We start from the raw sequence: 139787 nt of genomic DNA, 5'->3' as shown, positions 1-139787 counted from the left end.
GATGGTGGCCAGGATGGAAGGGGTCGACAGTGATTGTGTAAGTATGCAGTATTGCACTTCCGGTTCAAGCGTGTTGTATAACTTTGTAATGTGTATTATTTTGTGGGAAAAAAAATTCACTGGACTACTCCTTTAAGACTGTACATTTATATTTTGGCAAATCTACAGTGCAACCCAAGGTCACATCTGTTACATTGTTACATAGTTACATAGTTACATAGTTAATACGGTTGAAAAAAGACACATGTCCATCATGTTCAACCAAGGAGGGGATGGATACAGGGAAGGGGGAGGGGTGATAGGTTCTATACATATGCATTTATATTATTTTGCTCTAAGAACTTGTCTAGGCCGGTTTTGAAGCCCTCTACTGTTGTTGCTGTGACCAGATCCTGTGGTAGACTGTTCCACAGATTCACAGTTCTCATGGTAAAGAAGGCTTGTCGCCTCCGGAGATTGAACCTTTTTTTCTCCAGGCGGAGGCAATGCCCTCTTGTCCTTTGAGGGGGTTTTACCTGGAACATCTTTTCCCCATATCTCTTGTAGGGGCCATTTATATATTTAAATAAGTTAATCATATCTCCCCTTAAACGTCTCTTCTCCAGACTAAACAAATTTAATTCTTTTAATCTCTCCTCATAACTAAGATGCTCCATTCCCCTTATTAGTTTAGTTGCCCGTCTTTGTACCCTCTCCAGCTCTAGAACATCCTTTTTATGAATCGGGTTCCAAAACTGGACGGCATACTCTGTATGGGATCACAATTCTCCAGACAAACAATTAGTTTCCCTTTTACGCTGGCCATACATTTTAGATGCTTGAGGGATTTGGAGGAGAACAAATAAAAGGTCTGGAGGTGGACCAAGGACTCCATCAATGTATAGGGACACCAGCACACGGTGCGCTACCCCGCCCCCTCAGATTGACAGCACGAGAAGCCATTGGCCAGCCACTCTTGTGACCACAGGCAGCATGATGCCTGTGGTCACAAGAGGCCGCTTTGACCACTGCGTGTGGGAGGCAGGAGGCCGGCCCTGTAACTGTGGCAATAAAAGTGAAATTTACGCCTGTTATAAACTGTTAAGAATATTTTTTTTTTATCCAGAAGAAAAATGTTTTATTAGAAATCCCCGAACTGCCCTCTTCAGTTTACCGTTTATCTTTATAAGAATCAGGGGGAGCAGCATGCTACTGCTGGCCGAACATATGACTGTAAAATACCCGTAGTTTTTGTCAATCTTTAAAATGAACCAGTCAAGCCCATCCAAAAACTTTAGAAAGCTGAATGCCAATAGAGAGAGAATGCTCCTTATAGCTCGAGTATTGGCTTCAAGATTGGGAGTGCTCCCGGGTCCAGCATTAGCCTTCATCTTTTTCATGTGTTTGTAAAGGAAAAAAATGATAGTAAAAGCCGAAGTGTATAAAATTACAAATGAAACTGCAAACGTTGCACTGTAAGTATGGATGCGCGGAGAAAACTGTTCATACATCCTAAGTGATCCATAGCGGGTGGTGTTAGATAGATGGATCTGTCCATCAGTCCCCACTGAGAAAAAACTGGAGAGAAATGCCTGCAGGACTGTGAAGAAAAAAATCCATGTAACTAATTTTGGGAATTTTTTCTGTAGGTAAATGTAAAATCCATTGTTGAAGGTCACAATTGTCAGACAGAAGTAAACACAGAGCCAGGTGGCAAACCAGATGTTGCTGGAATCGATGGTCAGGTACAGAAGTAAGAAGCATTTATTGGCGGTTTCAATGTTTATCTGGATTGGTATTAGGAAGAAAAATGTACTTTCAAAAACATTCAGAATCACATATAATAAATTGAATACAGAGATTCCACAAATTATCCGATCACCTAAACCCAATCTTCTTGACTTGGCTGCGTCCAGTGCATTTACTGAAAGGATAAACATGTGCCCCAGAGAAGCTACCAGTATCACACATACATCAAGGAAGATGGTGAATATAGTAAACGGTAACATTTTGTTTTTGTGCTCCAGTATCACGGGACACCAGCTTGCTGTTAAGGTGGTTAAATAGTGGTGGATATTATTTTATCTGCAATATTTAACTTGCCGTGATATACATAAATGTAATCCAACATGTTGATGTGGAAAACGATATGTGTCCGAAAATAGTGCGCAGTGTAATGTTCATCCAGGGAAATTTGCATTTGTTCTTTTCTTGCAAAGCTGCTCTGACAAGTTTGTATAAATATTTTGAGGGTTGCATCCATTACTATTTATCTCCTAATAATTATGTACCCTCCCCATGCTTACAACTTTTTACACTCCAAAAATGTGAGGAAAAAGGCAATAAGAAAGAACACTCTCTGGGAAACTGGACCACCATTACTCGTAATATTTTCCTATGGTTTTCTGGAGTTTTGGCCAGCACCTCTGTAGGATTGTAAACCTGGTTATATGTAGGGTGGAGGTGGTTGGGTTTTTCTGGTTATGCTGGTTTGTGATGACAGCTACTATACAGTGTATAATAAATGTTCTCAATTCTTATTCTTCTTCAACAATTAGTGTTGATTCTTTTTCATGGAAAAATAAGACATCCCCTAAAAATAAGACCTAGCCCATCTTTGGAAGCAAAAATTAATATAAGACACTGTCTTATTTTCTGTAAAGCACACTACTTCCCCCCCCCCCCCCCCCCCCCCATTCCCCCCAACCCTAGGGGAGCACGGGGTAACTAGAGGGGGGAAAGAAAGAAAATGGATTCCCTTAAGGTCCTTTTACACAGGCAGCTTTATCTGACAGGTTTTTGAAGCCAAGGTCAGGAATGGATTTGAAAAGGGGAGAAATCTCAGTCTTTCCTTTATGATATGGTCTCTGTTTATTGTTTGTTCCTGGCTTTGGTTTTAAAAACCTGTCAGATATCTACGTGTGTAATAGGACCTCAAGGCCAGGGGTAATATTTTGAGAGTTAAAGGAGTAGTCTGGTGAAAAACTTTCTTTAACTAAATTACACACATTAAAAAGTTATACATTGTAATCTGTGTTATTTTTGTGAATGGCCCCCGTCCTCATGTTTCTAACTCCCGACTCTTGACCCAGAAGTGTAATACTGCATGCTCACATAATCACTCTCGACCCCTTCTGGGGGTCTGTGTCTGTGGGGTCTGTGGGGCTTGTGTCACCCTCTAGGACGGGTCACTCGACACTGGGCGATAGGTAGTGCAAAGATCAAAGAGTTAAAACACAGGCACAAGTATTCTCTCTCTTCTCAAGTATTCTTCTATTTCTACCTCCAAAGTTCCGGTAGAGCACAGTACTACTTGGGTTGGGACTCTCTCGATATCCTCCTCTCTACTCTTCTGAACCTTTCTTCTACTTCTCAGCATGCAACTAGTCAGCACGACTGTACCACTTTTTCTACTCTTAAAACTGATCTGGATCTAAAGTATTAAGTATCCTATCAAGTGTCAAGTATTGTATCAAGGCAAAGCTGTATTATCTACTGCCTACCTCAAGTATCTTCAGAGTAAATAAGATTTTATTTAGATCATTTAGATTTCTCTCTTTTTCCTCTGAGCAACAGGTGGAAGTTCTGTTTGACCAGCTAGAGGGACCTGCAGCCAAGGTGGTGCACACCCGAGCACCTGCTCACAAAGTAAGGGTGGGTTCATACTACGGAATTCTCGCGGACAATGTCCGCGGAATTCTGTCGGCTGTACGTGCTCACGGGCATGCGCCTTTCCGCCGGCTCCATAGACACCATTCTATGGGCCGGCGTATTCCGCTATCCGCTGACATACTGCGGAATTCCGCGGAGTTTATCCGCGAGAATTCCTCAGTATGAACCCAGCCCAAGTGTGGACGACATCCTCAACTAACTGCGAGTTTGAGATCCAGTCTCCATCTGAGGTTTGACTCTGCTTCTACAACAGAAGCCAGTTGAGACTCTTAGGCTATGTTCACACAACATCAAAAATAGAGAAAAGGAGGCCGCTTTTGAAATTTTAAACGTCAGTTATTGCCACGATTTAACGGACTGCAATGCAATGCATTAAAGTCAATGGATAGACGGACGTCCAATGCACACAATGGGGGAGATTTATCAAACATGGTGTAAAGTGAAACTGGCTTAGTTGCCCCTAGCAACCAATCAGATTCCACCTTTCATTCCTCCCAGACTCTTTGGAAAATGAAAGGTGGAATCTGGTTGCTAGGGGCAACTGAGCCAGTTTCACTTTACACCATGTTTGATAAATCTCCGTATTGAATAACGGTCTTTTTTATTGCGGACATCAAAATAATGAACATGATCATTATTTTCGGACGTCTGTTGCAAACAGCGGTGGTTCACACACAGTTTTTCTTTTGTCGCCGTTCTTTCTCCATTTTTTCTATTAAATTCAATGGACTTTTCAATTAAGCTGCATCCAAAGGCTAATCAGGCTAACTCAAACTAGAATAATGTACCAGCAGCCGTCATTGCAAGGGAAAGCCAGACAGCTAAATGACATCCCTTATTTTAGACTCAAAAAAACGGACGTCATTTTAAACAGAGCTGAAAAAACGTTGTGAACATAGCCTTAGGGTGTCTTTACACAGGGAGATTTATCTGACAGATCTTTGAAGCCAAAGCCAGGAATGGATTTGAAAAGTCTTTCCTTTATGATCTGTTCTCTGTTTATAGTCTGTTCCTGGCTTTGGCTTCAATAACCTGTCAGATAAATCTCTGAGGCCCACTTTAGCCACACAAATCCAGGTCAGCCTCCTGTAGGCAGGGGTCTATGTGCTGAGAGACCCTACTCCCCAAAAGTATGGATATTATAGGTCTTAATGCTTCCAGTTAAATGGGAACCCCCGAGGCAAAGGACCAACCCTTCGTGAGGAGTATTATCAAGATCCAAGAAGTCATCACAAATTCAAAGGGATTTAAAGTCCTTATCGCCGTGTACACATGTGACTATGCACCATAATGCTTTAGTGAACACTGGATCTCATGTCACCACGATTGACCAACAAATGTTTAAAAAATTTTTTTTATTGCGCAGAGTTTATAGGGGTTATTATAGAGAAAGGGGTTATTGCTGCTGAGACATATGGTAGTGCTGATTTTAATGTGGGCACAAATGTCATACGCCATGGTGAAATCTTCACAGTCCGCAAACAGTACGACAGTAGGCTGGTGCAGAGCATCAATATAGGTAATCATCCTCCCATCAAGGGGCAATTTCCCCTCCTGGTCCCAGCCATGTACCGGCCTGTGAAGAAACTGATCCAGGTGATGAAGGATGCTAACATTATCCATGAGAGCTGCGCCCATTGTCCTTGTGTAGAAGGTAGATTGGACTATCCATTTCTGGGTCGATTACAAGAATCTCAACAATATTACCCACAAGGATGTGTATCCTCTCCCACATATAGAGGAATCTCTATACTATGTGGTCTTCCTGCAAAAAAAAAAAGAGCCAAAATCAGCTCTGTCGCGCAAAAGATGAGAACACTATGGATCTTGCAATGCGGCGACAGGTTTTGTGGGTTTTTGCTAGGAAGATAGTTTCTATTGCACCAAAGCGGTAATAGTTAAGAAAACCTATACAAATGTGGTATCGCCGTAACCGTAGTAAACCAGAGAATACATGTATTATGTTATTAGTGACCGCCGATACGGATTTTTACGGCGATCACTAATGGGCTCTATTCTGCTGCCATCAGCTCTTTATGGTGATGGCGCAGAATAGTGCAGCGGTGCCGGTAAGGCCCGCAGCCCCCTCCTCTCAGCTATCGAAGGTAGCTGAGGGGTTGGGGCAGAGTGTGGGCTCAGTCCCAGCCAGTCCCCTCACCGGCGATCGCCTTTATTACCAGTATAACAGGGGCCACCGGTAATGGACATTGCCAGCGCAAACTCTGTTCACAGTGATGGATTCCTAAAAATGATAAAAGCTCCATTCTCTCCACCACCGGAAGTGGCGGAGAGCGTGGGGCAATGATCGGGGACCACCCGGTGTGGTCCCAGTACAAGCGATCAGCGGTATATACTATATACCGCTGATCGCTTGTTCCAAATGGTGCCAGCACTTTTTTACCCGTCACCAAAGTCAAGTGCCCTGGATTACCTGTAACCACCCCAGATTACCTGTAACCACCCCAGATTGCCCGTAACCACCCAGATTGCCTGTAACCACCCCAGATTGCCCGTCACCTCCAAAGATTGCCTGTAACCATCCCAGATTGCCTGTAACCACCACAGATTTGCCACAGACTGCCCGTAGCTACCCTAAATAGCCTGTAACCACCCCAGATTGCTCGCAACCTCCCCAGATTGCCCATCACCTCCCCAGATTGCCCGTCACCTCCCCAGATTGCCCATCACCTCCCCAGATTGCCCGTCGCCACCCCAGATTGCCCGTCGCCACCCCAGATTGCCCTTCACCACCCCAGATTGCCCGTCGCCACCACAGATTGCCCGTCGCCACCCCAGATTGCCCTTCGCCACCCCAGATAGCCAGTGAACACAACCAGATTGCCCGTCACCACCCCAGATAGCCAGTGAACACCACCAGATTGCCCGTCACCACCCCAGATAGCCAGGGAACATCACCAGATAGCCAGTAAACACCCTCAGATTGCCCATTACCACCCCAGATTGCCCGTAACCACCCCAGATTGGCAAAGACTGCTCGTAACCACCGCAGATTGCCCATAACCACACCAGATTGCCTGTCGCAACCTCAGATAGCCAGTAAACACCCCGAGATTTTCCATTACCACCCCAGATAACCAGTAAACCCACATATTGCCTGTAACTACAATTACACTCCTTCTCTTCTGAGCCCTACTGTGTGCCCATACAGTGGTTTATGCCCACATATGGGGTACCATTGTACTCAGGAGAACCTGCTTTACATATATTGGGGTGAGTTTTCTCCCCTGTTTCTCGTGAAATTGAGAAATTTCAAACTAAACAAACATGTTATTAGAAAAATGCAAATTTTTCATTTTTACGGTCTAGTTTTGAATACTTTCCTCCAATACCTGTGGGGTCAAAATGCTCACCACACCCCAAGATGAATTCTTTGAGGGGTGTACTTTCCTTAATGGGGTGATTTTTGGGGGGGTTCTATTCTGCAGACATTACAGGGGCTCTGCAAACGCACCTGGCGCTCAGAAACTTCTTCAGCAAAATCTGAACTGGAAATGCTAATTGGCGCTCCTTCCCTTCTGAGCCCCGCTGTGTGCCCATGCAGTGGTTTACGCCCACATATGGGGTTCGGTGGTACTCAGGAGAACCTGCGTTACAAAATTTGGGGTGCATTTTCTCTCATGTTGCTTATGAAAATTAGATACTTTAATCTTAACAAATATATTATTGGAAAATTTCTATTTTCCATTTTTTTCTGGCCTAATGGTGAATACTTTCCTCCAGCCCCTGTAGGGTTAAAATGCTCATTATACCCCTAGATTAATTCCTTAAGGTGTCTAGTTTCCAAAATGGGGTCACTTATGGGGGTTTCCAGTATACAAGCCTCCTAAATCAACTTAAAAAAAGAACTGGTCCCTAAAAAAAAATCAGATTTAGAAATGTCATGAAAATGTGATAATTTGCTGATATATTTCTAAGCCCCATAACACCCTAAAAAATTTAAATATGTTTACAAAATGAAGCCAGAATAAAGAGGACATATTGGTAATGTGACTTACGAACTAATTTTTGTCATGTGACTTTCTTTTTTTAGAAGCAGAGAATTTCAAAGTTCGTGAAGTGCAAATTTTTCATGATATTTTGATGTTTTTCACAAAAAACACAAAATATAGTGACCAAATTTTGCCACTAATATGAAGTGTTATATGTGACAAAAAAACTATCTCAGAATCGCTAGCATACGTTAAAGCATCACTGAGCTATAAGCACATAAAGTGAGACAGGTCAGATTTTGAAAAATGAGCCTGGTCATTAAGGCCCAAATAGGCTTGGTCCCTAAGGGGTTAAAGGGGTACCCCCCCCCAAGAGCTTAAAAAAATTTAAAAGCCGATCTATATCCAAGATAGGAAACTACATTTCCCATCATGCAATGCTTCTGCCTGATGATGGTGAAGTAGCAGAGCTGAGACAATGAAGAAGATGATGACAATGTAGCAGAGCTGAGTTGGCGGTGACGGTGTAGCAGAGCTGAGTTGGCGGTGACGGTGTAGCAGAGCTGAGTTGGGGATGACAGTGTAGCAAAGCTGAGTTGGCGGTGACGGTGTAGCAGAGCTGAGTTGGGGATGACGGTGTAGCAGAGCTGAGTTGGCGGTGACGGTGTAGCAGAGCTGAGTTGGGGGAGACGGTGTAGCAGAGCTGAGTTGGGGATGACGGTGTAGCAGAGCTGAGTTGGGGATGACGGTGTAGCAGAGCTGAGTTGGGGGACGGTGTAGCAGAGCTGAGTTGGGGGTGACGGTGTAGCAAAGCTGAGTTGGCGGTGACGGTGTACTAGAGCTGAGTTGGCGGTGACCGTGTAGCAGAGCTGAGTTGGCGGTGATGGTGTAGCAGAGCTGAGTTGGGGGTGACGGTGTAGCAGAGCTGAGTTGGGGGTGACGGAGTAGCAGAGCCGAGTTGGGGATAACGTTGTAGCAGAGCTGAGTTGGCGGTGACGGTGTAGCAGAGCTGAGTTGGCGGTGTAGCAGAGCTGAGTTGGCGGTGTAGCAGAGCTGAGTTGGCGGTGTAGCAGAGCTGAGTTGGCGGTGTAGCAGAGCTGAGTTGGCGGTGTAGCAGAGCTGAGTTGGGGGTGACGGTGTAGCAGAGCTGAGTTGGGGGTGACGGTGTAGCAGAGCTGAGTTGGCGGTGACGGTGTAGCAAAGCTGAGTTGGGGATGACGGTGTAGCAGAGCTGAGTTTGGGGTGACGGTGTAGCAGAGCTGAGTTGGGGGGATGGTGTAGCAGTGCTAAGTTGGGGATGACGGTGTAGCAGAGCTGAGTTGGCGGTGACGGTGTAGCAGAGCTGAGTTGGCGGTGACGGTGTAGCAAAGCTGAGTTGGGGGTGACGGTGTAGCAGAGCTGAATTGGGGATGACGGTGTAGCAGAGCTGAGTTGGGGATGACGGTGTAGCAGAGCTGAGTTGGGGATGACGGTGTAGCAGAGCTGAGTTGGGGGGGACGGTGTAGCAGTGCTGAGTTGGGGATGACGGAGTAGTAGAGCTGAGTTGGCGGTGACGGTGTAGCAGAGCTGAGTTGGGGATGACGGTGTAGCAGTGCTGAGTTGGCGGTGACGGTGTAGCAGAGCTGAGTTGGGAATGATGGTGTAGCAGTGCTGAGTTGGGGATGACGGTGTAGCCGAGCTAAATTGGGGGTGACAGTGTAGCAGTGCTGAGTTGGGGATGACGGTGTAGCAGAGCTGAGTTGGGGGTGACGGGAAATCAGAGCTGAGTTGGGGGTACGGAGTAGCAGAGCCAAATTGGGGGGCATGGTGTAGCAGAGCTGAGTTGGGGGGGACGGTGTAGCAGAGCTGAGTTGGGGGAACGGAGTAGCAGAGCTGAGTTGGGGGGGGGACGTGCAGCAGAGCTGAGTTGGGGGGACGGTGTAGCAGAGCTGAGATGGCACTGACCGAGTAGCAGAGCTGAGATGGTGAGTGCCGCGGTTGAAGGTGGTGCCCCATGGCTGATCACGAAGGGGGGTGCCACTTGGTGATCGTGCGGTGGAGGGGTTGGGCGGTGATCGCGGGGTGGGGTGCCGCTGGTGATAGGGGGCGGAGCTTGCAGCGGGTGATCGGGGGGCGGAGCTTGCCGCGGGTGATCGGGGGGCGGAGCTTGCCGCAGGCTATTGTGAGGGGCGGAGATTGTCGCGGGCGATCGCAGGGTTGGGGGTGGAGATAGCGGAAGCTATGCTGCTGGTGAGTGAGGGATGCCACGGGTGATGGGGGGGGGCGGCTGTTTGTGGTGCGGGGGCTGTGTACTGTGGGTGAGTGCTGGACGGAGCGCCGGGAGGCTCTGGACGCAGGGGGTGAACTCTGGGCTGGGGGTGACCGGGTGGCTGCTGTTAGAGAGGGAGACAGTCACAGCTGCGCTGATCACTGTCTCCCTCTTTAACAGCAGCCACCCCATCAGTGTTCTCAGTCACGTGATGCCGACTCCGAGGGTGGGGGCCAGGAGCAGGGAGCCTGTCGGTGTGGACTGAGGTCTGATGATTCTCTGCAATCCTGTGTGCAAAACTGTGTAAAATCCATAATAACTTGATATTGGAAAGATGAAAAGCTATGGGTGGGCAACGTATTAATGCAAAAATAATTTTGGGGGGAATACCCCTTTAAGAGCGACCTGGGTGCCTTTAGGGTATATTCACACGAACGGTCTCGCAGCGAGACCGGCAGGTCCTGGCAGTTCCCACAAACTATATACTCAAGTATGTAATTCTGCCGCCCTTAACCCCTTCTGCTCCTGGCCGGCTCCCCCGCTGTAAGCATACATTACCTCTCCTCCCCCGTCCTGCCAATCAGTGTGTTGCCCAGCCGCAGCCACTGATTGGCCGGGCGGAAGAGCAGGACCCGTGCAGCGAGGAGAGGTAATGTATGCTTACAGCGGGGGAGCCGGCCGGGAGCAGAAGGGGTTAAGGGCGGCAGAATTGCATACTCGCTGCGGTCGTTCAGACCACAGCGAATATATAGTTTGTTGGAACTGCCAGGACCTGCCGGTCTCGCAGCTAGAATCTCGCTGCGAGACCGTTCGTGTGAATATACCCTTAAGGGACCCAGGTCGCTCTTAAAGGGATCCAAGTCGCTCTTAAAGGGACCCAGGTCGCTCTTAAAGTGATCCAAGTCGCTCTTAAAGGGACCCAGGTCGCTCTTAAAGTGACAGGACCCAAGTCGCTCTTAAAAGGGGCGGGACCCATGTCGCTGTTAAAGGGAACCAAGTCATTCTTAAAGGGATGGGACCTAAGTCGCTCTTAAAGGGACAGGATTCAAGTCGTTTTTAAAGGGATGGCACCCAGGGTTAAAGTTTCTCTTTAAGGGAAGTCACTGGTAAAGGAGCACTCTTTTCAAGCACTATGTATTTCCCTGGAAATGCAAATCTAGTTTTTAAATTGCTGCCTGGTTCCTACCATCTGCGCTGGTTTTGTGACCTGCAAATAAGGCCGTTCTCTGCACTGGAGGCCGGCCCAGCACCCCCACTACACCAATATCCCCCCACATCTGATTCTGTATGAGGTGCGTCACCAAGGGAAGGGGGGCAATATCTGTGTACTCGGTGCGCCGGCCCTATCTGTATGTCACTACACCGGCACAGATGGCTGCGGGCCGTGAGGTGAGGTGTGCAGAGCTGCCGCCCCCTAGCGTCCCAGCCGCACACATGGAGCTCCCCGGTCTCTGGAGGAGGCCGCGGGGACTGCCGGGTAAGGTGATCGCATCGCTGCGAGTCCTGGAGCTGTTCAGCAGGATCGGGGGGTGCAGTGCAGAGACCGGGGAGCTCCATGCGCGGCCAGGAGGAGAGCGCCTGTGCCGGGAGTGAGAGGAGGAGGGGGGTGTCTAGCTCAATCCCCTCTGTCACCCCCATTTGCCCAGTCCCCCATCAGTCACCCCTCATCTGTACTACTGCACCCCTCATCTGTACCTGTACTACTACTACTGCACCCCTCATCTGTACCTGTACTACTACTACTACTGCACCCCTCATCTGTACCTGTACTACTACTACTACTGCACCCCTCATCTGTACCTGTACTACTACTGCACCCCTCATCTGTACCTGTACTACTACTACACCCCTCATCTGTACCTGTACTACTACTACACCCCTCATCTATACCTGTACTACTACTACTGCACCCCTCATCTGTACCTGTACTACTACTGCTACACCCCTCATCTGTACCTGTACTACTACTACTGCACCCCTCATCTGTGCCTGTACTACTATTACTACTGCACCCCTCATCTGTACCTGTACTACTACTGCTGCACCCCTCATCTGTACCTGTACTACTACTGCACCCCTCCTCTATACCTGTACTACTACTACACCCCTCATCTGTACCTGTACTACTACTGCACCCCTCATCTGTACCTGTACTACTACTGCACCCCTCATCTGTACCTGTACTACTACTACTGCACCCCTCATCTGTGCCTGTACTACTATTACTACTGCACCCCTCATCTGTACCTGTACTACTGCACCCCTCATCTGTACCTGTACTACTACTACTGCACCCCTCATCTGTACATGTACTACTACTACTGCACCCCTCATCTGTACCTGTACTACTACACCCCTCCTCTATACCTGTACTACTGCACCCCTCCTCTATACCTGTACTACTACTACTGCACCCCTCCTCTATACCTGTACTACTACTACTACTGCACCCCTCAGGCCCGTATCTGCCATGAGGCGAGGTGAAGTGTTTGCCTCAGGCGGCAGATAACACAGCCCTTGAGGGGGGCGGCATCAGTGTCCTGTGTCCTTATCATTACAACTAGTTACGGCTCAGTGCCCAGCCATGTTTCCTGTCAGTTGCCTCATGAGAAGCGCTGCGGAGGCACTGGAAGCCTGGTATTTACAGGTATTCACATCACATAAGACATAGATATAGTGTCTCCTGCTGTTAACCCTTTCAATAATGCAGAGTTATTATACTCTGCATCACTTACACACTGTAGAAAAGACGCTATATTATGTCTTCTCTGCACTGCCGACCTCCGAGCTGACCTCAGCATAGTGCAAGAGCAGGAGAAGAGGCATCAAAGTAATGTTCTGCTCTGCTGTTAACTCTTTCTGTATTCCAGAATGTAAGTGATGCACAGTAATACTCTACATTCTGCAGTACTGAAAGAGTTAACAGAGCAGCCCGTTTTATGGCTCTTCTCCGGCTCTAGAGGTCAGAGGTCAGCAGTTGTAGATTGTTGTTTGTTTTGAAGCTCCCAGGGGGCCCATAGTGGCTCAAACAGTTAAAAAATCCGGTCACCGCACAGAGCACACTGTTATCTATAGTGCTGTCCCATACACACTGCGGTGCTGCACTGTGCCTGTCCTGGATCTTCTCTCTCTGACTATTGCTCTGAGGGGGGGGGGGGGGGGGGGGCGCTTTGTCAGTTTTCGCCTCAGGCGGCAGAAAAGCTAGAATCGGCCCTGGCACCCCTCATCTATACCTGTACTATTACTACACCCCTCCTCTGCACCTGTACTACTACTACACCCCTCCTCTGCACCTGTACTACTACTACACCCCTCCTCTATACCTGTACTACTGCACCCCTCATCTGTACCTGTACTACTACTGCACCCCTCATCTATACCTGTACTACCACTACTGCACCCCTCCTCTGTACCTGTACTACTACTACTGCACCCAGGGCCGGCTCCAGGTTTTTGTGGGCCCTTGGTCGAGAGAGCCTCGGCGGGCCCCTTTGAATAGCAAATTATATGGCATCATTGTTAGAGGGTCTCTAGCTCTTGATTCTGTGTAGGGGATCAGCTGTGTTATATACTTATTATCCCCCCTCCTGTATGAGTGTGTATATATCTATCTCTCGAGCACATATATACACACATTCATACAGTAGGAGGATAATAAGTATATAATACAATGCTGTATACCTACACAGAATGGAGAGATATATACACACTCATACAGAAGGATAAAAAGTATATACTACACTGCTGATTACCTTTTTCACCTCGGGGCACACCTACCAAATAAAGTTTGACAAAATAACAAAAAAAAAACAACAAACATAATTCGGTAACTCACAGGTGACGTCTTCTTTGATCTGATGCGATCGCTCTCCGTTTCCTCGCCATCCGGCCCAGACCACCATGATGATTTCTTCCAGCTACAATTCTTCTCTTCAGAACCTGTGAGACAAACATCTTAGGCTCCGCACATTTCCAGCAACTTCCTTCCCTTTTCCCCACCCATAGGCTCCTATACATTAGTAACTCCGCTGCTTGGTGTCATGTGCAGTAAAGTAAGAAGGTTTGTGTCCCCATATAGTAATAATGCCCTCTGTCCCCATAGTAATGCCCCCTGCTCTGCCCCATAGTAAATGACCCCTGCCCTGTCCCATAGTAGATGTCCCCTGCCCTGTCCCATAGTAGATTCCCCCTGCCCTGTCCCATAGTAGATGTCCCCTGCCCTGTCCCATAGTAGATTCCCCCTGCCCTGTCCCATAGTAGATGACTCCTACCCTGTCCCATAGTAGATGACCCCTACCCTGTCCCATAGTAGATAACTCCTACCCTGTCCCATAGTAGATGACCCCTACCCTGTCCCATAGTAGATGGCCCCTGTCCCATAGTAGATGCCCCCTCCTCTGCCCCATAGTAGATGACCCCTACCCTGTCCCATAGTAGATGACCCCTACCCTGTCCCATAGTAGATGGCCCCTGCCCCATAGTAGATGCCCCCTGCTCTGCCTTAACACAAAACAAAAAATCATACTCACCTAATCCAAGGGACGGTCCTCTTCTTCCTGGCTTCTCCCTTCTGTGCGCCGCAGGGACGGATCCGCTAGCAGGCGCGATGACGTCATCGCTCTGCGCCTGCTGAGGGGATCACGTCCTGAAGCGCTGCGGAGGAAGGCCCAGCCCAGGACGTCATAGAGGACGTTGCATCCGCCCAGCAACGCCACCCCCCCCGGATGTCACCAGCAATGCGGCCCGCCGCATCCCCCGTACTCACTGTCGGCACGACAGTGAGTACGGGGGATGCGGCGGGCCCCATTGCTGGCGATATTCAGTGGCTCATTGCTCGGGCAAGTGCCGGGGGGCCCCTTGAGCGGCTGTGGGCCCCGGCACTTGCCCGAGTACGCCACGTGCTGACGCCGGCCCTGACTGCACCCCTCATCTGTACCTGTACTACTACTACTACTGCACCCCTCATCTGTACCTGTACTACTACTACACCCCTCATCTATACCTGTACTACTACTGCACCCCTTATCTGTACCTGTACTACTACTACTGCACCCCTCATCTGTACCTGTACTACTATTACAACCCTTATCCACTATACCTCCACTATTACACCTTAGCTAGATGGAACCCGACGTACGTTTCGCTCAACTTCATCAGCTCCTTATTCAAGCATTGTTCATACATATTTTATGTATGTTCTGATCTGTAGTCTGTGCCATTCACAAAGTGACCACTAGATGGTGCTTGTGCTTTTGCCTACACCTCCTTAAAAGGGGTAGTGCGGCGGGCGCTAAGAAATTATTCACAGAATAACACACATTCAGTAGCGTAGCTGCCATGAAGGCAGGGAAGGCAGTTGCTATGGGGCCCCACACTGCAGGGGGCCCAGGGCCCGCCTGGCCTGTCTACCCTGTCTTCAAGGTAGCTATGCTACTGATAGTAAAGCACCCTGGCAGAGACGCAGACGGGAGCATCTGCAATCCCCTCTTAAACACCTCCGCACCTCCCCCTGACACAGGCTCAGAGCAACCTGAACCAGTGTCCCCCTCTCTACAAGTGAAACAGTCCCGCTAAGACGTTCCGCTAAGCCCCGCCCCCATTGCGACAAGCCCTGCCCCCACCGCGAGTGCACAGGGCCTGAAGAGAAGACACACAGCAGGAGGATGGTAACTATCACTGCCAGCTTCCCTGGCATCCTGTTTAATGGGGTCACTCAGCTTTCCTGGCATCCTGTATAATGGGGGTCACTTAGCCTCCCTGCATCCTGTATAATAGGGTCACTCATCTTCCCTGGCATCCTGTATATTGGGGTCACTCAGGCTCAGCTTCCCTGGCATCCTGTATATTGGGGTCACTCAGGCTCAGCTTCCCTGGCATCCTTTATAATGGGGTCACTCAGCTTCCCTGGCATCCTGTATAATGGGGGTCACTCAGGCTCAGCTTCCCTGGCATCCTTTATAATGGGGTCACTCAGCTTCCCTGGCATCCTGTATAATAGGGATCACTCAGGCTCAGCTTCCCTGGCATCCTTTATAATGGGGTCACTCAGCTTCCCTGGCATCCTGTATAATGAGGGTCACTCAGGCTCAGCTTCCCTGGCATCCTTTATAATGGGGTCACTCAGCTTCCCTGGCATCCTGTAAAATGGGGTCACTCAGCTTCCCTGGCATCCTGTATAATGGGGTCACCCAGCCTCCCAAGCATCCTGTATAATGGGGTCACCAGCTTCCCTGGCATCCTTTATAATGGGGTCACTCAGCTTCCCTGGCATCCTGTATAATGGGGTCACTCAGCCTCCCTGCATCCTGTATAATGGGGTCACTCAGCTTCCCTGGCATCCTGTATAATGGGGTCACTCAGCTTCCCTGGCATCCTGTATAATGGGGTCACTCATCTTCCCAGCATCCTGTATAATGGGGGTCACCCAGCTTCCCTAGCATCCTGTATAATGAGATCTCTCTGCTTCCCAGCATCCTGTATAATGGGGGTCACTCAGCCTCCCTGCATCCTGTATAATGGGGGTCACACAGCTTCCCTGGCATCCTGTATAATGGGGTCACACAGCTTCCCTGGCATCCTGTATAATGGGGTCACTCAGCTTCCCTGGCATCCTGTATAATGGGGTCACTCAGCCTCCCTGCATCCTGTATAATGGGGTCACTCAGCTTCCCTGGCATCCTGTATAATGGGGTCACTCATCTTCCCTGGCATCCTGTATAATGGGGTCACTCATCTTCCCAGCATCCTGTATAATGGGGGTCACCCAGCTTCCCTAGCATCCTGTATAATGAGATCTCTCTGCTTCCCAGCATCCTGTATAATCGGGGTCACTCAGCCTCCCTGCATCCTGTATAATGGGGGTCACACAGCTTCCCTGGCATCCTGTATAATGGGGTCACACAGCTTCCCTGGCATCCTGTATAATGAGATCTCTCAGCTTCCCAGCATCCTGTATAATGGGGGTCACTCAGCTTCCCTGCATCCTGTAAAATGGGGGTCACTCAGCTTCCCTGCATCCTGTATAATGGGGTCACTCAGCCTCCCTAGCATCCTGTATAATGGGGTCATCCAGCTCCCCTAGCATTTTGTATAGTAGTCAGTATAATGGAGGTCACCCCCCTGGACTCAGAGCACCCCCCAGACTTGCAGGGACTCAGAGCAGCCCCTAAACCCTCCCCCCTCCCCCCCCCCCACACACTGTCTTAAAGCAGCCCGCACCCCGCAGGTGCCTGTGCTGCCCCAACCAGCAGGGACTCCGAGCGGCCTGCTACCACTCACATCCCCACCCCAGGACACAGCGTCTCAGAGCTGCCGAAGGCTGGGGGACAGCTCCATATCGCCGGTACAGGTAATATATTGGGGGGCCCCATAGACTTTTTTGCTATGGGGCCCCATGAATCCTAGTTACGCCCCTGCACACATTACAAAGTTATACAACTTTGTAAAGTATGTTATGTCTGTGAATCGCCCCCTCCCTGTGAACCCGGAAGTGTTGGTGCATTATACATTACCTGATCCGTGTCGCGCATGTCCGCCATCTTGTGGCAAACGTCATCTTTGGACGGACGGACGAATCGCTGCCACCGTCCCTCCTCTGCCGCTTCATAACTGTGCTCAGCCGCAATTGGCTGAGCACAGTTATGCTCAGCCAATCGCGGCTGAGCGGCTGATGACGCGGCAGAGGAGGGGCGGTGGCAGCGATTCGTCCGTCCGTCCAAAGATGACGTTTGCCACAAGATGGCGGACATGCGCGACACGGATCAGGTATAATGCACTTCCGTGTACATGTGCGGGGGTGGTGGGACACGGGAAGTGGGCGATTCACAGACATAACAAGTTGTATAACTTTGTAATGTGTGTTATTCTGTGAATAATTTCGTAGCGCTGCACTACCCCTTTAAATTATATTATTTGTAACTGTATACCACACTGATGTCTTCCCCTCACTTCGGTTTTGTGACCTCTGTGTTCCTTCCCATACTATATATACTAGTATTGAAATAAAGAACTTTGTTATACTTCTATATCCTTTTGTGCAATTTTTTGATTTTCCCTTTGTTGCACTTTCTTTTGGGTTTTTTTGGTATCAGAATTGGTAGCAGTTTCACATAATAAACCTACTAATAATGTGCAAAAGAAAGCAGCAAACAACACTCCGGGAAACCTGTAAAAGCCGCAGGGGCGGCTATTATACGTATACCTCTAGGTCTAAGCGGTAGCTGTACAGTGGGTGGGGGGCATGTATTTTATGCCATCTATAAATATACAAGTACATTGATGTCAGTGTTAGTTGCTATAAGAATAACAACACTTATGGCAGCTATTTCATTTATTGGCACAATATCAAAGTATTTGATGTCTTTGTTCCTAATTGATATCTTAGAGGTTTGGTACCTGCTGTGCTTGGGGAAAGTAGAGTATTTCCTTAGTAAGTATCTGATTATATATATGTAGCAGAGACTGGTTACACATGGGAAACATCCTCTATACTGAAGAACGTGATACCACATCGAGCAGTTCATCAGTTCTGTGATTCCTAATATTTTATGCTTTCAGCTTTTAGTGTCAGATTTTCATTGCTTATTTTTCATTTATACATTTTTGTCATTTTAGAATTGTTTTATGTATTTGTGAGTCTAAGTTTTTTTTTATCTTAATTTGGCTAAAGCGACAAGTGACATTGCTCGTGATTCACCACTGATCAAACTGTGACCAGAGAGAGACACTGAGATTCACCGGGTTCATAGGAATTATTCTTTACCCAAACCGGCAGGACGTGTGACATCTTATTATTTCTATTGAATCACAAGCTTCATACTAGTGATGTATAGTAGGACAGGTATAGTTGTGAATTAATAATTCTTGACTTAAAGTGTCACTGTAGTTTTATTTTTTTCAGAAATCAATAGTCCAGGCGATTTTAAGAAACTTTGTAATCGACTTTATTAGGCAAATATGCCATTATCTGCATTCAAAAAGACTTTCCCCAGCCCCCCCCCCCTCTCTCTCTCATCCACTGCTCATTATCAGGAAATCTTGACTTTTTTACATCAGTTGGGCCCTGTCTGTTCTATGGAGAGGGAAGGGGGGGGGGGATTAGTTGCCAGCAGAGAACAAAGGACTACACAGCGGGAGAAAGTGGTATTTAGAGGTCAGAGAGGTCAGTGCTGACTGTCAGAGGAGATAGCCAGTGATTTAGCTGTAAATTAACTCTTTGTTGTCCTGTTTTGGTGCCTTATCTCCCTCCACCCCTCTCCTCTCCATAGAGAACAATGAAGACAGGGGGGAGAGCTTTAAACTGTTTTTTCATGATAAAAATGCATTTTTTGGCTAATAAACCCAATTACAAAGTTTCTTAAAATCGCCAGTACTATTGATTACTGTAAAAAAAAATTAAACGACAGTGACACTTTAAGACCTCCTGCCATTAGGCACTTATAGGATAGAAGATGAGTTCTGGGTGGCTATACCGCCCTTTTACCTACGCTATACAGGTCTCCTAGTGTTATAAATTGAACTGTATTTTCCATTTGCAGATGACTATGCAACATGACAATCAAACATTTGTCACAGAATTCATCCTTCAGGGATACCAGATCCCCCTGTTCTCTATCTTTCTCGTGATTTATCTCCTGACCATAGCAGGAAATATTCTGATTATATTTGTGGTTTTTCTGGCTACTCGGCTGCACAGTCCCATGTATTACTTTCTCCAGAACTTCTCTTTTCTGGACATTTCTAACTCATCCATCATCCAACCTAAATTACTCTGCATTTTGCTGACTGGCTGCGGTGTAATAACTCATGGAGAATGTATAATTCAGCTGTATTTTTTCATGGGTCTAACATGCGCAGAGTTTAGATTGTTGACTGCTATGGCGTATGATCGCTATGTGGCAATAGGTCATCCCTTACACCCAGGGCTGGCCTTAGGGTAAATGGTGCCCTGTGCGGAACCTTTTTTTCGCCCCCCCCCCCCCCCTTTAAGGTAACATAAAGCTCCTTCAGCCTCCCATGCCTCCAAACACCCATCACCAGACCCCCCCCCCCCGCGCCATACATACAACTACTTGCCCCAGCCCCCCCAAACAACTAACACCCCAGTCCCCCAAACTACCACCCCCAGCCCTCCCCCACTCACAACTACCACCCTCAGCCCTCCCCCACTCACAACTACCACCCCAGCCCCCCACAAAACTACCTCCCCCAGCCCTCCCCCACACAACTATCACCCCCAGCCCTTCCCCACACAACTACCAGCCCTCCCCCACACAACTATCACCCCAGCCCTCCCCCACTCACAACTACCACCCCCAGCCCCCCAAACAACTAACACCCCACCCCCCCAAACTAGAGTCCCCACCTAACTACAGCTCCCTGAACTACCACCCCCAGCCCTCCTCCACTCACAACTACCACCCTCAGCCCCCTCCACCACACACAACTACCACCCCAGCCCCCACCCCCACAACTATCACCCCCACAACTATCACCCCCAGCCCCACTATCCTATCCTTATGAATAGACGAGCCTGTATCACTCTAGCAGGTTTATGCTGGGCCATTGGCTTCTTAGACCCTCTTGCTCATGTAATTGCTATATTCAAACTTTCTTTTTGTGGTTCTTGCACCATACCTCATTTTATTGTTATTATTCAGTGTTCCTGACACTTTCATGTGCTAATATAACGCTCATTGAAGTCACGAGTCTGATCTTTGGATCCCTGGTAGGGTTTACTACATTCAGCCTCACTCTTACCTCCTACTTTTACATCATCTCCACCATTCTGAAAAGAAGTACAGCGTATGGCAGACAGAAAAGCTTCTCCACCTGCGTGTCTCACCTGACTGTGGTCATACTGGTTTACGGGACGGTACTCATCATGTACATGAGACCCACCTCTCAGTATTCATCTACTCTGGGGAAATCCTTCTCTGTGTTATATACTGTTCTCATTTCCATGCTCAATCCCGTTATCTACACTCTGAGGAACAAAGACGTAAGAAAATCTCTTAAAGTCTCATTTTAGGGGGGCAATAAGACGCCAGAAGGGGCCAGAGGCAACCTGCTTTTAACCACCTAGATGCCACCATGTCTAATAAGTGAAGGGAGTTCAACAGCCATGATCCTATTCTAAAGAAGAGCCCATGGAGCCTCAATGAAGAGTCTAGAAACACAGGACCAGCCAGATATCCCTCCGGGAAGGACCCAGCCAAGGGGTGGCTCCTGTAAGGAAACCACCAAAACCACCATATTAAGTTGCCCTATAAGTCAATGTAATGACAAGGGAAAAACAAAGGCCAGGTATCCATCTACAGACAGCTGTTTCGGGGTGTTGCACCTCATCAGTGTGGAGCAGGATTCTGGCTATTCTGCACCTAGGATTTCACTGCATTGAGCGCTTTCACTAGCAGCCAGCAGTGTTATCGTTTGGCTGGTCTCCCTGAGATCAGTCATCTGTTCCTCTTACGATCCTATTCTGGCTGCTGCTAGTAATGTCAGCTGAAATACATATTCAGCACCCAGTATGTATATAAGCAGTCACCAGTATATAAGAAGGACACGGCTGAACTGGAGCGGGTGGAGAGGGGGCGAAAAAGGTCATTAAGGGAATGGGTGGGTTACAGGACCAGGACAGGTTAGCAAGTTTGGGATTAGGGACGTCTTAGGAGCGATCTGATCACAATGAACAAATATATAAATAGACAGTAAAGAGATCTTTCTAGTGATCTTTTTACTTCTAGGCCTGTAACCATGACAAGGGGGCATCCTCTACATCTACAGCAAAGAAGGTTTCACCATCAGCACAGACGCTGATTCTTTACTGTAAGAGCAGTGAGACTATGGAACTCTCTATATTCTTTACTGTAAGAGCAGTAAGAATATGGAACTCTATATTCTTTACTGTAAGAGCAGTCAGACTATGGAATTCTCTGCCACATGATGTTGCCATGACTGACTCTCTAAACCAAGGTTCAGGGAGGCCTGGAATCTTATATTTGTTAAATATAATATTACAAGTTATGGGCATTAGATTACATGTGATAGGACGCTGATCCAGGGACTTATTCTGATTGCCATTTTTGGGTCAGGAACTTATTTAGGGGCAATTGCTGTCTGCCTCATGAGGGTTTTTGCCGTCCTCTGGATTACCCAGAAGGGTTATACTGTAGGTTGAACTTGATTGCCTCAACTTCATTAACTATGTAACTATGTATAGAGTGGGTCCAGATCCTAAACTTGCTCCAAGCATCCTTCCCCACGTGATGGCGTAATATATTGTGGAAAATGCATTTTTGGTCTATGGTGGTGCATTTTTGGTCTATGGTGGTCCCTTTTTGTTAGAGAAGTCCCTGAACAATAAGCCGTATATAAGGTTCTGGGAACCCCAGCAATCTGCTGTATTGTTACAGAATTTATTTTCATGTCCTGAGTGAGGGACCCTCCTTGTAGCTGCATCCTTCCCAGGATAATAGATAGGGAACATCTGTCTCCTATTGGAGAAAATAAATGCATACTGAGAAAGACTGTCTTCCTGGGGGTTGCTGATTCTCTAGTGCATGGGTCTCCAAACTGAGGCCCTCCAGCTGTTGCAAAACCACAATTCCCATCCCCTTCCTCCCCGCTCCCTTCTGCTGATGTAAACAAGTCCCTGGCAGGCTTTATTAGCAACTTTGTAATGCTGGGAGGATTGATCTGAGATCAAGTTGCTGATGAACTCCATGTGATTAATCCTACCAGCATTACAGAGAAGCTACAATATTGCAGATAAAGCCTGTCAGGGAGATGTTTACATCAGACGTCTCAGAAGGGAGGGGGGGAGGAGGGGGAGATAGAGAAAAGCCCACACCACAGATTTTTGTGTTTTCAGCAGAAAGCAGCAGCTGAAAACTAGGGAAAGGAGACTGAATAGATAATAACAAGTATGGAAGGGATTGTTAGTCTCAACATGGGCAGCAATATATTAAAAGTAAGGTTTGAGTGGAATACCCCTTTAACCCCTTAGGGACCAAGCCTATTTGGGCCTTAATGACCAGGCTCATTTTTCAAAATCTGACCTGTCTCACTTTATGCGCTTATAGCTCAGTGATGCTTTAACGTATGCTAGCGATTCTGAGATTGTTTTTTCGTAACATATGGAACTTTATGATAGTGGCAAAATTTGGTCACTGTCTTGTGTTTTTTTTTGTGAAAAACATCAAAATATCATGAAAAATGTGCACTTTACGAACTTTGAAATTCTTTGCTTCTAAAAAAAAAAAGTCACATGACAAAAATTAGTTAGTAAGTCACATTATGAATATGTCCTCTTTATTCTGGCTTCATTTCGTAAACATATTTCACTTTTTTAGGGTGTTACGGGGCTTTGAAATGTATCAGCAAATTATGAAATTTTCATGAAATTTCCAAAACTGATTTTTTTTAGGCACCAGTTCTTTTTTTAAGTTGATTTAGGAGGCTTGTATATTGTAAACCCCCATAAGTGACCCCATTTTGGAAACTAGACACCTTAAAGAATTAATCTAGGGGTATAATGAGCATTTTAACCCTACAGGGGCTGGAGGAAAGTATTCACAATTAGGCCGGAAAAAAATGGAAAATAGAAATTTTCCAATAATATATTTGTTAAGATTAAAGTATCTAATTTTCATAAGCAACATGAGAGAAAATGCACCCCAAATTTTGTAATGCAGGTTCTCCTGAGTACAATGGTACCCCATATGTGGGCGTAAACCCCTGTATGGGCACACAGCAGGGCTCAGAAGGGAAGGAGCGACAAATAGCATTTCCAGTTCAGATTTTGCTGAAGAAGTTTCTGAGCGCCAGGTGCGTTTGCAGCTCCCCTGTAGTGTCAGCAGAATAGAACCCCCGCAAAAGTCACCCCATTTTGGAAAGTACACCCCTCAAAGAATACATCTTGGGTTGTGGTGACCATTTTGACCCCATAGGTATTAGAGGAAAGTATTCAAAAGAAGACGGTAAAAATGAAAAAAATAGAATTTTTCCAATAATATGTTTGTTTAGTTAGAAATTTCTCAATTTTTATAAGGAACAGGGGAGAAAACTCACCCCAATATCTGTAACGCAGGTTCTCCTGAGTAGAACGGTACCCCATATGTGGGCATAAACCACTGTATGGGCACACAGCAGGCCTCAGAAGGAATGGAGTGCCAATTAGCATTTTCAGTGCATGAGTTTTCTGAAGAAGTTTCTGAGAGCCAGGTGCGTTTGCAGAGCCCCTGTAGTGTCAGCAGAATAACCCCCCACCCCCCACAAAAGTCACCCCATTCAGGAAAGTACACCCCTCAAAGAATTTATCTTGGGGTGTGGTTACCATTTTGACCCCACAGGTATTGGAGGAAAGTATTAAAAACTAAACCGTAAAAATGAAAAAAAAAAAAAAATCGAATTTTTCCAATAACATGTTTGTTTAGTTTGAAATTTCTCAATTTCACGAGGAACAGGGGAGAAAACTCACCCCAATATATGTAACGCAGGTTCTCCTGAGTAGAACAGTACCCCAAATGTGGGCATAAACCACTGTATGGGCACAGAGCAGGGCTCAGAAGGGAAGGAGTGTCATTTTAGTTACAGGCAATATGTGGGTGTTTACTGGCTATCTAGGGTGGTAATGGACAATCTCGGGGTGTTTACTGGCTATTTGAGGTTGGGAAAGGGAATCTGGTGTGGTTATGGGCAATCTGGGGTGGTTACGAGCAGTCTGTGCCAATCTGGGTAGGTTATGGGCAATCTGGGGTGGTTACGGGCAATCTGGGGTGGTTACGGGCAATCTGGGGGTGTTTACTGGCTATATGGGGGGTACGGGCAATCTGGGGGTGTTTACTGGCTATCTGGGGTGGTTACGGGCAATCTGGGGGTGTTTACTGGCTATCTAGGGATGTTCACTGGCTATCTGGGGTGGTGACGTGCAATCTGGTGGTGTTCACTGGCTATCTGGGGTGGTGACGGGCAATCTGGTGGTGTTCACTGGTGATCTGGGGTGGCAACGGGCAATCTGGGGTGGCGAAGGGCATTCTGGGGTGGCGACGGGCAATCTGGGGTGGCGACGGGCTGTCTGCGATGGTTACGGGCAATCTGTGGTGGTTACGGGCTGTCTGGGGGAGTTACGGGCAATCTGGGGGGGATTACGGGCAATCTGGGGGGGTTACGGGCAATCTGGGTGGTTACAGGCAATCTGGGGAGGTGACGGGCAATCTGGGGTGGTTACAGGTAATCTGGGGTGGTTACGGGTAATCTGGAGTGGTTACAGCTTATCCGGGGCGGCTTTTGACTTTGGTGACAGGGGTAAAAAAGTGCCGTCACCATTTGGAACAAGCGATCAGCGGTATATAGTATATAGGAACTGGTAGATACAGGTGCCGGCACTGCCTAATTGCAGACCATATAAACGAGGCTAACAAAGTCCCGGGAGTGAGTCTCAATGACCACACAGATCCGTATAGGGGGTGCTCGGACAGAGCAGAGACAATGGAATGTATCGAAAAAAGAGTAAATCCAAGCACTCACCCAATTAGTAGATCTTCGGTGGATTTATTCACACATAACAGGGAGGGAGGTAGTAGCGGTGCGGGAGTTCAGCAGACAACGGTTTCGCGCCTCAGCGCTTTGTCAAGTCTTACGTCACTACCAGGGGGAGGGTAGTATAGCTGGAATTATTACTCACCGATAGTTCGTTTTTCATGAGTCCATCATGACAGCACCACCTGGAGATTGAATGCCATTAGTCCTAATAGGAACAGGAAGCACGAGAGGTTAAAAAGGGCCCCTCCCCACTTCACCCTCAGTGTTTATCAATTACTATCAGCATAGCATATTCAAACACAAGCATCATAAAATATAGTAAGGGTGGGTAATAAACGGGTGCTGTCATGATGGACTCATGAAAAACGAATTATCGGTGAGTAATAATTCCAGCTTTTCAGACCGTCCAGTCATGACAGCACCACCTGGAGACATACCAGATAATACCTTAGGGGGGGACCACAGACTGAAGCACTTTGCGTCCGAACGCTAGGTCCTGAGACGTGGCCACATTCAGTTTGTAGTGCCGGTAGAAGGTATGAGGGGATGACCATGTCGCCGCTCTGCAAATCTGCTCAAGTGAGGCCGCAGATTTCTCTGCCCAGGAGACGGACATAGCTCTGGTAGAGTGAGCTTTTAGAGCTTTTGGTACTTCTTTATTTGAGGCCTATATGCCTCTGAGATTGCTGACTTCATCCATCTTGCTATGGATGCCTTTGACGCTTTTTTGCCTCTATTGGGCCCTTGGAGTTGGAGAAATAGATTAGCGTCCATTCTCCAATCTTTGGTATTTTTAAGGTAAGTAAGAACCGCCTTGCGAACATCTAAGGTATGAAACCGCATTTCCTTTTCATTTTTAGGAGGATCACAGAAGGAAGGCAGGATGATATCTTGCGACCTGTGGAAATTTGTAACCACCTTGGGAAGAAAAGACGGGTTTAGTTTTAGGACAATTCTATAATCTAGGACCGTAAGGTATGGTTCTTCTGTAGAGAGTGCTTGAATCTCACAAACTCTTTTTGCCGACGTTATGGCGACTAAGAAAACGTTTTTTAGTGTCAAAAATCTAGTGGATAGTTCCTGTATAGGCTCAAAGGGTTTTTGCGTCAGAGCCTGCAAGACTAGGTTTAAGTCCCAGGGAGGAGTAAGGTTTGAGATTTTAGGTTTTAATCTCGACACCGCTCTGAAAAATCTTTTGACCCACTTATGCTCCGCAATTGGTGAATCGAAAAAACAACCCAGAGCAGACACCTGGACTTTAAGGGTGCTGAGGGAAAGCCCTTTGTCTAGTCCTTGCTGCAGGAAATCCAATATTTGTGGAATGTCCGGTTTGCAGGGGTCAGGGGGAGTCTCACCACACCATGAGCAGAATTTTCTCCAGTATTTCAAGTAGATGGTGGAGGTAACATCTTTTTTGCTACCCAGCATGGTGTCAATAACTCTTGGCGAAAGGCCTTTGCAAGCTAAGACGGACTTCTCAGTAACCACGCTGCCAGGTGAAGTTGCTGGATCCCTTGATGATTTAGAAGACCCTGGACGAGAAGATCTTCCTTTTGTGGCAGTAGGAGGGGACCTTCTATTGCGAGTTTTTTCAGGAGACAAAACCAACTTCTTTTTGGCCAAACTGGCGCTATGAAAATTACCTGCGTATGAGCAGCTAGGATTTTCTGCAGAGCTCTTCCCAACAGAGGAAACGGAGGGAACGCATAGGCTAGCTGGAAATTACACGGCTGAACAAGAGCGTCCAACGCCTCCGGATTGTCCTTTAGGTTTAAGGAGTAGAACCTTTCCACTTTTTTGTTTTTCTTTGTGGCGAAAAGGTCCACCTCCGGAGTTCCCCATTTTTCGGTTAGACTCTAGAATACCTGTTGGTTTAGACTCAATTCTCCTGGCAGGATCTTTTTCCGACTTAGGTAGTCTGCTTTTGTGTTGTCTGTCCCTTTTACGTGGACTGCTGACAGCGACTGAAGATGTACTTCCACCCAGCTGAAGATCTCTGCTGCCATTTTTTGCAGAAGTGAGTGACGTGTCCCGCCTTGGTGATTTATGAACGCCACTGTAGTCACGTTGTCCGAGTATACTTTGACGTCCTTTTTGTGTAGGAGATGTTCTGCACCTTTCAGTGCTTTGTATACCGCCTTTAGTTCTCTTAGATTCGAGGAGCATCTGCTTGTCCTTTCTGACCACTGTCCCTGGACATATAGATCTTGTACATGTGCTCCCCAACCCCATTGACTGGCGTCGGTCGTCAGGGTTACTAGCTGTGGAGGAAACCAGAGGAGACCTTTTGTAAGGTTTATTTCGCTTACCCACCACTTCATGGATATCTTTATCTGTGTTGACTCCAACATTTTTGAGTCTAGATGTGATTGGCGGCGATCCCAGGTCTTTAGGATCTGAGCTTGTAGAACACGTGAGTGGCTCTGACACCACGGTACCGCCGGCATACATGATGTCATGGAGCCGAGGACGGACATTGCTTCCCGGATTGTTGTTGTTGTCTTTCTGGAAAACTTCTTGAATTTGTCCAGGAGGGTCTGGATTTTGTCCTGGGGAAGAAAGGTCATCTGCTTCTCTGTGTCTAACATCATAACTAAGAATTTATTTTTGTGGGAAGGTGTTAGATCTGATTTTTGGACATTCACGATCCAGCCTAAGTCCTGGAGAGAGGAAATGGTCAAAGCGATGTGTACACTCAGTTGTTCTTTAGATTGTGCAACAATAAGCAGATCGTCTAGGTAAGGAATTATCGTCACACCTTTTAACCTAAAATAAGCTATCACCTCTACCATTACTTTCGTGAATATCCAGGGGGCAGAGGCTATTCCAAATGGGAGTGCCCTGAACTGGAAGTGATGAGAGATACTGTTGTGAATCAGAGCAAATCTCAGGTATTTCTGGTGATTTTCGTTGATGGGAATATGAAAATAGGCATCTTTTAAGTCTATTGTGGCTAGCCAAGCTCCCTTGTTTATTAATGGGATAGCTGTTTTTAGAGTTTCCATTTTGAATCTCCTGTAGGCTATTACTCGGTTTAGGGACTTGAGGTTTATAATTGTCCTGAAAGCTCCATTTGGCTTCTGTACCAGAAATAACCGAGAGTAATGGTCTAGACCTTGTTGGGAGAGAGGAACTGGAACAACAGCCTCCAACGAGAGAAGTTCTGATATGCCTTGCCATAGACGGTGATTTAATAAGTCTGAGTTGAGATTGGTGGTGCAGAATTTTGGAGGGGGAGGTCTGAAAATTCTATCTTGTAACCCTTTTCACGAAGTTGCTTTTCTAACTCCTCCAACCATACAAAGAGAGAGCGTGCCGCGCTAGTAGCGGTTATATTAGGATTTAGAGATGCAGCAGCAGAATCCCATGCCTTGCGCAGCAAACTGTCCATTTTCCTATCTATGGGATCCTTGAGCTGTGAAGCATCCTCGAAGGGGAGGGAGCTTTTCTTTACCACCTTGGCAACCTGGATATCAATCTTTGGGGATTCTGACTAAAGGTTGATATCTGATTCATCAAAAGGGAATCTCGCTCTATATTCTTTAGGTATCAGCAACCTTTTTTCGGGGTCACGCCATTCATCTAGAATCATATCTTTGATGTTACTATGAATAGGGAAGACACGTTTTTTCTTAGGCTTAAGGCCCGCAAACATTTCCTCTTGTTTATTGAGGGACTCCTGTATTTCTTTGATATCCATCGTATTTCTAATAGCATTTAATAGGATATCCGTATCTTCAGCCGAAAAGTAGTATCTTTTAGGCTCTTTTAATGTTTCAGGGACAACTTCGGTTTGTTATTCACCGGATTTGTCACCAGAAGACAGAGGCTCTTCCTCAGAATCAGAAATAATGCGTCTATGTTTTTTAGGAGGTGGCTCAGGCGACTGAGACCTATTTTTGGCCAGGGCGGCAGAGACTGTGGCTTTCACCTCCTGATTAATAACTTTCCGGAGTTCGTCCACCAGGGACGGGGACTCCTGTCTCACAATATTAGCTGTACATCTTGGGCAAAGAGGCTTGTTGTATCCCTCAGACAACTTGTCCTTGCAGATTACGCATTTCCCCATATATGGCTCCTTGTCTCCCTAAGGAGAAAAGGAAGGCCGTTACTAAAAGTACACAAAAAGTAAGTAAACTCCCCCTGGGGTCAGCTACTCACACTGCTGGCAGAGGCGGCCTGCTCCACAGATTCAGAGCCTAAGGTATCCATTGCAGGCTGGAAACAAAGAGACAGAGTGTGGATAAGTCTTACCTTTTATATGACTTCAGACCTCGGACCAGCTTGTAATTGGCGCCACCGGCGCACTCACGCCCTCCGGAGCCCTATGCCGGCCTAACGATCTTCCGGTGGCCGGCGCCATCTTGGGGTCTGAAAAGCTGGGATTATTACTCACCGATAATTCGTTTTTCATGAGTCCATCATGACAGCACCCGTTTATTACCCACCCTTACTATATTTTATGATGCTTGTGTTTGAATATGCTATGCGGATAGTAATTGATAAACACTGAGGGTGAAGTGGGGAGAGGCCCTTTTTAACCTCTCGTGCTTCCTGTTCCTATTAGGACTAATGGCATTCAATCTCCAGGTGGTGCTGTCATGATTGGACGGTCTGAAAATATAGTTTACACTATACGTGCATTAAGAAAAAAATACAAGTGCCAAAACCAATTAAAACAAACACATATGCATACACGATAACAAAACTAGCATATATGGCGTAAAATAAATGGTTCTTACAAAAAGACGCTCCAGTCGTTCCTCTCATTGAGGCCGACCGGGCCGGTCGCATCTAGGATGGCAACCCAATGTGCCTCTCTCCTGAGGAGACGTAGATGTCTATCTCCCCCTCCTTCAATCTGATCCACCTTTTCCAAGCCTACAAATCGCAAGGAGCTCGTATCTCCTGTGTGAACTGTATTGATATGGTCAATCAGCCTAGGAACACCTTTTCGTGTCCTGATCGAATATACATGCTCCTTATATCTGGTCCACATGGGACGTTTAGTTTTTCCCACGTAGAACCGATTGCAGGAGCATACTAAAGCATACACGACTTATGAGGTACAACATGTAATTAAACTTCTGATGTTGCAGTTTTTGCCATTGAGATTAATGGAAACATTATGGATAGTGCGATTTTTCCGATACGTGATGAGAGGGCCCTGAGCCGCAATCTCCTTAAGATCCTCGTCCTGTTCCAAAATATGCCAGTGTTTGTGGATAGTTTTGGCAATGACACTATTTAGTGGTGAGTTTTGAAAAACAAAAGAAAATTTTTGGGGGCTAGTATCTAGCTTTATTTTAGGTTCTAACAACTTAGTTCTATCCATAGTACTGACCCTTCTCCTAGCTGCGTCTATAGTCTTCCTTGGGTATCCCCTAGCTTCGAGCCTTCTCTCCATGTCAGTGGCTTGTTTACTGAATGACAGTTCTGTACTATTTATGCGCTTAAGCCTGACTAGCTGACTAAAGGGGATGGAATCTTTTACCTTGGTAGGGTGGGAACTGTTGTAATGAAGGATAGAGTTGCAGGCTGTCTCTTTTCTGAACACTGAGGTATAAAAGATGTTGTCTCTCACCTCTACTTGCACATCCAGATATTCCATAGATTTACCCCCTACTTTGTGAGTGAAGTACATATTGACTTCATTGAGGTATAGGACAAAATTGTCAAAGCCAACTCTGTCTCCTTCCCACACAACGAAGACATCATCGACATAACGAAAGTATGCTCTGATGCCTCCGATGTGTGGGTTACGGATATTAAAAACAAAATCATTTTCCAATTTGGCCAAGAACAGATTTGCGTATGTGCAGGAGACCGGTGTACCCATTGCGGTGCCGATCGCCTGCGCGTACCGTTGGTCCTCAAACATAAACACGTTATTACGGAGGATGAAATAAAGTGCCTCTCTTACGAAATCTCTAAACGTTTGCGGCTGATTGGTACATTACTGTACACTAGTGTAAAATACTTAGATCACTGATACAATACATTGCAGTACCTGATGTACTGCAGTGTATTGTATCATGCCTCATGCTGACAGGCAATAGCCACAGCCACCCCTGTCAGCATGAGGCATCTCCATGGAGACCCAGGGGGCCTTTATTAGGACCCCGGGATCACCATGGAGACATCTTATGACCGGACAGCGCCGTGGGACATCGCGATCGCGTAAGTGACCGGCGGCGCCGACCAGGACATGGTTTGACAGCGGCATTTAACGGGTTAAACTGCTCGGAGCGGAGAATCCTCCGCTCCGGGCATTTACAGGAGGGTGTCAGCGGCCACACTGACCGCTGACCCCCGTCCTGCAGCCGCCACCGGGCGGTAATTTATTCCGATGCGCCCGCCGTTAAAAGGCGAACGCATCGGAATAAAGCCCATTAGTGACTGCCGTGAATATGCGTGCAGCGGTCACTAAGGGGTTAATTCCATCAGTCAGCCGCACATCCCATGTTGAGATGGGATATGATGCAGCCGGTTATTTCAAGAAATACCTTACTGTTTGTTGGCTGTTCACTGGTGAATTACTATGAACCCTCAGATGATCATTGGCCAGTATGAGGCTATGTTCACACATATTTTTAAAATAATTTTTCATTTTGGGCAAGGCCTGTATAACTTATTTGTATGCCAATTTAAGGGATTGGACATTAGTTGTTTCAAAGTGTGAGGTCCCTGGAGCCCAGCATATACTAGAATATACCAGTTCTAGGAAAACAAGGTGTTACCTGTTAAAAATTAAAACGGATGCTGTACTTAAAAGGGGCCCAGTGTTGGGATCTCACCCATCGGTTTACCATCAATAAAGGAATAAAAATCATTAAAAAAATGGAGAAACAGTTCCAAGAAGTAAGTGAGCAAGTTTTAGTGACAACTTTCAGAGACAAATATGTTACAAACGTGAACAAATAGTAGACGAGGTAAGTATTTACAGGAATTCGAGGTCCATGGACATAACAGGGCATCATTTATCCACATGGTATCTTTGCTGGTGTCTGTGCAGCAGTGGCCTCTGGGAAAATTTCCGATGGCATTGATCACAGCTGAATGGTTTCTCCCCGGTGTGTTTCCGTGTATGTAACACAAGGTGGGTGCTGTGGCTAAAGGCCCTCCCGCACTCCTCACATCGATATGGTCTTCCCCAGTATGGGTCCTTTGGTGGGTGGTAAGGTGTGAACTGGTTGTGAAGCCTTTTCCACATTTGATACACCCGTAAGGTTTTATACCTGTATGGACTCTTGTGTGTGTAGTGAGGTGAGAATATTGTGCAAAGCTTTTCCCACATTGGTCACAGACATAAGGCTTCTCCCCAGTGTGAACTCTCTGGTGAACGATCAGGTAATTGCTGATGGTGAAAGTTTTATCACATTCAGAACATTTATACGGCCTGTATCCGGTATGAAGTCTCTGATGCTTCTGTAAAGTGGACGTATCACTGAAGCGCTTCTCACAGTCCGGACAGGGATACGGTCTCTTCACGGCGTGACATCTTTCATGTCTCCTTAGAAGAGCTCTTTGTGTGAAACACTTATCACACTTCATACAGATATAACATGACACGCCTGTATGCAGCTTCTGATGTTTCACTAAATTAGATTTTTGCTTGTATTTTTTGCCGCATTCACTACAAGAATACAGCCCACCGATGGTTGGCTTAAGTTTATCATGGCTCAAGGTGACTCCTAATCCTTTCTTCCTCTTAAGCCGTCTTATTTCATCATCAAAAAATATGGTGTATTCTACTCCAACGCGGTCTCGGAAGTTGTACCGACGATTGGTGGCCGGACTGTCCTCTTCTAACGGAATGTGATGATCTTCTAAGGTATCGAGAAAACGTATACCGTCTACTGCCAGTCCATCAGGGGTAAACAAGGATGTATACAGCTCATCTGGGCGGTAGCTGGAGGCATCTACAAAGGTATACACTGTGAGAACCTGGCCAACCAAAAAGTAAACCAGTCAAAACATAGACACTTGAAGAAACTGAGGACTTATACATTATGAAGGGAAACCATTAGAGATGGACGAATCGCTTTGTTCCTATCTGAATTCTCCTCCTCAGGCTGCGGGTGTTCCCTGCTGCTCCTCCCCAGGTGCTGGGAAAAGATGGATCCAGTCCTGGGAAACTTCTCCCAGTTTCCCAGGACTGGATCCATCTTTTCCCAGCACCTGGGGAGGAGCAGCAGGGAGCAGAGCTGACTTCCAAGCCCACAGCCTGATGAGCGGAATGCAGATAGGAACAAAGCGATTCGCTCATCTCTAGATACCAAGCAAGTCAATGAACACTGTAAATGCTCTAGAATAGTGAGATGCAGAATACTGTTCTGTTCAGATAAAAAGGGTATTCCCACCTTGCTAAAACATGGCTTCCCAGCCTCCTTTGACCTGTTCATGGCTGCTGGAGGTGACAAGGAAGCTGAAAGGACAGCTAAGCCCACAGTCTTATGCAATCCGCACAACTGCAATTACCATAAATAGAAGTTGCGTAAATGGCGCAGCCCCACAAACTACACGGGTATTCCGCTCAAATATATGTTGCTGCCCATGGCGATACTAACAATTCATTCCATATTTGTTATTATCTATTCAGTCTCCTTTCCCCGGTTCAGAGCTGTTGCTTTCTGCTGAACACTAACATCTGTGTGTGCCCCTGTCTCTCTGTCTGCTCCCCCTCCCTTCTGAGACGGCTGATGTAAACAAGCCCCTGACTGACTTTATCTGCAACACTGTAGCCACTTTGTAATGCTGGGAGGGTTATTCTGAGGTCAAGTTGCTGATGAACTTACTGTGATTAATCCTTCCAGCAGTTCAAAGAAGCTACAGATGCAGATAAAGCCTGACAGGGACTTGTTTACATCAGATGTCTCAGAAGGGGGAAGGAAAGGGAGGGGGAAGGAAAGGGAGACGGAGAAAAAGTCTCACACACAGATTTTAGTGTTTTCAGCAGAAAGCAGCCGTTCAGAACTGGGAGAAGGAGACTGAATAGATAAGTAATGAATGAAATGTTAGTCTCAACATATTAAAAGTTATGTTTGAGTGGAATACCCCTTTAAACATTGCAGATGTTCCCTGTTTACACAACTCCCATTAAAGTTACTGGGAGTTACACAAATTGTGTAGGCCAGCTCCGTGGTTGTTTATGGCCTCCTGATCACCTCCGTCAGCTAGAAAACATGTGATGCTTACTTCCAGTTACGTGTCCCATCTCTTTTTTATTATTTTGTTGCTTGGGGGGGGTGGACGCTGCTTTGAGAGATTAGAATACCCCTTTAGGTTCTGAACATGTAACAAAGGACATAATGCTAGGAAGACAACCCTGGCAACCCCCGGTCAGCAGAGCTGTGATTCCAGGATATAGAGAAGTTGTGCCAGCCTAATGCACACACACTCTAGGTCACGGCCGTTTGGCATAGGGCTGCAAGTTTAAAAGTTGTTTTTTAGGACAATAACTGCATCACCTGCCGAATGGACCCTAGGACACATCTTGGATTGAAGCGAACCTGTCATCCCCCGTGCCGGGGTGAAGGCCGCCCGACCCCCCGCTAGAGCCCTGGATACTTACCGCATCTCGCCAAGTCCCATTACTGGAGCCGGTCCCGGGATGGAGATATCCCCGTCTGAAGCCCGACGCGCGCCTGAGATGGGTCTGACGCCCATAGAGAATGCCGGGTAAATATCCGGGGCTCTAGCCCAGGGTGGGGCGGCCTTCACCCTGGCACGGGGGGTGACAGGTTCCCTTTAAAAGCAACTATCTGAAGGTACAAGTGGTTTGGGGGGGGGGGGGGCGTCAGATTGTGGGTACAGAGTCGCTTCAAATAAATAAATACTTCATTCATGCAGATGCCTTTTTTTCTTATTACAGTATATGGTACAACAGCCAAATGGAAACTTACTTAGTGTCTTGAAATGTCCTATTGACGGGTCTTTTCCTTGTTCAAGGCTTGATATTAATTTGGGTTTTTTAATACAAAAGCCTAAAAAAATTAAATTGTACCATTTAAAAAAATAAAATAAAAATATAACTAGACTAGAATTTTTACCTTAAGAAGGGATCCTACTCTTATAGTGAGTGATGGTACTTACTCAGCTTCTGTGTGGGTCGTTCGTAAATACGATTATTCACATACTAGAGTATATAAACTATTGGAATTACATTCATAACTGACGAATAAGGTTCCGTGTATTATGGTAAATGATTTGAGGTTGTTTGCAATAGTTTATCTTTAATCAGAGATAATGAAAAAGATGATTTCATCCATTACACAAAATGATTAATCGGCCATACATAATCATTTTTGTGTGATAGTTCATGTTGAAAGGCAAAGATCAGCTGACATGCACGACGATCGTTGTCTTTCAGAGTGTTCTAAAATCCCGATGACGATAGCGTCAGTCTGCTGCCTGTCGCTCTGTGTAAAAGCAGCTCACTTCTATGGGCCAGGACTAACACACAGGATGATATAACAAAGTAAAGTGCAAAGTGCACAATAATCCCGCAGCATGTCATCATATAAGCAGAACCAAGTTTGTGTGACCAGGACTATACCAGGTAAAACACCTCCTGCCTCCTACTTACCTTCCGCTTTGTCATAAGCTTTTTGGTAAGCTCAGCGGAAAACACGCAAAACACGGATTAGGTAAGTAGGAGGCAGGAGGTATTTTACCTGGTATAGGCCTGGTCACACAAACTTTGTTTTGCTTATATGATGACATGCTGCGGGATTATTGTGCACTTTACACTTTGCTTTGTTATATCATCCTGTGTGTTAGTCCTGCTTGTTTGTATAGTTTTGTTTGTATACATGAGTGCCCAGTGCGACTGCTTTAGATGCTGGATGTATTAAGCAGCTTACTATATTATAGTCACCTGCCTCCTTTGGGATTTGTTGTTGCTGTCATCCCCTTGTCACATATCTGTGTTTTGTTTTTTGTTTTTTTATCATTTTTATGTATGTAATTACTGAACTAAAAAAAAAATTCGGTGGTTCTGTATTACATGGGCATTTTTATTAAGTAAATGTAAGAAAAAAAAAAGTGAACTTACCAAGAGTGTAGAAGGTGTGGTAGTTATCCATCATGACTTGTCGGTAAAGTTCCTTCTGTCCTTCAGTCATATATATCCACTCTTCACTTGAGAAGTACACGGCAATGTCTTCAAACTCCGCCAGAGTCTTAAGAATTGATTAACAATTAAATTAATGTGCACATCAATCATCATCATCAAAGGAAGATATGCAATGTCCATTCAGCACAAGGCATAGAACAAACATAGGGAAAGTCCTCGAAACAACAAGAGGTTAAAAAAATAAAAAACAAATAATGCTATGGCTACTTTATAGAGGGCGAGAATGGGAAATCTGCATGCAGCAGCTATCTATAAGTAATCCCGGTTTATGGCAATGGCGAAGGTTGTATGACAATGGAGAAGCCAGGCTGGATTCTTTTAGAAGCAAACACTACTCTTGCCAGTGGGCTGTTTGCTGTTGCAGGATAAGTAATAGGTATTTAATCCCAATATTCCGATTCCCTGCCCCCCTTGTGAATTGAGTGATGGTCGAGCATACATGTTGCCACTTTGATAACTTTCTATGGAACTGCTGAAAATAGCCGAGCACTGTCCGCGGCTATCTTTGGCAGTCCTACATTGAATAAATGCATGTACAACCACCACTCCATTCACATAGGGAAAAAGATCCATATTCTTGTGATTGGTGGATGTTTAAGTCCTTAAGGCTCCATTCACACGGAGTAAAACTGGCAGAATTCCGCGGCGGAGAATCCCGCCAGCCTCCGTGCCATACTGGGAGTCTATGGTAGGCTTGCGTGCCTCCTCTCTCCGCGCTGAAGAATGGAGATGTCCATTCTTCAGCGCGGAAAGAGGAGGTGAAAGCCTACCATAGACTCCCAGTATGACACGGAGGCTGGCGGGATTCTCCGCCGCGGAATTCCACCAGTTTTACTCCGTGTCAATGCAGCCTTACACCTGTGCGTAAAGGGAACCTGTCACCCCCTGTGCCGGGGTGACAGGCTCCCGACCCCCCGCGCACTCCTCAGATGAGTCCAACGCTCATAGAAAATGACAGAGCGTTGGACTCCCCTGTCATTCTCTATGAGCGTTGGACTCATCTGAGGAGCGCGCGCACCGGGCTTCGGGCGCTGATATCTCAGTCACCAGACCAGCTCAGGAAGCGGGACCCGGCGGGATCAGGTGAGTATAGGGGGCTCCAGCGGGGGGTCGGGAGCCTGTCACCCCAGCACCGAGGGTGACAGGTCCTCTTTAACACCTGTCCTGTGAATGATAAGCTGTAATATTTGGATATCCCCTTTAAAGTGTCACTGTCATATTTTTTTTTTTTTTTTGCAGAAATCAATAGTCCAGGCGATTTTTAGAAACGTTATAATTGGGTTTATTTGGCAAATTTTGCCATTATCTGCATTCAAAAAGACTTTCCCCAGGGGCAGGAGGGAGATTAGTTGGCAGCAGAGAACTAAGGATTACACAGTGGGAGCTGTGTGAAAGCCAGTATTCAGAGGTCAGACAGGTGAGTGCTGACTGCCAGAGGAGATAGCCCAGTAATTAAAAAGTTTCTTAAAATCGCCTGTACTATTAATTTCTGCAAAAAAAAAATGTAAACGACAGTGAAAGCGCTCAAAGCAGAGATTGAAGGGAAGCTGACAGTGAGTATATGCATATATCCGTGCTGCCGCTTACCCAGTGCCGATCACACAAGCAGTGCATACCTACCTTCTGCACTGCTCTGTGATCCAGCGTGTTCCTAAAAATGTTCTTTATCCCTAGGCTGACACTGTCTGGGGGAGGTGGTGGCAGGCTGAAGATAAATCAGCGGCTGGAAAGACGGGTGGGCACCAGGGCCGGATTAAGGTTGGTGGAGGCTCTGGGCAACAATTTTGTTGGGGGCCCCCCGATTTTCTTCCCCCACAAATAAACCACACAGTGATCTATACAGGTGGCTGATTACTGTAGGGGACTTAGCACCTACCTCTCCTCACTCCTGGCTGTGTGGCTCAGCATCCTCCTCTGTTCTACATATGATGTTCCCTAGAGGCTGCAGTCCAGAGGAAGATGCCAGGCCCTAGAGACAGGATGGGAGAGGGGTGAGCATTGCGGTGTGTTCCCACTTAATTCAATGCGAGAACACAGCACTTTAGCACTTTCTGTGCTCTCTTGCCCACTGTGTTAGCACCACAGCAGCATATGCAGTTGTTAATCGCAGGCAGAACCTGGACTTACACGTCTAGGTTCCATCTTCAGTTCCCAACCATATAAACTACGTGAAGCAGTAAAGAGCAGAAAGTACTTAAAGGCTGTGTATAATCTATAGCGGATATGCTACATGTGAATATACCCTAAGGATCATGGCATATATAGCTGCACATAGGCTACATGTCATATGCAGCACACAGGCTATATATACCATATGCTGCACACAGACTATATATCATACTCTGCACACAGGCTATATACCATACACTGCACACAATCTATATATCATACACTGCACACAGGCTATATAAAATAAACTGCACACAAGCTATATATCATATGCTGCACACAGGTTATATATCATACACTGCACACAGGCTGTATGTCATATGCTGCACACAGGCTATATACCATACACTGCACACAGGCAATATATCATAGGCTGTACACAGGCTATATATCATACACTGCACACAGGCTGTATGTCATATGCTGCACACAGGCTATATACCATACACTGCACACAGGCAATATATCATAGGCTGTACACAGGCTATATATCATACACTGCACACAGGTTACATGTCATATGCTGCACACAGGCTATATACCATACACTGCACACAGGCTATATACCATACACTGCACACAGGCTATATACCATACACTGCACACAGGCTATATGTCATATGCTGCACACTGGCTATATACCATACACTGCACACAGGGTTTATATAATAGGCTGCACACAGGCTATATACCATACATTGCACACAGGCAATATATCATAGGCTGCACACTGGCTATATACCATACACTGCACACAGGCTATATATCATAGGCTGCACACAGGCTATATACCATACACTGCACACAGGCTATATATCACAGGCTGCACACAGGCTATATATCATAGGCTGCACACAGGCTATATATCATACACTGCACACAGGCTACATGTCATATGCTGCACACAGGTTATATATATATATATATATATATATATATATATATATATATATATATATATATATATATATATATATATATATATATATATATGTCCCTATAGTATATACCCCTGCTCTGATATATGCCCCAATAGTATATGCCCTCGGCTCTGATATATGCCCCCATAGTATATGCCCCCTGCTCTGATATATGCCCCTATAGTATATACCCCTGCTCTGATATATGCCCCTATAGTATATATCACTGCTCCCATCAGTGACGGATTATAATATGGGCTGTCATGCCGCCCACATTATAATCCGCCACTGTTAACTGTCCCCCGGCAGCGCGCGCATCAGACAGCTCCCCATGCGCCTGTGGCTGTGACTTCCAGCGCACGGGGAGCTCTCTGATGCGCGCGCTGCTGGGGAAAGGACAACTCCGGCAGCCGCACATCAGCCGGAGGCTGCAGAAGGAGAGAGGCTCGAAGGGGGAACGGACAGCAGGTGAGTTGTGTTGTTTTTTTTGTTTTGTTTTTTGTGTTATCTGCTGGGGGAGAAGGGGGACCATCTATAAGGGGGGGGAAGAGGGGGGGGCAGCTATAAGGGGGGGGGGAGGGGGGACCATCTATAAGGGGGGGGGGGGGGGAGGGGGACCATCTATAAGGGCGGGGGGAAGGGGGACCATCTAAAAGGGGGGGGGGGAAGGGGGACCATCTATAAGGGGTGGGGGGGGGCATCTATAAGGGGGGGGGAGGGGGACCATCTATAAGGGTGGGGGGAGGGGGACCATCTATAAGGGGGGGAAGAGGGGGACCAGCTATAAGGGGGGGAAGCGGGACCAGCTATAAGGGGGGTAGAGGGGGACCAGCTATAAGGGGGGGGACCAGCTATAAGGGGGAAAGAGGGGGACCATCTATAAGGGGGGGAGAGGGAAGAGGGGGACCATCTATAAGGGGGGAAGAGGGGGACCATCTCCTTTAGAATTAGCACCCTCCTCTCCTGACATTCTCTGTGCTGCTGTGACCTCCCCTATAAGATCAGCACCCTCCTCTCCTGACATCATCTGTGCTGCTGTGACTTCCCCTATAAGATCAGCACCCTCCTCTCCTGACATCCTCTGTGCTGCTGTGACTTCCCCTATAAGATCAGCACCCTCCTCTCCTGACATCCTCTGTGCTGCTGTGACCTCTCGTATAAGATCAGCCCCCTCCTCTCCTGACATCCTCTGTGCTGCTGGGATGTTGTGACCTCCCCTATAAGATCAGCACCCTCCTCTCCTGACATCCTCTGTGCAGCAAGGGACCAAACATTATGTTTATTCGGGCCATCAGGGGGGGGGGGGGGGGCGGGCAGTGTTTATTGGGGACAGCATTGGCGGGGGCAGTAGTGGATTATAATGTGGGCGGATTGACCGGGGGGGGGGGGGGCAGGTTGGGTGGACAGCCCGGGGCCCAGGGTACATTTAATCCGCCACTGGCTCTCATATATGCCTCTATAGTATATACCCCTGCTCTGATGTGCCAATACAAAACAAAACCTCATACTCACCTTATCTGGGCAGATGACAGGTCTTCTCTCTTCTGGCTCTTCTCTGTTCCTTCAGCCTGTCAGCCACTGTGACAGATGCTCCAGCATGCTCCATGATGTCACATCCCTGCTGGAGAGATCAGGTTTCCTTGCTAAGGTCCCACGCAGTCCTCTCCTCAGTTAGGGGGAGGGGCAAGGGAGAGTGAGGACCTCGGCAGGAGACAGGCACCCAGAAGCTTGACAGGAATAATCCATTTAAAGACCCACCAGGGGGGAGTCTGAGCCTACCGGGAGGGAGAAGCTTACACAGGATTAACCCTACACCTCCCTCCCTCCCTGAACAGCATGCAGTGTGGCCAGTGCTGTGTCCAGGTAGGGTTTCCACATGCTTTTTTCGTGTGGGACTGGCTCCTAGACACCACTTCTGGGTTTGGGCTGGTGGAGGCCCCCTAGTGGTGGAGGCCCCTGGGCACGTGCCCCTTGTGCCCTCCCTTTAATCCGGCCCTGGTGGGCACAGACATTGTGTGCCAGACTGTTAGCCGGGAATAAAAAAAAACATTTTTTTAGTAACACACCGGATCACAGAGCAGCACGGAAGGTACATAGGCACTGATCATGTGATCGGCAATGGGAAACTGGCAGCACGGATATATGCATATCTGTGCTGTCAGTTTCCCTTAAAGAAACACTACACTATAACAAGCAATATGAAGCTCACTTGAAGTCCATATAGTTCAGTGTGTATTGCACTGTATTCTCCCTTAGAATAGCTGAAACACTTCCTTCTAGAAGGAAATAAATCTATGATCTATCTGGACAGCTGTGTAGGCCCAGGGATAATGGTGGCTCTCGTGGAGATCCAGTGATATCAGCTGGGAGAAGAACTATTGGAAGTTTGTGCCATTGTAGCTTTGGTTTTCCCATTACTGTGAATTACAGGGGTTGTCCAGCGAAAATCTTTTTCTTTCAAATCAACTGGTGTCAGAAAGTTATATAGATTTGTAATTTACTTCTATTAAAAAATCTGAAGTCTTCCCATACTTATTAGCTGCTTATGTCATGCAGGAAATGTTTTATTTTCAGTCTGACAGTGCTCTCTGCTGACATCTCTGGCCGACACAGGAACTCTGCCTCGGTTTTCTATGAATCCCCATAGAAAACCTCTCCTGTTCTGGACAGTTCCTGTCTCAGCCAGAGATGTCAGCAGAGAGCACTCCTGCATGACATACAGCAGCTGATAAGTATGATAAGACTTGAGATTTTTTTTATAGAAGTAAATTACAAATCTATATAACTTTCTGACACCAGTTGATTTGAAAGAAAAAGAATTTCGCTGGACAACCCCTTTAAATAGATTATGAACCTGTAGAGATGCCTTCCTTGCCTTCCTTAATGGACGTCTCCTCTTCAATCTCCTCATTCTCATGACCTTTCAATGAGACATCCTGCAGGTGTAGACATTAGATATATCTGTAAATTAGAAAAACACCCACACATAGGAAACACTAGCAGAAAACAAGACATTAGAAATCAAACCAGAAAAGTAAATCCTTATGTTTTCCCCTTTTCCTTTTCAGCTCTTCTAAAAGAGTAAAATACAAACAAATAATGATCACGTGACAAAGAGTCAGGAGAGAACCGCACTTAGTGCAGTCTTCACCCCCTCATTCTTCCGATGGGTACAGGTCTGAACACTCACTGGATCGATCAAAACTTTTGACATATCATCTATTCGCTCATCTATAGTCAAAAGGTTTGATCAGTTCAGAGTCATGGGAAGTTCACACTTAAGGCCCAATTTTATGAACGATTATCGTTCATAAACTCGTTAACGATTTTTTTTTTTTTTTTTAGCGAACGATAACACATAACACACGTGGGAACGTGAACGATATATGTAGTGTAGCGATTATTTTGCGGTCGTTACATGGTCGTTTAAAATATTCGCCGGGGTGATCATGACCATACGACACACCTACTTTTTTTTAAACCTTTTTACGAACGACTGAAAGATTTCTAATTTTACAAACCGATTATCTTTCAAAGAGCAACGATTTTTTTTTCGACATGCTGAAAAATAACTTTGAACGACAATATAACGATTTCTCCGATATTCAACTATTCGAATGAGTATTCGATCCCATTATAGTCTATGGGAAAAAATTTTTGCGGCACTTGGAAATCAAAATTCGACCACTTGGAGGTCACCAAGTCCCTTATAAACCCTCCCTAAACTATGCCAACACCTCCGGAATTACACTGGGTCATTAGGGGGAGCATGCCTGGGTGCACCCAACACCCCAGAATCGCAGTATAATGCCACTCTCTGCAGTTGCGAAGTAAAAATATTTGTGAATGCTTTATGAATATTTATGGCAATGTTCACACATTTTGTTCGTATTTCTTGCACAGTGTTACATACATGATCCCAATGTGCATCCACAAAGCGTCATGTTATTCGCGTGTATCACGCGTAATGCTGTACAAACGTTACTGGAACAGTATGTATCACGTGCCTTTTTCTGGGCTACTGGAACAATATGTATCATGTGCCTTTTACTGGGCTACTTGCACAATAGGTATAACATTAACATGTCCTTAGTGGGCTAAACCAGGGACACTATAAGTCACTTGTACACACAGGGTACTGGAATGAATACAGCTGCTGCTGCTGCTGTTATTATCTATTTCTTAGCACTGAGAAGTGCTTTGGATTCAGAGATGACTTTTTCGCTGGATATTAGCCCCGAAAAGGACTTTTGGGTTCTGTAGTAAGCCTGCCTAACCAAATTGCTACTAAAACCCATCTCTCCCTGCTGCAAGATCTCTCCCTGACTAGGTTGAAAGCGCATCTGCGGTCGAGAGGTGGGAGCCAAGTATTTAAGATTCGAGGTCATGTGGTTTAGCTATCCAATGAGGGTAGACGCCGTTTTCGCGCTGCGTGCGTACTCCCAGGGTCCCTCACGGCCTCCCTGCATGGTGATTGGATTAAAAAAAGCGCCAACTGCGATGAGAGGACTTTCGAATGTTTCACACGTATTCGCCTCACTACTCAATTGAATTGGAGTCTTTTGAATACCGCAATATTCAATCGAATACCATCTTGATCGAATCGTTTTTGCTCATCTCATATATATATATATAGTCTTCCTATACTTATCAGCCTCTGTATATCCTGCAGGAAGTAGTATATTCTTAACAGTCTGACACAGTGCTCTCTGCTGCCACCTCTGTCCATGTCAGGAACTGTCCACAGCAGTAGCAAATCCTCATGGAAAACTCCTCCTGCTCTGGACACATCCTGACATGGACAGAGATGGCAGTAGAGAGCACTGTGTCAGGGTATATGCACACAGAGTAAGGCTATGTTCACACTACATAAAACAACGGCCGTTGTTTTCACCGGCTGGAATTTTGCGGTCAAAACAATGGCCGTAGAATTACGAGCATACGGGCTGGTCGTGAAACAACGGCCGTTTAATATTACCTCCTAGCATGTTTTTAATCTGGCTGAAACGTCATTTAATTGAAATGCTGCGATTAGCCCAATAAACCACTCAGTAAATTTTTTAAAATCAAGTTTAATTTGGCTGAAATAAATTTAACGCGTGCGGTCGCATTGAAATTCACGGCCGTAGTTGTAACATTACCGACCGAAAATAAATGACATGTTCATTTTTCACGGGTCCGTACGAGCTACGGCCGTAGTCTTATACGCTGTGTTCATTGTACGACCGTAGTTCGTGCGAATTGCTATATCGTATCTTCCTCAAAACAATGGCCGTAGTTTTGCAGTGAAAACTACAGCCGTTGTTTTACGTAGTGTGAACATAGCCTCAGGCTGCATTCACACGTTGTCCCCCTGCACCCTGCAATGCAATCACAAGAAACTGATCAGCTGTCATGGCTTTGTCTAGCCCTCTGTCCGTCATGACACATTGGCTACTACAGCCTGTACTAGGAGGGCGCCCATGGGAGGATTAGTTTTAAATATACAAAAATCCCCACTTTTTACATAATAATAAAAAAAAATCTAAACTTCCTAAAAAACAACATTGGTATCCCTGCATGCAGAATATATCAATACCACTGAGAACGGCCTAAATGGGGGGGAGGGGAGATGGACTGAATTACTGCCTTTTGCTAATAAAATTATTCCAGAAAAAAATCCAATAAAATAGTTACCAGTAAGTCGCATCCACTCAGAAGCTGCAGCTCATGGGGCAAAAACTAAAGAAGCTCTGGGGGTCAGAACCTGGGTATTTCATATTTATGCTGGTACAAAGCCGGTTTGCCAGTGAACTTGGAAACAATGATTGTCGCACAAAATCGCATTTTTTTTCTTTACCGATTTTTTTTTTCTGGCTTCATAATACACTATATGATAAAAAGAAGGTTCTCCATGACTGGCAATAACATAGCAGCATTCTGTTGGATACAGCGCCACTCTTGTCCTCAGTTTGGTGTGGGTACTGCAGCTCTGTTCCACTGAAGTAAATGGAGCCGAGTTGTAATACCAGACCCAACCTGAGCACAGGGGTGGCGCTGTTCTTAGGAAGTAGTTATGTTTTAGCAATCTTGAATAACCCCTTTAAGGCTGGATCTTCCATTTTAATCTTCTCTAATTTATGACACCAACAAGTGAATGAATATATATATATATATATATATATATATATATATATATATATATTATTTTTTTGCCATCAGAATAGAAAAAAAAATTGAGGTAGAAAAAAAATAATGCAGAGAACTATCCTATTCCCCAGGGGGACAGGGTGACAGCATGCAGCAGCAGCCGGCGTGCACAGTGACAGGACGCCATTGTAGTACTCACCCCCAGCTGTACACATCCATCTCCCCTGTCAGAGGACAGACAGGAAGTGACGTCACGCCACCGCACGCCGGTCCCTCTCCTCCAGCTGATGTGAATGGAGGCACGTGATTGGCTGTTACCAGGACGACGGGACGCTGCCGCGGGCTTCCCGTTATCATGAGGGGATTGTATTAGTGTAATGAGAGGAGGAACTGAGGCAGATGATAACAAGCAGAGCCGCTGCCCATAGCTGTCAGTCACACTAGTGTAGGGAGTCGTGGGCTAAACTGATTGTGTGAACTGCGCTAAAGTTATTAAAATAGCGCTTATGGCCCGGCATTTAATAAACCCAGAACAGCCCAGAGGCAGCCCCCCCCCCCCCTAAATTTACCAATATCCTAAGGAATATTGACCAATACTTTATTGATATTTGTCAAAATTAAAGTAATCAAACTTATCTAGAAAACACACGCACTTACAATGACTGTCCACTAGATGGCAGTGTTGTTGCAATTTTAAATGTGTTTAGAATAGTTTGATTACTTTAATTTTGGCATGTATTAATAAAGGATTGTTCAATATTCCGTAGGTTATTGGTAAATTAGGGTTTTATTCAATTTTTGGTTTATTAGTTAAATTACCACTTTTGTTATTTTGATATTCGGCCCATTATTTAGCGCCACTAGCTAGATATGTTCTGTAACACTCTTCATAGCTGCGGTTTGCCTTCCGTCTATGTTGGACACTTACTGTATACAAATCCCACAAATCAGAGCCTGTAATGGGGTGGGCTCTATGTATTTGCCACCTAGAAGTGGGCATTGTGGACTCATTTCTGGGAGATTTGTGACTAGACCAGAAGTGAGGCGTTAGTGTGTACCTGTCCCTTTAAAAAAAAGAAAAAAAAACTTAGAGTCTTGGGTGAGTGAGTCTTCAGACCTTGACTGTTCACTAGAATGACCGGGGAGAGAAGCACCTGTCTGAGCGTTTCTCTCCCTGCTCTCTGTGACGGTCTCATAGACATACATTAGGATTACATCTTGTAGTCTTTCACCTTGTTATATCGATCGGTCGGTATATGGACTTAAGGCCCTATTCCACGGAATGATTATCGGCCGTAATCATCCCGTGGAATAGAAGGCAACGATTAGCCGACATTGTTCGTGACGGCTGATCGTTGCGTCGTTTGTCTTTCAAACATGTTGAAAGACAAACGACCAGGATAGCAGCGATCTGCTGCCATCGCTTCTTGGAATAGGAGCGGTGGCAGCAGACCGCCACTATCCTCTATGGGCTGCTTGGACAATCTAGCGATCACCTGGGCAGCCCCCTGCGGCCCCTCCCTGTCTCACCGGCTGGCTGCTGCCGCGTGGAAAAGCGGCGGCAGTAAGTGGGGAATAGGGCCCTTAGACCTGGAACGATTAAAACTCTCTCTCTCTCTCTCTCTCTCTCTCTCTCTCTCTCTATATATATATATATATATATATACAGTATTTTTGTAATGTGACAGTGACCATTTAATCACCAGAATCACCTATATCTCTTATTTAGAAGGATTGTTCAAGTTTACAAAAACATGTCCGCTTTCTCCCAGGAATGGCACAACTCTTGTCTCCAGTTGGGATCTTAATGAGCTGCACCATGAGGGCCGAATACTGACAAAACTACTAACAAATTACTAAGCAGGAACCCAGCCTGACTGTTCCGTTATCTAGCTGGAGGACAGATAGAAAGAACTTTTAGCACAGCTTCAGACTACATGGGGTTTGTTTGTAGTCTGTAACCATGGAGACACATACGGCTATATAGGAACTGTAGACAAAACAGGATTATTATTATTTTATTGATTTATTTTTTCAAACAAAACTATTTTTGAACGTTGCTTCATATTTTATTAGATGCTTTTAGGCAATAAAAATTGCTTGCGGAGGCAGATAAACTCATAGACATGTAGAGAAGAGTCTCAATATAGATGTATGTAATCGGTTATCAGGTTATTAAATCTACCATAATATCAAGGGATGTATTATCCAGTCTACATTTGTAAGAAGAAGGGCACAGAAGAGCCCCATGAATCCTATCTGCCCTTCCCCACAATACTCACCTGGCCCGGCGCAGTCCCTCTCATTTCTTTATTCTCCCAGCTCTCTGGCACACAAATGATGTCACTCGGCGCCAGGAAGCTGTGGCAGGCCAGGTGAGTATGTGTATAAGGGGAGTCTTGTGACTGGAGGTGCAATGCTGCCTCCAGCCACGAGAGGGAGTGCCAGAGCATCACAAAATGTAACTGTGAGCCTTAAATTTTGCGGGCCCCCTTAGTGCACGGGCCCTATAGCAGTGGCATGCTCTGCCTTTATGGTAGCTACACCACTGATAGTAAGTAGAGAAGCTCCAAAGCACAAATTTCTGTTCTATCAAGAAAATATTGGTAAAAAGAAAAGAAGACGACTTTTGAGAGCAAGTAGTGTATGTTTCCTTATATGAGTCGAGATTTAAGTTCCCCGCTTCACTTCACTTCAGCAGCACAGTTCACTGTAGGATTTACCTTCATGTATCTAGGAGCAAAAAGAGAAAGGATTACAATTATTATTGGATTAAATATATGTTCATTGGATGTGCTTTTACTGTTTATTAATACAGCAAAAAAAAAAAATCAACTGGTGCCAAAAAATTATCTAGATTTGTAGTAATTGACTTCAATTAAAACATTTCCAGTCTTCCAGTACTTATCAGCTACTGTATGTCTTGCAGGAAGTGGTATATTCTTTCCAGTCTGACACAGTGCTCTCTGCTGCCACCTTTGTCCATGTCAGGAACTGTCCAGAGCAAGAGAAGTTTTCTATGGGGATTTACTACTGTTCTGGACAGTTCCTGTTATGGACATACAGAAGCTGATAAGTATTGGAAGACTGGAAATGTTTTAATTGAAGTCAATTACTACAAATCTAGATAATTTTTTGGCACCAGTTGATTTTTTTTTTTTTGCTGTATTAATAAACAGTACAAGAAATGTACAAATCTGTGGTACTTTCTGACACCAGTTAATGAAAAATCCTGGCGTGCCCCTTTAAGTAGCAATTTGTAGCGATGACCTTGTAACATAAAAGTTGTTTACATGTTATCCCTTCCAAATTTCAGCATTTGACACTGTAAAAAAGACTAGTATGGTAAATAGCACATGGTGGTTGGGGAGGGGGGGTCCCTGTTATGGATCTTGTATATGGGATGTGGAGCAACCTAGCAATTATCGAGTGTCCTTTAAAACGGCCTTGACACGGCACATGTAACTGAGTGGCCGGGCCGTACAAAGTTCCTTGTATTGTTTATGCACCATTTAAATACATTGCTATCTGCCACACATCCCCTGTTTACACAGGGAGATATGTGTCCAATACATGAGGATTCATTGGTCTGCACAAGATGCGATCAGCTGTTTTTTTCCCGCTCCTCGGCTGATCGCTGACAATTTTACATGGGCTGAAATTGCTGAATATCATCAGCCGAATGAGCGTTGCTGATAATCTTAGATGTGACCCTTCCCTTTCTCTAAAGCCAGCACACAGTTTCCATTGTCCTATATGAGGCCATGTTCACACAACGTAAGTAAGTTCAGTAGTAATCACGGCCATTGTTGCTGATTTTCATCAACGGCTAGCAGCGCTGCAAACAACTGACATGTCAGTTTTCTGTGTCCGCTATTCATTGAATAGCTCCGGCCGCACGCTCTTTTGTGTGCAGAGGCGAATTGGGATGCAGGCGTGCACAGATGCCACCGCACCGAATTCAGCAGCAGTGAAAATCATACGGTACTGGGATGATCTTCTCTGACACCGGAACTGCCGGTGTCTTACGCCATGTGAATATGGCCTAAGTGTAGAAACGGCAACAGCAGAACAGAACTCCCCACAGCACACTTTGGAGCGAGCGGCCGGTGCCGCTCGCTCCACAGTGTGCACTGACAGGGTTTTCAGCGGCCGCTATTTACTGACATGTCAGTTTTCTATGGCGCCGCGAGAGATCCCGGCCGGAGCGTATACTATGTGTATACGCTCTGGCTGGGATTCCATAGAAGACAAGGCCGTTGTTGCCGATTACAACTGCCATACTTTTACGAAAATATACATTGTGTGAACATAGCCTATGGCTGCACTCGAGCTCATCTCTGTAGAGCAGTCAAAACCTCTAAGCGCTGCCTGAAGTCTCCAGCTTGGGCATGGGTGGATTTAGGCGGTGTAAGAAGGAGGGGACACATTTTATTGATAAAAAAGATGTTCTGTTTCAGAAGCGTAAAGGTATGCTCACTGCTTTTAAGGCATTTTTTTTAAAAGCTCCCATTAATTTCAGTGCGAGTTCCAGTTGGAAGCAGTCTAATTAGTGACAGGACTTCTTTTTCAGGACAGTTTTTTTTTTTTTTTTTTTTAACATTCTTTATTATAGTGTGAACATACCCATACATCTGAGTTATTGGTTGACATTTAGGTATCATCTAAGAGATCAGACAGTACATTGATTACTGCAGGTGTAGAGGGTTTGTGGTGGTGGAAAATAGGGAGCAGTTATAATAAATAGGAACACCAGAGATAGGTGGAGAACAAACAATAGGAAATCTTTTTCTTTGGCACCGAGAGAGCTTGTCCCTCTCCTGCGCCAACACAATGCTTACAAAAGAGGGGCTGCCAATGTAACGACTGGGGTTGTGGATCCGCAGAACCACTGCAAGCAATGGTGTAACCGCACCAGGGAGCAGAGCCTAAGCAGCTGCTGGTCTTCACCAGAGCCCACCACAAGATGGGACGGAATTGCTGCGACAGGCGACCCCAGGACCCTTGGCTTGCTAGCGGTGCTGGGCGAGGTGCAGCTGGAGACCCGTAGGCAGGACAGCAGGCAAGAATGCATCAGGACTCACTGCTAGAAACCACAGCTAGGAACCACGGGCAGGAAAGCTCAGACCACAATGCCGAGGTAGCATTTGCAGTGGATCCAACGGTGGGGTCAGGACAGGGGCAGGAATTTATAGGGAAGTGCTTGGTGCATAAAGCCAATCAAGAGCATACTGCCCCTATAATTTCTCTGAGCTGACGCATACATGGCCCTAGGAGACAGAGGGAGCGAGCAGGAGTGTGGAGCGGTGAGGCGCCTTGCAGGGCCAAAGGGGAGGCAGTGCCGGGCTCAGGCATGTGGGCTCCAGCGTCCATGTTTGCAAGAGAGGCGAGGGAGTGGGTGCGGTGGTGGCCCGGAGCACAGGACACTGCCACAGGCGTTACAGGTAATACCCATCTCTATATATCTATGACAGAAGTCATGTCAAGGATTTTTTTAGTCAACAGATTGTTTTATCAATAAATTGGTTTAAACACCACCACCAATGGCATCTATAATATGGCAGAAAATAAATTAGGCATAATCCTTGTGTACGTTTCTAAAAGTAAAATATAATATCATAAAAAAACAAAAAATTTTGGCTGCCCACTCACCATTTTTTCTCTAGTTGAGGGTAGAAGGAATTCCAGAACTGACATTTTTGACTGTTCCATTTTTGCTTAACATCAATGAGGTCCAATTTCATATCGGCATATCTCTGCTCTTCAGCTGTATACTGCGGCCACATAAATTCATCATCACTTGGATTTCTACATGACATAAAAATATTTATAAAAATGCAAAAACAAAAACCTATTATTATACACCCAGTTAGAAAATTCTTGCAGTTACAGAAATAGAGAATCTTCATCTTTTAATCAATGGTGGAGAGCAGCCAAAAAGAGCCTTACTAGTTCTGGAGAACCTGTCTTGTGTTATTAGACAGATGTAACTGAGAACTGGACAGAAACTTATTTTACACACAGCTATTCTTTTTATTTCAGGAAGAAGGAGATATAGGTGAAGGAGGGGGTATTTATTCACTGGCATTATGTGAGCAGAAAAGGCAGCAAGGAAGGGGTTACACTAATCATTGAACTTTTGCCACTACAGAGAAGGTTAAAGGAGAAGTCCGGCCAAAATTTATTTTTTATATGTTATTACTTATGGAAAGTTATACAATTTTCTAATGTACATTAATTATGGGAAATGCTCATATACTGCTATTTCCCTTAATTTAGTGTATCAGGAAGTGTTAGAATTTTCTCAGAAGCAGTGACGTCACGACGAATGGTGTAATTCCTATGGAGTGTCCAGCAGGGGGCGCTCTCTAAATAGAAGTCAATGAGTACCATTGACATCTATATATAGTGCGCCCCTGCTGGACACTCCATTGGAATTACAATGGATGTGTGTATGTAATGTAATGTACTGTACTTTGCGATTGAATACATTTATGGAATACTTTGGGGAGCAAGTGTCCTTGCTCCCTAAAGTATCCCATAAATGTAATCAATAAATACATTTGCAGGGCACCGAGCAGGAAGGGAGAGAAGTGCCATCTACCTCCCCTTCCCTGCTCGGTGCTGGGCACATATACAAAATACTACTCCACCATTATCTGCAGATAATGGGGGAGTAGTACCTGTGCTATCTTATCGCCGCCCGCGCCGCCGCTCACACAAGTGCCGCCCGCTCCGCCGCCGCCGCTCACAGTAGTGCCCCCTCCTCCTCCGCTCCCCCTCCTCCTCAAAACACTATGGCCCCGCTGACTCCCCGCCGCCCCTCACACTATCCGGCCGGCCACCGCTCTCTGCTCCTGCAGGCCAGCCGCGTCAGCCCTCACCCACACCGGCCTGGGACACCAGGAAGCACCAGGAGCGCCGTGCTGCCGGCCGGTGTGGGTGAGGAGCGGCACGGGCAGGCGGCAGGGAGTCAGCGGGGCCATAGTGTTTTGAGGAGGAGGGGGAGCGGAGGAGGAGGGGGCACTACTGTGAGCGGTGGCGGCGGAGCGGGCGGCACTTGTGTGAGCGGCGGCGCGGGCGGCGATAAGATAGCACAGGTACTAGTGTACTAGTAGTACTGTGTATATGTGCCCAGCAGGGAGGGAGGGGGAGGTAGATGGCACTTCTCTCCCTCCCTGCTCGGTGCCCAGCAAATGTATTTATTGATTACATTTATGGGATACTTTAGGGAGCAAGGACACTTGCTCCCCAAAGTATTCCATAAATGTATTCAATTGCAAAGTACAGTACATTACATTACATACACACATCCATTGTAATTCCAATGGAGTGTCCAGCAGGGGCGCACTATATATAGATGTCAATGGTACTCATTGACTTCTATATAGAGAGCGCCCCCTGCTGGACACTCCATAGGAATTACACCGTTGGTCGTGACGTCACTGCTTCTGAGAGAATTCTAACACTTCCTGATACACTAAATTAAGGGAAATAGCAGTATATGAGCATTTCCCATAATTAATGTACATTAGAAAATTGTATAACTTTCCATAAATAATAACATATAAAAAATTAATTTTGGCCGGACTTCTCCTTTAAGTTATAGAAGGGCAGAATATTACACCAGTAAAATAAAACAGAAAAAAACAAGGGCACCGGCGCCTCGTGTCTTACTGTGGCAGACTCTGATCAGACAAAGAGTGAACAATTGCACTCACCTAGTAGCCCCTTGGGCTGTGTGCATATCACCCCACTGGGGTATCCAGGATTCCATGTGAATGAGGTAGCAATGGAAGCTGAAGACTGCAGCCAAGTGTATCGTAAACGGGATACTCCCAACCAGGGGCCCGTGTTGAAGACAATAAGATTAAAAGAAAAAAACTTCGATACTTGTAAACAGCGCTGTCTCCAAAAATATCCAAGGCTACACCAAGATGGTGAAAAACAAATACATATTTATTAAAAAGCACAAAGTTTACGCGTTTCAGGAGTTACATAATCTCCCTTCATCAGAACAGTGCACTGTTCTGATGAAGGGAGATTATGTAACTCCTGAAACGCGTAAACTTTGTGCTTTTTAATAAATATGTATTTGTTTTTCACCATCTTGGTGTAGCCTTGGATATTTTTGGAGACAGCGCTGTTTACAAGTATCGAAGTTTTTTTCTTTTAATCTAATATTACACCAGGGCTCTGTGGCTATACAGCAGTAAGTACACTGGCATTTATCCAAGGGACAATTGTCCTGAGCCTTATGCGAGGTGAGAGATGAAAGTAAAGCTTTCATTTACTTTTCAGGAACAGTGTGGACCACCATCAGTAGGCAGACTGGCTTAGCTTGCAGATAAACAGCCCAAGCTTTCTCAGGCCTTTTCTCTCTCTATCACATAGTACATACAAAGCCTCACCCTAACTTCCTGTGTTTAGTCCTGACCTAGCTGTTAGTAGAGACAGATTTCCTCCCCGAAACAACTCAGCGGCCATTAGATTACAGAGAAGTGAGACATGTGGGGGGAAAGAAGAATCAGAATGTTGAATTTTAAACAGCATGTTGGATTTAAAAAGAACTGGTCATGTCCCTCTGCCCTCACACACCTTCCTCAGGAACTGACTGGAGAGAAGAACTGTGATCTGAAGGGAGTTCAAATTACGTTTGCTGTGACAGTTATCCTATCACACGGAAGGGGATATTCCCTGTGTCCTCCTACCACCCAAACTACACGATTGACAACCTGAGTGCAGGATTAAGCCATCAACCTATATGGTCCTGATTACAGATGAAGTTTATCAGAGATGAATATGTTGGTGTTGTCATGCACATACATCCCACAGTACCATAGAAGGTTTACCCTTTTCTTGCAAAGTTGGCCCAGATTTTCATCATCCGTTTAGAGAACACCTGCTCTTGAGTTGAGAAATGTTTGGGTAATATAAGTGGTTGTCCAAATAATATGGGCAATTCAGCACTATGGATCACACCCATCCACTCTGGAAGACCTTCATTGGATGGACGATGATCATATTCATAGACGTATAGGTTGTTTTTAGCCTTTGACGCAAAGTTTGCAAAATACTTTGAAGGACAAGTAAAAGAGTGGTCTCTCATTATTTGCTCCATAGCCTCCCGATTCTTTTCATTGTTCCGTTCATCGTCCCAGTCTCTATAGAGTAACATCATACATTCTACAGAAAGTTCATCTGCTCGTGGGAAGAAATGTCTCAAACCTTTTTTAAGTTCTTCCGTGGTGATTAGACTTTGATTTTTTACGCTAAATCCTGGTGCACCATAAATCGTAAATGGGTTACCATCATCTTTGGTTGCTCCTATTAAAATGTCAATATTCTTGACTGAATGTTTTATTAGGTTTTCGGGGAGATCTGTTAAAAAATCATTGTCCAAAACCGGAGCAAAATGAGTCAGAGCAAATTCAGTCTCACCTGAGAATTGCTTCTCGACTAATTCTTGGACCTGTACTTTTTGTAGACAGGCTATAGTTGCATCATCGTCACCTTCTGTAGGACATTTGAGAAGCTTCGCTAATTGTAAGGTTAACCTTCTTGACCTTTCATGGGAATTCATTGCTCAATGTGCTGTTGGTGTTCCACTTTGAATAATGGCTCTTTGGAAATAAGACTGGCTTCCAAGACTTATTACATGATACCCTACAGAAGCACTTCCAGCACTTTGTCCAAAAATTGTAATACTCTCTGGGTTTCCACCGAAAGCTGCAATGTTTTCATGGACCCATTGAAGAGCCAGTCTTTGATCAAACAAACCTGCATTTCCTGGAGCCATTGCAGTTCCTTGAAGAGCCAAGAAGCCTAGTGCTCCAACTCGATAGTTCATTGACACTACAATCACTTTCTCAGAAGCTGCCATCACGCTTCCATCATATATGTCTATAGACGAGGTGCCGCAACCGAAGCCTCCTCCATAGATGAACACCATCACAGGCGCTGGCTTAGACAGTGATTCTGGAACCCACACATTCAGATTAAGACAGTCCTCACTCATTTCATTTTTAACTGACCACATATCCGTCCCGGATATTTCAGTGTAAAAGTCGTCATTGATCTGATGGCAAGAGTTTCCATAGGCAGTGGCTTTGTAGATGCCATGCCATGACGCCCGTGGTTCTGGCTTTTTGAATCTTTTTTCCCCTGTTGGTGCTTCTGCATATGGGATTCCTAAATAGGCTATGACAGTGTCAGATATCACAGACCGTATTAGTCCACTCACTTTGCCTTGCCTTGTTTCTACAATTGTTTCATCTTCTGCCATAACATATAGAGCAAGTAGAGATAATATTGCAAATCTGCAGAACCACATGTTTGTGCCCATATCTGTGATTTAAAAAAAATGATATATTTATATAAGTTACTTTTCATGGAGGATACAGGACTTTCTATGACATATATAGTATTTCTTTCAAATAAAAAAGTATTCCTGCAGTATAATGTTTTTTTTTTTTTTTTTTTTTTAACTTGGCTCAGAGTACTATGTATATAAAACTGTCATTCAGATGACTCCTGGTCCCTTCTGCTTCCTGGATCCTGTAATGTTTTGTTCCTGCAGAGACTGCCTACTCAGTATCCACAGTGACCACCTGCGATAGCGGACAATTCCAGTAGGGACAGTCAAAAGCTAGGGGAATGCAGCCGTGTCACAGAGGGGAGGGGGTTTCATCACACTGGGGACTACTGGGCGGAATAGACCGGCGCCGTGCACAGGAACCAGACAGCAGTTCACAAAATTTAACGCAGCATCACATGCCGGCGCTGATCGGTTCATGTACAAAATTTACAGCAATGTACCTGATGGTTCATTCGCACTAAAGGGGTTATCTGGATAGGTAAAATACATGCTGAATCATTCCCCTTCCAAGATTTGTTCCATTCTTATCTTTTTGGTCTCCTTCCCCCTGTTCTGAGCCTGCTGATTTGTGCTGAAGACACAGACAACTGTGTGAACTATTCTCTCCACCTCGCCCTCCTCTCCCCTCCCTTCCAAGATTGCTCATGTAAACACATGTAAACAGCCTCCTCAGCCTCCGGGAGGGATAATCACTGTAGGGTCAGCAACAACTAGACCTCAGATTACCAACAACTAGCCCTCCTGGCATTACAGAGTGCAGAAACAGCCAGCCATGCAGCTGTTTACATGAACTGTCCCAGAAGGGATGGGGGAGGAGGTGGAGAAGGGGCTCACACACAGTTTTCTTTGTCTTCGGCACAAAGCAGCAGGCTTAGAACTGGGTGAAGGAGACCAAAAAGATAATTGTTAGTCTCCTGGAGGGGTGGTGATTCAACATGTATTTTACCTAATCTGATAAGTAGCCAGGGATTCCTAAATCTTTACCTTTTATCAGAATTTGATTTTTAATTGGTGTGTCTAGTACTTTTATATTAATAACCAATTGTTAGAATAGGTCACCAATATACTGTTGATGGTGGTTTGACTCCCAGCCCCCTTTAGATTAGCTTATTGGAGGAGCCTCAACACTCATTTGAGAGCTGTGGCCTCTACATGTCGTGCTGGGCACTGCTGTGTGCATTCACTTTACCAGGATGAGCTGCAATACCAGCTACACCTAATACCACAACTATAGACCTACACCTGGTTAGAATAAAATAGGACACAGCACTCGAGTGAAGACAGTGGCTCCTCCAATCAGCTGACTGGCAGAGTTGCTGATAATCAGACCCCCACTGAACAGATACTGACGGCCTCTCCTAAAGCTGCGTTTACACGGAGCGATAATTCGCCCAATCGTACAATTAACGATTTCAAAGTAATTTTTTTTTTAATAACGATCAGCGTTTAGACGGAACGATATATCTTACGGAAAAATCGTTTTGCGATCGCTAAAGCCTATCTCGCACATAGGTTTAATCGGTGAACGACTGTTTACACGGAACGATCTGTGAATTTTTTGCGAACAACGATTTAAGAACATGTTGTAAGATCAAAATAAACGATTTCTCGCTCGTCGTTTGAACGTTCGCTGCGTTTACACGTACAATTATCGTTTGAATTTGATTGTTATCGTGCAGATTCGCACGATAATCGTTCCGTGTAAACGCAGCATAAGGATAGTTTATCAATATAAAAGTCATGGGAAACCTTTTAAAGTGATATTGTCACTTAAATAAACTTTATGATTGGGCTTAGTGCTGTGATCCCCTCAAATCACTAGATAGAGCCAGAAGAAGCAGATGGCTGTGTCCTTCACTCTCCAGCTCTCCAGCTCATCTGAATTATTGCAGGAGGCTGGCTCCATTGTTATTATATAGAACCTGCGTCCTGCAATAATTCCGATCAGGTGGCGAGCTGGAGAGTGAAGCACACAGCCATCTGCTATATCATACACTCTACTTATTGCAGTAGATGGGCTCCATAAACTTATAATAGAGGCCATTTACTGCAATAGGACGGACTGAGGGCTAACTGGGAAGCGAAGCCCCCTGCTATAAATATATACCATATTTCCCGGCGTATAAGGTGACTGGGTGTATAAGACGACTCCTGACTTTTAAAGAGATTGTCAGGGGTTCGCCTTAAACACCGGAAAATGTTAACACCTGCCTGACCGAAGCCCTGCTGCGGTCAGGCAGGGGTTAACTGCAGCTAAATTGATAAAACACCAAACAGTTAACTCACCTGGGCCCGTTCCCGGCCTCCACGCGTCTTCGCTTCCGCTCCCATTCCTGGCGCAGCCAGTGTGATGTACACTGACTGCGCAGGGGATGCCTGAAGCTCTCCCGAGCAGCCGAGCGTCTAATCGGAGACACTCAGCTGCTCGGGAGAGCTTCCTAAGAATGACAGAGGCTTCGGGAGGCTCTGGAAGTACCCAAAGCCTCTGTCATTTTTCCGAAGCTCTCCCGAGCAGCTGAGTGTCTCCGATTAGACGCTCGGCTGCTCGGGAGAGCTTTGGGCATCCCCTGCTCAGTCAGTGTACATCACACTGGCTGCGCCGGGAACAGGAGCAGAGAAGAAGACGCGCGGAAGTCGGGAACGGGCTCAGGTGAGTTAACTGTTTTTTTTTTTTTTTTAAATGGTCGCCCAATACGGTGGGGTTGCGGGCCGTTTATAGGTTTTTAAGAGAAATTAATGCTCTGTATCAGAACAACAAAGCTCCAGATATACATCATTCTGCACAGAATTTGTGATCTATTTAAAATATAGGAGAAATATATATATATATATATATATAATGCTCCCCTGTTGGAAAACATAACAAACATCTTATGTTTACCCCTGCTGACTGTAGCCGCTGCCATTTCTGAAATTGTCTGATAGTGACAGCCTGCTCAGCCAATCACTGACCATGGGACGTCTCAGTCAGTGATTGGATGAGCAGGCTCTCACTGCTGAGATAAGTCAATCTTGGAAGTGGTTGCGACTACAGTCAGCAGGGACACCGGAGACACCACAACAGGACACCGGGGTAGAGGTAAGCATGATGGTGCGTTTACACAGGCAGATTTATCTGAAAGATTTTTGAAGCCAAAGTTAGGAACAGACCTCTGCTCTTTTTAGATCCATTCCTGGTTTTGGCTTCCAAAATCTGTCAGATAAATCTGCCTGTGTAAACACACCATAAGGGGGGAGACTTATCAAACATGGTGTAAAGTGAAACTGGCTCAGTCAGATACTGGCTGACCAATCAGATTCCACTTCTCATTCCTCACAGACTCTTTGGAAAATGAAAAGTGGAATCTGATTGGTTGCTAGGGGCAACTGAGCCAGTTTCACTTTACACCATGTTTGATAAATCTCCCCCAAGATGTTTATTTTGTTTTCTAGCTGGGTACCATTACAAAAAAAGTTTCTTAATGCTGGACAACCCCTTTAAGTAAACAATTCATAATATAAAACAATTCAAATCCTTACTCTAGGTTACCATTATTAAGCGAGTACACAGGGAAACTATGTCTCTGGAGGACCTAGCCTGTCCATCCATACACAAAGCACCTATTGATGATGAGAGAACCATAGAATACATACATAACAATATATACAGTCATAGCAATGGCCTCGTCTTACTCACCCTCTATGTAACCGGTCTATGTTTTGGCTTTTTGATCATTACCAAACTCTTTTTAAATCATTTTAGTCTCCACCCTTAAAGATAAACTCAACTGTGCAAATAATTCATACTAAGGTTCATGGCCCAGAGCCCAAATAAATGGGGACATTTCAGGGTAAAATGTCATCAGATTAAATATTAACGGGGCTGAGATAAAAGAAGCTATGGGTTACTGTGAGGATATCATTGCTGTGAGACGCCAATCAGCAAACAGACAAACCTTACTGACCAAACCTTCTTCTATGTCACTTACAAACATATTAAAAAGATTAGGATCCAGAACAGACCCTTGTGGACACCACTTTCAGTCTCTGCTAGGAATATACACCATAAACAATAACCCTCGGATATCTATCAGCCAAATGCAATTCCATGGAAGTCCAATTTTTGATAACGGTTTACGTGAAACTGCAGTCAACATAGGCGATGTCCACAGCACCACCATGTTTTTGACATAAAGAAATCAATCAGTTTAATATGACTTGCCCTCAGTAAATTACTGTATTTTCCGGTGTATAAGGCGACTGGGCGTATAAGATGACCCCTGACTTTCAATCAGATTTTCAGGGATTCGCCTTATACGACGGAAAATGTTAACCCCTTCCTGACCGCAGCGCTGCTACGATCAGGCAGGGGTTAACTGCAGCTAAATGAATAAAATAACAAACAGTTAACTCACCTGGGCCCGTTTCCGACCTCCGCCCTTCTTCTTTTCCGGTCCCGTTCCCCGGCACAGGCAGTGTGACGTACACTGGCTGCACCGGGGATGCCTGAAGCTCTACCGAGCAGCCGAGCATCTAATAGGAGACGCTCGGCTGCTCGTGAGAGCTTCGGAAGAATGGCAGAGACTTCGGGAGGCTCCGGAAGTACCCAAAGCCTCTGTCATTCTTCCGAAGCTCTCCCGAGCAGCTGAGTGTCTCCAATAAGACGCTCGGCTGCTGGGGAGAGCTTCGGGCATCCCCGGCGCAGCCAGTGTACGTCACACTGCCTACGCCGGGAAACGGGACCGGAGAAGAAGACGGGCAGAGGCCGGGTACGGGCTCAGGTGAGTTAACTGTTTGTTTTTTTCAAATGGTCGCCCCATACGGTGGGGATGCAGGCCATTTTTGAGCCCCCCCCACCGTATGGGGCGACCATACCCGATGTATAAGACGACCCCCGAATTCTGACAAGATTTTTCGAGGTTAAAAAGTCGTCTTATACGCCGGAAAATACGGTACTTATACAAAGTCCAGCTCACTGTGTGCTTGTTGGCAGTAGTAAGGGCCCTATTACACGGGACGATTATCGTGCGAAAAATCGTTATATCGTTTAAATTTAAACGATAATCGTTCAGTGTTTTTGCAGGCAACGATTGAAAAATTGTTCGTACAGTATGTCGTTGATCGTTGATTTAGATCTGAACCTAAAATTATCTCTAATCGTTTGCTAAGCGTTGCTCTAATTCCACATTCGTTCGCTCCAGTTCTGCATTTGTTCACTTATCGTTCAGTGTAATTGCACATTGTTCATTGTTTTTCTGGGATCAGAAGGAATAAGCGATCATAGTACCAATCGCAATAACGATCGTAGTAACAATCGTAACTAACGACCATTGTTCTGTGTAATATGGTGAACGATTTCAGGTTAACGATAAACAATCTTGTTTGCGATCATTTATCCTTAGTTGTTAATTGTTAAAAATCGCTCCGTGTAATAGGACCCTAAGTGGTTCCCGGTGAACGCAGAGCAGAGCAGGTGGATATGTGGTGGGCGCAGTAGCCGATGTCTTGGGCGAGTTTAGGGTCACTTGGGCACTTGTCAAGGCAGCCTGGAGTGGTATCAGACCCACCCCGGACTGTTGGTACTGCCACACACAGAAAGAGAAAATAGCCCAAGTGCAGGTGTGTAGGCGCAGGTGCCGAGTCCCCTGTGTTTTGGAAAAAATAGAATACTTAACTTTAAATTAACTTAGTGCAAACCAAGAACAGTACACGTAGGAACAGTGCAGTACAGCAGTACAGATCTTGCAAAAGACTTAGATACTATTAGCTGAGGTAGAACACCAGTGCTTTAGTAGAAAGGTGCTTTGTAGTAGAGAGAGAGGGGAGGAGAGGAGTTGCCAGAGGGGCCCTGCCCAATGTAGTAAGTGTGCTCTGCCAGAACAGGTGAAGTACAGAAGAAGTGAAAAGAATGCTCGTATTCACGGATGACTTGCTGTCTCTGACCGCCTTATGCCCCCTAGTTGCGGGCTACCCGTCCTAGGTGGGTAGTACGAGCCCTAGTCGTCGGTTATCTGGGTGTAGCAGATTCCCGGGATTACCCAGTCGCCCTGCACTGCACAGTAGGGTAGGTAGATGTATAGTAGCTTTGTCCCACTAGGGTCAGTTCCTAGTGCTTCAGGTAACTGCCCTGCAGGTTTTAGAGAGTGGGCAAGGTGTTCCCTGTTTGGCTTCTCTCCCCTTTGTAGAGCTAAGCACTGCATAGTTGTCTTAGGGTTCAGTAGGAGAACTTTGTAACTGAGCTGATTCTCACACATAAACTCATGTGGACCTCCAGCCACTAACTAACTCTCTTCCTATCACGGGACCTGGCTTAACTTCTGCAGAGACTAGCTGCTTCCTCTTACACTGAGAACTAGACTGGAACTGAACTACTTCCTCCCATCAAGAACTAACTCCTCCTTCAGGGCTGTGTTAGCCATCCTGTGAATGGTGGGGTTAAGTGTGTGTGAGAGAGAAAATATAGGATAGTACAGAGAAGAACTTGCACTCTGGACTGGTTAACATTCAACATGTGACACAAAACAATGTAACCCTTATGCGCCTTCAGCCATGCATAGTATAAGCCAATACAGTAGTGACACCTAGTGGGGAGAACACAACAGCACAACATCTCCCACCTGTTTGAACCTGAGGGAGTGACTTACTAAGGTGTAAGGGCCCAACAAGTTATTGGTTTTCAAGTCGTTAATGATCTTCTTTTGTTGAAGAGTCTCCATTGTTTTTCTGCCGTACATATAAAGCCTGAAGTTACTGGCCAACACTGGCCATGCTCCAATCATCAGGAACATCTCCTGGTAGATGGGATTGGTTATACAGATCTGTCACAGATCTGAGTTCTTTTAGAACCCTGGGGTGGACACCATCTGCACCCATCCCCTTATTCATCTTTAAACAGGATAGTTCCTCTGAAACTTTGGTCTCTGAAAACATTGGAGCTAAACCAATACAACTGAATGGTATAATATGTACAACCTTTCCCCTCCCCCTGAATACCGTACTTATATATTCATATAAATCATGACCACCCTATGTGCGACAACCCCCTTAATGTAGGATCAGATTACATATGGTTTGGTTGTTGTCTGTAACAGTGAAGGTATATATGACTCATTAGAAGCAGAAACAATAGGAAATTTTCGTTAATATTTTATTTAGAAAATTCCAAGAGCAATTAAAACTGATGTCAGAAGTGTACATAACCAATAAATATACGGTTTATATATGGATTATTACATTATAATACATTTTGTTACTCTCTGGTATCAGCATTATTTTTAGTAAAGGGATTTTGTTTTTTTTCTATTTGATCGTTGAGATATGAGTAGACCACTGGGATTAGATGTTAGCAACGGCACCGACTGTGGGATAGTATTTCTGTATTCTGTATAGTTCTGTATTTTCCTCAGATTTACAGTTTTTGGCTCCCATATACAGCATATTACTATCACCTTTCTATATACATATTTCTGTGTGCAATTTATACAGGTCTACCCTATGTGAATTAAATAAAGTAAACGGCTCATCTGGGCAGGATTTTTTTTTTTTAGAGACAGACAGAAATGTGCAGTGTTCAGACAAGTGATGATTAGGAGAAATCCTGCCTGGGGCATTCCTAATGGTGATGAGGGTGGGGAGGAGGGACGGAGAGACGGTGCAGGCCTAGGGTACAGACAGTTTAGGCTACGCTAATTTAGCACAAGGCTGCAAGTTTAACCTTTAGAGGACCGGGCCAATTTAAATTTTTGCGTTTTCGTTTTTCCCTCCTTGTGCTTAAAAGGCCATAGCAGTTTTCACCTAGAAACCCACGTGAGCCCTTATTTTTTGCACCAATAATTGTACTTTGCAATGACAGGCTGAATTTTTCATAAAGTACACTGCGAAAGCAGAAAAAAATTAAATGTGTGGTGAAATTGAAAAAAAAAAAAACACAAACATTTTTTTTTGGAGGGTTTTAGTTTTTACGCCGTTTGCCCTGGGGTAAAACTTTTATTGTATTTGATGGCTTTTAAAAAATTCAAACCATTGTAAACAAATATATGTTCCTTAAAATTGCTCTATTACCAGGCTTATAACAATTTTATCCTATTGGTCTATGGGGCTGTGTGAGGTGTCATTTTTTGTGCCATAATCTATACTTTCAATCGGTACCTTGATTGTGCATATGCAACTTTTGGATCGCTTCTTATTACAATTTTTCAACCAAAAATGCCCAATTTTGCACTTTGCGAGATCAGGAATGTGATGAATTAATATATTGGGCAATTACGCACGCGGCGATACCGAACATGTTTATTTATTTATTTTTAAAATGGGAAAAGGGGGGTCATTCAGACTTTTATTAGGGGAGGGGGCTTTTTTTATTAATAATAACACTTTATTTTTTTTTAAACTTATAATAGAAGTCCCCCTGGGGTTAGGGTTCGTCCCCCTGGGGTTAGGGTTATTCCCCCTGGGGGACTTCTGTACACTGATCTCTCATTGAGATCTATGCAGTATAGTTATACTGCATAGATCAATGAGATCAGCACTGTATTGCTTTCGGCTACTGCAGCCGAAAGCAATCGAGTGCCAAGCCGGGATCAGCGCCATTGCGGCGCAGACCCCGGCCGGGTGAGGACACGCTAGACACCAAGGAACAGGCTGCAAGAAGTATTCAGATGCAGCTGTCAACTTCAACAGCTGCATCTGAATACTTAATTAGCGGGCACGGCGATCGGACCGCTAGTAGCCGCACTACAAGCAGCACCCAGGATCGCGGTAGTTCCGCTCTGAACTCCCCTAGGCAACCCAGGACTTACAGGTACCCCCCGGGTCAACGGACTAAACGGACCCCAGGACAGATCTTGGAATAAATCTGACTGTTCAAGCAGTTTGGAGGTGGGAGGCAGATTGTGGGTACAGAGTCGCTTTAACCCCTTAGGGACCAGGCCAATTGTCACTTTTGCGTTTTCGTATTTTCCTTCTCGCCTTCTAAGACCCATAACTCTTTCAATTTTCAACCTACAGAGCCATGTGAGGGCTTGTTTTTTTCAGGAACAGGTTACTTTGTAATGGTATCTTTCAATCTGCCATAAAATGAATGATGGAACCCTCAAAATATCATTTATGGGGTGAATTTGGGTCACAAAATGATTCAGTAAATTTTGGGGGGGTTCCATGTTTACATAATGCAGTTTACGGAAAACTGACATTTTTTTCTTTATTCTATACGTTGGTCTGAACACGGTGATATGCATGTTTACTAGTTGTTCTAACGTTTTACTATTTTTATTAGCAGAAAACCTTTTTTTTTGCAAACAGGTATATTTAAAAATGGCCCTATTGTGACTCCTATAGCGCTTTTATTTTTTTCACCTACGGGGTCGTATGGGGTGTCCTTTTTTGTGCCATGATCTCTAGTTATTATTAGTAACATTTTAACGTAATTTACAAAAAGAAATCCCTGCGGTTTTTTTTACTGCTTTTTGTTCACGCTGTTCACCGTGTGGGAAAAATATTGTTTGATTTTAATAGATTGGACGATTACGCACGCTATGGTATATTATATGTTAAATAACTTTATTATTTTTTTTGTTTTATGTATAAAATGGGAAGGGGGGGGGGGTGATTTTCCCTTTTATTGGAGGAGGGGCTCTGGGGCATTTTTTTAACTTTTATTTTTATTTTATTTTTTACACTTTTTAGATTACATAAAATTTCATACACTGATCACTGGTATGCCATAGCATAGCAGAGATCAGTGTTATCTGCCTGCCAGTCAGAAGATTGAACTACACAGAGGTAAGCAGTATACCTCCGGCAGTCAGGCAGTGGGATCAGAACCCCCGCAGACGCGCTAAGGGGGTCCCGATCGGTGAGTGACAGGTGATGCGACCGCGGAGTGTAAGGGGTTAATGAAGGGCTGCCACGCAATTGCAGCGGCCTGCCATTGAGGGTGAGGGCCTGGCTGCAGATAGCAGCCGTTCCTCACCCGCTCTGAAGCGAGCTCAGCTCCTGAGCCCGCTCCAGAGCGCAGCCCCCTGGCAGGGCGTACATGTATGCCCTGATGCGCCAAGTCCCAGACGGCAGGGGCATACATGTACGCCCACCGTCCTTAAGGGGTTAAGGTATCTATACACCTTAGACTTACAACCATATAACTTAGATGGTTGAACCCACCACTTACAGCAGATTTGACTAAGGTGTATGGGGCTCTCCTGAACAACCACTGACAAATGATGTTGGTGGTGACAAAAGTTGGGTGTGGTGGAAAATCACAGCCGTCCCCTTTGTTTCAGGAGGGATAACCTACAACAAGAGATATCTCACTGCAGCTTACCCCTGCCCAGAGAGAATACTGGATAGCTTGGCTGTGCCAAACGTTCTGTGTGTGAGGTGGACAGGCGGCAGGCAGGAGAGGGAGATAACTGATGGCCGAACAATTATTCAAATGTCAGTTATTGATCGTGTATAGGACCTATAGTCACCATCTATTTATTGCAACACATTGCTGCACTAATGCCTTGGGGTATTGGCCAACATACTTAGAAGTTGGTTGGTAGATAAATATAGATTCACAGAGAGAGAAGGTTTGGCAGTATCCTACCCTTGGTTGTATTACATTAAGGCATAGTTTAAGGGGTGGGTGTAGTTGAGTACAATGGGTAGACTATCTGGTGATTACTTCTCAAAGTAGATGTGTAACAACTGGAGGAAATGTAAACCCTTACAAAATTGTGAGGACTATACGAAATATACTCTTCTTTGGCCCACTCCTGAGCTTTCAGAACTCAGTACAGGTTCGTTGTTCTGCGTGGAAAGACGTCCGGTTAGATTGCCGCAATTGTATCAGGACGGTACACAGCTGCATGATGAGTTTAATGTGTCACCCAGCATTTTATAGATACTTTTATAGATACTGCACCATCTCTTTTTCCACTTTTCCACTTGTACAGGACTTCAGGTCAAAGTTGGCCTACAAGAATCAGATGACTCTTCCGAGTGTGCGTCACCCATGCAAGCTTGTTCAGTCTTCCCAGAAAAACTCCATAAATTTCCATCAAAGCTTTTACCTGAAAGGAATTATCATAGAGTCAGCAATGGAGATCTATCTATTTGTGTGAAAGGGAAAAAAGGGATTTATCTAGTATAGCAACCAATCAGAGACCTTGGTAGGTCTGTGTAAAACAGATGGAAAATTATATCTAAGCATTGGACCATATAGTTCTGTAACATATTACAGGATAAATACCAGGAGGCCTACCTGAACAGATGGGGATCACCTGGGCTGCAATGGATGTGGTTTAGGGCTTACGTGAAGAGCATAGTCGCATAGTCTCAGGGACTAAGAGTATTCACCCTTCATCTTCTTTAGAGGGATCTAAACTTTACTACAGTGATTCCCAGGGCCCTCCAAAAGGCTGGGTGTCAGAATATATGCCAGATAGCAGCAGGATGGAGACAATGATGGTAGAGAGAATCCTGTGCACTTTTGTGCATAAGCTCTAATATGGGAATTCATTATCTATCTATCTATCTATCTATCTATCTATCTATCTATCTATCCATCCATCCATCCATCCATCCATCCATCCATCCATCCATCCATCCATCCATCCATCCATCCACCTAGCTAGTTATTTATTAAGAAATGCAGTATATACAGGGCCACTTGATGTTCAATCATTTCCTCCTGTATGCCGGTCTCCTGTATCTCACGCCGCTTGTCCTAGCCCTCACAAATTTCAAGGAGTCAGGTTTATTCACCATTACATTACATCCACACTCACCGACTCGTCCCACAAGTTTAGGAAGGAAGGAATTCCAAAAGTGGCAACGTCTAGAATATAAATTGCTTTGAACGTCCCAGTTGCCAGTCGTCAGCACTACATACTTCTCTTCTTGATCAGTATATGGAGGCCAGGTGAATGCATTGTCATCATTATGAGGGATTCTACAAGTAAAAGATTTTTTTTTTCTAATGATATGTTTTCTATAAGTCTTTATAGATCTAAAAAAAAGTTTAACTTAAGCCTAGTAATACATAATTACCACTTTTCAAGAAGGGCTCATGATAACTTAGAATGTTCTCACCTACATTATCCCTGTCTTCCCCAAAATCCCCCTTTTCCATAATTGCTCCACCACCCAAATTTTAGGTCACCTGAGGATCCTAATCCAGTGATTGGGTCTCTTAATTTTTGATTAAATATTTTGTGTTTTGGTGATTAGTGAACTAAATAGAGTACATACAGTATAAGGCCAGCTGTCCGGTCCTCTGCTGCTAGCTGCGCTCTGCACAGTAATTATGAGCGGTCGTAACGAGCGCTCATATTTACCGTGCGGTGGCGGCAGCACTGACAGAGAGAGAGCCATTGGCTCCCTCTCTGTCAGTCACCCCTGACTGGCCGCCGCAAGCTGCGGTCACAAGAGGCTGCTCTCTGCCCCTGGTGTTGGGACTTGAATGACGTCACTGGGCCGGCGCCAGGGCAAGGGGAGAGCGGCCTCTTGTGACCACTGCAGTGCAACTACAAGAGGGAAGAGAAGAGGAGACGCCGGACCCAGGGGAGTATAAGTGTTTTTTTTTAATGTTATATGGGAGGGGGAGAGCACACGGGGGCCTATATACTACAGGGGGAGAGCACACAGGGGGGCCTATATACTACAGGGGGAGAGCGCACAGGGGGGCTATATACTACTGAGGGAGCACAAAGTGGGCTATATACCACAGGGGGAGAGTGCACGGGGGGCTATATACTACTGGGGGAGAGAGCCCAGGGCGTCTATATACCACAGGGGGAGAGCACACAGGGGGGCCTATATACTACAGGGGGAGAGCACACAGGGGGTCCTATATACTACAGGGGGAGAGCGCACAGGGGGGCTTTATACTACTGAGGGAGCGCACAGTGGGCTATATACCACAGGGGGAGAATGCACGGGGGGCTATATACTACTGGGGGAGAGAGCACAGGGGGGCTATATACCACAGGGGGAGAGCACACAGGGGGGCTATATATTACTGGGGGAGAGCGCACAGGGGCATCAATTCTGTATGTAAATAGTTCAACAACCTTTGTGAAAAGTTAACAAAACACGTTTCCTACTGATGTTCAGCTCGGACCTTCACCTGACAATAGCCCCTGGTAAGTGGACCTTCACTAAAAATTGTTGAGTACCCCTGCCCTACATTAAGTACTTTCTATCTATACTCAATGTAGACAATGGCGTATGACTGGCTCACCCAATCACTTCTAGGCACTTTGCGATTCTATGTACAATGTCTGGACCATTGGCATATAAAGCACTTGTTGCCTCCCGTGTCACCCCCAGTCCTCCTAGTCTGTACTCTTTTGCGAGCAGCTCTAACTCCCTTTGTATCCTTATATATTTTAATTAATTTATTGTATAATGTAATAGAAACAAAACCTCTGTATTGTGTGTAAAAAAAAAAGCGATGCGTAATCTGTTGCCGCTATACAAATAAATATTATTATTACAAGTGTTGTATTCTTTCCAGTCAGACACAGTGCTATCTGCTGCCACCTCTGTCCATGTCAGGAACTGTAGCAAGTTCCAACAGAAAATCTCTCCTGCTTTTGACAGTTCCTGTCGTGGACAGAGGTGGCAGCAGAGAGCACTGTATCACACTACAAAAAATAAGCCACTCCCTGTAGGGTATTTAGCAGCTAGAAAGGAATTGAACCCTTGAGATTTTTAAATAGAATTTACAAATCTGTATCATTTTCTGGCACTAGTTGATTTGAGGAAAATACATTTTCACAGGAGAACCCCTTTAAATGTTCGACTTGATGTATGAAGGGATTGTCCCACCAAAAGCCTGGTTGACAGGTATTGAAAGTGTTTCACCTCCTTTAGTCTCACAAAGTGGAAGATGCCTCCGCTTATAGAATAGGGTCCAGAGCATGGAATACCCCTTCTATGATATCATTATGCCACAGAGGACATGTGGACAAGGCTTGTTCTTATGTATTAACATAGAATTGACACCAATATTTTTTGACCCCCTGGTGAGAAATGAAGGAATTACAGGTATTTATAACAAGTTGCTCATACATTATTAGTTGATGTTATAATATACCGTACCCTGTTTTTGCAAAATTTCCCCAAACCTTCATGATTCTTTTGCTGAGCATTTGTTCTTCCTTTGTGAAATTGTTTTCTTTACTGATCGGCTTTCCAAACATGAATGGCAGTATAGCGCCATGAAGGACGCCCATCCATTCAGGCCACACTTCTCGTGAGGAGCGATGGTTAAATTCATAAAAATATAGGTTCGTTTTACGTTTAACCATTTCGTCAGCAAAATATTTCATCGGACAAATCATGTAATAGTCTCGTAATATGAGCTCCATGGCGTCTCGGTTTTTCTCCATGTTTTTTTCGTCCTCCCAGTCTTTATATTCAAATAAAATAGCTTGGGTCCCAATGTCTCCAGCTGTTGGGAAGAACCTGGTGATTCCTTGTATAAGTTGGTCTGTGGTTATAAGACTGTCATGTTCTCTGCTAAAGCCAGGTGCCCCCCATACGGTAAAAGGATTTCCATCATCCGTGGTCCCTCCTATTAAGATTTCTATTTTCTTTGATATTCGTTTTAACCTATTATTGGGCATTTCACTAATGAAGTCAAAATCGATAACCGGTATGATGCGCGTGAGGGCAAATGGGTGTATTGTCTCCACAAAAAATTGCTTCTCAACTATTTTTGTAGGATCTGTAGTTTGAAGGCATCGTACCAGTCCATCCTCTTTATCGATTGGACATCCCAAGAGCTCAGCTAGTTTCAGAGTTAGCCTCTTGGCTCTTTTATGGGTGCTTATGGCCCATCCCGCACTAACAGAACCACTTTGCATAATGGCCCTTGTAAAGTAATTGTGACTTCCAGGAGAAAGTAAATGAAAGCCAACGCATGCTGCTCCGGAACTATGTCCAAACAAAGTAATACTGCCAGGATTCCCCCCAAAAGCTGCAATGTTTTCGTGAACCCACCGAAGAGCTAACTGTTGGTCAAACAGGCCGGCATTTCCCGGAATATCTCTATTACCTGGTAAAGCCAAAAAACCTAGAGCCCCAACTCTGTAGTTCATTGATACCACAATAATGTCCTCAGAGAAGGCGAGAATACTTGGGTCATATATATCTAGCGATGAAGTGCCAGCAAGGAAAGCTCCTCCATAGATAAACACCATTACATGGGCAGACTTTGGGTTAGAAGACGGAACCCATACATTCAAATACAGACAATCCTCACTCATTTCATTGTTCACCTGCCACATATTTGTCCCAGGAAAACCGGCATAAGCTTCATCTCTTTTTTGGTAACATGATTTGCCAAATGTTGAAGCATCATAGATACCTTCCCATGGTTTTCGAAGCTCTGGCTTTTTAAACCTTTGTGTTCCCATGGGTGGTTCTCCATAAGGTACCCCTAGATAGGCAATGACTGATCCAGAACCTGCTGGTAGATGGAATCCTCTGACTTTCCCTTGTTTAGTTTCCACAATTGTTCCATGGTCAGCAAAGACATTTAAAGGTAAAGAAACAATCAAAATAGTATAAACTACAAAACAGGTTATTGTTTTTGGCCTATCATCTTCCATTATTTCTGTAAGAGAAAAAAATATATATTATTGCATTTTTTAAAATATTGTTTGCAGAATTAGCAAGTTTTTCAATGTGAATAGGAAATAAAAAAAACTGCATGACACAGGGCCAGGGCCAACAGCTCCTCAATGGCCCCCACTAGCTTCCCCTGGAATGCAGGGCCACCGGACACCCATGAAGTGATGCCGCAGCCTCCCCCTACCCAGTTCCCAGTTTTGCAGGGACTGTACTGACAAAGTAATGTCCTGATGCCCCACCCCCATCCCAACAAGCTCTACCCCCGGTGCCTACGGGTGGAGGATTAGCCTGAGTGCGCAGGGCCTGAGGAGGAGAGAAAGGCTGTACAGCAGGAAGGATGGTAACTCATCACTGCCAGCTGGAGGTCACTCAGCTTTCCCAGCATTTTGTATAGTAAGTATAATGGGATCACTCAGCTTTCCTAGGATCTTGTACAATGGGGTTAACCAGTTTTCTTGTATACTGGAGGTCACTCAGTTTTCCTAGGATCTTGTATAACGGAGATCACTCAGCTTACCTAGGATATTGTATAGTGGAGGTCACTCAGCTTTCCTAGCATCTTGTATAGTAAGTATAATGGAGGTCACTCAGCTTTCCTAGCATCTTGTATATTGGAGGTCACCCAGCTTTCCTAGCATCTTGTGTAGTAGTTGGTATAATGGAGGTCACCCAGCTTTCCTAGCATCTTGTGTAGTAGTCGGTATATTGGGGTCACCCAGCTTTCCCAGTATCTTGTATAAAGAAGGTCACTCAGCTTTCCTAGCATCTTGTATAGTAAGTATAATGGAGGTCACTCAGCTTTCCTAGCATCTTGTATAATGGAGGTCACTCAGCTTTCCTAGCATCTTGTATAATGGAGGTCACTCAGCTTTCCTAGCATTTTTTATAATGGAGGTCACCCAGCTTTTCTAGCATCTTGTGTAGTAGTCGGTATAATGCGGTCACCCAGCTTTCCTAGCATCTTGTATAGTAAGTATAATGGAGGTCACTCAGCTTTCCTAGCATCTTGTATAATGGAGGTCACTCAACTTTCCTAGCATCTTGTATAGTAAGTATAATGGAGGTCACTCAGCTTTCCTAGCATCATGTATAGTAGTCAGTATAATGGGGTCTCTCAGCTTTCCTAGCATCATGTATAATGGAGGTCACTCAGATTTCCTAGCATTTTGTATAATGGAGGTGACTCAGCTTTCCCAGCATCTTGTATAGTAATTAGTATAATGGAGGTCCCAGCTTTCCTAGCATCTTGTTTATTAGCAGGGGGTCTGCTGAGACCCTCTAACAATGGTGCCACATAATTTGCTTTACAAAGGGGCCCTCAGATGCTTTGTTGCCCAATGACCCACAAAAGCCTGGAGTCGGCCCTGGCATGAAATATGTGGTTACCTAATATAAGGGTAGAACATTGCACTTTACACATGTAAATCAAGTAAAAGGTATAAAAATATATTGTTCATGTGTGTTTTGAGAGGTCGTTGACCAGACAGCCAACTAAGAATTATACAATGATCACAGCAGATGTAGTGTGTAAGGACATTGACTAGGGCCAAGTATACACATAGTTCAAAGATGATAAGTATGACAAAAGAGCTAACATAAGACTCACACAGGGGCATAGCTAGGATTCATGGGGCCCCATAGAAAAAAACTTTTATGGGGCCCCCATCCCCTACCCCCAACACAAAGCATTGCATATATATATATATATATATATATATATATATATATATATATATATATCAGTGATGTGGCCAAAAATATTTTTTTTTGTGGCCAGAGGCAAAATCCTGCCTGCAGCCACATGAGTTACTTGCAGAGCAAAGAGCCAATGGCTGCTTGCTCTGTCAGTTTACTGTATTTTACTATAAGGGCCCATTAGGAGCCCTTGTGGTTCAAGGTGCAAGAGCAGACTACCTTCTGCTTAACCCCTTATGTACTGCAGTTTTTAAGTGACCCAAAGTTCACTCACATGCTGCAGCACAAAAACAGGTTAAAAAGCAGAAGACAATGAGCTCTCGGCTTCACTGCTCATGCACAGAGCAGTGAACAAGAGATCTCCTTGTCTTCTGCTTTTGAATCCTTTTTTTGTGCAGCATGTAAGTGAACTTTGGGTCACTTACACACTGTAGTACATAAGGGGTAAGGAAGAAGGACACAGGACGGTTCTTGTCTTCCCTCTGCATCCCTGGGCCCCCCCTGCAGCACAGGCCCCATAGCAGCTGCCTGGCCTGCCTCTATGGTAGGTACGCCACTGGACTTACAGCAAAATAAATAAATACACTGTTTATATTGGACATCATTAGAATTTTCACAACATTATAAATAAAGTCCAGGCCTAATGATAGTAGATGGGGGTCAATTTGCTGTAGTTCCCGGGTGTGAGGTAGGGGGTCAGTAATCTATTCTGCCCTCACCAGGGTATTTAGATATAGGGCTAGGGCAGCAAACTGAAGGAAAGTCTAGCCTTGACTAGAATTTTAAAGGAAAAGTCTGGGGCTCTAGAAAATATTAATTAGGGCAGGGGTTAATACAATAAACAACTCTCTACACTCTAAACAAATATCCAAATTGCTTAGAAATTCACTGGAGATGGGGTAGAAGCAGTTTATTACTCATTCTGTCTTCTCTATTTGTGCACACCATCATTGCTAACATAATTACTGAGCCCATCAAAATTACGCTAATCATATATCAAGATATAAAAATTGCATGTATGCCTTATAAAACTAGAAATAAAAAATGATCCAAACAGTCTAATAAAAACCCCACTCTCATTAAGGAGGTTTAGTAACTGTAGTATGTAATGACACGGCGCTGTCGGAGGGGTTTATGTACTGGTATACCCACAAGTTTACCTTAGACTAATGGAGCAGAAGTTTATTCTAGTAATATGCCATGACGTTAATGCATGGGTGTACCTCTTTAAGGAGATACCCCCCACCAAACAGAAATCTGATGTACAATTCTATACACAAGTGGGTAACATATCCTTTATGAAGTACTTACCAATATGTCTTATAGAGGTTTGTGTGTGCTTCCTAAGCTGTGCACCGGCCTATGACAGAGAAGAAGATTCTTTCCAACCAACATCAAACAAAGGTCAGTGAACATTTGTACGACCATGGTAATAAACTGTTACTGAATAACAAAGCAATGTGATAATCTAGTAAGGTCATTAAATAATAAAGACTTTGTCATTTCTGTAGGAAAATTGTATGTATTGTAACAAACAGTAAGATATGTAATATAGTAATATCTGTAATGAACATTTATTTACCTGCTCAAAGGGGTACTCCAAAAAAAAGAAAATAAATTAATTGATTGTAATTCAACTGGTAGCAGAAAGTTATACAGATTTGTATATCAGTACTTATCAGCTGCTGTATTCCCTGCAAGAAGTGCGATATTGTTTCCAGTCTGACACAGTGCTCTCTGCGGTCACCTCTGTCAATGTCAGGAACTGTCCAGAGCAGTAGCAAATCCACTAAAAAAACCTCTACTGAACTGGACAGTTGCTGACACGGATAGAGGTGGCAGCAGAGAGCACTGTGTCAGACTGGAAAGAAGAAACAACTTCCTGCAGGACATACAGCAGCTGATAAGTACTGGAATGCTTGCGTTTTTTTAAATAGAAGTCATTTACAAATCTGTATTTTTATTTTTTCTCTAGTGTACATCTATAGGCTATGTTCACACAACATTTTTTAAAGGGAATCTGTCAGCACCTGGGCCCTACCTGAGGTGCTAACAGTGTGCTGTAGCTGGCAGTCCCCTAGCGAGCATGGTGCCTTTTGGTAATTTTCTGTGCAGTCTCCTACTGTAACGAAGAGTCTAAGAGGAGTTGTTTGTGCCACACTCTGGCACACCTCACCACTCCTTCCTCCTCCCTCTTCCTAATGAATAATCAATGCTGCCTGGCCTCCTGCTCGCTCAGCTGTCAGTGTCTCTGATTGCAGATCAGTCCTCTGTAGGCAGTTTATGTCTGAAAGTTATGCTGCGTTTACATGGAATGTTTATCGTTCAAATTTTCGCAATAACGATCGCAATTGGGCGATAATCGGCTTGTGTAAACACAGCGAACGATCAAGTGACGAGCGAGAAATCGTTCATTGTGATCTTTTAACATGTCATCAAATCGTCTTTGGTCGTTCGCTAAAATTTTGCAGATCGTTTTGTGTAAACAGTCTTACACCGATTCACCCTGTGTGTGAGATAAGCTTAAGCGATCTTAAAACAATTGCAATTACGATTTTTTCAAACGATATATCGTTCCGTCTAAATGCTGATCGATATAAAATACACATTGTTACTTCGAAATTGTTAATCTCTTGATTGGGCGAATAATCGCTCCGTGTAAATGCACCATAACACTCAGATATACCGTATTTTCTGGCATATAAGACGACTTTTTAACCCCGAAAAGTCGTCTTCCCTGCACGGCTGCCGGGAGAGCTCCGGAAGAATGACAGAGGCTCCGGAAGTACCTGAAGCCTCTGTCATTCTTTCGAAGCTCTCCCGGCAGCTGAGCGTCTCTAAGCTTCTCCGATGAGACACTTCTCAGGCTGCTTGTAAGAGCTTCGGGGATCCCCAGCGCAGTCAGTGTACGTCACACTGCCTGCGCCGGGAACGGGACAGGAGGCGTGCGGAGGACGGGAACGGGTCCCAGGAGAGTTAACTGTTTTTTTTATTTATTTTTCATTTAGATGCAATTAACTCCTGCCTAACCCCCGCCTTATATGCCGGAAAATTCGGTAGTTGAATCTCTGAACCCAAATGTGTTGGAGCTGTGTTCTAGGGGTAACTCACCTGTCTAGAGACCTGCCAGCAGTTCATTATTTAGTTCTCTTTAATATTTAAAATTCTAAAAAAGATATATTACATATTTAGCGAAGTGCCCTGCAGCTTCCACTGGGATGTCATCCAATTCCCTATATGTCATTCTACTTTGTATTTCTGACACGTAACCAACTTAGCAGAAGTCCACAAAAAAGTCCTTGTACTGCTTACTACGCACATAAACACAAGTGTAGATATCGGTAATTTTATAGCTTTCTGTTCTCAAGTTTTAAAATTCATAAAGAAAACATGTAGTTCAATAACCAAGAGATTATTCAGGAAAACAGTTGTTCCTCATAATAACAAGCATATGTAGTCTATACATTTTAATGTTCTGATTCGTTTTGAAGGTAACATTTTATCAACAAAATTTCACTAACTATATTCCATACCTAATTTCTTGTCCTATGTACAATTAATAAAACAATGGGTGACTTAAAGCTAGTGGGGGCTCACCGGCTAAAAACAATTGGTGTCCCCTCAACAGAAATAGTCATTAGTTTTTCTACGGACTCTTCAGTCTTGGTGAGATTCCCAGAGTTTAGACTTGCGTCAATCATGGAGTGATGGCATGTTCTAGTGATATGCCGTCAATATTTGATATAGGAATATCCCTTTAATGGTCTACTGGGAACATTTTTGGGTCACGTACCTGGTATCCAGCGTTTTTTGTGTCCCACCAAATTGTCAAGCACTCCCAGTACAGCGTATGCGCACATGTACTGTATGCAGTATATACACAGGCATAAACTCACACCATACTTGTCTACTTTTAACTGAATGGAAATTAGGGAGATTTTCTGAAATGTGATGCATAGAATTTTTTGCCATATGTTTGCCCGTTTTCATAGGCCAGGATCTCTAAACACTTTTAACCTTAAATGTTTTATTCTTAAGTAGTGGTAAAGACTCCTACATCACACCCAAACACATCAAACAGACCCCAGACTTAGACCCCCAAATAAATTCAGACCCCAGAAACCTGAAAAAAATAAATACTTGCACAAAAATAAAAAATAGACCCCAGACTCCTTCAATACAGACTAAGGCCAGGTTCACACTTAGTAAGACACTGGCCGTTCTGTGATCCAACCGAGTCACAGAACTGCCGGTGTCAGTGAAGTTTATTGCGGCCGTTACTGCAGTACCGTCCCGATGAACTTCATTTCTGTTGAACTGGGATGTGGGCGCATCCAGGGGCATAACTAGAAATGGCTGGGCCCCATAGCAAACTTTTGATAGGGCCCCCGACTGACCACTTAACCGTCAAGTTTAGTCATAACTACATAACTAGGAGTGTTGAAGTTAAAGGGGCATTTGCAAAACCCAGGAGGCCACCATGTGCTGCAAATGATGACAGTTCAGGGGGCCCAGTGTATTGCAGGAGCAGGCCATGGGGCCCCCTGATGTGGCGGGCCCCATAGTAGCCGCTATGGCTGCTATAGTGGTAGTTATGCCCCTGGGCAAATCCGTGTGCGCCATCATCCCAATTTGGATAGCACACAATCGAGAGTGCAGCTGGAGCCGCACTTTCCATCATGTGAACTGATAGGTCTGTGCGGCTGCTATTCAATGAATAGCAGCTACACAAAACTGACATGTCTGTTTTTTGTGTGGCCACTAGGAATCCCAGCAAGAGTGTACACTATGGGGGAGATTTATGAAAGGGTCTAAATATACACCTGGTGTAAACTGCCCACAGCAACCAATCACAGCTCCTATTATATTTTACCAGAGCTTAAACCTGAGCTGTGATTGGTTGCTGTGGGCAGTTTACACCAGGTGTATATTTAGACCCTTTCATAAATCTCCCCCTATGTGTATACACTCCGGCTGGGATTCCCTCTAACTGCAATGTAATGTATCTTTTCTGTTAAAAGGGTTGGCCACTTTATAGTAAAATAGGTCAGTACAAAGTATTAGTAAGTGTACTTACTGTATATACTGACAGCAGCTCCCTGTGTACCTCATAGAGCTAATATCAGACTCCCCTTCACCAGGCTATGGTGCCCTGCTCTGTTTTGCTTCTGTCCATAAAATGGCTGACATGGAGGAGCATGTGACCAGGCCCTGTCCCCTGTGTCCTCCATAGACATATACAGGCTCAGTGGTGGACACAGGGGGGCGGGGCCTGGTCACATGCTCCTCCATGTCGGCCATCTTATGGACCAAAACACCACAGAGCAGGGCAGCCCAGCCTGGAGGAGGAGAGTCTGATTTTAGCTCTATGAGGTACACAGGGAGCTGCTGTCAGTAAGTGCAGTGAGTACAGTTACTAATACTATACACTGAGCAATTTTACTATAAAGTGGCCAACCCCTTTAATCACGGCAATTTGCAATTTGCAACAACTGCCGTGATTAATGGAAAAGATACGCTGTGTGAACATAGCCCAAAGATTGTAATAAACAGATTCAAACCCCAGACCAGACCTGGAAGTCTAAATGTATTGCCTATATACACACACCCACACTGTAAAAGGCTCATTGTCTTACATGGGCCAGGAAGCATCTTCACTGTATGAGGGACCAGTGGGCCTCAGTGCTGTTCATTGATGAAAGTTGATTCACGCTGAGCAGAAGTTATGGCTGCCAACAATGTTGGAGGTGTCCTGGAGAGCGCTATGCATCGGCCACTATTGCCTTTGGTGGTGTTACAGTGTGAACAGGTGTGTCAAGTCAATACAGAACTGTCCTATACTTTGTAAGTGGTATAGTGAAAAGTCCATACTACTTAAAGAACATTTTAATCCAGTCATTGTGCGTCTACATGAATAACACAGGTCTAATGTCATCTTCATAGACTAAAATGCTCATTACGGAGCGGCTGCTGGAGACTGGGGACCTCATATGGATTGGCTGCAATTTCTCTAGACTTGAGCCCCATAGAAAGCCTAAGGGATAAGCTAAGGCACAGTGTAGAGGCTCGTAACTCCGTACACACACCGTTCACACAAGGTTCAAAGAATTTAAACAAACAAAAGCCAACACCAGTGGTGGGTATACCCCAACAAAAAATGTCAATGTCTCAACAATTTGTCATGTATCCTTGAGCATCGATTACAGCTTGGCAAAGATGTCTCATGCTGCTTACAAGTCATCCTGTTGTCTGCGGAGGCATGGTGTCCCACTCTTCTTGAATGGTGGCCCTCATATCAGTTTCTAGGGTTGAGTTACGAGCCTCTACATGACAACTTTGCTGATCCCTTAGGATTTCTATGGGATTCAGGTGTGGAGGAAGTGCCGGTCAGGAGAAAGTCACTCCATGTGAGGTCCCCCAGTCTCCAGCAGCCGTTCCCTGATAATGTGACTTTGATGAACTGCAGCATTGTCATCCATGAAGATGATGTTCATGCAGAGGCACAATGACTGAAATAATTATGTTCCTCAAGTAGTATGGGCTTGTCACTGTACCTTTTCACATAGTTCTGTATTGACTAGACCCATCTGCCCATGCTGTAACACCACCACCAAGCACCACCTAACAAGCTCCTTGTTGGAGAACAGCAAGTTGTGCAAAAAGTACTTAAAGGAGACCTGTCACCCCCCGTGCCGGGGTGACAGGCTCCCGACCCCCCGTTACAGCCCCCTATACTCACCTGATCCCGCCGGGTCCCGCTTCCTGATCCGGTCGGGTCACGGAGATATCAGCGCCTGAAGCCCGGCGCGCGCGCTCACAGGAGAGTCCGACGCTCATAGAGAATGAATGGGGAGTCCGATGCTCCGTCATTCTCTATGGGCATCGGACTCTCCTGTCAGCGCACGCGCCAGGCTTCAGGCGCTGATATCTCCGTGACCCGACCGGATCAGGCAGCGTGAGTGAGTATATGGGGCTGTAACGGGGGCTCGGGAGCCTGTCACCCCGGCACAGGTCCTCTTTAAACATTGAACAGGTGGACATTCAAAAGTGCATTTTAGGTACTTCCTGAAATTTCGCTCACAAGCCAAATATCCCTAATCAATACCTTATCGATATAGGTACATATGTACCTATCATTAACACATTATGTCTCAGCTCATGTGAATGAATTGCAAGTTTCATAAAAAAAAAAAAAATTTTTTTATATATATATATATATATATATATATATATGTATTCAATTTATTTGGAATTACATTTTTGATAGATTTTAGGTTGTTTTTTTTTTTTTTGCAATTATATAACATTTATTCACTAAAAAAATCCACAAGCAGACGTTGTAGTAAAACGAGATAAAAACAGACAAAACATATTGGATGTAAATAATCCTTTATTCATTTGACTTATATAAACAATGGCAACCTATACATAACACACAATTCTCTATGAGAATATGTAAGAGACCCCAATTACCCACTATCTCTACATAAAATATGATATATTGTAGATATAATATCATTAAAGAAAAAAACTCCAGCCTTGTGGTCTGGAGACTCTTTAAAAAAACAAAAACAAAAAAAACTTCACACATCTTAGAGACATATCAAAAACTTTGGAGGCTCCTTCCTGGCTTTATACCATGTGACTGAGTTGGTCCTGCAATGCAATGCAATAAATCATAAAATCGTTTACATTTAAACGATAATCTTCTGGTGTAAACCCAGCAATGGCCAATCGAAGAACAAAAATTTGTTTGTAGCTGACCTTAAAATCATTGTTAAAGGGGTTGTCCAGCAAAAATCTTTTTCTTTCAAATCAACTGGTTTCAGAAAGTTATATAGATTTGTAATTTACTTCTATTTAAAAATTTTGAGTCTTCCCATACTTGCTGCTGTATGTCCTGCAGGAAGTGGTGTTTTCTTTTCAGTCTGACAGTGCTCTCTGCTGCCACCTCTGTCCGAGACAGGAACTGTCCAGAGCAGGAGCAAATCCCCTTAGAAAACCTCTCCTCCTCTGGACACTCCTCTGGAGTGTAAACTCTCTTCGTTCACAGTATATAGATACAATTGCAATAACGATCTTATTTACAATCGTAAATGCGATTACATTAACAATTTTTTTTAGCGACTTTTCATTTTGTCTAAACATTGTTTAAAAGAAAAATAATCATAGCTCATCATTCGCTAAACAATCACTAAAGCAAATTATCTGTATGTGTATAAGGACGGTCACATGCTCCTCCATGTCGGCCATCTTAGGGACAGAATCACCACAGAGCAGGACAGCACATCCTGGAGAAGAGGAGTCTGATTTTAGCTCTATGAGGTACATAGGGAGCTGCTGTCAGTATATACAGTGAGTACACTTACTAATACTGTACACTGAACTATTTTACTATAAAGTGACCAACCGCTTTAAATATGTTAAAGGACTAAACACGGTTCAGGAAGAAATTGTTTTTAGAAAAAGACTGAACTTAAGAACAAGAGGACACAGTGAGAGGTTAGTTGGGGGAAAGATTAGAAGCATTGTGAGAAATTATTACTTTACTGCCAGCAGAGGTGGTTGGTAAATCTACAATAACAGAATGTAAACCTGCCTGGTATATACATATATCTATCCTAAGATAATAAGAAGGGAAATACTAATAGGGCAGACTAGATGGACCAAGTAGTCTTTTTCTGCAGACAATCTTCAAGGTTAATTTCAAATCTCTGGATTACCCCTTTAAGGCTATGTTCCCACAGTAGTTTTTGCTCAGTATTTTGGTTGGGATTTTTCAACGCCTGTTGTTTTAAAATAATGTCAATTATTTGTTATTAAATGGCAGCCATTTGCTAAATTTCAGCAGTGTATGAACATAGCCTTTTTGTGTTGTCAATCCATTCCTGGTTTTGGTTGCAAAATACTGTGTGGGAACATAGCCTTAAAGGGAACCAATCACTTAAAAACGCATGTAAAGCTATGGGAATGTGCTGTAGCAGCACCCAGCACACTTCCCAAACATGCTTTTATACCCCCCGTCCCTGCAATGTACAAGCCAAAAACGTACTTTATAATCTCGGCGCTCTGTATGTAAATTACCCCCAAGTAGTCCTCTGGGCGGGGAGCTGAAGGCAAGTAGTCAAGGTCCCTGGGCGTTCTGCAGAGCTAATCACGCCCCTCTGGGCGTGACTAGCCTGCATAATTGTGGCGGCGTCATCGGAGGCGCACTGTCTCTAACGCGCAGGTGCAAAATAGCCTCGAACTCACTGCTGGATCTCCAGCAATGAGTTTGAGGCTTTCTGCACGTGCGCAGTACGGCGCAGACCGGACCCGCTGTACTGCGCATGAGCGGCACAGCAAGAACGTAGGCGTGCTAACGTTAGAGACAGCGCGCCTCCGATGACGCCACCACAATTATGCAGGCTAGTCATGCCCAGAGGGGCGTGATTAGCACTGCAGAACGCCCAGGGGCCGTGACTACTTGCCCGCAGCTCCCCGCCCAGAGGACTACTTGGGGGTAATTTACATACAGGGCGCCGAGTTTATAAAGTACGTTTTTGGCTTGTACATTGCAGGGACGGGGGGTATAAAAGCATGTTTGGGAAGTGTGCTGGGTGCTGCTACAGCACATTCCCATAGCTTTACATGCGTTTTTTAAGTGATTGGTTCCCTTTAACCCTTAGAGGACACGGCCAATTTAAATTTTTGCGTTTTCGTTTTTTCCTCCTTGTGCTTAAAAGGCCATAGCAGTTGCATTTTCCCACCTAGAGACCCACATGATCTCTTATTTTTTGCGCCACTAATTGTACTTTGCAATGACAGGCTGAATTTTTGCATAAAGTATACTGCAAAACCAGAAAAAAATTCAAAGTATGGTGAAATTGAAAAAAACAAAACAAACGCATTTCTTTTATTTGTTTTTTTTTTTTGTTTTTACACCATCCGCCCTGGGGTAAAAATGACTTGCTATATACAGTATGTTCCTCAAGTCGTTACGATTACTATGATATATAACATGTATAACTTTTATTGTATCTGATGGCCTGTAAAAAATTCAAACCATTGTTAACAAATATACGTTCCTTAACATCGCTCCATTCCCAGGCTTATAGCGCTTTTATCCTTTGGTCTTTGGGGCTGTGTCAGGTGTCATTTTTTGCGCCATGATGTGTTCTTTCTATCGGTACCTTGATTGCGCATATGCAACTTTTTGATCGCTTTTTATTACAATTTTTCTGGATTTGATGCGACCAAAAATGCGCAATTTTGCACTTTGGGATTTTTTGCGCTTACGCCGTTTACCGTGCGAGATCAGGAATGTGATTAATAGTTCTGGCGATTACGCACACAGCGATAGCAAACATGTTTATTTATTTATTTATTTGTTTAGTTTTATTTATAACATGGGAAAAGGGGGGAGATTCAGACTTTTATTAGGGGAGGGGGCTTTTTACTAATAATAACACTTTTATTTTAACTTTTACACTTCTACTAGAAGCCCCCCTGGGGGACTTCTAGTATAAGTGCACTGATCTCTCATTGAGATCTGTGCTGCATAGATATGCTGCAGAGATCCATGAGATAGGCACATTGATTGCTTTCGTCTGCTGCAGCCGGAAGCAAACGAGTGCCAAGTCTGGATTAGCGCCATCATGGCGCTGACCCCGGAAGCTGTAAGATGTGTGGATCGCTCCTCCGGGACAACGTCCCAGAGGAGCGATCCTCCCCACTAGACCACAGGGAACGGCTGCATTCGGTAATCGAGCGGCACCTGGGACCGCGGCGGTTCAGAGCGCGGTGAGGCGGCCCTGGACGTACGGGTACATCCAGGGTCGCCTAAGGGTTAAATTGTATTTGTGTAACCAGTAAAGTGACTCGCACAAGGGAGAGGCATTGGTGTAGCAGCTGGGGATGAGTGTGACTGACATCAGTGGTCAGATCAGATTAGGCCCACAACATATCAATGAACTGTGCCCAGCAAATAGTAACGGTAATACAGAAATCAACTAGTAGAATAGTTCTCAAATGCACACCTATACAAGTACCAACATTTTGTAAAGGTCGTCACATGGGTCAAACATATGGTATAAGTGACCAGAGCCGGACTTTACTCAATCCAAAGAGGACACCAGCAGCCGGTGCTACACCGCCCCCTCTAACACCCTGATTGACAGCACGAAAAGCCATTGGCCAGCCACTCTTGTGACCACAGACAGCATGATGCCTGAGGTCACAAGAGGCCGCTTTGACCATTGTATAACGAAGGCAAGAGGCCGGCCCTGTGACTGTGGCAATGTGACGTCCGGTCTCTGAAAAGATCATCCTGGCCGATACTGCAGTACTGGCCAGATGATCTTTCGGGACGCAGAGTTTTGATGCGGGCACATCCATGCGCGCCCACATCAGAACAATCCACTGCACATTATGTAGCGAGCGGCCGGATCCGCTCGCTCCATAGTATGCACTGACATGGTTTTCTGCGGCCACTATTCACTGATTAGCGGCCGCAGAAAACTGACTATGTGTATACGCTCCGGCCAGGATCCTATAGAGGAATGGGCAATGTATCTTTTTGCAAAAAGTACGGCCGTTGTTGCAGATTTCAACAGCGGCCATACTTTTATGAAAAGATACATTGTGTGAACATAGCCATAAACTGTTAAGAATATTTTTCTGTTATCCAGAAGAAAAATGTTTTGTTAGAAATCCCCGAACTGCCCTCTTCAGTTTACCATTTATCTGTATAAGAATCAGGGGGAGCAGCATGCTACTGCTGGCCGAACATATGACTGTAAAATACCCGTACTTTTTGTCGATCTTTGAAATAAACCAGTCAAGCCCAGCCAAAAACTTTAGAAAGCTAAAAGCCAATAGAGAGAGAATGCTCCTTATCGCTCGAGTATTGGCTTCAAGATTGGGAGTGCTCCCGGGTCCAGCATTAGCCTTCATTTTTTTCATGTGTTTGTAAAGGAAAAAAATGATAGTAAGAGCCGAAGTGTATAAAATTACAAATGAAACTGCAAACGTTGCACTGTAAGTATGGATGCGCGGAGAAAACTGTTCATACATCTTAGGTGATTCATAGCAGGTGGTGTTAGATAGACGGATCTCTCCATCAGTCCACACTGAGAAAAAACTGGAGAGAAATGCCTGCAGGACTGTGAAGAAAAAAATCCATGTAACTAATTTTGTTTTTTTTTTCTGTAGGTAAATGTAAAATCCATTATTGAAGGTCACAATTGTCAGACAGAAGTAAACACAGAGCCAGGTGGCAAACCAGATGTTGCTGGAATAGATGGTCAGGTACAGAAGTACGAAGCATTTATTGGCGGTTTCAACATTTATCTGGATTGGTATTAGGAAGAAAAATGTACTTTCAAAAACATTTAGAATCAGATATAATAAATTGAATACAGAGATTCCACAAATTATCCGATCACCTAAACCCAATCTTCTTGACTTGGCTGCGTCCAGTGCATTTACCGAAAGGATAAACATGTGCCCCAGAGAAGCTACCAGTATCACACATACATCAAGGAAGATGGTGAATATAGTAAACGGCAACATTTTGTTTCTGTGCTCCAGTATCACGGGACACCAGCTTGCTGTTAAGGCAAATAGTGGTGGATATTATTTTATCTGCAATATTTAACTTGCCGTGATATACATAAATGTAATCCAACATGTTGATGTGGAAAACGATATGTGTCCGAAAATAGTGCGCAGTGTAATGTTCATCCAGGGAAATTTGCATTTGTTCTTTTCTTGCAAAGCTGCTCTGACAAGTTTGTAGAAATATTTCAAGGGTTGCATCCATTACTATTTATCTCCTAATAATTATGTACCCTCCCCATGCTTACAACTTTTTACACTCCAAAAATGTGAGGAAAAAGGCAATAAGAAAGAACACTCTCTGGGAAACTGGACCACCATTGCTCGTAAGGATTTTCCTATGTTGTTGTAGTCTTTCTGAAGTTTTGGCCAGCCCCTCTGTAGGATTGTAAACCTGATTATTTGACTGAAAAGCAACATGCAAAAGAACAGTAAACCCCCCCCCCACAATTCCGTAGTTAATTACATACATCGGTAAAAAATTTAGAACATTATACTTACTACCTAACCAAGACCCCCACCCCTTCTGCATCCCTACCCTCCACCACAAGGAAAGCAAAGGGTAACTAGAAAGAAAATGGACTTTCCTTAGGGTCCTTTTACAGAGGCAGCTTTATCTGACAGGTTTTTGAAGCCAAAGCCAGAAATGGATTTGAAAAGAGGAGAAATCTCAGTCTTTCCTTTATGACCTGTTCTCTGCTTAAAGTCTATTCCTGGCTTTGGTTTTAAAAACCTGTGAGATATCTATATGGATATATATAAAAGGACCCTAAGTTATGCCAGGCGTATGAACTGCATGGCTCCTAGCTGCTATCAGCAGGCCAGGGGCCATGCCCAGCTAATTAGCCATTCAAATGCAGCTTTTCAAACTAACAGCTGCATTTAGATGGCTTAAACCCCCCCCCCCCCCCCCCCCCCCATGCGATCAAAGAGGGGCGATCCTTGCTTGTGGTCACTGAAAATGACCGCACAATGGACACAGCTGAATTCTAATAGTTCTTTAAGGAAATGACAACCTCATAAATGAAGAGAAAATGTAACTTTAGGAAATTGTAGCTATTAGTGTTCCAATTATTCTAGATACTTGTTAGTCTCTTCTAATAAACTTTCTTCTTGCATCATCTTATGTTTTGCATTGACTTATTACTATATATATATATATATATATATATATATATATATATATATATATACAGGGCCGGTTTTAGACTAAATGTGGCCCTGGGCAAAGTTAAAGGTGGGGCCCCATATGCTGAAATATTGTAGCAATAATTTAAGGTCCCCATACATTTTACACTTTTGTTGGTGGTACCTGCTGCTCGTGGTGGGTTCGGCCATCAGTGTAAGGTGTATGGGGCTCTGTGGACAGTCTGACAGATGACATCAGTGGACATAAGGGGTCGGGCGTGATGGAAAATCAACATCCAACCTCTTTGTTCTCAGAGAGATAAGCCGCCATCAGATCTGTCTGGCTAGAGCTTATCCCTCTTATAGAGAACACAGGAACACTCATCTGTGCAGAACATTCCTGTGTATGGGGAGGATGGGGCCAGATGGGAAAGATAATTGTCTTCTGAAGGATTGTTCAGCCAGCAGTTATTGGAAGTGTACGGCCACTTTAAGGGCCGTGTTACACGGCCTGATATTCCGGAGAAGTGAGCGCCAATCTAGTAGAATGGAGCTCGCTTACAGAGCCTACTACATGGCTCAATTATCGTGCAGCAAAGGCTGTATATATATATATATATATATATATATATATATATATATCAATATCATTAGTGATGTCTGTGCAGCCCTTGCTGTATATAGTGAACAATAAAGATATATACTACCTGATCACGTTTCCCGGTGTCCTCCGGCCGTGTCTGTGGGATCTCCCAGTCACCGCAGCTGCAGCTCTCACTTCTGGTCCCCTCTCTGAAGTGATCGGCCGCTCAGACAATCACTGGCCGTAACAAACAGACAAAGCCTGAGGACACCGGGGGACGTGATAAGGTAAGTAACAGCTTTATTATGTTATACGCACAATCAGCAGCCAATGATTTTTACACTTGCCAAAAGACAATGATCAGTTGATGACTGTAGTCTTTATTACACAGAGCGATATCGTCCGGATTTGGACAATTTTCGCTCCGTGTATTAGGCCCTTACTCACATTGAGTTAGTTCAGAAGGTTACATGCCAGGACTGCCGCTACAGGGCAGGACTGCCGCTACATGCCAGGACTGCCGCTACATGCCGGGACTGCCGCTACATGCCGGGACTGCCGCTACTGTACATGCCGGGACTGCCGCTACATGCCGGGACTGCCGCTATTGTACATGCCGGGACTGCCGCTACTGTACATGCTGGGACTGCCGCTAATGTACATGTCGGGACTGCTGCTACTGTACATGCCAGGACTGCCGCTACATGCCGGGACTGCCGCTACTGTACATGCCGGGACTGCCGATACATGCCAGGACTGCCGCTACATGCCGGGACTGCCGCTACTGTACATGCCGGGACTGCAGCTACTGTACATGTCGGAACTGCCGCTACTGTACATCCCAGGACTGCCGATACATGCCAGGACTGCAGCTACTATACATGCCAGGACTGCAGCTAGTGTTGTAAACACAAAAACTATTCATATGCTTTGTTTTAAAAAAATGTTTAAAAAACTATATCAGGGCCAAATATTACCTCCATACTGTTATTGAAGAAAACACACTATGTGTTTTCTTCCACCGCATAATGATACTATATACACTATATACAGACCAATATTAGCACCACACCATAACCGCTACATAATGACACTATACACTCTATATACAGACCAATATTACCGCCATAGAGTGACCACCACATAATGACTCTATATACACTATATACTGACCAATATTATGTGGTGGTCAGTCTATGGCAGTAAAATTGGTCTGTACAGTGTGTATATAGAGTCATTATGTGGTGGTCACTCTATGGCAATAATATTGGTCTGTATATAGTGTCATTATGTGGTGGTCACTCTATGGCAGTAATATTAGTCTGTTTATAGAGTTATTATGTGGTGGTCACTCTATGGCAGTAATATTAGTCTGTATATAGAGTCATTATGTGGTGGTCAGTCTATGGCAGTAATATTAGTCTGTTTATAGAGTTATTATGTGGTGGTCACTCTATGGCAGTAATATTAGTATGTATATAGAGTCATTATGTGGCGGTCACTGTATGGCAGTAATATTGGTCTGTATATAGAGTCATTATGTGGTGGTCACTCTATAGCGGTAATATTGGTCTGTATAGTGTGTATATAGAGTCATTATGTGGTGGTAACTCTATGGCATTAATGACTCTATATACAGACTAATATTACCCCCATAGAGTGACCGCCACATAATGACTATATACACACCTTATTTTTTTCTCAATAAAATACACGGTATTGCCTTAGTGACATCATCATACACTATATATAGGAGCTGCAGCCAATCACCGGCCTCAGTGGTCACCTGCAGCAATTACATAGGACGGATGAGGCCAGAGAACGGCTGCAGCTCCTATATACAGTACATTCACTGATACACTTCTGCTGGACAGTGGAGTCAGCAGTGCTGATATATATATATACACACACACACACACACACACACACACACTAACACATCCATGAAAACACATTATACAGATCCAACCCATCCAGCCCATACACTATACACATGACATGTAACACACACTACATTCATCCCTCATACACATTACACACTACATACACAGTATACTTACTACCTCTAGCAGCATGCTGGGAGTAGTGGTGCATCCTCTAATGTCCATGCAGCAGCAGCAGGTTGGGATCCTCACACTGCAGCCTGCAGCCCTCTCCTCCATGTCCCGACTGCTGTAATATTACACCATGTGACACAGGGGAGGTCACATGGTGTAGTGAAGCTGGAGGGAGGGGGAGGGGGGAGCAGCACACCGGAGCAGAGCGTCCTGTAGCCTCTGTGTGACCCCTGATATCTGTAGCCAGGGATCATTCACAGACGCTGCAGGACGCTCCCACTGTGCTCCTGCCCCTGACACATTATGTAATTGCCGTAGGGGGCCCCCGGGGGATGGGGGCCCTAGGCAAGTGCCCTGTTTGCCCCCCCCTAACGCCGGCCATGTATATATATATATATATATATATATATATATATATATATATATATATATATATATAGCATAACTATAATTTCAGCAGCCAAAAAATGAAATTACTCAAATAAAAAGCCCATATGTTACCCTTTAAAAAGAGTGCTAACCTGTGTTGATAGCTGGTGCGCTTGCTGAAATATCCCCAGTTGTTTGGCTCAGAAAAATAAATTATCTTTCTCTTGGGCTTGGGCTTGGCCTCCTTCTCTCCCTCATCTTGCTGGGTCCCTCCATCCACTAACTGCTGATACAGTGCTTTAGCAGATGGTATCGCACACAGTGGGATTGGATACAATGCCTTAGCAGAGAGTATCACACAGTGGAATTAGGTGCAGCGCCTTAGCAGATGATATCTTAAATGGGATTAGATGCAGCCCCCCTGCAGATTGGGAACCGGAGCGCTCTGGCCTCTATGTCCTCCGGTGTCTGAATCATCATCAGGCACTGGAGCACATAGCAGGCAGAGCGTGCCACTTTCCTGCTAACCTCACACCTCTTCACTACCTGTCATCTATGCCTTGCTGGCAATCGTTTCCAAAGCTGCTGCTTAGGCAGGGTACGGATTTCCAGGAGGGCGGGAAAGGATGGCACAAGTAACAGTGAAGCAAACACAGAGCTGAGGGGACATTCAGCTAAATATCTTTTTTTTTTTTAAATGGTTCAATTTAGCTAATCAATCTAAGTTGTTAAAATTCTTATAATGGCCTAAACTAACTAAAACTAAATTACTTAAATATTTTATAGTTGTTCTTTAACCATTCACATTTGTTACTAGATTAAGAAGATAAGTAACATAGGCCTTAATGCCCCTATTCCACAGGTCGTTTAGAGGAGCAAACGAGCGCTCTCAGCGCTCGTTTGCTCCTCGTTCCCCGCTCGCTGCCGCCGCTATTCAACGCAGCTGCAGCGAGCGGGAGGGGGCGGCGGGGAGCTGCGGGGGGGCTGCCCGGGGGATCGCTGATCGTCCGGGCAGCCCATAGGATATAGCAGCGTCTGCTGCCAATGCTCCTATTCAACGGAGCGACGACAGCAGATCGCTGCTATATCAGTCGCTTGTTTTTCAACATGTTGAAAAACAAGCGACTGCAACCATCAGCCGACATGAACAATGTCGGCTGATCGTTGCACTCTATTCTACCGGACGATTATCGTCAGTAGCGGCCGATATCGGCCGAATACGAACGATAATCGTTCCGTGGAATAGGGCCTTAAGACTTGTCAGGAAATTGTCTGCATCAATGTTTAACATTGAGAGAGAGAGGGATCCATGCTTATAGGGGAGTGACAAAAAAAAGTTCCCCAATCTCCTCCAGAAATTGAGAATCAAAGGACATTCCCAGTACACATAGAAGACCCAAAGAAATTGTGGTGACTCAGGGATGCTAGTTGAATCTTGCAAGGGCAGGGTGTTCAGGGGTGTAACTAGAAATGGCTGGGTTGGGGTGGGGCAGATTTTGGGTACAGAGTCACTTTAAAAGTAGGGTGGCCTTGCATCACAAAGTATCACCACAGCTATTGCAGTGCCCTTTCAGCCATTTAAAGAGCCATTATTATTATTTCTCGCTTGTCGTTTGATCGTTCGCTGCGTTTACACGTACGATTATCGTTCGGATTTGATCGTTATGGTGCAAATTCGCACGATAATCGTTCTGTGTAAACGCAGCATTAGTCCTACTACTTTGCCTTATTACATGGGGGCTCCCATGCATTAGAGGGGACGACATCCTCAACTAACTGTGAGTTTGAGATCCAGTCTCCATTTGAGGTAAGACTCTGCTTCTACAACAGACGACAGAAGCCAAGTAAGACTCTTAGGGTGCCTTTACACAGAGATTTGTCTGGCAGATTTTTTAAGCCAAAGCCAGGAATGGATTTGAAAAGAGGAGAAATATCAGTTTTTCCTTTTTTCCTTTATGATCTGTTCTCTGTTTATAGTCTGTTCCTGGCTTTGGCTTCAAAAATCTGTCTTTGCCAAAAATCTTTGTTCGCCAGCTAGACACATTAACCCCTACAGATGCTGAGCACATCATCATAGACAGGTTCATTGAGGATGTGGACACTAGGTCTACTAAGGACAGACTCTGCAATGTAGCTAAACAACACCAAGGGTTGACATTTACTCATACCTCCCAACCGTCCCGGATCCGGCAGGACAGTCCCGATTTCGGGGTCATGTCCCGCCGTCCCAGGACGGGCCCCAAGTGTCCCACTTCCCAAAACATACCTGGCCCTTTAACTGCGAGTGCTCCTGGTGAGGGCTTGCAGACGCAGGGCTGGGATTAGCTCGCTCTTGTGGCCGGAAGTAGCATTCTGCCTCCTGTCATAAGAGGCCTCTCCCAACCCCTGCGTTCCTGTGCGGAGCAGAAGAGTGACGTCACTTGTGCTCCCGCAAACCAGTGAGAGGAAGGAGACGCTGGAGGGCTGAAGCACAGAACTTGAGTGAGTATGTGCTTATTTTTTTTAATCAAACAAGGGATAGTGGGGGAGGCTAGCTGACAGGGAAGGTGTTCATTATGGGAGTGCTTTCTGCAGGGATGCGAACAGGGACGGGTACAGGGCTGTGGGTGGGGGAACTGGTAAACAGGACGATTGCCATGTGATGGATCCACATTGGGGTATACATACTGGGGGTGGGGGGGGGCAGGGGTGTAACAGGGGCATTACCTACTACTACTTATCTACTGGGGGATGTCTGCCTAAAAGGGAGACTACCTTCACTGGGGTATTGGCTACATACTACCCACTGGGGGGCCTTCCTAGTATATATATAAGGCACAGAAGGTCCAAACCACTATACAGATGTGCAGAGCAGACCTGACTACTATACAGATGTGCAGAGCAGACCTGACTACTATACAGATGTGCAGAGGAGACCTGACTGCAACCGCAAATGGCGCATCACCCCATCAATTGAAAAGGCACAACAGCACTGAAGGGATATAAGGAAGGGCAAGGTGGAAAGCATAGAGGGAGCTGTGGAGGAGCAAAAGACACTTCCTCAGGGTAATGTGTTACAAGGGAGACAACCCTGTCTTATTGCTGTGAATGGGGAAACTTGGGGGGGGGGGGGGGGGGGGGGCTGCCAATGGAAGGGGGCTATGAAGGGGTTAAAACTGCTGGAGAGGTAGAGAGGTTGGGATGGGAACAGGACTACTGCACCGGAGTGTTGGTTTACTACTGGTGGAGCAGTATGTGTTGTGCACTACTATCTCAGTTTTCCACAGGTGGAGCAGTATTTATGGATTAATACAGGTGGAGCAGGATTTATTGTTGCATTGCAATGTTGCTTTACTAAAGGGGGAGCAGTATGTATTTCTGCACTGCAGTGTTGCTTTAAATTACCACACTTTGGTTCTGGTTTATTGGTGGTAGATAAGTACTTACTGCTGCACCGAGGTGCTGGTTTGGCGCCGCTAGGGGATATCATGTGTGCTACATGGCGTATTCAGAGTGGTTTACTACGATGTTTTTTTGTGCGCTCCGTAGACAGTATGAGTGCACTACCTGTATACATTCTGATCTTATGTCCTGCTGATTCTGATAGTGTCATTCTGAGGGTGTCATCTACCTTAATGCCAGCCCTGATGGTGGTGGTCATTGTGTGGTGATAATTTGTTTCTTATATACTGGTATTATTGGTCTGGGGTCACTGGATTTGGTCAGTAACAATGTGGTGGTGATAGGTATGGTGATAATATATCAGTCCAGGATAGGACCAAATCAGACTCTCTCTTCTCACTACTTCTTCATTAGTGGTACCCAAGTCCTATACTGCGCTCAGTGCTGTTCAGTGTTGTGCAGTACAAGACCCAGTAGATCATGGTGTAGGGTTTCAGTATCCTCTTGTTGACAGCCTGTCCCCTAATATAGGAGGTCTTCTAAAATTTAGGTGACAGGCTAACAATATTAATGCTCTTAAAGGTTATTGGTACAGTTTACAGCTATCCCCTATCCACAGGATAACTAGGTGATTAAGGAGGGTCCGACTGTTGAGACCCTTGCAGGATAGGGCATAACCAGGTGACTAGTGAGAAAAGGTGTTATACTTCCCTTAATGCTCAATCCACTTCTAGCTTTTACTACATTTTCTGCTGTAAAAAAAAATCTGTGGAGCTACCCTAGGGTGTTACTATGGGAGTGTGGCTACGGGGCACATGTCCCTCTTTGCTCTCAGCAAAAGTTGGGAGGTATGCCTTTACTGAGTTCAAAAGGCTAGCTGTAAAGTCCCTAAGCCCTGAGGAACCCCTTGCAGGACTTGTACTCTACAGCTTATGCCCCAGTCCTGGCTAGTGGCACTTCTGTTCAGTCCTCAGTGCCCTGTGTTGCACCTGCCCCAGGAAGTCAAGTGATTCAGGCCTTAGTTCCTGTTACTGTCAACACCCTTCAACAGCAAGTAGAGGCTATGGCTGAGACTCTCAAATCTGTTTGCCAGGCTATCAAAAACTTACAAGTACAGCCTGCCCCTCCTTCCAGAGACTCTGCATGGGGCAGGCTTGTATACCTGAGCCCCGATTTAGCCACACAAGTCCCAGTCAGACCCCTGTAGGCAGGGGTTCACATACTGAGAGACCCTACTCTGTCAAAAGTATGGATATTATAAGTCTTAATGCTTAGAGTAAAATGTGCAACCCCTGAGGCAAAGTGCCAACCCTCGGGAGAAGTATCAAGAAGGCTCAAGATCCAAGAAGGCATTAAAACTTCAAAGGGATTCAAAGTCCTTATCGCCGTGTCCGCATCTGGCTATGCACCAAAATAGTATCCCCTTTGATGCTCTAGTGGACACTGGGTCTCAGGTCAAAAATGTTTTGATGGCGTAGAGCTTATTAATGATTGTAGTTATATGCTGCCTCTGATAGCAAGTAATGGTGAACCAATCACTTAGGTAGTCCAGTGGGTGGGAAACCACTATTCAAGTTGGCAACCGAAAATTTACAGAGGAAGGGGTTATTGTTACTGAGATGTATGGTAGTACTGATTTTTATGTAGGCATGAATGTGATACGCCATTGCTTTACTGAACTGTCTGAAACGTTGCATATCTGTCTCTTCAGCCTCTCCCTTTGATGGGAAAATTATTTAACATACTATTCACAAACTAAGTGCCCAGCAAAAAATTTCCAACCACCAAGGTGAAATCTGTATAGTCCTCAAACAGTACGGCACTGTCTGCAATGGAAGATTACCCGTCCTTTGCCACGTGAAATCACCAGGTTTCCAGCAAACATCCATTGGTCTTTGGGAAGACCACTCTTTTCCAGCCCCGCATCAATATAGGTAATCATCCTCCCACCAAGGGGAGGACATCCCCCTCTGGCCCCAGCCATGTACCGACCTGTGAAGAAACTGATCCAGGTGATGAAGGATGCTAACATTACCTGTGAGAGCCAGATCCTCTGGCCTGCGCCCTTTGTCCTTGTGAAGAAGGTAGATTGGACTATCCATTTCTGTGTCGATTACAGGAATCTCAACAACATTACCCACAAGGATGTGTATCCTCTCCCACATATAGAGGAATCTCTCACTGCTCTGGGCTCAGCTTCCTACTTCTCTACAGTTGACCTGACCAGTGGATACTGGCAAATTCCTGTGGCGACAGAAGACTGTGAAAAGACAACCTTCACCACGATCATATTTATGGAAAGATGTCTGGGTCATGTCAGCGTAATGATGTCATTGTGTACTCCCACAGCACATCAAGAACACCTTCAACATCTGTCGTAAGTCTTCAAGGCACTTATGCAGTATGCCTTTTGCTGAAGCCTTGTGTTAAATACCTTGGACACGTTGTATGCTCTGAGCCTGAGCCCCGAAAGATATCAGTGGTAAAGTACTGGCCAGCCTCAAGAACCGTTAAGTAAGAAGTTTCTTGGGCTTTGCAGATTAGTACCGACACACTTTGCCCATATTGCTTCCCCTCTCACAGAGCTACTATATGGTTCCCTTAAAGGGAACCTGTCACCCCCCGTGCCGGGGTGACAGGCTCCCGACCCCCCGTTAGAGCCCCCTATACTCACCTAATCCCGCCGGGTCCCGCTTCTGGATCCGGTCGGGTGATGAAGATCTCAGCCGCTGCAGCCCGGCGCGCGCTGAGAGATGAGTCTAACGCTCATAGAGAATGACGGAGCGCTGGACTCTCCTGTCATTCTCTATGGGTGTTGAACTCATCTCTCAGTGCGTGCGCCGGGCTGCAGCGGCTGAGATCTTCATCACCCGACCGGATCCAGAAGCGGGACCCGGCGGGATTAGGTGAGTATAGCAAAAAATGAAACTTGATTCCTCCAGCTCATATAAAATTCCACTTTATTAATTCCAAACGTCTAAAACATTAGCCGACCCGTTTCGAGCCTACTTGGCTCTTAGTCATGGCATCTATACAATTAGACAGACAGACTAAGTGTTAATATACAAAGTTACAAACATGGTTAAAAGCATATATACATATATAAGTACACACACATAGAAAAAACACAAACACAGGAGAACATTCCTATACATCATAGATGGACACCTGTTTTAATTCATAATGGGTGTTTATCTAAAGTCCAGTACAGTAGCCCATATTACATAATGGATGGTAGGCTCCAGTGACAGTCAGTCCAACTATAAACATGTGAATAATGCTAAGTCTGTCCAACTACAAATATGTGAATAATGCTAAGTAATACATATATAGTATGCTGAACTTAAGGTACAATACGTGAATATATGTAAGAAAAGACGGAATAAAATGGGGGAAAAAGAAAGAACATAGTACCTGAATCCGCAAAAATCTAAGGAAAATAACCATGGTCCATCCCAAAAGGGGTCACCAGGAGGCATCTGAGCTCTGAAATAATATATATATAATGGTCTGGCTAAGTAATGCTTACTTAAAGGGACGTGATCCAAGTCGCTCTTAAAGGGATGGGACCCATGTTGCTCTTAATGGGACGGGACCCAAGTTGCTCTTAAAGGGACGGGATGCAAGTCGCTCTTAAAGGGATGGGACCCATGTCGCTCTTAAAGGGACGGGATCCAAGTCGCTCTTAAAGGGATGGGACCCATGTCGCTCTTAAAGGGACCCAGGTCGCTCTTAAAGGGACCCAGGTCGCTCTTAAAGGGACCTATTTCGCTCTTAAAGGGACCCAGGTGGCTCTTAAAGGGACCCAGGTGGCTCTTAAAGGGACCCAGTTCGCTCCTAAAGGGACTCAGGTCGCTCTTAAAGGGACCCAGGTCGCTCTTAAAGGGACCCATTTCGCTCTTAAAGGAACCCAGGTCTCTCTTAAAGGGACCCAGGTGGCTCTTAAAGGGACCCAGGTGGCTCTTAAAGGGACCCAGGTGGCTCTTAAAGGGACCCAGGTGGCTCTTAAAGGGACCCAGGTGGCTCTTAAAGGGACCCAGGTCGCTCTTAAAAGGGACCCATTTCGCTCTTAAAGGGACCCAGGTGGCTCTTAAAGGGACCCATTTCGCTCTTAAAGGGACCCATTTCGCTCTTAAAGGGACTCAGGTCGCTCTTAAAGGGACCCATTTCGCTCTTAAAGGGACCCAGGTCGCTCTTAAAAGGACCCAGGTCGCTTTTAAAGAGACCCATTTTGTTCTTAAAGGGACCCATTTCATTCTTAAATGGACCCAAGTCGCTCTTAAAGGGACCCAATTCGCTCTAGCGACATGTGATCCTTTTAAGAGTGACATCGGTCCCTTTAAGAGCGACATGCGTCCCGTCCCTTTAAGAGCGACTTGGGTCCCTTTAAGAGCAACATGGGTCCCATTAAGAGCAACTTGGGTGCCGTCCCTTTAAGAGCGACTTTGCTCTCGTCTCTTTAAGAACGACCCTGGTCCCTTTTAGAGCGACTTGGGTACTTATAATGGTAAAGATCATTGCTCGGTTACCATGACAATCTTACTCATGTAAGTGAGACAAAATCGTTAAGGATCTTCCATCTTCTATTGGCCAATAGTGGACATGTGACTGTGGATGGTGGGATACATTGCCTGACGAGACCTTAGAGTTCCTATTGGCTGCTATATTTCAGCTATTTGCATATGTGCTGTGATTGGCTGATAGCGGTTAGAGTGTGGCCATTATTTCCAATGGGCCATTATTTTCTATGGGAAATTAGGGGTCTTTAAACGTAAATTTCTCAAAAATGAAAAATCCGATCAAAACGAAAAATAGATAGCTCACCACATACCGCCGAGAGCTTCGAAATGCAGTTTGAACGGAGTCTGTGCGTAAAGCAGTTTGGGCTGTATCACGCGCAGAAAAATGGCTGGAAGAAGAAGGATACGGATTACAATATAAGGATTTTCAAGCACTATAATAATGAATAGGACTGTGCGTTGCAAAAAGCCTAGAGAACATGTGAAAGAGTCCTTAGAGGGCAGGCGTACCTCCTAGAAGTCAGTCTTGCTCTCTCACACTTTCTCTCTCTCTCTCTCTAATATGAATAAAATATTTTATAAAATCCATCATAATTTGATCATAAATTGACAAAACAAAATGCATCAGTAATTTCTGCCTCATTATAAATTGCTATTGATTATGATGTGATTAGATTTGCTGTATTACAATAACAATACCATGTATGCTTCCTATCCTTACAGATTCTCCTGACCATTACTGATTTTGAAGTGCAGTATTCCCCACACTTCTGCGCATTTGACTATTTAGAAATAGCGGATGGGTCTATAAAGTACGGTCCGTACTGTGGTATCCGAGATATCCCTACAATTACATCTGAAACCAATGTCGTAAAGCTGCGCTTTAGAACCAATGGATCTCAGGAGTATAGAGGGTTTAACGCCTCATATCTAATGGGTGAGTACTACAACCTCATGGTTATATAGTCACATAAGTAGCACAGTATACCTATCGCTGGGTTGTAAGAATTCATTAATAATTGTATCATCCATACGCTCCTTACCATCTGCTGTGAGCTACTGCTAGGACCAGCATTGTACTGACCCATGGGGGGACCAGAGGAGCCTACAGTGGACCTTGATATCTGTGCACTGACCTCTGGTGTATCACCGTAGCAGGACTGTGGCACAGTAAGACACATGGAAGGACAATGTGCAACAAGGAGGGTTGCCTAAAGCCCCGACCACCAGGCCTCCTGCTGTATAGTGATGGTGTTTTAGTATTTTAACCTTGGTTAACCCATGTGATGAGATGTAATAAAGGATAACTTTTTCCACTTTTTATTGTGCTGGGCACTCCAACTCTAGTAGTAGTTTTATTGCAACTTACTTCTCTGTTTCCCCGAAGACATCATCCTAAAATAAGGCATAGATGGAGTTTTACATAGTAACATAGTAAAATAGTTAAAGGGAACCTGTCACCCCCATGCCGGGCTGAAGGCCGCCCGATCCCCGCTAGAGCCCCGGATACTTACCCCATCTCGCCAAGTCCTTCTCCTAGAGCCAGTCCTGGGTCCGAGATATCACTGTCGGAAGCCCGGCACGCGCTCTGCAGAGATGGGTCCAACGCCCATAGAGAATAAATGGAGCCGTCATTCTCTATGGGCGTCGGACTCCACTATAGAGCACACGCCAGGCTTCAGACAAGGATATCTCTGTCCTGGGACCGGCTCCAGGAGAGGGACTTGGCGAGATAGGGTAAGTATCCAGGGCTCTAGCGGGGGGTTGAGCGCCCTTCACCCTGGCACGGGGGGGGGGGGGGGGGGGGACGACAGGTTCCCTTTAATAATAATAATAATAATAATAATATTAATAATAAGACAAGATAAGGTTGAAAGAAGACAGGAGTCCATCAGGTTCAACCTAGAGAAACCCTACTGTGTTGATCCAGAAGAACGCAAAAACCCTTATGAGGCAGATGACAATTGCCCCATCACAGGGAGAAAATTCCCTTACGACTCTGATGGCAATCATAGAATGGCTAGCTTAAAATATGGCATCCCCTTATTTACTAGCCTAAAATAAATATGCAAAAGAAGAGCCTGTGGAGCCTCATCGAAGAGTCTTGAAACACAGGACTAGCCAGATATCCCTCCCGGAAGGACCAAGCCAGGGGCGTAGCTAATGTCTCATTGGCCCTAATGCATGGGGTCAACTTGCCCCCCCCCCCCCTGGCCACACACACACACACACACACACACACACACACACACAATGACATGTCACCCCCAAACCTATCCCCCGTGCAGGAATGGGGTAATTTAGTATTGACAATTCTGTACGGGGGGTGATTTCAGTTATTACTATGGGTGGGATTTATTAATATTTTTAAGAATGTTTTCAAAATTTTTTATACACTTTTTTTAGTTGATTGTGCATACTGATTAATGCAACACTCAGGTTACCCAGGAGATGTTTGGTGTAGTGGTGTATATTACATGTTACATACAGAAGGTTGGCCAGGAGATGTTGGGTGCTGTAGTGTATACTATGTGTTATATACAGCAAGTTATCCAGGAGATGTTGGGTGCAGTAGTGTTTAATATTACATGGTATATATAGCAGGTTATCCAGGAGATGTTGGGTGGAGTGGTGTATATTACATTTTATATACAGCAGGTTATGCAGGAGATGTTGGGTACTGTAGTATATAGTATTGCATGGCATATACACGGGTTATGCAGGAGATGTTGGGTGCAGTAGTGTATAGTATTACATGGTATATACAGCAGGTTATCCAGGAGATGTTGGGTGCAGTAGTGTATATTACATTTTATATACAGCATGTTATGACAGAAATATTGGGTCCTGTAGTATATAGGATTACATGGTATATACAGCAGGTTATGCAGGAGATGTTGGGTTCAGTAGTGTATATTATTACGTTATATACAGCAGGTTATCCAGGAGATGCTGGATGCAGTAGTGTATATTACTACTTGACGATGAGGCTCCACGGGCTCTCCTTTTGCATATTCATGTTTCCTAGGGGACAAAGCACCTAGGATTTCACTACATTGAGAACTTTCACTAGCAGCCGTCAGTGTTATCGTTTGGCTGGTCTACCTGAGATCAGCGATTTGTTTCTCTTATGGCTCTACTAGGCATTGCTCCCACCTAGCCAGAATCCTGCTCTACACTGATGAGGGGCAACACCCCGAAACAGCTGTATGTGGATGGATACCTGGTTTTGGTTTTTCCCTTGTAATTACATTGACTTATAGGGCCACTTAATATGGTGGTTTTAGTGGTTTCCTAACAGGAGCCAACCCTTGGCTGGGTCCTTCCCGGAGAGATATCTGGCTAATCCTGTGTTTCGAGGCTCTTCAAAAAGGCTCCACGGGCTCTTCTTTTGCATATTTCCCAGGGGGCAATGCCCCTAGGATTTCACTGCATTGAGCGCTTTTTACTAGGAGCCGGCAGTATTATCGTTTGGCTGGTCTCCCTGAGATCACCGATATGTGTCTCTTATAGCTTAAAACGACTCTGTACCCACAATCTGACCCCCCCCCCCCCCCAAACCGCTTTTACCTTTGGATAGCTGCTTTTAATCCAAGATCTGTCCTGTGGTCCGTTTGGCAGGTGATGCAGTTATTGTCATAAAAATTTACTTTTAAAATTGCAGCTCTGTGCCCTACGGGAGTATCTGTGCCCTAACTTTGCACCACCCCTCTGTCCCTCCTCCCCACTCTCTTCATCATTAGGAATGCTCCAGGCAGATTGCTTCCTATTCCCCACCTGTGTTAACACAGCTCATGGGCTGGATCATTAAAGGGGTTGGCCACTTTATAGTAAAATAGGTCAGTGTACAGTATTAGTAAGTGTACTCACTGTATATACTGACAGCAGCTCCCTGTGTACCTCATACAGATAATATCAGACTCCCCTCCTCCAGGCTGGGCTGCCCTGCTCTGTGGTGTTTTGGTCCATAAGATGGCCGACATGGAGGATCATGTGACCATGCCCCGCCCCCCCAGTGTCCACCATCGAGCCTGTACATGTCTATGGAGAACACAGTGGACAGGGCCTGGTCACATGCTCCTCCATGTCGGCCATTTTATGGACTAAAACAAAACAGAGCAGGGCAGCCCAGCCTGGTGAAGGGGAGTCTGATTTTAGCTCTATGAGGTAAACAGGGAGCTGCTGTCAGTATATACAGTGAGTACAGTTACTAATACTTTGTACTGACCTATTTTACTATAAAGTGGCCAACCCCTTTAACCCATAGCTGCACCAGGACGTTATTGAACGTCCTCGTGCCGCTATGGGAGTTCAGAGGGGGGTCGCGCGGCGACCACCCTCTGAACTGCCGCGATCCCGGGTGCCGCGAGTAGCCCGGGCTCGCGGCTATTAGCGGGCACGGTCCGATCGCCGTGCCCGCTAATTAAGTACTTAGAAGCAGCTGTCAAAGTTGACAGCTGCTTCTAAATACTTGCTGTTATACATGCCTGGTGGTCTAGTGGGGGGATCGCCCCCCTGCGGCGCGATTGCGGGGGGGCGATCCCCGCATCCATCCCGGGCCGGGGTCTGCTCCGTAATGGCGCTGATCCCGGCTCGGCATTCTATTGCTTTTGGCTGCAGCAGCCAAAAGTAATAGAACACCGATCTCATGGATTCATGCAGTATAACTATACTGCATGGATCTCTATGAGAGATCAGAGTACATATACTAGAAGTCCCCCAGGGGGGCTTCTAGTATATGTGTAAAGTAAAAGAAAAATGTATTTTTAATAACACAAAATCCCCTCCCCTAATAAAAGTCTGAATCACCCCCCTTTCCCCATTTTATAAATAAAAATAAATAAATAAATAAACATGTTTGCTATCGCCGCGTGCGTAATCGCCTGAACTATTAATTAATCACATTCCTGATCTCACACGGTAAACGGCGTCAGCACAAAAAAATCCCAAAGTGCAAAATTGCGCATTTTTGGTCGCATCAAATCCAGAATAATTGTAATAAAAAGCGATCAAAAAGTCATATATGCGCAATCAAGGTACCGATAGAAAGATCATATCATGGCGCAAAAAATGACACCTCACACAGACCCATAGACCAAAGGATAAAAGCGCTATAACCCTGGGAATGGAGCAATTTTAAGGAACATATATTTTCTTTAAAAGGTTTTAATTTTTTACAAGCCATCAAATCAAATAAAAGTTATACATGTTACATATCGTTGTAATCGTAACAACTTAAGGAACATATATAATGAGTCAGTTTTACCCCAGGGCGAACATAGTAAAAACAACCACCCCCCCAAATAAAAAAAAAACATTTTTTTTTTCAATTTCACCACACATATAATTTTTTTCTGGTTTCCCGGCACATTTTAGGCAAAAATTACATCTGCCTTAGCAAAGTACAATTAGTTGCGCAAAAAATAAGGGCTCATTTGGGTCTCTAGGTGGAAAAATGCAGGCGCTATGGCCTTATATACACGAGGAGGGAAAAACGAAAACGCAAAAATGAAAACTGGCTGTGTCCCCTAAGGGTTAAGACACCTGTGCAATGTTCAAACAGAAGTAAATGTTCCAGTGGCATTCCTAATAATGAAGAGGGTGGGGAGGAGGGACGGAGGGGTGGTGCAAAGTTAGGGCACAGATATACCCGTAGGGCACAGGGCTGCAATTTTAAAAGTAAATTTTTATGACAATAACTGCATCACCTGCCAAACAGACCGCTGGACAGATCTTGGATCAGCTATAAGAAGGTACAAGTGGTTTTGGGGGGTCAGATTGTGGGTTCAGAGTCGCTTTAAAATAAGGCATCCCCAGAAAATAAGGCTACCTACCTAGTGTTGGACTACCTGCAGAGAAATACTACCTATGGGAGCAAAGGGAGATACTACCTACTTATGAGGCCTAACTAAATGGAGTACCCTACATACAGTACAGGGTGGATACAACCTTCAAGAGGGAGGCATACTAACGACAGAGGGCCTTCCTATATGGAGACTTACCTAGAAACCTACCAACTAAAGTGACCTTCCCATGAAATGTGGGCACTACCTACATCTGCCTAATCCACCTAGATATCCCCCAAACCCAATTACGCCCCTACTGTGCTGTTTGGGACACCAAAAGGGACAATATTACTGTTTGGGAACTATAATTGTCAGAAAACTGTAAAGCTTAACATGTTTGTCTGTCAGTTCAAGCAGCGTCCACTGGCAAGAAGAAATCGTCATTTCTGTCCGGGCCGGAAGGAGAGGCAAAAGAAAAGTAAAGAGCTGCAATCAGAGAAGACATTACCTGTGAGTCACTGGATTTAACTGCACTGTAATCTGTTTCAGGATCTGAACGGTCTGTAGTGGTAGTGATAGCCGCCATGGTGTGTCAGGATTACTAATATATGTAGGACAATATGTGGGGTGGGGTTATGATTGATAACATATTTCTGTGTATAGGGCTTTTTATTCAGTAGCGGTATGGAGGTCATTTTCTTATTGTGTGGTAGTAATATTTGTTCCTGGTCTATAAAGGACAATGTTATGTGATAACTGTATATGTATATATCCTTTTGTGTATGTGCTAGTGGTGGTGATAGTAGAGAGATGTGTCTCGGGGCTTTGTCCATGATCTTTTTATACTCTTGCAATGCTCCTGGTATAAGCAGTTTAGCACAGAGCACTAAAGGCCTAGATGGCTGTTCTATCTCACAATATCTGCTAGTTAGTGTAGGGTTAGTAATAAGCCTGGGTTAGAACTCTTTGGACTAGGCTTTGGACTCCCCCTGCATACAAAATCTATGAATATATTTTACAAAAGTATTTTTAAATCTTGAACAGATTAGAGCTTTATTGCATTTCCATAAATCGGACATAGTCAATTATCTAATACATTTTTCTCTGTCTTTCTTTGCAGGGTGACTGAAGATCACCACACAATGGAAACAATATAATTCTAACCGTTAATTTTAAAACTGACAACCTCATAATTAAAGATACATTCTTGGCATATTGTAGTTCCTATTATTATAGACTTTCATGCTCCTTTATTGTTTTCTCCTAATAAAATTTGGCATTGTACATCTCTCTTTTTTCTTGTGCCTAATTGTGTCCTTTGCACCTAATTTATGATGTGCGAAAAATTAAAAAAATGATAACCACTGGTACAGGCACACGTCTGGTCTGAAGCAGGAGAATATTTTGCACTTTTTCCTCTTAGCCATGAGTTCCAATGCTTTCTACTTACTGGGGGAGATTTATCAGACATGGTGTAATGGGAAACTGGCTCAGTTGCCCCTAGCAACCAATCAGATTCCACCTTTCATTCCTCACAGACTCTTTGGAAAATGTGAGGTAAAATCTGATTTTCACTTTACACCATGTTTGATAAATCTCCCCCCCCCCCCCCCGCCAAACACGGACAATGACGCACATATACACACACAGAGGCACCATCAACGTATATACAGATACGCCACTGACATACACGCATATATACGCTGTAATGTGATTACACTAGTGCTGATGTATACACCATGAATAGATTGTACACAGGGAAATCATCTCAGTGTAATAAGAAATACTCAACCAGAAATAAAAGAAAATGCAGCAGATATTAATGGTGGGTTCTTTTATTAGAGCCCAGCATTAATAGAAGCTGCTGCAGAACATCTTTGGGAGCAAACCTGTCAATAACTTGAGACACTACTGACTGTTCAGCCCGCTCACCAGGCACTACAGTGAGGGTTGAGACTAGAATGGAGTGGGTAAAACACCCCCCCCCACACACACTAGCACCCCAAGATAGTAAAACACGCACCCCCACACACTAGCACCCCAAGATAGTAAAACACACAAGCCCACAATACCTAAAAAACAGCCAGGAGCCCAGTATCATACTCCATCAGGTGCACCTGGTCCTCAGTGCTGCTAGAAAAGCCCGGGAAGACTGCAGACTGAGCATAGCTCCGCCTACGCAAGAGGCAGGTCACATGTCCTTGACCATGTGACTGCTGACGTCAGACCTCCTTTTACCCACTCCATTCTAGCCCCTACCCTACAGTGAGGGGGCTGAACAGTGCAGTGGGGGTCCCTCTTCCTCTCTGGACCCCTGGGGGAGCGGGGTACCTACCATGAAGGCAGGACTTCCTGCAGGATGGCAGCCCTTCCTGCAGGGGCCCCATAGCAGTCGCCTTCCCTGCCTTCATTGTAGCTACGCCACTGCCCCCAGCCCCTGAGCCACCTCTTCCCATAGCCTCGACTCCTGGGTGCCTGGCTCCCTGCATTTACGGATAAAGTGGTGTGAGGGAGTGCCTGAGCATGTTTTTTTCTCCCACATGTACTACGTAGGGTGTAAAGGGAAATAGCCCACATATTCTGTCATGTCCCAGATGTGTAACACACAGGCAGCGCATACCTTATGCAATACTATTTGATTGTGTGTCCTTGTGCGAACTGGTGTTTCTTCAGGACTGGCAATGTCACAGCGGTGTGTTTGTGATACTGTCTCACCACAGCGCCCATAGAGCATTTTGGGGTGAGATCAGTGGCGTAGCGACCGCTGTCGCCGCAGTCGCCACGGCGACCGGGCCGCTACCAGGGGGGGGGGGGGGGGCGCGAGGCCCCATCTTGCCACTGCACTGCTCCCCTCCCACTCCCTTTTGTGCTCTGTGTGCGCTGGGGGAACTACTTCCAGCGCAGGGAGCATCACGTTGGAAAAACACAGGTCCCGCGAAGCTCCGCCCCCTCCGCACTAAGCCCTGCCCCCCGCCGAGGGAAGCCCGCCAGCGCGTGTGACCTTGGGGCTACAGAAACATTCAGGTGAGTATAGATTTTTTTGTTTTTAACCCCTTAAGGACCGGGCCTGAAATGGCCTTAAGGACCGGAGCAAATTTTATGAATTTGACCAGTGTCACTTTATTCATTAATAACTTCGGGATGCTTTTACCTATCCGGCTGATTCTGAGATTGTTTTCTCGTGACATATTGTACTTCACATTTCTTGTAAATTGGAGTCGATACTTATAACGAATCTTTATGAAAAAAACCAAAATAGCGTGAAAAATTGTGAAAAAATGCATTTTTCTAACTTTAAAACTTTTCTGCTTATACAGAAAATGGTTATACCACATAAATTATATATTAAATAGCATTAGCAACATGTCTACTTTATGTTGGCGGCATTTATTAAACTATATTTCATTTTTTATAGACAATAGAAAGCTTAAAACATTAGCAGCAAATTTCCAAATTTTCAGTAAAATTTCAAAATCAGATATTTTTAGGGAACTGTTCAGGTTAAAGTGTATTTGAGGGGACTGTGTGTTAGAAAGCCCCACGAAGCACCCCATTTCAGAAACTGCACCCCCTAAACTCTGCAAAAGCACATCCAGAAAGTTTTTTAACCCTTTAGGGGAGTCACAGAAATAAAAGCTAAGTGTGTAAGAAATTAGAAAATTTTAATTTTCTGTGCAGAGATTTTATTGTAATCCAATATTTTTCATAATTATAAACCTACTATCAGAGAAATGCACCCCAATACTGATTGCCCCGTTTCTGCAGTTTATAGAAATACCCCATATGTGGCCCTATTGCGCTATTTGACGCAACCACAAGCCTCAGATATAAAGGAGCGCCTAGTGAATTTCAATGGCTCCGTTATTTTTGGTCATTTTTGACTGTACCACTTCAGGTTGGCAGAGGCTCTGGGGTGCCAAAACCTAAAAAACACCCCTAAAGGGACATCATTTAGAAAACTACACCCCTCAAGGAATGTAACAAGGGGTGCGGTGAGCATCTGGACCCCACAGGTGCTACACAGATTTTCCGAACAATATGGCTTGAAAAAAGACTAAAGTATTTTTTACACTAAAATGTTGTTCTAGCCTTTAATTTTTCATTTTCACAAAGGGATAAAAGGAAAAAAAAAACACAAAACATGTAGCGCAGTTTCTCCCGAGTACAGAAATACCCCATATGTGGACATAAAGTGCCAAGCGGGCGCAGGACGAGCCTCCAAAGGGAAGGAGCGCCAATTGGCTTTTGGAAGCTGGATTTGGATGGAATGGATTTCAAGGGCCATGTCGCATTTACAGAGCCCTCGTCCTGCCAAGACACTGGAAACCCCCCACAAGTGACCCCATTCTGGAAACTACACCCCTCAAGGAGTCTAACAAGGGGTGCAGTGAGCATATGGACCCCACTGGTGACGGGCACAAATGTGGAAAAATGTGACGTGAAAGTGAAAATATTCATTTTTTCACTTTCATGGCACAAATGTGCCCGTCATCCAGGGGTCCATATTCTCATTGCACCCCTTGTTAGATTCCTTGAGGGGTGTAGTTTCCAGAATGGGGTCACTTGTGGGGGGTTTAGAGTGTTTTGGCAGCACAAGGGCTCTGTAAATGCGACATGGCGTTCATCATCCATTCTAGCCAAATCCAACCTCTAAAATCCAAATGGCGCTCCTTCCCTTCGGAGGCTTGCCCTGCACCCACATGGCGCTTTATGTCCACATGTGGGGTATTTACGGACTCGGGGGAAATTGCTCTACACATTTTGTTTTTTTTTTTCTCTTTTAACCCCTTGTGAAAATGATAAATTCAAGGCTAGACCAACACTAGTGTAAAAAATGTAATATTTCATTTTCACGCCACATTGTTCCACATTTGTGCCCGTCACCAGTGGGGTCCATATGCTCACTACACCCCTTGTTACATTCCTTGAGGGGTGTAGTTTCCATAATGGGGTCACTTGTGGGGGGGTTTAACTGTCTTGGCAACACAGGGGCCTTTTGAATGCAACATGGCCCCTCGAAATCCATTCCATCCAAATCCAGCCTTCAAAAACCAAATGGCGCACCTTCCCTTTGGAGGCTTACCCTGCACCCGCATGGCGCTTTATGTCCACATGTGGGGTATTTCCGTACTCAGGGGAAATTGCTCTACACATTGTGTTTTTTTTATCTTTTAGCCCCTTGTGAAAATGAAAAAATCAAGACAAGATCAATGATTTAGAGTAAAAATTAATAAAAAATTACACTAAATGTTGGTCTAGCCTTGATTTTTTTCCATTTCCACAAGGGGTTAAAAAAGAAAATAAAAGCAAAACGTGTAGGGTAAATACCCCTACACGAAAATACCCCACATGTGGACATAATGTGCCATATGGGCACAGGGCAAGTCACCAAAAGGATAGAGCGCCATTTAGAGGCTGGAATGGAGGATGGAGGCCATGTCGCAATTACAAAGCTCCTGTGCTGCCAGGACAGTAGAAACCCCCCACAAGTGACCCCATTATGGAAACTACACCCCATAAGGAATCTAACAAGGGGTGCAGTGAGCATATGGACCCCAGTAGTGATGGGCACATGTGTAGAACATGTGCCGTGAAAATAAAAAATACAATTTTTTTCATTTTCACGTCCCAAATGTGGCCGTCACTTGGGGACCATATACCCGCTGCCCCACTTGTTAGATTCCTTATGGGGTGTAGTTTCCAGAATGGGGTCACTTGTGGGGGTTTCTACTGTCCTGGCCGCACAGAGGCTTTGTAATTGCATCATGGCATCCTCTAATGGGAATGGCGGCCATACCTATTTAGCTGGGGAAAAGGGACAATTCTAATTTATTTGGGGGTATTAGGGCAATTATTAATTTATAAGGTTGAAAATGACAGGTGTCCATCAAATTCAACCTGTGTTGATCCAGAGGAAGGCAAAAAACCCTCGTGAGGCAGACGACAGTAGCCTCATCACAGGGGAAAAATTCCTTCCCGACTCCATAATGGCGATCAGAATAATCCCTGGATCAACGTGACCCCTGAAATAGGAATAAGGGACAGAATTTAGAAAATGTAGAACCCCAATGACGTGTGGTGCGCCTTGGAGCGATCCAGTATGCAGAGGCCGGGGTGATCAGGATAGGCGTCACACTGGAAAATGGTGTTCTTCCTGATCCCCCTGTTACGCCACACTCTGCACTTCTTCTGGGGTCTCCCTTTCTCCAGTGTGGGGGACGTCACCTGGAAAATGTTGTCCTGGTGCGATACGGGGTCCTTCATATCCATAAGCGCTGGGTCCGCTCCATGGCTGCTAAATATTAGGGCGCTATTACTGCTTCTGATATTTATGGATCGTGCCGCAAGCTACAGTAGCTCAGGCAGCGAGGGACCAGAAGAGGGGGGTGCTGGTATAAAAGTTATCCCCGTACAGATGGTATCCTTTATCCAGCAGTGGGAAGATCAGTTCCCGGACGATCTTCCCACTAACTCCGAGGATGGGGGGGGGGGGGAGGGGGCAACTGGGGGCTGGATTCGGGTGTCCCTTCCTTCATACACTCTAAGGGTACGTGCACACTGCGGAATCGCGAAGGATAACCCTTTGTGCATTCCGCAGCTGGCACCCACCGGCAGACTGATGCAGGCGCGCGTCTCCGTCCGTGTCGTAGACTCCATTCTATGCACGGGCGGATTCCACTCTCCGTCCAACGTGTTGATGGAATGACGGATGATGGAATCCGCCCGTGCATAACATGGAGTCTATGACACGGGTGGAGACGCGCGCCTGCATCAGTCCGCCGGCGGGTGCCAGCTGCGGAATGCACGAAGGGTTATCCTTCGCCATTCCGCAGTGTGCACGTACCCTAAATCTGTAAGAGTACCCTGAGGTACTCTCACAGAGTGTGTAGAATTTCACGCCATACCATCATCTCTTATTGGGACGGTACTGGCGGAAAAGACGTGTTTGGGGGGCAGCGTACGCTACGCTACCCCCAGACACGTCACTGGATGATGAGGAGGATGAGGATGAATGGAGGAACGAAGGATCCCCCCAATTCATCCTCACTGGCTGTTTCAGTGTCGGAGGCAATAATAATGTATGTGTCCGATACCGAAAACACGCCGGGGGCCACTTTTATATAGGGATTGGTATATGGGGTATGTAGTGGTGTAGTGTAAAACTTTATTCAATGTAGTGTAGTGTGGTGTAATGTAGTGTTTTTTTACGTGTTTTTTATAGTAAGTATAAAAAAAAACCTACGCCAAAAATGGTGTTGCTGATAAATGCCGCACTTATGTTCGGCACTTATCAGCAGACCGTGGCAGTAGGATATAAAAAAAAAACACCCTAAGCCAAAAAGGAGGAGTTACTGATTAGCAGCGCACTTTCGTGCGATGCTGATCAACACTCAGTGGCGATAGGGTGCGGAAAACAGGTGCGATAGGGTGCGGAACATCCCTGTAGTGGCTGATACGTGTATTACACTTATCAGCCGCTAGGGGGCAGCAGAGCGCAAGATCCGAAAAAAGACGACGCTGGAGCCGGAAAAATACGAAAAAAGACGACGCTGGAGCCGAAAAAAGCCGATCGGGACGTCACGGAAGAAGCCGAAGACCCGATAAGATGAAGAGGACGCCGGAAGACGCCGATCAGGACCCCGGGACAGGTATTTATTACTTGTGGGGACTTGTGGGGCCGGCCGTTCACGGCGATCGGGACGGTGGTACCGTGACCACCATTACTTTTTACAGTAATGGTGGTCGGTGCCGTCCTCGGACAGCACCGACCGCCATTTTTTTCCGGGTCATCGGGCCACCGATGGCCCGGAAAGGTTCCGATCGCCGCTATGGGCTTATCAGCCAATAGCGGCGATCGTCGGCATGGGGGGGGTTAACAACCCTCCATGCAGACAGGGAGAGATGGCCTGCTATGTATTATAGCAGGCTATCTCCCCCGATCGGGACCCGGCCGGCCGCGGCGCCCTCTTAAAGGACCCGCGTACCGGTACGTCATGGGTCCTTAAGTGACAGTGATCCATGACGTACCGGTACGACATGGGTCCTTAAGAGGTTAAACGACCCGTGGAATAGGGGCTTAAGGGTATGTCCACAATGAGTAATATATAGGCAGACTAAGGCCCCGTTCACACTGAGCAAGAAAGTCGGAACATGTCACTTCTTTGATCGGAGAGCGTCAGCTGCGGAGGAGCGCGCGCCCTCTCATTCACTCACAGTGAGACACTGAGCTAGGCGGGATTCCGCTGCGGTGGCTCCGCCATGGAATTCCGACATTCTTGCTCAGTGTGAACGGGGTCTAACTGTGCAATTGGCAGAAGATTTGCAGGAGCACATTGCTGGTGTAAAATAGAACTGTCTCAGTTGCCCCTAGCAACCAATCAGATTCCACCTTTCATTCCTCACAGATTCTTTGGAAAATGAAAGGTGTAATCTGATTGGTTGCTAGGGGCAACTGAGCCAGTTCTACTTTACATCAGTTTAATAAATCTCCCCCATAATTCCCCAGATATGATAGAAATTACTAACACTTACTTTAGCCACTAGTTAGAGGACATGTTTGGAGTTTAACACGTGTAATAGATGGCTGTGATATTGCAGTGACAATTTATCCAACTTCAGCAGCCACCGCTAATCAAATGCCGAACAATCGGGTTCGGATGGACTCGAGCATGCTCAAGGTTCGCTCATCCCTAGAATTGTCCTGAAGCGTGGACATTTTATGCTGACATTTGATATCTTAAAGGGGTACCCCAGCAAAAAAAAATTTCTATAGATCAACTGGTGCCAGAAAGTGCCAGAGATTTGTAATTTTCTTCTATTAAAAAATCTCCAGTCTTCCAGTAATTATAGGGAACCTGTCACCGGGGACACGGACACAGAGCCCGCCCGACCCCCACGGTGTAGCCCCCGGATACTTACCCTTTCCGACGAGTCCCATTCCTGGAGCCAGTCCCGGGACGAAGATATCAGCGCCAGAAGCCGTGTGCGCGCACCGCTGAGATGAGTCCGATGCCCATAGGGAATGACAGCTCCATTCATTCTCTATGGGCGTCAGACTCATTTCAGCGGCGCGCGAGCACGGCTTCGGGCGCTGATATCTACGTCCCAGGACCGGCTCTAGGAACGGGACTCTTCTGAAAGGGTAAGTATCAGGAGGCTGCACCGGGGGGTCGGGCGTGCTCTGTGCCTGCGTCCCCGGTGACAGGTTCCTTTTATCAGCTGCTGTACGTCCTATAGGAAGTGGTGCATTCTTTCCGATACAATGCTCTCTGCTGCCACCTCTGTCCATGACAGGAACTGTCCAGAGAGGTAGCAAAACACCACAGAAAACCTCTCCTGCTCTCCAGATCTCCAGGAAAGAGTGCAGGACATACAGCAGCTGATAAGTACTGAAAGACTTAAGATTTTTTAATAGAAGTATATTACAAGTCTCTGGCACTTTCTGACACCAGTTGATTTGATTTTTTTTTGTTAACTACCATTTTAACCCTTTGAGAACGAAGCCCAAAATAACCCAGTAGACCGCGCAAACTTTCATTTTTGCGTTTTTGTTTTTTCCTCCTCCCCTTCTAAGAGCTTTAGCACTTTCAGTTTTCTATCTACAGGGCCATGTGGGGGCTTGTTTTTTACAGGAGTAGTTGTACTTTGTAATGGCATCTTTCATTCTACCATAACATGTATGACGGAATTCCAAATATATTATTTATGAAGATATAAATTGGTGAAATCGTTAAAAAATAATGTAATATAGTAACGTTAGGGGGGTTCCTGTATCTACGTAATGCACTATATGGTAAAAGCGACATGATACTATTACTCTATAGGTCAGCCCGAACACAACCATATGCAGGTTTAATGTCTAATGGTATATATATTTTTTTAATAAAAACCTTTTTTTTGCAATTAATTATTAATAAAATGGGCCTATTGTGACGCTTATAACGGTTTTATTTTTTCTCCAACGGGGCTGTATGGGGTGTCAGTATTTTCACCAAGATTTCTAGTTTTTATTCATATTTGTGTAGCTCGGACGTTTTGATCACTTTTTATAAATTTTCTTTATATATATAATGTAACATACAATCGGTAATCCTGGCCTTTTTTTTTTCTCTTTTCGTCTACGGCGTTCGCCATTAGTGATGACGCTTGTTATATTTTAATAGATTGTAGAATTGCGCATGATACGGTATATTATATGTTTATTTATTTATATTTATATGTTTTATTCCTATAATGGGAAAGGGGGTTGATTTAAACTTTTATTGGGGGAGTGGCTTTGGGGTATTTATAAAAACATTTTTCCTTTTTTTTTTTAACACATTCCTTGGGGGACTTTTACATACAATTGTTAGATTATGCACACTGATCATTGCTATGCCATAGCATTGCATTGATCAGTGTAATAGGCACTCTGCTGATTAAGCCTGCCTGTGGCAGACTTAACCAGCAGAGCACCGATCAGACCGCACGGAGGAAGTTGAGAGACCTCCGGCGGTCCGTTAAAACAATCGGGACCGATCGGTAAGTGACAGAGGACTTAGTTGTCTAGGGGTTAATAGGGGTATTTATCGGCTTTATGTTAACACAAAACAGAGCCTACAGTTAAGGATGAGCGAACCGAACCAGATTCGTTACGAACTTTGCAAAAAGTTCGGTTCGGTACCGAACCGAACTTTCAAAAAGTTTGTGACGAAGTTCGTTAAAATCGCAACGGCGGCGCAAAACTGTACTTTAATCAGAGAATAGAACAGGCTACAAGGGATTATTACTCCTATAATCATTTGTATCCTGTTATTATGTGAATATTAAGGTGTGTGACGTCACTCCAGGAACAGGAAGTGCTTGAGCCTGGCTGCAGTTCCTCATTGTGTTTCCAGACGCCAGAGAGAAAGGAGGTGTACGTTAGGCAGAGAGGGAAAACACATAGATTACATATCCAAACAACTGGATAAGTACAGAGAGAAATAGAGAAGGAGTATATATTGTTTGTGAGAGAAGCAGGAGAGAGGAAGATAAAAAAAAAAAAATCGCAAGATCCAGGGAAAGTTTGATAAGCTCATACATAGTGAAAGAAGCTGAGAAATCAAGAGTTACGTAGAGAGAGGGAGAGATAGCCATCTAACTCAAAAATTGTGATATCTAGGGAGAGATAGGGAGATAAAAAAAAGAAATAGGGAGAGAAGAGTGAGAAGAGTCACTCAGGACATGTAGCATTGAACCAGCTACTGTTCCGTGACAGAGAGGAGACGCTAGACGTTTGTGATCAGCTGTTCTAGGTGACGCTAAGTCAGCGCCTAACAAAAGCTGTCCGTTTGTGCTCTTCTGGTTGCCGTCAAACCCGTCTAGCCACCCGCAACCAAAAAAGTAAAAAAAAAAAAACTTAAAAAAAAATAAAAAAAAGTTTGTTTGTTTGTGATCAGCTGTTCTATTTGAGGTGAAGTCAGCGCCCCACAAAAGCTGTCCGTTGGTGCTCTGCTGGTTGCCGTCAAACCCCTGTAGCCACTCGCAACCAAAAAAGTAAAAAAAAAAAACCTTAAAAAAAAAATAAAAAAAAGTTAGTTTGTTTGTGATCAGCTGTTCTATTTGAGGCGAAGTCAGCGCCCCACAAAAGCTGTCCGTTTGTGCTCTGCTGGTTGCCGTCAACCCCGGAAGGCTGCCCGCAACCAAAAAAGTTAAAAAAACATAAAAAATATAAAAAAAAACGTAAAAAAAAAAGTTTGTTTGTTTGTTTGTTTGTGATAAGCTGTTCTAGGTGACGCTAAGTCAGCGCCCCACAAAAGCTGTCCGTTTGTGCTGTGCTGGTTGCCGTCAAACCCATTTAGCCACCCGCAACCAAAAAAGTTAAAAAAAAAATTGTTTTTTTTTGGGATAACCTGTACATTTCTGCTTTGCTGGGTGCCTCCAACCCACAAAGCAATAGTCACAATAGTCACTGTGCCTTCTGCCCAATAGATTATTTATTTTTCAAAATTTACACCAACCAAAGAACTATGTCCAAGAGTCCTACTTCCAGCACTTCCCAGGCAAGGACTGCAACGGCAGGCGGTAAGGGTAGGAGAAGTGGCAGCACCAGGCCCGGCGGCAGCCGGGGAAACAGGCGTGGAAGCAGGGTGCAGCTACCCCAGACACCCAGTGGTTCTGTAAGAACCACACAGCCAGCGGTTCTAGATTGGCTTACCCAATCCTCCGCTTCCACAGCCCAAAGCTCCCAAACGAGGTCGGCTGGATTATCCGACACCACCCTTACATGGGATGGTCAGCGGCAGTCCTCTGCCCTGTCCCCTGTTATTACTATGCCACTCACCTCTGGGGCACCTTCTGCAAGGGAACTGTTGGCAAATCTTGATCTGCCTTTGGATTCTCTACCACTTTTTAGTGATGATGAGGAGGAGGAGGTAGTCCACCAAAGGCAGCAGGTGGTACGTGCAGAGACTGCAGAGGAGGTGGTGGCTGTAAGCCAGGGAGGGGCATCCAGTGCCACACCTGAGATCCTGTCCCAGCCACTGGAGGACAGTAGCAGTGGTGGTGATGATGATGTCGCCGATTGGACGTGGCGCCCCCAAGCACGATTATCCTCAGCGTCATCAGGGGAGGAAAGTGAGGTGCTACAGACGCAGCAACATCCCACTGGTGCAAGAAAGCGAGGCACAAGGGAGGGGTAGAAGACAATCTACCAGGTAAAGTCCATTACCTCCAAGCCTTGGTCCTGAGAGGGGACCCTCAGGCAGCAGTGGCAGCCAACAGGCCGCAAGACCCCCCGTGGCTGGCAGGAAACCACGGTCCTCTGTCGTCTGGCAGTTCTTTCGCCTGGGGACAGATAAGCACATCGCTCTGTGCCTGCTGTGCAATGAGAGGGTCAGTCGTGGCAGGGGTGATAATCTTGGGACAACATCCATGAGGAAGCACATGGAAAGGCAACACCAACAGGCCTGGAAAAAACGTGACCCCAATACCACCTCCTGTCAGGATGCACCATACACTGCAGATCCCATCATGCAGCATCCTGTCAGTGCAACTTAGGCCTCGTCAGCCTCAGTTGCCAGCAGCAGCACAGTCTCACTGCCATGTACACCCTTAATGAGGCAGCAATCCCTGACCGAGTCCATGGGCAAACGTCAGGTGTACTCCAGCAGCCATCCCATGGCACAGAAACTGGCCGGACACCTGGTTAAGCTGCTGGTGCTTCAGTCCCTACCATTTAATCTTGTGGACTCCCAGCCTTTCAGGGATTTCATGGCGTGTGCGCACCCCAGATGGTGAGTCCCCAGCCGCCACTACTTCTCGAGCAAAGCTGTCCCATCACTGCACAGTTATGTGAAGAGAAAGGTTGGCGACTCATTGGGACACTCGGTGTCCAAGACCGTGCACCTGAGTGCTGATATCTGGTCCTCTAATCATGGGAAAGGCCAGTACATGGCAGTTACTGCCCATTGGGTCAACATCCTCCCAGGAGACCATCAGGAAGTTGGCCCATTCTTGCCACTGTCACCTCCACGGTGCTTTGGGGGGCCAGCAGCGGGTAGCACAAGTTCTGCCTCCACCACCACTGCAGTCCAACCTGACACAGTGTCTTACCATCGATGTCAGGCCCGTTGCTCTCAGGCTGTCCTCCATTTGGTGAGCCTGGGTCAACGAAGCCACAGTGGGCAGGAGCTCCTCCGGACCATCAGGGAGGAGATAGCTGAATGGCTGACCCCACGTCGACTAACGGTGGGAAATGTCGTAGCGGACAACGGGAGGAACATTGTCTCTGCAGTTCAGCGGGGAGGGCTGACTCATACACCTTGTATGGCACATGTGATCAACCTCATAGTGCACAGGTTTCTCCGATCATTTCATGCACTACTTGACCTTCTGAGGATGTCAGGTAGCGTGTGCAAACATTTCAGCCACTCCTACGCTGCAAGGCACATCCTGCTCAGAATCCAGAGACAGCGCGGTATGCCCCAACATCGGCTAATCTGCGACGTGCCAACCCGCTGGAATTCTGCCCTCCATATGCTCGACCGCCTGTACGAGCAAAGGTCAGCTGTAACAGACTACCTCATGGGGCAATCAGGCAGCCTCACGCCACACTGTGACTTCCAAGTAACACACTGGCAGTTAATGCGGGAAGTCTGCCAATTGTTGATCCCTTTTGAGGACGCGACTCTCTTTGTGAGCAGGCAGGACTATGGGATCAATGACATCATCCCACTCCTCCATGTTCTGGAAAGTGCGCTGAGCAACATCATCAGCGAGGATTCCCAGGCCACAACTCCAAGGCTGAACATCGCCTTGAGCCCAGAGCTGGATGAAGTGCAGACGGAGGTTGAGGAGGAGGAAGATGTCTACGCCCAACCATTCCGCACACCGCCACCTGGCTTCTCTGCCTCTCCATCACAGGAGGAGATAGAGGATGAGGTGGTAGAGGAAGAGGAGGAAGACCCCAGCAGACCCTGGAACTACACTGAGGACAGTGGAGAGGAGAAGCGGTGATTGTCCTTGGTGCAGATGGCAAGGTGTCTGCGGGAGTGTCTGCGGAATGATAGCCGGTTTGTGGACATCCGCCAGAGGGACCAATACTGGCTGGCCACCCTGTTGGACCCTCGATTCTGCCGCAAAATGGCAGAATTCTTCCCGCCATCACAGAGGGAGGCTAAACTGGTGTACTACAGGGACATGCTCATCAGTCAGTTGGTCTCAACTTACCTGTGAGACCAGCTAGGTTCCCAGACAACTGGCAGAGTTTGCCTTGGCTCTGCTGTCCTGCCCAGCCAGTAGTGTGGCGTCAGAGAGGGTATTTAGTGCGGCGGGTAACATTGTAACACCGCAAAGAACGAGGCTCTCTTGCCACAGTGTGGAGATGCTCACTTTTGTTAAGATGAATTGTGCCTGAATTACATCGGATTATACCACCCCCCTGCCTGATGTGAATGACTAAGTCATCAGTCACCCGTCTTGCATGGCAATCCGTGTCTAAGAAATTGACCTTGATATCCTAAATATGTGCCCAACGTAAAAATCCGTAAGGGTACAAACCCACTTGACGTATTTGCTGCGTGAATCAGTCTTAAAAATAAGCAGGCAAAACGCAGGTTGGCTTTATACGATTGTTCTGCGTTAAAATACCCAATTGCGTATTTTTGAAGTGTAAAGCTTGTTGTTAGCAAAGCATCAGTTGTTAACAACCTGTGCGAAAAACGCATGTAGCTTCACGCTTCAAAAATACGCAATTGCGTATTTTAACGCAGAACAATTGTATAAAGCCAACCTGCATTTTGCCTGCTTATTTTTAAGACTGATTCACGCAGCAAATATGTCAAGTGGGTTTGTACCCTAATTTAACTTATTAAGTAATGTTCCCCCCTTAGACCCCAAATTTTAAAAAATCACCTTAAAAATTCCCAACCTAATTTGGATACATTTAAAATAACAGATCCCCATTTCCAAATTTGATGCCCATGGTGTGTTGGCCATTTAACATCTCCACACCAGATTAATGCCTTGCACCAGTGCACCGTCCAACCCATACCCCAAGAACAGTAGCAACCCTAAAATAATCCCCACGACTATGCTTCAAAAAGTGTGGATTTCACCTTATGTGAACTATAGCCGTGGGGTTCTATCCCTGGCACCCGTGCCAAGGAACACTACTCACCGTTTTGTGAGTGGGTACTAACTGTTCTCTAGGTATTTTGTGGATATCATGAGAGTAGTGAAATCTTGCACCGCAAATCCCGATGGGGTTCTTCTGTGTGCAAATTATTTCACGCCTCTCATGCAGTCACGCGTGGAATAAGGCTGTCTATGGGGTATATATCACGGAGGCTGCTGTCCTTCAACTGTGATATAAAAAACCACCACAGTTAGTTACAGCAACAAACAGTTGCTGAAAGGCAGGTTATCTTGCCTTCTTTACGGGTGCCTTTACAATGGGAGGCTTTTTTGTGATTCCCTGCTGGCTAAAATCCACAGCGCATCGTTGGCTGATTTTATGCCACCTTCAGTACTATGGGGCTGGGCGCAAATACCCAGTTCAGCGCAGAACTGCGTATGTCCGGCCGGCACCCTAGTACTGAATGCCATTTGTTGAACGGTATAAAAAGGCCCTGTGGATTTTACTCAGCAGACCCGCAGCCACATGTGAAGGTACCTATAGGGTGAGGTTTTTTAGGAGTGACAAAAGCGAGGGTGGGAGGTCACTCCCATAACCCATCAGGGGTTTTTCCCCTACCCACTTTAAAAGATAAGTCCAGGCAGTCAATAACTTTCTGTACCCTTACTTGACCCAGAAACTCATTAATTGACCGGACTTATCCTTTAAGCCAGCTGGTGACAGCACTTAAAAAACACAAAAGCATACATCCATTGTATTGGACGCTACACCCGGTTAGGACATCAAACTGGTGTTAAGAAAAAAAAATATATATATGTGTATCGCCAACAGCCATAGGCCCAGATTCAACAGGTTTGACACCAGAGTAGTTGCGTCAATTTGTAAAGCAAGTGCCAGTGAGGTGTCAATTTCATGAAAATTGGACACGTATTTTTGGATAATGCAACTGGGGTAAAGCCTTCTTGAATCTGTACCTTTTTAAATGTCCTTTCTTCACCTCATGCATTCTGAGGGTGAGGTTCTCTGTCTATTTTACCGTATCCGTATCCTGCTAGGCTAGGTGTAATGTTAGAGGGGGTGTTTTTTAACGTTGACTGTCCTGTGCTGAACTCTACATTAACATGTTGTCATGTTTAAAGAATGATTTTTACACACATGCATATCCTTAGCTTCAAACTTTAGTTGTCTGTACTAGGTCCTTCTGGGTCCAAAAGAATACTACTCCTACTAATGCCCCCACAGTCAATTGTCTATTTGGAAACTGGGTGGAAGCTGCCTTCTCAACTTGTCTGTTTGTAACAATACTAGCCTGAGAGCCATCAACTGCTGCCTTCTCCTGGTCCTCAACTGGTCTGTTTTAAATAATACTGACATGGAATCAATCAAATGCTGCCTCCTCCTCCTTCTCCTCAAGTAGCCGCTCCTCAATAATACTGGCCTGGAATTGATCAACTGCTGCCTCCTCCAGCTGCTCAAGTAGTCTGTTTTTAATTATAATAGGCTGGAATTGATCAACTGCTGCATCCTCGTCCTCAATTAGCCTCTCCTCCATAATACTGGCCTGGAATAGATAAACTGCTGCTGCCTCCTCGTCAAGTAGCCTCTCCTCGATAATACTGGCCTGGAATCAATCAACCGCTGCCTCCTCCTGCTGCTCAAGTAGTCTGTTTTTAATTATACTGGCCTGTAATCGATAAACTGCTGCCTCATCCTCCTCAAGTAGCCTCTCCTCGATAATACTGGCCTGTAATCGATCAACTGCTGCCTTATCCTCCTCAATTAGCCTCTCCTCGATAATACTGGCCTGGAATCGATCAACTGCTGCCTCCTCCAACTCAAGTAGCCTCTCCTCGATAATCCTGGCCTGGAATCAATCAACTGCTGCCTCCTCCTGCTGCTCAAGTAGTCTGTTTTTAAGTATACTGGCCTGGAATCGATCAACTGCTGCCTCATCCTCCTCAAGTAGCCTCTCCTCGATTATACTGGCCTGGAATCAATCAACTGCTGCCTCCTCCTGCTCTTCTAGTACTCTGTTTTTAAGTATACTGGCCTGGAATCGATCAACTGCTGCCTGCTCCTCATCAAGTAGCCTCTCCTCGATAATACTGGCCTGGAATCGATCAACTGCTGCCTCCTCCACCTCAAGTAGCCTCTCCTCGATAATCCTGGCCTGGAATCAATCAACTGCTGCCTCCTCCTGCTGCTCAAGTAGTCTGTTTTTAAGTATACTGGCCTGGAATTGATCAACTGCTGCCCCATCCTCCTCAAGTAGCCTCTCCTTGATTATACTGGCCTGAAATCAATCAACTGCTGCCTCCTCCTGCTCTTCTAGTAGTCTGTTTTTAATTATACTGGCCTGGAATCGATCAACTGCTGCCTGCTGCTCATCAAGTAGCCTCTCCTAGATAATACTGGCCTGAAATCAATCAACTGCTGCCTCCTCCACCTCAAGTAGCCTCTCCTCGATAATCCTGGCCTGGAATCAATCAACTGCTGCCTCCTCCTGCTGCTGCTCAAGTAGTCTGTTTTTAAGTATACTGGCCTGGAATCGATCAACTGCTGCCTCCTCCACCTCAAGTAGCCTCTCCTCGATAATCCTGGCATGGAATCAATCAACTGCTGCCTCCTCCTCAAGTAGCCTCTCCTCGATTATACTGGCCTGGAATTAATCAACTGCTGCCTCCTCCTGCTACTCAAGTAGTCTGTTTTAAGTATGCTGGCCTGGAATCGATCAACTGCTGTCTCTTTCTCATCAAGTAGCCTCTCCTCGATAATACTGGCCTGGAATCGATCAACTGCTGCCTCCTGCTCCTGAAGTAGTCTGTTTTAATAATACTGGCCTGGAATCGATCAACTGCTGCCTCCTCCTCATCAAGTAGCCTCTCCTCGATAATACTGGCCTGGAATCGATAAACTGCTGCTGCCTCCTCCTCCTCCTCCTCCTCCTCCTCAAGTAGCCTCTCCTCAATAATACTGGCCTCAAATTGATCAACTGCTGCCTCCTCCCCATATAGCCTCTCCTCGATAATACTGGCCTGGAATCAATCAACTGCTGCCTCCTCCTGCTCCTGAAGTAGTCTGTTTTTAATTATACTGGCCTGGAATCGATCAACTGCTGCCTGCTCCTCATCAAGTAGCCTCTCCTTGATAATCCTGGCCTGGAATCGATCAACTGCTGAATCATCCTCCTCAAGTAGCATCTCCTCAATAATACTGGCCTGGAATCGATCAACTGCTGCCTCATCCTCCTCAAGTAGCCTCTCCTCGATAAGACTGGCCTGGAATCAATCAACTGCTGCCTCCTCCTCCTCAATTAGCGTCTCCTCCATAATACTGGCCTGGAATCAATCAACTGCTGCCTCATCTTCCTCAAGTAGCCTCTCCTCGATAATACTGGCCTGGAATCGATCAACTGCTGCCTCCTCCTCAAGTAGCCTCTCCTCAATAATACTGGATTGGAATCGATCAACTGCAGCCTCCTCCTGCTGCTCAACTTGTCTCTTCTCAACAATACTGGACTGAGAGGCGAGCAATCTACTGCTGCCTCCTCCTGGTTCTCGACTTGTCTCTTCTTAACAATACTGGCCTGGGTGCAATCAAGTGCTGCCGCATCCTCCTTGTAAACTTTTTTTTCCAATATTTTTTTCACTATTTTGGCACTTTCATTCACTATATTTTATTAATTTTATTCCTATTATTATTATTATTATTTTTTTTTTTCTTCTCATTTTTGGAAAAACAATTTCCCACTTTTTTCATTGTAATAGCAACTGCAACTAAACGAAACTATACCCTATCACACTCCCACTATTGTATCTTTAATTATTCAGCCGTTAGAGCAAGGTTCGTTTTCGGTTCGGACCGATCCGAAATTCACGAAAGTTCGCCGGATCGAACCGAACGGAACTTTTCAAAAGTTCGCTCATCCCTAATCATGATACATCCATGGTGGCAGTTTACATGAGCTACATACTACAGCATTGTACAGTATAGTTACCTTCAGCACAGGTCAGACGGGTCGGTGTTGTTACACAACAAGATTAGAACATTCACACTGTGTCACATACTGTAGGAGGACCAGGGAGTGTCTGTGTCCAGCACACTGTCCACCTAGCGTTCATTATTGAAGGCTTCCGCCACCTCCTGATGACGGATTCTTAGTCGGCTCACATTAGCATAATTTTGATGTGATTCGCTTGTCAAGAGGTATTGAAGCATAAGAAGGCAATTACCTGTTCCATGAAATATGGAACCTATGGACATGCACAGGCAGGGTCACAGACCTTGCCCAATTTGGCACTTTAGCAGCACCAGCCAATGGTGATTGTTATGTCTGGGAGTAAGGGGGCATTTATCTGTTCCTTGAAACGTGAAATCTATGAACGTTGAAGCTGCGCAATGAAACAAATGACCTCCCGACATCATGTATCATTATAATGCTGAGAGGACCAACAATGTATAAATCTTTGTAAAGGGTGTAAAATCTACACTGGTGTAAAGTGCCTACAGCAACCAATCACAGCTCAGCTTTCAGCTCTGGTCAAATGAAAACTGCTGCGGGCACTTTACACCAGTGTATATTTTATACCCTTTGATAAATCTGGGCGTAAGTGACCACTAGACCTTCACTAGAGATGAGCGTGATGCGATTCAAATCTGATCATTCAGTATTTAAATATCATTGACTGAAGAAGTTCGATGCAACCCTAGGGAGTCCAGGAAAACATGGATACAGCACATGACCTATGGCTGTACCCATGTTCTTCTGGACTCCCGAAGGATTGGACTCGAGCATGCTTAAAGGGGTAGTGTGGTGTTAAACACTTTTTCACTAAATAACACACATTACAAAGTTATACAACATTGTAATGTGTGTTATTTAAGTGAATGGCCCCTTTCACCATATCCCCCCCCCCCGACCGTGGACTTGGAAGTGTGATACAGTATACTTACGGAATAACTGTCAACCCTGGCCGCCATCTTGGGACGACCATGTAATCTTCAGGAGGCGGGCCTGACTGCTTGAGCCCTCCCTTGTTCCAGCCCCTCTCCAGCTTATCATCAGCTGCTCAGCCGCAGTTGGCTGAGCATAACAGAAGCCCCAAACGTCTTCTGTCATGCTTAATGTGCATAGGCCCAAGGCTGGATACGTCATATGCAAAAAATCACATGCCCTCCCTATGCCCTTATATAAAATGGCGGGACGCTGTCAAAAATGCAAATGCGCATGTCAATATAATTAGTCACAAATAAGAAAATTGTAATGAAAATCAATATAAATCACAAAAAAATCAGTGGGCTTGTGCAGTACAGCCCCCAGGATTTTGGTTTGCCCCTGGGCCCCTGACAGCTGTACTGCCAATACTGCCCTGATTGCAGCCCTGATTGTCCCCGACATATTACACATATAGGCAATGTTCCCACTGCGTATAACACCGGGCATTCTGTGACCCGGCCGGTGCTACTGAAGATCATCCCGGCTGATACTGAAGTTTCATCCTCAGCCTTGTTTCCATAAAATCTTTTATACTTAGTGCACTGATCCATCTGCCAGCCTAACCAGTGATGTCAAACTGCACTAAGGATGAAGGTAATGAAAAATCCTTCATTCTCTGTGTCCTGTGCGCTATCAGCAGGTAAGAGTCTCAAAAGTACAACCACAAAATACAAAACTTAGACCCTGAAAAGAAATGCATTTTTAGTTTCTAACCAATGATTTATACTTCTGCAGCAGGTTTTTTTTTGTATAAGAACTTGTCTAAGCCTGTTGTGAAGCCCTCCACTCCACTGTGACCAGCTACTTAGGTCGACTGTTCCACAGATTCAAAGTAGTCATGGTACAAAAGTCTTGTTAACCCTGAATATTGAACTTTTTTTTTTCTAGGTAAAGGGAGCGCCCCCTTGTCTTTTGAGGGGGTTTTACCTGGAACATCTTTTGCACCATTCCTTATTATTTTAAGATAATCCTATCCCCCCTTAAACGTCTCTTTTCAAGACTAAACTTATTAAGATGTTCACTGTGTTCACTGTGACTTCCTATAATGCTCACCCAGCACCCAGTGACTTGGTATAATGAACAACAGGCACCCAGTTACTTGGTATACTGGACAATGGCTTCACTGCTCCCACAGAAACCCCCCCCACAATCCACCCTCCTCTTCTCTCTGTCCCTATCTCTCTGTATTTCTCTCCCTGCTCTAACTGCCTGCTGCAACCTGCTCTCCACTATACACAGCCGACTGGCCGCCTCCGGGAAGCCAATCACCTTATATAGAGGGTGAGGGGGGGGGGTTGCTGACATCACAGTGGGGTTTCCAGGTGATTGAACGGGTGCAAGGGATTATGGATAAATCATCTTTACAGGAGCTAAGAGAAGCTGTGCGACAAGTTTAAACAGCCGCCTGCTCCTGTCTCTCTCTCTCTCTGGGGAACACAGGCGTCTTTATAACGGGAATCCCTGCTCTTTACAGTAAGTAGTGGTGCAAGATGCACAGCTACTTACTGCTAGTTTTTACGATATGTGGGCCAGGCGCTCTACATCTGACCCATGGAGTGTAAAAACCAATTAATGAGATTTACATTGTTCTTCTTGGGAACTTACCGCTTGGTTCTTGAACTACTAAACCGATTAAGTTTGAGAACAGAGGTACAGCTGTATGTATATGTATACACACACGCACATTTTTAAATAAGATCTCCATTTTGCCTTGCTTTCTGTAAACAAAAACGTCATACTGCCCCTCGAATCCACTTTAAACTGAAAAAAATTCTCTAAAACAATTCTTGAAAATTATAAAACTTTCGCTAAGCTTATAACTAGAGATGATCGAACCTGGAGCATGCTCGAGTCCATCCGAACCCGAACTTTCGGCATTTGATTAGCGGTGGCTGCTGAACTTGGATAAAGCCCTAAGGCTATGTGGAAATCATGGATATAGTCATTGGCTGTATCCATGTTTTCCAGACAACCTTAGAGCTTTATCCAAGTTCAGCAGCGACTGATAATCAAATGCCGATTGTTAGGGTTCGGATGGACTCGAACCCGGTTCGCTCATCTCTACTTATAACCTTTAGAGATGAGCGAACCGGGTTCGGGTTCGAGTCAATCCGAACCCGAACGTTCGGTATTTGATTAGTGGTGGCTGCTGAACTTGGGTAAAGCTCTAAGGTTGTCTGGAAAACATGGATACAGCCGATTACTATATCCATGTTTTCCACATAGCCTTAGGGCTTTATCCAACTTCAGCAGCCACCGCTAATCAAATGCCGAAAGTTCAGGTTCGGATGGACTCGAGCATGCTCCAGGTTCACTCATCTCTAATAACCTTTAAACATCCTATTACTATCTTTATTACAAGTAGAGATTTTAAAATGAAAAATGTTGGCGTTTATCACAAAATAAAATATTAAGGGGGAAATTTATCAAGGGCTTTGTGCCTATTTTTAGATGAATAATTGGATTTTTCACCCATTTTTGGTCTAAGTTTAATTTATGAACCAATATCGACAGGCGAATAATATTTTTAGATGTGACTTTTTTTTTAATCTGCCTGTTTTGAGTATTCACCCAAAAGTTAGCACCCAATTTATCATTTGCGACTTTTTAAAAAGTTGCACAAACAGGTGCAGGCCTACCTACAGTGAGTCCAAGAAGTATTTGATCCCTTGCTGATTTTCTTTGTTTGCCCACTAATAAAGACACTATCCTTCAGCACTTTTAATGGTAGATGTATTCTAACATGGAGAGACAGAATATCAAGAAAAAAATCCAGAATATAATTTTAAAGAATATATTTTAATTAATTTGTATTTCAATGAGGAAAATAAGTATTTGATCCCTCTTGCCAAACACACTCAATACTTAGTGGCAAAGCCTTTGTTTGCAAGCACAGCGGTGAGACGTTTGTTGTAGTTAACCACAAGTTTAGCACACACACCAGGGGGAATTTTGGCCCACTCTTTGCAGATTCTCTCTAAATCATGAAGGTTGGTGGGCTGTCGCTTGGCAACTCTGACCTTCAGCTCCCTCCATAGATTTTCTATCGGATTGAGGTCTGGCGACTGGCTGGGCCACTCCATGACCTTAATGTGATTTTTCTTGAGCCAATCCTTTGTTGCCTTTGCTGTATGTTTAGGGTCGTTATCATGTTGGAAGACCCAACCACGGCCCATTTTCAGAACCCTGGCAGAGGGGAGGAGGTTGTCCCTCAGGATTGTGCGGTACATGGCTCCATCCATCTTCCCAGTGATGCGGTGAAGTAGCCCTGTACCCTTGGCAGAGAAACACCCCCAAAACATTATGCTTCCACCTCCATGCTTGACGGTGGGCACAGTGTTCTTGGGGTCATAGGCAGCATTTTTCTTCCTCCACACATGGCGGGTGGAGTTGAGGCCAAAAAGTTCATTTTTGGTCTCATCTGACCACAAAACCTTCTCCCAATAACTTGGTTTATCTTTCAAATGATCATTGGCATACTTGAGGCGCACCTCCACATGTGCTCTCTTCAGCAGGGGTACCTTTCGGGCACTGCAGGATGTGAATCCATTGTTGCGCAAAGTGTTGCCAATTGTTTCCTTGCAAACTGTGGTCCCAGCTGCCTTCAGGTCATTTGCGAACTCCTTTCGAGTGGTTGCAGGACGATTTCTGACTGTTCTCAGCATCATTGCCACCCCACGAGGCGAAATCTTCTTTGGAGCACCGGGCCGAGGTCTGTTGATTGTCATGTTATACTCTTTAAACTTTCTGATAATTGCACCAATAGTTGTTACTTTCAAATCCAAAACCTTACTAATCTTTTTGTAGCCCATTCCAGCTTTGTGAAGGTCAACAATTCTGACTCTGAGGTCCTGTGACAGCTCTTTGGTTTTACCCATGTTGGAGACTTGAAATCTGTGTGATCTGTCTGATTCTGTGGACAGTTGTTTTTCACACAAGTGATTACTGAGAACAGGTGGCTTCAGGTCAGGTAACAAGTTGATTGGGAGTGTCTAACTGGTCTGTAAAAGCCAGAACTGCTAATGAATACTAAGGGATCAAATACTTATTTCACTCCATGAAATACAAATCAATTAATACATATTCCTTAGATTTATTTTCTGGATTTTCTTTTTAATATTCTGTCTCTCCATGTAAGAATACATCTACCATTAAAAGTATAGAATGATCATGTCTTTATTAGTGGGCAAACAAAGAAAATCAGCAAGGGATCAAATACTTCTTGGACTCACTGTATGGTCAGTACAAGGTAAATATGCGCAATTATTGCGACTTTTTATTTAGATGCATTCACTAAAGCAGTGCTACATTTTAATAAATCAGTCACTAGATATTGGAACAAAATATACACCGATCCTCATTAGAATAGTTGCACACATTAGACTCCTTAGTAAATATCCCCAGATATGTCTGCAAAGAACTAAGCAAAAGTATTCAAGTTTCAGAATCTTCAATTTTTTTTTTTTAGTTTACAATATAAAAGTAATTCAAATGTCTGCCTTTGTTTGTTCTTTACTAATTATAGGGTTGTTACTATGAGTGCCCTCTAATCTATTAGTTGTTACACCTGTCTTTAACAGTATCCAGTTTTACAGTTATTAACTGAGGTAACCACTTTTAGTACTTAGAAAGACTATGTCTAATGTGGTTTTCAATTTCTTCAGCTGGATTTGTGTTGGCTTGATCAAATTATATACCAACATCCTGGCGTTGGTTTTTAAATGTAGCCGAGTGGCATTAGTGTCAGCCACAGGTGTGATGTGCAGCAGCTCCTTTCTCTCCATGTCGTGTTTTATTTTTCTCCCTTTTCTGAGCAGTTTGCACTCCCCTTCCTAAGACCCACATGACCCAAATTAGCAGGATACACCGGTGCTCATATGTTAGTACCTCCTATCTTTCCCATGCTATCTGCAGCAGTAATGGTGAGTACAAGAGCATGTTCACACTTGTGTTGTTTGGCGGCAGCTTTCTCCGCCGTTGGTGCCAACCGGGTTTTGTGGGGGCACTTTGGGTCTGGTCCTGTGACATTGGGGTTGCAGGGCCATTCCAGGGCCTCCCTTCCCTGTTTTTGCACGCTTTGCAGGGTTAGCGGTCGCTGACCAACACAGTGTGGCGTTAGTGTAGGGACCCATGTGAACCAGGAACATTAAAGACATGGAACTAAAAGACAATATCCAATTTTCTTGAGATTGTACTTACCTGTTCTGATTGTCCACCAGAGAGGTGTCTTTGTTTTACCATATGCATAAAATGGCTGTCTGCGTACGGCCATATGCCTACAGGTATGTACATGTTATTTTGAAAACAATAAAAATTAGGTTTGAAAGAAAAAGAAAACATAAACAATATCCATGCCAAGCATGATGGATCCAAGGTGGGCAGGAGCCTGGTGTGACCCTCTTATAATTTTGTGGAGGTAGTTGAGAAGAATTAATAACAAAACACTCTTTCTAAGAGGCCATGGAATTTGAATGTGCACACTTTTAATCCTTTATGGTGCGTTCACACCTACAGGATCTGCAGCTGATTTTCTGCAGCAGATTTCATTTAAATAACTGAACACAGCATCAAATCTGCTGCAGATCTGCTGCAGATCCTGTAGGTGTGAACGCACCCTTAATGAGTATCTATCTATGAAATGGAAAGTGTGGTAGCCCTGGCAAACCTGGGTATATTTATGAAACCTCTTAACCTCCAAGTTGAAAATAAGGCCCAGGCTTGACATGTGTTGAAGTTAGAGATGGAGGAGGGGTAGGGGTCAGTGCTGCAGAACAGAGAGACAGCACTCCAACATAATAATAATAATAATAATAATAATAATAATAATAATAATAATAATAATAATAATAATAATAATAATAGAGATGAGCGAACCTCGAGCATGCGCGAGTCGACCGGAACCCAAGCTTTCGGCATTTGATTAGCGATGGCTGCTAAACTTGGATAAAGCCCTAAGGCTATGTGGAAAACATGGATATAGTCATTGGCTGTATCCATGTTTTTCAGACAACCTAAGAGCTTTATCCAAGTTCAGCAGCCCCAGCTAATCAAATACAGAATGTCTGGGTTTAGATCGACTCGAACCCGAACCCGGTTCGCTCATCTCTAAATAATAATAATAATAATAATAATAATAATAATAATAATAATAATAATTTACAATAAAATTTTAATTGAATTTGATTGCATTTGAAATTGATGATGAAAAAACAACCCAATAGAGTGGCCTTTACTGATACTGACCTAATTGACCCTGCCTGCAAAACAGCTACTATTTCCACAGAAGGCCGAAAATTTTCACTCCCAACTCGGTGGAGCAGTGTAAAAAGATAGGTCTTGGCAGCGCTGTCAAACCGGGGTAAATTTAATATGTGTAATTGAGTTTTAAATAAAATTTAAAAATTTATTTGACATTGACAATACTGTGGTTCTGGTAAAACAGCATCAAAATCCTGATCCAAAGGTCAAATGGGAAAATTTTGCCCCACACCTGATGGAGACCCTCCTATTAATTGTGCATAAGAGCCTGGTGGAGAGACCCTTTTTTTAAATTAGTATTGCAGAGCGCCAAAACTTGTCCCACTACAATTAGAATTTACACAGTAACAATCTAAGGTGCAGCTCACCTGTATCTGATTTAGCTGAGGTTAACTGGAATACACCATCCAATGTACACAGTGACTACAAATTCTAAACATACCAATCCTCAAAGCAAAATCTGATAATATAAATCAATTTATTGTAATAAAATGAAATAAAAAATAATCTTAAAACTGCAGTATCTTTCTATCTAGTCCAGGATAATACACTCATAGACACATTAAAAGCATAAACCATACAAATACATAACCCCCAGGGCCCTTATAATGCAATAGATCAACACAGAGGGTTAGGGAATGCGGTACAAAAGCATATGAAAACAATGAAAAAATTATTAAAGAAAATATGAAAAAATATCTGCAGCAGTAATGGTGAGTACAGGTGCATGTTCACACTTGTGTTGTTTGGCGGCAGCTTTCTCTGCCGTTGGTGCCAACTGGGTTTTGGGGGGGCACTTTGGGTTTTGTCCTGTGACATTGGGGTTGCAGGGCCATTCCAGGGCCTCCCTTCCCTGTTTGTGCACGCTTTGCAGGGTTAGCGGTCGCTGACCAACACAGTGTGGAGTTAGTGTAGGGACCCATGTAAACCAGGAGACCGGCACGTAGTACATGGGGCAAACATGGTTTGATCAAATGATATACCAACATCCTGGCGTTGGTTTTTAAATGTAGCAGTTTTTAAGTGGCATTAGTGTCAGCCACAGGTGTGATGTGCAGAAGCTTCTTTCTCTCCATGCTGGGTTTGTGTTGTGCCTCTTAATATTTGTGACTGCACAAATGATACAGTTGGCACTGCTATTCAGTACGTTTCATAAAAATACTAAGGGTGAAATCCCATTGAAAGACTTTAACACGTTGACTACTTTGGCTACTGGTCTATATCAAGATAACTTTGCCTCAACTAAGTTGAAAAGCATGTTTTCTGATCTTCAGTACTGAAAAAATATATAAATGGATAAAAAACCTTTAGATACTTTGTTTTTTTGTAGTGCTGCTGCAGAGCTTTAGGTAGGCCCCCAAAAATTGGAATCTGCCTCTAATAATCAAATTAGAGTTATTATAAATTACCCCCGTGGCTGGGCAAGCTGGAAAGATAGGAACGAAGACACCGATATGGAATGTGGGAACCATTGGCTGAAAAAAAAAACATTTTCAAAGAAAAAACCTTCACCATAAACTACATTGTCCTTTTCTAATCAACACTTCTTAACAGAAAATCACAATACAGATGCTACGGACTTACCTAACTGCGTTACCGCACCATCCTCTTCGCCCTTTGCATGGTGTAGAATTACAGTGTCTGTGATGCTCAGCTGCCACAACTGGCAGCTGTGTATGAATAATAGAGCACTATTTTGTTAGATGCAGACCAGACCTTTTGATTACCGAGCTGGGATCAGCGTCATTCTGAAGCTGAGGCTCGTCCGAGTAAGTTAGATGGATCAACCCTTCTGGATCGCATTATGGGGGGGGGGGGGGCAATGCCCTCATGAGACCACCAATGACATGGGGAAATAGCTATTTAAATGCAGCTATCAGCTTTGACAGCTTCATCTAAATAGCTAATTAGCGGGTATGGCGTTCAGACTGCACCCGTTGACTGCCATGGTGCTTGGCTACTAAAAACATCCGGGATCGCGGCAGTTCAGAGTAAGGTTGCTGCACGACCTCTCTCTGACCCCCCTATCCGACCCAGGATGTACAGTTATGTTCTGGGTTGTGAAGGGGCTAAATCAGGTTGCTAATGACAGCCAAAGATGACATAGGCAAGGGGAAAATCAAACAGCACCCACCACTAACTGTCATTGTGTGTGTTTGTGTGATGTCCTATACATAAAGGGGTGTGGGTCTCATGGAAACCATGTAAAATTTTAATTTAAGACCCTTGAAGTGAGCCCTCAATAATAATAAATTGAGTTTGAGACCCTTGAAGTGAGCCCTCCAAAAATTGAGTTTGTGACCACTGAGTGAGGTGATCCCCCCAAAAATGGATTGACAGGACATTCAGTTGAGCCCTCCAAAAATTGAATTTGAGGCCCTTGAGTGAGGTAAGCCCTCCAAAAATTATGTTTGAGGCCCTTGAGGCCCTCCCAAAATACCATTGTGCTGAACACCCTCTGAGAGGGAACGCTGGAGGTAGGGAGAAGAAGGATCGGGAAAGACAGGGTTACGGTCTGCCAGGTACTTCCTCAACATCTGCCGATACTTGTTCCTCCTGCTGACATGTCTCATCCTATTTTCCGTCATCTGTGACAACCATAGATGCTGAAGACGAGGGTGAAATCAAAAGACACCCACCGGTAACTATCATTGCATATGTGTGACATGGTCAGACCCATCTTGTTTAAATTTGAAGGATGAACTCGTAGATTCATGAAGCCATTTCAGCCAGTTCAAGGGCAGCCGTCAATCTAAAGGAAAAAGGGAATCCCATACACCCTTTATTACATATAAAGGATGGCCAATGCACACACTGTGAAAATAAGAGCCTGGTTGGTGACTCTCTGAAAAATTACACACAAAACCCCATTGGTGACATTTTTCATAATGGTAAGAGCCTGTTGTTGATCCTTATAATAAAATTTTAATTAAAAATAGAGAACAATTACATAATCCGCTGAACCACAAGGAATTTGAATATAAAATTGAGAATATGAAATTGAGACACCCCCCCCCCCAAAAAAAAAGCCTACATTTAAGACATGAAACTAAAAGACAATATCCGATTTTCTTGAGATTGTACTTACCTGTTCTGATTGTCCACCAGAGAGTTTTCTTTGTTTTGATGATGGACAATTCTGATGGATCCAAGGTGGGCAGGAGCCTGGTGTGACCCTCTTATAATTTTGTGGAGGTAGTTGAGAAGAATTAATAACAAAACACTCTTTCTAAGAGGCCATGGAATTTGAATGTGCACACTTTCAATCCTTTAATGAGTATCTATCTATGAAATGGAAAGTGTGGTAGCCCTGGCAAACCTGGGTATATTTATGAAACCGCTTAACCTCCAAGTTGAAAATAGGGCCCAGGCATGACATGTGTTGAAGTTAGAGATGGAGGAGGGGTCAGTGCTGCAGAACAGGGAGACAGCACTCCAACATAATAATAATAATAATAATAATAATAATAATAATAGAGATGAGCGAACATCGAGCATGCTCGAGTCGACCCGAATCCGAACTTTCTGCATTTGATTAGCGGTGGCTGCTGAACTTGGATAAAGCCCTATCCATGTTTTCCAGACAACCTCAGAGCTTTATCCAAGTTCAGCAGCCCCAGCTAATCAAATACAGAATGTTCGGGTTCGGATCGACTCAAACCCGAACCCGGTTCCCTCATCTCTAAAAAAAATAAAATAAAATAATAATAATAATAATTTACAATAAAATTTTAATTGAATTTGATTGAATTTAAAATTGATGATGAAAAAACAACTCAATAGAGTGGCCTTTACTGATACTGACCTAATTGACTCTGCCTGCAAAACAGCTACTATTTCCACAGAAGGCCGAAAATTTTCACTCCCAACTCGGTGGAGCAGTGTAAAAAGATAGGTCTTGGCAGCGCTGTCAAACCAGGGTAAATTTAATATGTGTAAGTGAGTTTTAAATAAAATTTAAAAATTTATTTGACATTGACAATACTGTGGTTCTGGTAAAACAGCATCAAGACCCTGATCCAAAGGTCAAATAGGAAAATTTTGCCCCACACCTGATGGAGACCCTCCTATTAATTGTGCATAAGAGCCTGGTGGAGAGACTCTTTTTTTAAATTAGTATTGCAGAGCGCCAAAACTTGTCCCACTACAATTAGAATTTACACAGTAACAATCTAAGGTGCAGCTCACCTGTATCTGATTTAGCTGAGGTTAACTGGAATACACCATCCAATGTACACAGTGACTACAAATTCTAAACATACCAGTCCTCAAAGCAAAATCTGATAATATAAATCAATTTATTGTAATAAAATGAAATAAAAAATAATCTTAAACCTGCAGTATCTTTCTGTCTAGTCCAGGATAATATACTCATAGACACATTAAAAGCATAAACCATACAAATACATAACCAACGGGGCCCTTATAATGCAAGAGATCAACACAGAGGGTTAGGGAATGCGGTACAAAAGCATATGAAAACAATGAAAAAATTATGAAAAAATAAATAATTAAAAAATAATAAATAATAAAAATAAAAAATATCATAAAGGTGTATAAAGTGTATAAAACAACTAGATAATCATATAAATAGCCATATAGTCATTATACTGCAATGCTTCAAGTGTGCGGTCAGCACAAATGTGGTAGAACTGGTCTTTTGGTTCAGACCAAGAGATGGATTCCCATCATCCTCTCACTGACTTGCAATAAAATCACACAGTGAAAGCTGGCAGAAGACTAGAAGTCAGTTCGTTTGTAGATAGTAGTAGTGAAATGTATTGTATCAGGAATCAAAGATCACTATGTAGTAATATACTAATGATCACCGTAAATCATTGGTCGCAGGGGATAAAAAGTCAGATGCCCCAGATTACCTGTAACCACCACCCCCCCCGGATTACCTGTGACCATCCCGCATTACCTGTAACCACCACCCCCCCCGGATTACCTGTGACCATCCCGCATTACCTGTAACCCCCCCCCGGATTACCTGTAACCACCCCAGATTACCTGTAACCACCCCGCATTACCTGTAACCACCCCGAATTACCTGTACCCACCACGGATTACCTGTAACCACCCCAGATTACCTGTAACCACCCCGCATTACCTGTAACCACCCCGCATTACCTGTAACCACCCCGAATTACCCGTACCCACCACGGATTACTTGTAACCACCCCAGATTACCTATGACCACCCTGGATTACCTGTAACCACTCCAGATTACTCATAACCACTCCAGTTTACCGGTAACCATCTCAGATTACCTGTAACCACCCCAGAGTGCCACAGACTGCCCATAACCCCCTTTATTGTCCATCACCACCCCAGAGAGCCAGTAAACACCCCCAGATTGCCAGTAAACACCACCAGATTGCCCATAACCACTCCAGATTGCCCGTCACCACCCCAGATTGCCCATAAACACCCCCAGATAGCCAGTAAACACCCCCAGATTGCCAGATTGCCACCCCCAGATTGCCGTAAACACCTCCTGATCACTTTCCAAAATTTGATGACTTTTGGGGGGTTCTATTTTGCTGACACTACAGGGACATGGCACGCACCTGGCGCTCGGAAACTTCTTCAGAAAAATCTGCACTGAAAATGCTAATTGGCGCTCCTTCCATTCTGAGCCCCGCTGTGTGCCCATACAGTGGTTTATGCCTACATATGGGGCACCATTCTACTCTGGAGAATCTGTGTTAAAAATGTTTCAGTGCATCTTTTCCCCTGTTCTGAGTGAAAATGAGAAATTTCAAACTAAACAAACATATTATTGGAAAAATTTAATTTTTTAGTCTAATTTTTTAGTCTAATTTTGAATACTTTCCTCTAATACCTGTGGGGTCAAAATGCTTATCACACCCCAAGATGAATTCTTTGAGGGATGTACTTTCCAAAATGGGATGACTTTTGGGGGATTCTATTCTGCTGGCACCACAGGGGCACTGCAAACGTACCTGGCGCTCAGAAACTGTGTTACCTCACACCATTTCCCAGCCACTGAGGAAGAAGATAGCAGCTTTGAAACGCGTGTGGAAGCCACCTAACATTTGCCTACACCCCTCAACAGTCACCTGAACATACACCTGGATCTATTTTCCATCCCTCTAAGTCTGGGAGGAGCTGGCTCAACAGTCATCCTTGTGACGTGCCGGCAGGTTCAACTGCAGGAACAGTGTGCAGAATTGGATGTGCCGGCATGTTACATAAGGAGTCAATGTACATTTGCATGCTTGCATGTTCACACCGTCAAAATGAATGTTTTTATTGGACCTTATTTGTATATTAAAATAAGAGCGATATTTGACGTTATATGATGTGATGGACAAACAATAAAAAAGGCCATCATTTTCGGAGTGTGTTAACTAATCCAGTTGACCTCACAGCTGGAAAGCCTTTCTGTAACTATTAGGTATTAATAACCAGGTGTAAAACAATAGTGTTGCTTTCTACAGGTTTAACATTTTTAGTTTGACATGGAAACTAATCTCATTACAATAATCTCATTGAACTTACGTTAAATCGTTCAAAAAATGGTAAGACATGAAATATAAAGATAATTATACATCTGTTGGCTTTTCTTCTGACCATTCCAGATCCTTTTATTTCTGCTTTGTGATTGGACAGATTTGTATCAGTTACAGATATATAAGGATTACCTGACACGAAGGTTAGCACCAACTAGGAAAGCAGCCGATCCTTCCAATATTCTACAGATATCTCTACAACATGGGGGAGAAGATGCACCTCCTTGCCCTACTACTCTTTGCATTGGGACCTGTGACAAGTGTCCCTGTGCTTCCACCATTACAGGTAAGATAGCAGACTTATGTCCATTGCATTATAATATTATCTTTTAATAGGTTCTGCAAGTTTTCGCTCTATTTTTTTTTAGCCTGTTAAGAATAAATAATGTTTCAGGATAGTAGAGACATTAAGGTTTTCTTCTTTGCTAGTTTTGCAGAGGATGAGGTCTCTTTTTCATTGAATTGTCTAAAAAGCTTGGATGGCAACTTGGTGGGACTGTATTTCTCTTGTGTCATTCTGTTTATTGTTCTTTCATAATGTGTACTGTGTAAGTACATGTGTATTGTATTGTATGGGAAAATTTGGAAAACTTAATAAAAATTGAGCTTAATAAAAGCTTGGATGGCATTAAAGAAGTAAAATCTATTTCACTATATATTATATTAACAAAATGTTAAAGGGGTTAGTCGGTACTTTTGTGCTATTTTTGCTATTGTGCTGCAGCCGTAAGGAAAATAACAAAGAGCCTATACTTACCTCTCTGTGTTCCAGTGTTCTTCTGCGGTATCTCTGGTGTCCCCAATGGTCGCAGTGTCTTGAGAGTGACATCCTGCTCACCAATCACTGGCCTTGGTGCTATTCTGTCTCAGTCAGTGATTGGCTGAGTGGGCAGTCACCCCCAAGATGAGTTTAACCCAGAAGCGGTGGCAGCTAGACCTGCGGGGTACACCTTAGACATCGTAGAAGAATTCCCTTGGGAGAGTGGAGAGGTAAGCATACAGGAGACTCTGATATTTTTCCTTATGTCTGCAGCACAATGTAAAAAATTAAAAGCGCTGGATAACCCCTTTACAATTTAAATAATATTCTGATCACATCTGCAGCACGATTTTCATCATGAGCAGCAATAATGACATTGTACTAGATTCCTCACTGAGAAAAGTTCCTATTCACTTTAAATAGGGTCCATCAAGTTCCTCTATGTTATTCCAACATCTATTTAGTATTAATGAATGTGAGTAGTTACATATTAACCCCTTCACGTCAGCCATCTGTATATATACGTTCCTTTTGCACATGCCCCGTGCAGTAGGAATGTACATATACGTTCCGGCTTTGACGGGGCTTTGTGATGAGAACGGGATCGCTGCAGGGACAGCAATCCCGCTCTCATCTGTGTACAACACCGGAGATAATGAGGATCAGCTGCGATTCCGCAGCTGACCCCCATTAACCCCTTAGTGACCGCCGAAACGGCGGTCACTAATGGGCCGGTGCCGCCGCTGTATTTCATCTCCCCCCACCGTGAATCCACGGTGGGGGGAGATGAAATAAGTAAAAATCAGACCCCAGATCAGCCCCCTAGTGCCCCAGTCACTAACCCCCCCTCTCGCGGCGGCCATCGGATCCAAGATGGCCGCCGCGATCACTGTGAACAGACTAATGTCTGTTCACAGTGATCAAAAAAGAAAAATGAATGAAAGCCCCATGCTCTCCGCCACCGGAGGTAGCGGAGAGCATGGGGCAGTCATCGGGACCCCCCCTGTGGGGTCCCGGTACAAGCGATCAGCGGTATATACTATATACCGCTGATCGCTTGTGCCATGTGCCGCCGGCACTTTTTATCCCCTGTCACCATGAATGATTGGTGACAGGGGATAAAAAGTGATGTCCCCCCACCCCCCGAGTCGCCCCCCACCCCCCCTGTCACCCCCGTCCCCCAGTCACCCCCCCTTCCCCATATACTCACCGGATCCACGGAGCTCCTTCCTCCTCGGCGTCCTGGCTGGTTATGAAGTGCGCATGCGCTCCACAACCAGCCAAGCTCTGAAAATTTAAAGTGACAGAGACCAATTTGGTCTCTGTCACTGAACTATGATTACTGTGATAGAAAATATCACAGTAATCAATAGTAATATAGTGAAAATGAATGTATAAAGTACAAAAAGTGACAAACATACAAAAAAATAAAACACACACTTTTTATTATAGTAATAATTGCAGTTTACTCCCAAATTACCCCTAACCCCCCCCCCCCCAGATTACCCGTAACCACCGCAGGTTGCCCGTAACCACCGCACGTTGCCCGTAACCACCCCACGTTGCCCGTAACCACCGCACGTTGCCCGTAACCACCACACGTTGCCCGTAACCACCGCACGTTGCCCGTAACCACCACACGTTGCCAGTGACCCCCTCCAGATTGTCCGTAATCACCCCAGATTGCCTGTAACCACCCCAGATTAGCTATAAGCACTTCACTCTATCCGTAACAATTCTAGATTGTCTGTAACCCCTCCAGGTTGCCCCTAACCACCGCAGGTTGGGCATAACC

At 44.9% G+C, this 139787-nt stretch overlaps 2 protein-coding genes and 2 pseudogenes across 2 annotated transcripts in view; 1 reads left to right on the top strand and 3 right to left on the bottom strand.

Moving 5' to 3' along the window:
• Positions 1 to 32278: 32278 nt before the first annotated feature.
• On the bottom strand, positions 32279 to 46025 carry LOC138770782 (zinc finger protein 879-like; annotated as a pseudogene).
• A 1724-nt stretch (positions 46026 to 47749) lies between these two features.
• LOC138770781 (cholinesterase-like) lies at positions 47750 to 59852 on the bottom strand (annotated as a pseudogene).
• A 7190-nt stretch (positions 59853 to 67042) lies between these two features.
• LOC138770462 (cholinesterase-like) lies at positions 67043 to 74804 on the bottom strand. The gene is made up of 4 exons (XM_069949565.1): positions 74732 to 74804; positions 70190 to 71708; positions 67873 to 68036; positions 67043 to 67155 (listed from the first exon to the last, which is right to left on the bottom strand). Exons 2-4 carry the CDS (start codon positions 71701 to 71703, stop codon positions 67043 to 67045), a joined length of 1791 nt encoding a protein of 596 aa, XP_069805666.1. The 5' UTR covers positions 71704 to 71708; positions 74732 to 74804.
• Positions 74805 to 137434: 62630 nt separating this feature from the next.
• LOC138770461 (embryonic protein UVS.2-like) overlaps positions 137435 to 139787 on the top strand; it is an 18141-nt gene continuing 15788 nt past the window's right edge. Inside the window, exon 1 of the mRNA XM_069949564.1 lies at positions 137435 to 137518. Coding sequence (XP_069805665.1) covers positions 137435 to 137518 — 84 coding nt within the window. The remainder of the gene's footprint in view (positions 137519 to 139787) is intronic.

The sequence above is a fragment of the Dendropsophus ebraccatus genome, chromosome 13, assembly GCF_027789765.1.
Source record: "Dendropsophus ebraccatus isolate aDenEbr1 chromosome 13, aDenEbr1.pat, whole genome shotgun sequence".
Classification (NCBI taxonomy): domain Eukaryota; kingdom Metazoa; phylum Chordata; class Amphibia; order Anura; family Hylidae; genus Dendropsophus; species Dendropsophus ebraccatus.
The sequence above is the reverse complement of the archived record's forward strand: the minus strand, read 5'-3'. Positions and strand labels throughout refer to the sequence as shown.

What these genes read in the sequence shown, in the direction of transcription:
- LOC138770462 (XM_069949565.1), bottom strand. Translation starts at nt 71,703, where the DNA reads ATGGAAGATGATAGGCCAAAAACAATAACCTGTTTTGTAGTTTATACT. An exon ending in GGAAATTTTGCAAAAACAGG is followed by an intron (nt 68,037 to 70,189) that starts GTACGGTATATT and finishes TTTTACTTGTAG; the next exon opens with AATCCCTCATAATGATGACA. An exon ending in TAAACTTGTGGGACGAGTCG is followed by an intron (nt 67,156 to 67,872) that starts GTGAGTGTGGAT and finishes AATTCCTTTCAG; the next exon opens with GTAAAAGCTTTGATGGAAAT.